This window comes from Magnolia sinica, chromosome 7 (assembly GCF_029962835.1).
Source record: "Magnolia sinica isolate HGM2019 chromosome 7, MsV1, whole genome shotgun sequence".
Taxonomy (NCBI): domain Eukaryota; kingdom Viridiplantae; phylum Streptophyta; class Magnoliopsida; order Magnoliales; family Magnoliaceae; genus Magnolia; species Magnolia sinica.
The window spans coordinates 11,968,746-12,112,924 of record NC_080579.1 but is presented as its reverse complement, the minus strand read 5'-3'; the positions used below and the strand labels follow the sequence as shown (position 1 = coordinate 12,112,924).

The 144,179-nt window shown below is 39.4% G+C and overlaps 6 protein-coding genes and 1 long non-coding RNA gene across 18 annotated transcripts; 3 read left to right on the top strand and 4 right to left on the bottom strand.

The window, feature by feature from the left end:
- Positions 1–3,097: 3,097 nt before the first annotated feature.
- On the bottom strand, positions 3,098–12,243 carry LOC131251070 (urease accessory protein F). Of its 4 annotated transcripts, none has more exons than XM_058251560.1 (2): positions 11,916–12,243; positions 3,098–4,298 (listed from the first exon to the last, which is right to left on the bottom strand). In XM_058251560.1, exon 2 carries the CDS (start codon positions 4,292–4,294, stop codon positions 3,536–3,538), a length of 759 nt encoding a protein of 252 aa, XP_058107543.1. In that variant the 5' UTR covers positions 4,295–4,298; positions 11,916–12,243; the 3' UTR covers positions 3,098–3,535. The 4 variants fall into 4 exon arrangements, with proteins under 4 accessions (XP_058107543.1, XP_058107544.1, XP_058107542.1 ...); XM_058251561.1 differs by having other exon boundaries at positions 3,098–4,285; XM_058251559.1 differs by having other exon boundaries at positions 12,059–12,243.
- A 2,607-nt stretch (positions 12,244–14,850) lies between these two features.
- Positions 14,851–27,476, top strand: LOC131251069 (RINT1-like protein MAG2L). Of its 2 annotated transcripts, XM_058251556.1 has the most exons (4): positions 14,851–15,220; positions 19,266–19,373; positions 24,017–24,135; positions 25,095–27,476. In XM_058251556.1, exons 1-4 carry the CDS (start codon positions 14,953–14,955, stop codon positions 27,090–27,092), a joined length of 2,493 nt encoding a protein of 830 aa, XP_058107539.1. In that variant the 5' UTR covers positions 14,851–14,952; the 3' UTR covers positions 27,093–27,476. The 2 variants fall into 2 exon arrangements, with proteins under 2 accessions (XP_058107539.1, XP_058107541.1); XM_058251558.1 differs by lacking the exons at positions 14,851–15,220; positions 24,017–24,135.
- Positions 27,477–43,438: 15,962 nt separating this feature from the next.
- LOC131251068 (uncharacterized) lies at positions 43,439–57,742 on the bottom strand. Its single transcript, XR_009173575.1, has 2 exons — positions 57,677–57,742; positions 43,439–43,986 (listed from the first exon to the last, which is right to left on the bottom strand). It is a non-coding gene; the product is annotated as an uncharacterized LOC131251068 (long non-coding RNA).
- On the bottom strand, positions 43,439–57,769 carry LOC131251067 (protein ROOT PRIMORDIUM DEFECTIVE 1). Of its 3 annotated transcripts, none has more exons than XM_058251553.1 (5): positions 57,681–57,769; positions 54,257–56,499; positions 53,527–53,970; positions 52,940–53,281; positions 43,439–43,983 (listed from the first exon to the last, which is right to left on the bottom strand). In XM_058251553.1, the coding sequence occupies exon 2, from the start codon at positions 55,667–55,669 to the stop codon at positions 54,284–54,286; it is 1,386 nt and encodes a 461-aa protein (XP_058107536.1). In that variant the 5' UTR covers positions 55,670–56,499; positions 57,681–57,769; the 3' UTR covers positions 43,439–43,983; positions 52,940–53,281; positions 53,527–53,970; positions 54,257–54,283. The 3 variants fall into 3 exon arrangements, with proteins under 3 accessions (XP_058107536.1, XP_058107537.1, XP_058107538.1); XM_058251554.1 differs by lacking the exon at positions 57,681–57,769 and adding an exon at positions 57,171–57,459; XM_058251555.1 differs by lacking the exon at positions 57,681–57,769 and adding an exon at positions 57,171–57,459 and having other exon boundaries at positions 53,527–53,768; positions 54,288–56,499.
- Positions 57,770–70,828: 13,059 nt separating this feature from the next.
- On the top strand, positions 70,829–106,030 carry LOC131251066 (GCN5-related N-acetyltransferase 6, chloroplastic-like). 5 transcript variants are annotated; one of them, XM_058251547.1, is made up of 11 exons: positions 70,830–71,494; positions 74,117–74,339; positions 74,457–74,509; positions 74,672–74,708; positions 75,086–75,157; positions 82,145–82,249; positions 85,103–85,259; positions 85,376–85,452; positions 102,714–102,889; positions 104,523–104,609; positions 105,877–106,030. In XM_058251547.1, the coding sequence occupies exons 1-10, from the start codon at positions 71,355–71,357 to the stop codon at positions 104,557–104,559; spliced, it is 1,077 nt and encodes a 358-aa protein (XP_058107530.1). In that variant the 5' UTR covers positions 70,830–71,354; the 3' UTR covers positions 104,560–104,609; positions 105,877–106,030. The 5 variants fall into 5 exon arrangements, with proteins under 5 accessions (XP_058107532.1, XP_058107530.1, XP_058107535.1 ...); XM_058251549.1 differs by lacking the exon at positions 82,145–82,249 and having other exon boundaries at positions 70,829–71,494; XM_058251552.1 differs by lacking the exons at positions 102,714–102,889; positions 104,523–104,609; positions 105,877–106,030 and adding an exon at positions 86,968–87,323.
- Positions 106,031–118,562: 12,532 nt separating this feature from the next.
- On the top strand, positions 118,563–123,880 carry LOC131251065 (mitochondrial import inner membrane translocase subunit TIM8-like). Its single transcript, XM_058251546.1, has 2 exons — positions 118,563–118,708; positions 123,418–123,880. Exons 1-2 carry the CDS (start codon positions 118,661–118,663, stop codon positions 123,604–123,606), a joined length of 237 nt encoding a protein of 78 aa, XP_058107529.1. The 5' UTR covers positions 118,563–118,660; the 3' UTR covers positions 123,607–123,880.
- Positions 123,881–124,735: 855 nt separating this feature from the next.
- LOC131251064 (probable serine/threonine-protein kinase PBL3) lies at positions 124,736–133,679 on the bottom strand. 2 transcript variants are annotated; one of them, XM_058251544.1, is made up of 6 exons: positions 133,318–133,679; positions 128,668–128,990; positions 128,299–128,434; positions 126,414–126,550; positions 126,084–126,207; positions 124,736–125,505 (listed from the first exon to the last, which is right to left on the bottom strand). In XM_058251544.1, the coding sequence occupies exons 1-6, from the start codon at positions 133,364–133,366 to the stop codon at positions 125,036–125,038; spliced, it is 1,239 nt and encodes a 412-aa protein (XP_058107527.1). In that variant the 5' UTR covers positions 133,367–133,679; the 3' UTR covers positions 124,736–125,035. The 2 variants fall into 2 exon arrangements, with proteins under 2 accessions (XP_058107527.1, XP_058107528.1); XM_058251545.1 differs by lacking the exon at positions 133,318–133,679 and adding an exon at positions 129,665–130,669.
- Positions 133,680–144,179: the final 10,500 nt, after the last annotated feature.

Here is a 144,179-nt window from a genome sequence, read left to right as displayed (position 1 = left end):
ATTAGCATTGGCTGAGCCCTTTAATTGTTAGGGTGATGAAAGGAGTCAGGCTTGCAATGGATGGGCCTGGGCCCATCAAAATCTTCAACAAGGCCAGTCCACCAGTTCAAAATCAAGGCCCATGGTCGGCCCATTGGAGGGCATAAGTAGGCCCAAATCAGGCCCATGGGCCAAAAATTAAAAGCTATAAAAGTTTAGGGTCCGTTTGGATAATATTAAATAAGTTACTTTTTAACGTAAGCAATTAAGTAACTTTTTTCACTTAAGTTAGTTTAGTAAAAGTCATCATAAAAGTAACTTATTAACTAAAAGCTACTTATCTTAATAAATTATTTTTTTTAGCTTTTCAACTTATGACTTTTCTGCTTCTCTCTCTCATGGACTAAGGAGGCTCTCTCTTAAGGTGCATAACAAACAAGGCCATAGGCCCCACATGATGGACTATCTACATTAAAGGTGGGGCTCACACTGTAGACCGTCCACATAATAGGTGGGCCCCACATAATGGATGACCCCATATTAACATGGGCCCACATATGGATGGTCCACATCAAAGGTCGGCCCATAATTATAAAAGACGGGCTGATATGGTGGACGACCCACTTCAAAGGTAGGGCCTACATGATGGGCAATACACATTAAAGGTGGGCTCCACATGATGGGTAATGGACATTGAGCACATGATGGATAGCCCATATTGAGGTGGCCCCGCATGATGGACAGTCCACATCAAAGGTAGAACCCTAATGATGAAATGACCCACATCCAAGGCGAGCCCCACATGATGGGCAACCCACATTGAAGGTGGGGCACGCATGATGGATGGTCCACATCAAAGTTGGCTCCACATGATGGCAATTAATAATGGTGGGCTTCACATGATGGATGATCCACATCAACGTGGACCCCACATTGTGGACAGTCCACATCAAAGGTCAGCACTATTGATGGGTGCCCCATATCCAAGGCAGGCTCCACATGATGGATGGCCCACATTAGAGGTGGGGCCCAAATGATGGACAATCCACATCAAAGGTGGGTTCCCACATGATGGGCAGTGGATATTGAAGGTGGGCCCCACATGATGGATAACATTGATGGTTGGCTCTACATGATAGATGACCAACATAAAAAATGGGCCGTACATAATGAATGGTGCACATAAAAGGTTAGTCCCTAATAATGAATGGCCCATATCCAAGGTGGGCCCTGCATGATGGACGACCCACATCAAAGGTGGGGCCCACACAATGAACAGTCCACATCAAAGGTTGGCCCCAAATGATGAATGATGAATATGTGGGGGACAAAATATACCTGAGAAATAATTACTTATGATGTTCGAAGCCAAACATACTTTTTTACTTTTTAGCCGATACATATGCTGTTTACTAAACATACTTATTTAATAAGTAGAAATCAAGAAAAGTTACTTATGACATAGAAACCAAGAAAGGCTACTTATGACATAAGTAGCTTATTTTAAGTAACTTAAGATCCAAATGCCCCCTTAGGGCCTGTTTGGAAACTACCAAATAAGTAATTTTTTTAACTAAGTTAATAAGTTACTTTTCTTAAATAAGTTTGATTGTTAAACTTGTATGGGTGGCTTTTTAGAAAAAAGTAACTTATTAAATTATTTTTTTAATTGTTTTTCACTTGAAAAAGTAACTTAAGTTGTTTTGGTGACACAACGACTAATGAAATTATCTAAGAGAGTATGCTCTGTGCAGCCATGAACCTCTTTGAGTTCATGAGATGGTAAAATCATTCAATAAATGGGTAGATGATCTAGTGGGCACCACGTGATGATGACCTATATCGAGGTAGCCCCACACGATGGATGATCAACATCAAATGTCCACTTCTAATGATGAATGACCCACATCCAAGGTAAGCCCCGCATGATAGTCAACCCACATTGAAGGCAGGGCCCACATGATGGGCAACCTACATCAAAGGTGGGCTCCACATAATGGGCAATTAATAATGGTGGGCCTCACAAGATGGATGATCCACATCGAGGTGGGCCCACATGATGGACAATCCACATCAAATGTCAGCCTAATGATGAGTGGCTCATATTCAAGGAAGGTCCGCATGATGGATGGCCCACATGATGGGTTGTCCACATCAAAGGTGGGCTCCACATGATGGGCAGTGGATATTGAAGATGGTCCCACACGATGGATGATCCATATCAAGGTGGGGCACACATGATGGAGAGTCCACATCAAAGGTCAGCCTAATGATAAGTGGCCCGTATTCAAGGCAGGTCATGCATGATAGACGACTAACATCGAAGGTGGGCCCACATGATGGGCTGTCCACATCAAAGGTGGGCTCCACATGATGGGCAATGGATATTGAAGATGGGCCCACATGATAGATGACTAACATCAAAGGTGAGCCCTACCTAATGAACTATGCATATTAAAGGCCAGCCCATAATGATGAATGGCCCACAACCAAGATGAGCCCCGCATGATGGACGACCCACATCAAAGGTGGGGCCTACACAACAAACAATCCACATCAAAAGTTGGCCCCACATGATGAATGGTGGATGTGAGGGATACCGAATAAACTTTCAGGATAATTACTTACGGCATTGAAAACCAAATATGCTTTTCCACTTTTTGGATGATAAGTATGTTGTTTACCAATACCTAATATGCTGATTGCTGAATAAGTAAAGACCAATATAAGTAGCTTATCTAAAGTAACTTACTATCCAAATGTACCCTTGGTCCTCGATAGCCTCTCTAGGTTAGGCTCACCTGGGTGTTGCCTGTCCCTGTCTGGGACCATTAATTCATTCTTCTTCTTTTCTGTGATTTTAAATGAAATAGATTTCTGGGTCAAAACAAGCCTATCCGGATTTCAGCCGAAAATGAATTGAGGACCCATCTAGGTATTAAAACATTGAAGCAGACGACTCTTATCTATCAAAAGATGGATCAACACCTGCGGAGATTCGACCCTTCATCTACACATAAAGCGGCCAATTTTGGATCTGTTCTGTCAATTCCAAGACTGTTTATCCCATGCACCTGCGAGATGGCACTCTAAAAGGATCCGCAGCAACCGTAAGATATAACACAAAAGCAACAAACTGATACTTGAAATGAAGTTCGATCAGGACGGTTGGGCCAAACAGAAAACTTACCATATACAATCAGTGGTAGTTCACATTGCACTACATGATGGCTGAATGATAGAAAACCGCATTCTTCAATCAACCCAGACAATGGTGCCGGTGGGCTTCTCATGGGATAGGCCTTGCACGTATCTCCTATATTTCAGATGATTCTAACCAGTCTGATTGTTATTGGTAGGTCATGGCCAATGAGACACAGTGGTCCACATTTAGAATCAAATGGAGGAAGATTATTGGGCAATCACAGAATGGGGCCCACCAAATGAACAGCTTAGATCACCATAGAGATGGGGTCTCCAAGTACAGTTTTTTAGGCCAAGCAAAGTTGCTTGATCCAACAAAATCAGCTAACTGCAGTGCCATTTTTCTGAGCTTTCAAGAGCAGAAAAGCCTAGAGAACAAATACCCATGACAGCCCTGCACCACGTCGAGCAACGGGGCTGTCTGGCATGCGTCCTCGATCGGACGGTCCATCCACTTCTCCACCATTCCTTCCGCGGCATGAGCAATCTGATGCTGCAGCACCGACGCACCCAAAGGCCCAACCAAATTCAGCCTCGTGGCCGCAGAAATAACATCTCTCATTGTCATGAACATGTAGGCCCGCTGGCACGTCCCACTATCGAAACCAAGAAGCCCAGATATAAGGCCGAAGACAGGCGCATGGTGGAAAGAAACAGCCCCCGAACTCAATAAGCTCTCTCTCATTTCCTTGATCAAAGGGGCCTCTGTAAACACGGACGCGGCCACCCTCAAAAGAGCTGATCCCTGCGAAATGGAAGCCTTTCTACTAACCTCATTCATCAGTGTCGCTTCCATTGTTTTATTGAGCTTGGACCAGGTTTCAATGTCAGGGAACCTGTTTGCAGTGTACACAAAAGGAAGAAGTAGGCTCCCAGTGTTTTCCAAGACGTAGATCACGTGGGCCTTTAGATCATCTGGCTCTGATACAAAGCGAGCTTGGACGGCAGCCTCTAGGCCATATGAATGAGCGAACCCACCTGTTGGAAGAATGGAATCTAGCAGTTGCCACTGGGTCCATTGTAGGAGACGGTTTTCAGATGTGGGATTCCCACTGTTTCCGCTTGGCTCCATATCACAGTCCATTTGAAGTGCTTGTTTCCTCTGCGACATCAAACTAGGAGGGTATTATATGATGCCCCGTGAATGTTTTAAATAGCAAATAGCATATAGCGTAGAGTTCACCCCTTTGAAGCATGAGGCGTAAGCTACATAATGTGTAGCTTGATTTTTAATTAAAGTTGTGTTTGGTTAGACCACATATCATGAAATTTCACTGTATCAGTCTAATTTGGTAAAATGAAATTTCACGATATTCGGTGCAACCAAACACAACCTTAATAAGAAAAATAGGCCAAAGATTAAGTATAAAGATAAAGAAATAGCAACACAATTGATTTAACATTGTTACTATATTTATTAAAATCATTGAAAAGATTAACTAATTTACATTAAAAATAGAAAAATGAAACAGATCATTGAAAACACTAATTAATTTTAATGTTTTAGTGAAATGTATCTTGTAGTGTAAGCTACATGGGGTGTTGCATAGGCTACATAGTTTGTAGTGTATGCTAATTAGGGTTTAGCATAGGCCACATCCGACTTAAGCTACAGAGTGAAAGCTAATCTGCAGTACATAGCATAAGCTACATGCTACATTTTGAAAGCTATTTAAAACACGGACCCCCATCAAAGGCAATGGTGCAAGTAGGCCACACCTTTTGGTGATGGGTTGTGATCGAATAATATTCCGCATTACATCTGATCCTAGGCATCAGATGAAAATGGACAATTCATGGTCCAAATTGAACAGGGTGCTGATCCAACAGTTGGGATCATTCAATGGGGGAGACTTTGGGGTATCTCACATCCATTACCACCGTATGAACAATCACGATCACCAAAGGCTGGGTCCCACATGTACTGTTTGTTGGGCTGAGCAAATCCTCAATGGAAGAGGAGGGCAATGGCAATCAGAAGAGGATATGCATCACCACATGCTCTTGCAAAAAAAGAAAAAGTTTGTTCATTTGTCACAGCATATTAACAACTCTAATCTGCTTAATTTCAATCTCCGAAACTCTCCAAACAATGACATTAGTTTTGAACACCACTACACGGCAATTTCAGAAAACAAATATATAACTATCTCACAACGTTATTATTATGACGCCTGAGATGGGTATGGACTGCATGATTATCAAGTGTAACAAGATCTAGAACAGAATCCTCCAAACTGCAAATTCTCAAGATACAAGTAGAGGTGAGATTGGCAACTCAACTTTGTAGGATTCTAGCCCAGATCGTACAGTTCACACTACACTATAAATCAGCAGTTATGGAGTTTGAAACTCAAAGAGGATGTGGAATTCAAGTTCCAACAAATGAGGGTTCCTCATCTGTGTCAAAGCACTCCAATTTTTTTAAGGATCCAAGTATTGTATAACATAATACAAGTAATCCTTCTTTTTTTGAAGTATCCAACCATCATACGAATTATATGGAATATAACTGATATGACATATGTTAGGTTTCCTTCATATATTTGCACGAAGTGTGAAGGGAAGCAACAGAGGATTCGGGAGCAAGAGCAAGGAAGCACCTATTTCAAACTGCTAGCAAGTACAAATGGTTAAGAAGCGGGAGCCAAAATGTAATTCAAAGGCAGAGCAAAACTAAGGAAGGCAGTTCATCCAACTACTCTTTTACGACAAGGGTACAAATCCACAATAAGCCAATGTAAAATCAGGGAGCTTGGCTGACCTAATTTTAGGGCGTGTTTGGATTGGGTGAAAACAAAAGAAGGTCAAGGAAAACAAAGATCATAATATAAGCCAAGGTAAAGCTCACATTAGTTCAGTGGAATGGAAATACCTTTCACTAGTTTGTTTTGCAACATCAACTGTGCTGGAACCAGGTGTTTTCTAACAATTCAGTTGTTTGGATTCCACAGGTGAATGAGGACAATATGTTAAAAGCATACAAACAGGGATAAACAGCAGTCTTAAAAGCACACAAACAGGGGTAAACAGTTTTCAGGGGTTAAACATCAGATCCAAGGTGCAGTAAGGAGAGGGAAAATATATTTCCTTCCCTTTCATGCATTTGCAAACAGAGGAAAACGTCTAATCAAGGGAAAAGGTTTGCTTTCTTTAAAATTTTAACTTTTCATTCAATCCAAACACACCCTTATTTATTTCATTTCCCTTAGACAACTCATTAAATAGGATTAGTATTTTAATTTTTGAATGACTTTTGTAGGGTGCTGAAGGTTATAGATTCGTTTCACCATAAACCAAATCCATTAGTCAAAATCTTAAAATTTATGTGTTATTGTAATACACTAATTAGGGATGGCAATGGGCAGGGCAGGCCTGCTGGGTTTTGAGTCTGAACCTGATACAGGTCAAGGTTGTATGGGCCTGGATCCCACTTAATCAGCAGGTTGGGCCCATGCCTAGGTTTTGCAAAATTTCTATTTAGATTCACCCTGAGCCTGAGAAGAAGCCTGTTAATGGCGTTCATTGGTAGGCTAGGGTGTGAAATCAAAGGCCCGATTACTACTGGGCCTAGGCCTCACTTCTTGGTCGATTAGTAATTGGGTAAGACACATGCTGACCGGCACCTGTGTTGTTAACACCCCTGAAACTAAATATCTTTTAATACTAACAAGGGCCATAGCTGTTAAAATTTAAATTACTTAACTTTTAAATGGTGAATAACGTGGACTTGAGGGTTGGCAACGGGCCTCGCCCAGACGGGCTTCTCTTAATAAAATGTTCCAATGTTCAACCAAATAATAATAATAATAAAGGCCTGGGACAGGCTTTGAGCTGTGCCTATTGGGATGACCATATTTCCGGTCATCCCAGGCCTGACCTGGCCCACTTTTCTGGGCCTGAAATACCAGCCCAACCCAACCCGGACATTGGTTCAGGCTGGACAATGGGTCTCATTGGACTTCCTTTGAGGGAGGCATGAAATGGTTTTTGTTCCATATGCCACATACGTGTGGATGTGCGATGCTCCCATGCGCATGTGGAATTAGCAAACCACATAATTACCTTCTTTTCCTTCCTCTCCTTCTCCTTTTTCTCCTTCTTTGAGATGGGGATTAGGGTTTTCTTTTTATATGGGTGCTTTAACCCGGCTAAATCAGGCTACAAATGACTAATCCCAAGGTCAACCCTGATTTTAAACGGGCAGGGCCCTATCAGGCTTCCCGGGCCCGAAATGCCAGCCCCCAACCCAATCCAAACCCTGGGCGGGGCGAGATGGGATGACCCATTGCCACCCTTAGTGGACATGGCAAATGGACCCAAAGGTCCAGTACCAATACATATTGAACATCGGTGGTGTGCAGTGAAATCATGTGAAATGAATACCCAAGATTGAATTTATCAAGGTTCTCAAAAAATTTCAATCGTTGATCAGTCTACTGACAAACCAACCATTCATCATCATCTTAGCCTTTCTCCAAACAACTTGGATTCGCTTTAAAATGGTAGATAGCCAAAAGGCTTACAATATTACCTGCCAACTAGACATCTTACCTAGGCTCTTGGAACCAATCATCGTAAGGACTCACATTGACATTACTCACAAGCCAACATGGTCCCACCCTATATTCACCCCCGGCCCAAGTATTACATGTCCACACCCAAAGGGCAAGCAAGCAAAGTAGGGTCATGGAGGGCCCGTTTCCATGCAAACCATTAATCACAGCTCATCCATGCACATGGAGGGTCATGCTCGAGTTGTTGGCTGCAAAAACATAGCATGGAACCCACCAATACATGATTACTAACACGATTGGCATGCCAACATAGTCGAAGCTCACACTGCACTTAGCACAGCTATTCGAGCTCCCCTCAGTGGGGAAATTGTGAATTGTTGATGTCTAGAACTCGCCACACGAGACCATCAAGCTGATAACACGAATAAGTAGTGCCCATCCGTTATCATAATAGTGACATTCCATAATCAAAATGTGACACATAAATCATTCATTCAATCGTTGATGTTTTCTCACAGTATATAGAAATAAATACTAAAATAGCCAGAAAACTGTGGTTCCGGATATACAACCCAACATGGTTTCAGATAACATACGTGGTTTCAGAGACGCAACCCAACATGGAACTCCAAAAACCTGATCTAACATATGTGGCATTGGATACACAACCCAACATGGTAAGACAGCCCCTTTGATATTCTCACGAAGACCTTAAACTCTCTAAAGCTTAATGAACATCCTTCTTGAAATCATATCAGTCAGAACTACAAAGCGTTTTCCATGAGAGAGAGAGAGAGGGAGGGAGAGAGAGAGAGTGCACAGTCCATATATGGGATCCTGTTGGACTCACATTAGGCTTTTTTTCTTGCCTAGAGCATATCCAATCATTTCAAGCATTGATCTATTTTTTTACGTTCGCCAAACCACACAGGAAGAAAATCTCCAGTCCAATGGTTTCACATGGAAATTCCTAAAAAAGAAGAAGAAGAAGAAGAAGACATATTTACCATTGATCAATAGTCTGCAATTCCAAAGCCCAAAAAAGATATTACAGGTATCTCAAGGGTCGTTTGACTCCTAAACCAAACCCTTCTCATGTTGTGTGTTTGGATGCATTTTCACAAACCACGTTTCAAACCCCACTTGTCCAAATAGGCACTAGAAAGCCCATTCACTGGAAATAAATGGGGACAAAGTTATTACAAGCTTTTGCGGGAAAACCCCTTTGTGAAAGCTGGGTCTAAACTGGCCCTAAATCTAACATGACATAACTGGGGAACTACTTTTAACATGATCTAGGCTGCATTTAGACATTGGAAGTACCTTCAAACCAAATTTGTAACAGACATTTTGACGCTAACTGACACTGAAAGGTGCTGTGCTTGGAAAAGCATGGTAAACAGATTTTGTATGTGGAGGCAAGCTATCTATTTCCCATCAGATCAACCTAAAATATGAAGCCAGTTGTTTCATGCAGGATATAAAACAAGTGGGCTATCATTTTGTGAGGTTCTTTGTGGAGATGAATCCTGCCCAACTACTATTCAAGACACCTAGATGCAGCCTTAGGAGACTAACTCAATTCTTCTGAAGGGTACCCTTAGGAAACTAACTCAATTCTTCTGAAGGGTAGCCTTAGGAAACTAACTCAAATGGTTTTGAAATTATGAAACTAGCTCCACATTCACATCAACATAACAAAACGCTCAAATACTTAAGTAGAGAAAGGAAAAGAAAAGCTGCAACTGATGAAATTTTTTTAAATCATAAAACACGATATTTTATTCCTAATCCAGAAGATCTAACTGTCAGATTGGTAATCATGATTTCAGCACTCGGGAATAGCATGTATGTTGTGACAACTAAAAATATTTCAATATTCTTTATGGGACAGAATGTTGGGCACCCAAGGAACAACGTGTTCATAGGATGAATGTAGCTGAAATGAGGACATTGAGATGGACGAGTAGCAAGGTGAGTAAGGATAGAATTAGAAATGAATGCATTCAATGGAACTTAGGAGTAGCACCAATAGATAATAAGATGATGGTACGTAGACTTGGATGGTTTGTCATGCGCAATGGAGATCACCAACTGGCCAATTAGAAGGATAGTTTTAAAAGTTGAAAACTCGACCCAACTCAAACTTCATCCAGGTCGAGTTGAGACCTGACCCAGCTTGACTCAATATCTAATAATTATATATTTAAATTATTAGGAAGAGTCCAAAAAAAATTTTGAAGTAATTATATAAGCAATAAGTATTATAAACTATGAAACCAAATGGCAAAGTGTTGTGTAGCTTGCTGGTTTGAGAGTGTCTCTCCTCTTTGTAGAGGTCGTGCGTTCAACTCATACTCACCCTATTTTTATTTTACTAAAACCTGGACTTGCCTTACGACCCTTGATCGAGTGGAATGACGGAAAAAGATTCATGTAGCCGACCCCAATTAGTTGGGATAAGGCTTAGATAATGATGGTGAAGATGAAAAGTTGGCTTTTCGAGTCACTATGAGTCGACTAAGTTATTGAGTCAGCTAGACAAGACTCCTTGAAAGGTTGAATCAATCTCGGAACCGAGTTTCCTAATGACTCAGCTCAAAATATCATCGAATCATGAGTTTTAGAGCTTTGGTAGGGGTTGGTTGGTTGAAGCCAAAGGCTTTAAAAAGGCAAGGGGAAGGCCTAAAAGGACATAGATAGAGGCAGAAAAAAATTTGATGACCTAAGGATATGTTCCTTGACAGAGTGGCATGGCGGAACAGAATTCACTACCCCCTAGCATAAGGCTACTATTTTGGAAACTCAAGGACTTGATCATATGGATATGAAAAATACATGATTTCCAATCCTAGTAGGAAAAGGAGGGAAACGAATACTCAATTTAAAGTGAGTAAACAAAGTTCCATACTCGATCAGATACATATAAAATTATGTGGAAGGTCGTATTCAATGAAAGTCATATGCACGGCTTGGAGGGAGATCTTTCATATCTTTCAAGACCCACCCGACAATACAGGGTCAAAAGGCCAAAATAAGTTATTCGTTTTTAGCCCTTATAAAAAGAAAACTGATTCATCAAATGACTTTCATGCTCATCTCACATTGAGGTACTACGGAAGAAAAAACTGCAAAATCCGATCCAATTTATCGTAATCGATTAGTTAACATGTTGGTTAACCATATTCTGAAACATGGAAAGAAGTCATTGGCTTATCAAATTATCTATCAAGCCGTGAAAACTTAGATAACAAATAATGTCATGACACAACACATAACACATTCTCTTCAGAGTTGATAAAAAATGAAAATCAACAAATGCCATTATAGTTTCTACGAGCATTTAATTAAAATATTCCCAACACTTTCCACAACGGTGAGTTTTTTTTATACTCAAGCAGAGTAGTATGATTGATACATTGGCACTCATAAATTATACACATAGCATGTATTAACAAAAATTAAACTACCCAAATAGAGGAATCCACTGCAGATAGGCAATAACTGAAAGATTAGACTGATTGAATGATCCTTCTGACACTGATCAGCCAGTTAAAAAAAGCAAGTCCGTGTCATTTTTGGCTGACGGTGCATCTAAATTGAGACCCACGATTTCGTTGGTTTACTTCAGTTGCCTGCATGCCACTTGTGAAATTTCTTATTGCCTGAGTATTAACTATTACACTATGACAGAGTATCGAAGCTCTTCTCTTTCTACAACTATGTTTTCATAGTCTCAAACCATTAATTTCAACGGCTTCAAAAAATTTGAATTCGGTCCTCACAATCATTGGTCCACTCCTACTGATCAGAACGTGGTTTTAAAAAATACTTGGTGACTCATCTGGTCTAAATTCGAGTCAGGAGTGAATCTGTCAACTCAGTGGCATCGAACTGGATCGGATCCGAGTCTGAGTCGACTCGTCGGAGTCTTAAAACCATAGATCAGAACAATTCATAGTAACTAGTTCAATGGGAGTGCAAATGACCAAATTGCCACTACCTTACCCCTCAAATTACATTTGGATTCGTTTCAATTCCGATTTCATTGAATCATCTATTGAAATTCAGTTCGTTTGTGCATCCAAACGCGGCCTATGAATATCTTCTCAAATAAGAAAACACCGGATGCAATTCCAAATCCAGAGATATCAAAACCCCAAACAGAAACTGAAAACAGAAAAGAAGGGAAACCCTAAGCCTAGAGAGAGAGACCTGTTATTGCAGCGATTGATCAGGGTCGTTCATCTAGAGAGTCCCATCGTAGATTGTTCATAGAGAAAAATCTCACAGAGATCGTCATCATCAATATATAGTGAATTAAAATCGACGGTCCAGCTAAGCATTTTCTAACGCACCTTTGCATGAACGGTGATGATCTCTGATCAATGAGATTCTTTTCATGTTAACCATGTACCGTAGGTCTTCTTGATGAACGGTCTTGATCATCGCTTGGTGGACCATAAGGGCGAGCAGCTTCGGCGAGCCTCCGAGGACTCGCTGCCCTTCCTGGCAGACCTATAAGCACGAAGCTCGTGTAACCAGAATCTCTGTGGGGCCCACTGTGATTTTTATTTTATTTTTTGTTATATCCACTCCGTCCATCAGTTGTGTCAGCTCATGTTATAACATAATCTGAAAAATCAGGTGAATTCAATACTCAAGTGGTCCATACAACAAGAAACGGTGGAAAATGAACGATCACCAATGAAATCTTCTTGGAGGCCCACATAAGTTTTGGATCAAGCTAATATTTTTTATTTCCCTTAATCCTGGTGGGAGTCATCTTATTAATGGGTTGGATGGCATATAAACATCAATATGGGCCCCATGAAGGATTCAATGGTGTACATTTCTATCCCCACCGTTCCCTGTGGTGTCACCAAACTGAAGCTTGGATCTACCTCATTTTTGGGCTGAAGTCCTAAAGTTAGCTCTTTAAACTGATGGATGGAGTGGATGCCACACGAACATCTCAGTGGCCCATACGGATTTGGGTTGCAGTAGCTGGGGTAGTAGGAAATTCTTGTCCATCTTAGTCGGCGTATCGATAGATTGGATGCATCAGTTGAAGAAAAAACTTAGCACGGTGGAAGAGTACGTAAAATGTCTCTTTTTTTTTTTTTTTCACCGCTTGAAAACTATATCATTAAAGAGAAATTTTAAAATAAGGAGGTTAATTTTTTAACAAAAATACTCCTATTTACGGAAGTAAAATAGTTGAAAAAAGAATAATTATTTTCATCTTTCTGAATTCATTTATATAAACAGTAATCTAATTTGATAATTTAAATTTTTTCAAATCAAATTAAAAAAAGATAAGTAATACATCAGGTCTATGCTAAAAAAGTAACCTTAGTTGGACATTACTCATATTTCAATGGTCCAAACCATTCATGAGATGGGTCACACTGTACATGGGTGGTAGATAAATATCTTTAGGAGTGGAAGATATATTGGCTGACCACAAAACTTTTGCACACGAGTTGAATTAGATTGGCCTGCACCTAATTCCATGTGGAAAAGCTCATTTCATCTCGGCTTGAAATTGGATTCAGATTAAGTTGAGCTGGTTTTTAATGCTTGAAAAAATTTCGAGCTGAGTTTCAGCTTGATCAAGCTCGGCTCAACTCGGACCGAACCTCAATTCAAACAGACTCGAATTGAATCAGATGAATGACTCAGTTATTTAGACATAAATGTTATTTGCTGACAGTGGAGAGAGTGGATACACCGGTTGTTTGATTTTAATGTTACTAGCTCAGTGCTTGATTTTGATGATGTTGTCTAGTTTGATGAAACACCTGTGAAACTCGGCTCGAAATCATGAGCTGTTGATCGAACCGAGTTCAGCCAGCGAGATACGCTTGAGGACCAAGCCAGATTCCAGTTTGAGCAGAGGTTGGCTACTAGCCGAGCTAAGCTGTGCCAAGTTCGACTAGGTTGGACTCCTCTACAACACTAATTGTATGGCCCATCATTTCAACGGTTTGGATTATTGAAATATGGCCACAGATCCAATATCTACACGGCAGCTTTTAAAGTAGCAATACTTCAAGGTGTATTATAGCAAACCTCGGACTGATCAGTGGCGGCTGATATGATACTCAGGCAGCCTGTTAAGCTTGATACACAAGCACCCAAAACTCGTACATGTGGCATATATCAGCTCAATTTTAACCGACTAAAATAGGGATCCACGGTTTCTAATCATAGTCCCAAAAAATTTAAGATTGGTTAAATAATTATAACCTCTGAGTAGTGGGAACTTGTTTGTTGAAATAGGACCATTAGATTTTTTTCATTTTTAACCGTCCAATAAATGTCCACTTATCCGAAGGTCAGATTATCAAATAAGTATAAAATTTGGCTCATGATACATCGAAGTTGTTAAATATAATTTGGACCATTTATTTTTAATTAATTGTATTTCTCATATGAGATATGTAAGTAGATTTTAAGTGCATGCGTATCATCCTTAACACTGTTCAGAGTATCAAAGCTTCTCTATTCTAGAACCTTTTCCGTACCGAGTGATTGAACGTTAGCAGTTTTTGTGTTCAACCGTATCTTTTGAAGTTCTCAGATCCATGGATAGCACCGTTATAACTATGCTTATTTTAAAATAATATCCATCCAGAATAGTATAAGCTAGATGGACGGTGAAGATTATTAATTGGCCCTTCCACACGTGTGATTCGAAGTGATGGATCTACCATTTCATCTCCATCTCCCACCAAGGAGTATTCGATACTCCGGCTGCTTGTGGTACTTGATACGCAGGCACTTAGATATTATACATCTTGAACGTATAAACTCAAATTAAACCGACTAAATTGTGGAAACCAACGTCTCTAAAATAAATTACAAAATTCATACCGTTCGAATAATCTTGACATGTGATTCTTATATACTTGTTTGTTGAATTAAGACCGTTGGATAACTGTCCAATAAATATTGACCAATCTGACAGTCATATAATAAAATAAAAATTTTCATTTATACTTGTAAACAGATAGTCAGATGTTGGACGGTTTAAATTTTAGTTATTTATATGAAATATATGCAATTTCTAAGTCCTGTGTATCATCCGTCACATTTTACCAGAGTATCAAAGTTTTTCTCCCTCCCAAATTGAAATTCTCCCAAAAGCGTTTTTCTGCAAACCCAAACGCGATTCCCACCGATTTTGAAATATCTGGGGCTTTTTTTAGGGTTTTTTCTGCTGCTTCTGATCAAGATCCTGTCATCCATGGAATTCCTGAATCCCTTCAACCTCTCTCCAAATCTCTTATCCTTCCTCAATGAGCATTTCAAGACCCGCGAAGATCTGTCTAGGGTTCCAGCTCTCGTGTCAAAATTGAAGGGAGATTGTGTGGATTTGGATCGAAGCCTCATAAGCCTGCAGAAGAAGCTGTCGTCGACCGTCGACGCTTGGATTTCCCGATCCAGTGGCATCGAATCTAGTCTTCGTCAGATCAATCGCGGGCTGGAAAGCTTCGATCTTTGCCTCTCTCGAGGTTTGCATATTCTCGTCCTGATTTTAGCAAATGTGGGGTTCTCTGATATTTTGGATTCCGTACATGTGGGGCCCATGAGCTCGTTTGGATGCCTTTAAATGATTTACACTGTCCTGTTTGGCTTTAAGCTTTAAATGATTTAGGGCCTGTTTGGATGCCTGTAAGTTCTTTTAAGTTGTAAGTGACTTACCTGTAAGTCACTTACAGGTGAAAGTTACTTACAGGTAACCTGTTTGGATGTAAGTTGTAAGTCACTTACAGGTAAGTTAGTTTTTATGTTTGGATCACCTGTAAGTTACTTACAGTTAGAAAGCTATATATTCACATCAAGCAGAGCTTAGATTGAGGAATCGTTCTAAAATGTTATAATCATTGAAAAAAAAAAAAAAGGGATCAAATATGTTATTTTGTTAAGCCCATCAAGATGAATATTTGCGATAATTATTAAGCTAAACCAATCATCAAGTGGGCTATAAAAGTGGGCCCACGAATTCAAAATATCTATAATATGGAGTAATAACTCAATTTGTTATCCAACATGTTCATAAGATCACAAACACTTGGATGAAGGGAAAAAAATCATCTTGATCCATAACTTCTATGTTCCCCCAAAAATTTTCAACGGTATACACTCAATTCACACTATTTCCTATGTTGTGGTCCACTTGATCTTTGGATATAGCTAATTTTTAGGATCAGGATTTAAAATTAAGTATTATAATGGATGGACAGTGTGGATCAAATACATATATCATGGTGGATCCCACAGAGTTTACGCATTACTCAGCACGCGATCCCTTCCCGCATAATACTCAGCCGTGCACCAGTTGACAAGAGTTCTTTTGAGAACTTTTTGAGAACTCATCATACGTGATTTGACAAAATCTGAACGGTCCACGTGATGCAGAACCCCATGAAACCCCCATTACCCAACTTTTACTTTGATCTAAAATATTGGTGGGCCATGACAAAAGAAAACATTTTCCAACCTTCATTTGCATCTCTCTTTTCTATAGCCCACCAGAGTTTTAAATCAGGGCGCAAATTGGTCCCTGACAGTTTCATGGGATGCTGCATCGCATGGTCCATTCGGATTAGAGGCCCATCACTTATACGCACATGCGCAAGTGCGTATAAGTGACTGTTTGAATGCCAGCGTGCCTTATAGAGTAACGTCAAACCACTCCTGTTTTCAAAGGAGAAAAAAAGGGTAGATGAAACCCTACCGTTATAGGAGGAGAAGAAACGGAAGGCGGTAACTGCAGCGAGAGATTGCAGGGACGGAGAGAGATTGGTGGGTTGGTGCATTTCCCCCTCTTCCCCTCTTTTTAAAAATCTGACCGTTGAGCCTGTAAGTAACTTACAGGGAGTGACTTCCCACCCCCATCCCCCTGCGGTTTTTTGGTAGATTTGCTTATAAGCGAATTACAGGTTGTAAGTTACTTATAGGTGATTTTTCTCCCCCAAACATCACCTGTAAGTGACTTCCCTGTAAGTCACTTCCCACTTACCCAACTTACAAGCATCCAAACAGGCCCTTACTGGTAAATGATTGTCTGTGTTTTGATAGCATGTGAATTGTTTATATCCTGTAATTGGGTATTTCCACCCGACATTGCTTGAAGAAGTAAATCTCTAAGAAATATTCAAATGACATATAAGAGCTTCATTTAAGATGGATCATTAGGTTGAGCCCATTTCAATAAAGCTTAGGGCTGATCCTCATGTTAAACCAAGCATTAGGTGAGCCATAGAAGTGGACCCACGAATTCAAATGGCCTTTTATGAGGACAAACAACTGAATATAAACAGGTAACCATAAACAATCTAGTCCAATCAGGATGTGGGCAGTAAACAAATCTGTTCCAATTAGGATGTCGGCCTCCCCCCAAAAAGCTGGTCTGATCAGGATGTGGGACACACAAAAAAAAACTGGTCCAATCAGGACATGGGCCCCCAAAATAATCACGTCCAATCAGGATGTGAGCCCCACAAAAATCTGGTCCAATCAGGATGTGGGCCCCCAAAAAATCTGGTCCAATCAGGAAATGGGCCCAAAAAAATAATCTGGTCCAATCACGATGTGGGCCTACAAAAAGGTTCTAATAAAGATGTGGGCCAAAAAAATAAAATCTTGTCCAATTAGGATGTGGGCCCATTGTGCTATGGGTTTTATCCCAAAATAAGGAACTATCCAATGATCACACATTAGGCATTAGTACCACAACGTGGGCTCAAAAGTCACCACCAAGGCTTAGGTGGACTACACATGGGGTTTTATCCCTCCATCCAGGTCTATGTGACCTTTTGAACAAGTTGGATGGCAAATTTAACATCATGGTGGGCCTAGGAAGGTTTCAACGGTGGGCGTTACCGTGTTAGTATTGTTGCGGAAAAACACCTGCACGTGACGTGATCAATGTAGGTGAGGCCAAAACACAAGAAAAAGGCCAAAAAAAAAGAGAGAAAGACGATGTATAGGGATTTACATGATTTGGCAATATGCCTACTCCACAGGGCAGGAACACAGAGCTTTCTTCTTTACTAAAAAAAAAAAAAAAGAAATAGAAATATAAGGCTGACCTTTCTCACACCCGTACAAGGAATTACACACCAAGGAATACCCCAGAAGATGAATTAATAGAATAAAATACCCCTCTCTCTAACTGTAGCTCTCTATATATAGACCATGCAAGAGGGGAGAGAGCACCAATCCAAAACCCTAGAGAAATTGGGCTTTAAGATGTATGGACATATGTACGTACATATATATTAAAAAAGAGGAAGAAGTCTCCTATTAGGAGATGTTAGTAGATGACTAACAAGTATCACCACTGCTTCCTGTGACGTGGTCCACTTCAGCCTTGAATCGAATCTACCTCATTTTTCGGGATATGCCTTAAAATGAGCTGTCAAAATGGATGGGCAACATGAATAAAAGCATACATCATGGTGGGCCCCACAAAACCCCTGCCTGGACCAAGTCCATCCATGCAAGGACAAGACATGATCGGCGTCTTTCATTTGCTCCCAATGAAGAGAAAAAAATGAAAAGAAAAAAAAAAAAAACCACTTGCTGCTAGTGGAGAGAGATCACCAGAAGCCTAGAATCTCGCCCAAAAGGGGGCTGGAAGGTACGTATCTCGTTGGAAAGGTGGTCGGAATCGAGACTGCCTTACTGTGTGAGTTCAGATCGTCGGAAGCTGCAAGGAGCAGTGTCTCTCCAACATTCCATTTTTTTTAAAATTGAAATAAATAAAGGGGGCCAAAGGCAACTAGAGAGAGAGAGAGAGAGAGAGAGAGAGAGAGAGAGAGAGAGAGAGAGAGAGAGGCAAAAGCCAAAAGAAAAAAAAAAAGAAGAGGGAAAGGACAATACAACTTGAACAGAACAAGCTAAAAGCAATTGAAAATAATGGAAACAAGGCCTAGAACTAGGAAGCAGATTGCCTCATGCCCTTGCTTGAATGATAATCCATCCAAGCAGGGTTTGTGTGGCCCACCATGATGTATGGTTTTATCTAGGTTGTTCATCCATTTTTCCATATCACTTTAGGATATGAACCCAAAAATGAGGCACATCCAAGGCTCAAGTGCACCACACAATAGGGATTGAACTCTCACCATTAAAAACTTCTTATAAGTGGCAGAACTTTTGGATCAATCTGATATTTGTGTTTTCCCTTCATCCAGGTCTATATGACCTTATGAACAGGTTGTATGTTACATTGTGAGAGGTCTTTGAGGCATCCCCTACATAGTGTGGCCCATCAGATCATTGTTGGGATCGCCAAACCACATATTCCATGTGAACGGATTCCTCTACCTCAGCAGGCTATAGAGGATGTTGAGGTTCATGACCCTAAGGGTTCTTTGGGTTTGGAATCCACTCTAGGTTTGAATGGTATTTGAAAGATTCTTAGGCGAGGAAACAGTTTCAGATTTCTTTTGTTTTCCTTCTTTCTTCTCTTTTTCGAATTGAAATTTTTATTCAAATTTCGTTTTTCATGATTGTTCCTGGGTTTTGATATGTCTTTTTGGATTATAGGCAAGAAGGGGAAGATGAGTTTGAGGAAAATACGAAAGATTTTACATGAGGAATTGCCTTTGCTTGCAAAGGAAATGGTTCAGATTGAGACAATCCGTGTTTATGCCGGTATATTTTTGAACTCCTACTTCCCGTGCTCTTCGAGGTATCTCGTGGTGTTCTTATCTATATTCTCTTTTTCAGGCACATTTGCATTCTCAGGGAAAGAGGACTAATATGATTCTCAACCTAAGGCTTTCAACAACATATGTGGTTTTCAATTCGGCCAAGTGTGGCCAATGTTTCAGTAATCTTGACCATTAACTCTGCTGTGCTTCCCATGGGTGGACCATGCCCCAAAAATCTCCTCAATTGGACAATCATAACCTTTCACATCTAAGAAGAGAAATGTAGCAAAGGTCCACATTCAACTGAAACTGGGCCCAAGATAGATGGCAACCATATTCCATCTTGGGAGAATTTTGGGCATGGTCCATCCACGAGCTCAAAAGACCAGTGGTCTCGAATTTCAAACCATGGGCATCATCTGTCAGGAATGAAAACCTGCATATACTGCGAAACAGTTGAATCACGTATCATATAATTCCTCATGAAAATGCTAGGCTACATGTGTGTATATTAGGAAAATGTGCCTTCATGCACTTTGTTTGGTTTATATTGGTGGTAGGACCCACAGGAGCCTTCATGCACGGCTTGACTGCCAAGTGCCAATACAAACCTATCAATGTGAATGTAGATGGATATTTCTTACACGGGTGTGTATGATTAGGAGGGCAACTCATCTCAACCAGTTACAAGAATTTTAGTAAATGTACAGCCTTTCTCCTTTCAAAAATCTTTCTCACTAGTCGCTGTAACTTTGAAGCCAACTCACCCATCCCTGCTGTTGGATTGAAACCTAGTTCAATGCCATATTTTCCTAAAGTCTCACAAACACAAATCCATTGTTAGGCTTGTAGCAATCAATGATTACCAGCATTACCAAACGACAATCAAATTTTATTATTATCACAGGGAGCTTGCAGATCCTCACTGATCTGTGTTCCCATTTTCAGCATAGTTGTAAGTTAGAAGCTTCAACCTTACCAAATACACAATGCAAAAGATCGGTGTATTGTTATCTTTGGAAGAACATTTCAATCATCCTTGTTTGATTGTATTCATACGTGATACATTGTGTCTGCTCTCGCATGTATGACATATAGGGTTGTCTGGTACATAATATCTGGTTAGCCTGATGGCATTGCTAATGGGAATTAATTGCCATTTTCATAGAATTCAATATGGTAGCGGAGCATGCCTCATCCAAACTAGGCTTTCTCCTCATTGGAAAACATCTGAGCCAAAGTTGAATAGTGAACTAATCTTTAAGATCGATAAAGATTTGGTAAGTAGGCTTGCCATGTTGAAGATTCAGGCTTGCTTTTTCCAATAGCGCCACAGTAGATGCCGTACACGTCTAGGGTTATCAGGACAGTTTGTTTTTTTTTTTTTGAAAGATAACTTTGATTAATAATAAAAACACAAAAGGAGAAACAAAAGAGGAAGGAAAGGAAAGAAAACTACAGATCTGCCGAGAGAGCAGATCTCATTACACGCCCAAAAAAAGAAGATTAATTCTTAAGAGACTTGATTTGCGCAGCCCATTCGATGATAAGACTTTTAGCTCTAGAGGAGACGTAGCCTGCAGAGTTGGCGATGTGCCTAAAACACTGGCCATTCCTTTCCTCCCAAACAGCCCACCAAATTGTCAAAAGGGCCATTTTCCACAGCCAAGATCGCTGCTTACCGAGCTTAGCCCCATGCCACGCATGGAAGAGCGAAGCCACTGAATCAGGGAAGCACTAATTGACGCTAAAACAGGCAAGGAAATCGTCCCAGATAGAGGAGATAGAGGGACAATGATGCAGGACATGGAAAATTAAATATGATATGCAAGATCTTAGGCTTTAGATCATACTAATTCAAAACAATCCATAGTAATTCCACATCTTACGCAAAAGCTCAAACATTCAAGTAAAGGGGAATCTATGCAGGTCCAGGCCTACACAGGTTAAGACTGGACCAATAAAAATTATAAACCAAACGATGCTCAAAGGGAAATAGAAATCAACCACACATGCATAGCAAACAGTCCCTAATCCAAGGGATTCACCAATCTCAATTCAAGGAACTCTAGGGTGAAAAAAGGGGCAAATAAATTAGGGCTAATGCAAACTAAGGCTAAGGTTTAGGAAATAGGAATGAAAAGAGGAAAACTAGATGAAAACCTGACCCGGAGAAAGCTCCTACGTGCAGATGGTGACCCGGGGCTGACGCACGTGCGCGGGGGGGTTGGCCGCATGTGTGATGGAAGCCTGTCTCTCCAAAGTGACACCTAGGCCTTGGTCGGACAAGGGAGACCTCCAATCCCTCCAAGTTTGACGACGATCCGACGTAAGGTCGAGGCGTAGTGTTCCGCCGAAGTTTCAGCCCTCCTACAGGTCTAGATTTTGGAAACTGGCTTTAGGGAGATGAATAGCTGCAAAAGCTGAAAAATTCAAAGCAATAATGATGATAGAAGATGAGATATATGGATGGGAGAGGGTAGGGACGGATGTGGATAGATGTGGCTTCACACCACGTAGTTAGCCCTTCGAAAAGGGAGGGCTTTGTACTCACTTTTGAATTTTTCCACAACTCACTAAGAGAGCAGAATAATAAAGTAGGAATTTTTATTAAGCTTCAATGAATGAAAAGAACTACAAGGGGTGCCTATTTATAGGGAAAACTCTATACCCTAAAAACTCGCACCATGTGCGCAGCCTATTACTTGGCGATGAAGTAAACTAAAATAAAAATCAAACAAAAAATTTAAAGCGTTAACGATGTTCTAAATAATAACAATAAGCAAAACCTAAAATATGAAATCAATCTGACGAGTGGGCCACGATCATGAGATCCCATGATGGGCTTTTCTTGGCTATCGGGTCCACTCTCTTGAATCAAAACTTCGTCTTCTAACTAGGAGGCCCTCCTTGGACGTCGTCATTGAGCCAGATCGACGGTGGGGCCCTCCTTTTCCTTGTGTACGTGTGTAGGGGATGGCGTGCACGCGCGTGTGCGCGTGATGTCCCCATTAGACAATGGATTAGCAGATGGTCCACAGATTCTTCGGACTGCATACACAACAAGTAGATGTTCACCAGACACATTTCTTTCTTCCTAAGATTATTGACAATTAGTATCCTTTTCTTAGTGACCAACCATCCAAAGGCGATGATCTTGGGGGGGACCAGATACTTCCAAATTTGCCTGCAGTGGGGAATGTTGAAAGGAAGAGAGCGGTCCAGCTGACTATAGAGAGATCTCACCGGAAATTTGGTGGATTTGGAATTCATCCAGATCAAAGTGTCTTCCATAGAGGGATCAAGAGATGCCTGTTGGATGCAATCAAGGAGGTTCACGAATTCCTGGATCTCCCAATCTTGGAGATTTCTTCTACAATCCACTGACCACACGATTTACCCTTCTACAGCTGAATAAGAATTTGCCACCGACACTGCCGGATTAGGAGCAAGGGAGAAGATTATCGGAAAATTTTCTTTTAATGGAGTGTTATCCACCCATCTGTCTGACCAGAAACTGATTTTGGCTCCCTTTCCAAGCTGAAACTCTACCCCTTTTAGAACTTCCTCTTGCATGACAGCGATGCCTTTCCAAATAGCCGAAGCCCTGTACCGGGACATATCTTTGCACCACCAGCCCCCTTCAGATCTGCCATATTTACTTTTAATAATTTTGTTCCACAAGCTATTATATCTGGTGAGTCACCACCAGAAGGGGCTGAAAAAATCACAAAGATCTGACTTAGCCACAGCTTGTTGGCCTGAAAATGGACAGGTAGGAAAAGGTTAAACCGAAAGTGATCAATGATTCACATTCGCTTGGCTGACATTTACACCAGCTGAATGGCTGGGACTTTCCAATCACCATGGAAGATATCTTGTCCATACGGTGGCCCACCAGATCAAACGTTCTGATTGCTCTAGATGTGTCTGAAATGTACAGTGGATATGATGGTGATGAGCAATCCCCCATCTTCAACAATACGGCAACTTCTCTTGCTCTTACTTATCTGCAAAATGTTCCTTTGTTTTCTTCTTTCGTGGTTATCATTTATATTGTTGTTACCAACTCACCGTGCAAACTATTCACGATATATGTTTTCTCATTTAGAATTCATTGAACTTCACAACATGGTTTGGACTCCGTTGTAATTATAATTATAAAACTCACTCAGCTCAAAACTCGGCCGAGTCAAATCCAGTTTGTGAGATTTCAAGCAGAGTCTTTAGGAAACTAAGTTCTGGCTGTGACTTGGCCATAACTTGGGAAGACTCGTTGAGTTGACTCGATAACTTGGTCAACTGATGTGATGTGCAGTGACCTGGGTCGAGTCACTCACCCTGTCAAGAAGGCTTTTAATAAAATCCAAAAAGATAAGTGTAGGAATCAAACTCGTGAACCTTGCTTCCCTCACACACTGTCCTGACCAGCAAGTTATACACGACTTGGTTGTTTAATTTATTGTTTTTTTAATAGTTATGGATATGCAATTATTCTAAATGTTCCTTAAAAGTTCTAATTTACGCTTATTAACTATCAAGTCGAATTGGGTCAAATCTTCGAGTTGGCTCAACCCCGTTGAATATCGAGTTTTCAGGTTTTTAAACTATGGTTTTAACACATTGCTGCTGCCCCCTTCATAGAGACAACTCTGCAGCTGGAAGCTCTAGTTGGAGATCTTGAAGATGCAGTTTTTGCTGTTGTTAGTCAAAGATCGAGGACTATTTTCACATTGAATCTTTCAAATGCATTGAATCCAACTGTGAGGCTAGTGACAATGCTTTCTTTCCTTTATTCCATTTTCTTTCTTCTGTCAGATTGGTCAGAACTGAAAAAGCAGGGACAACTAGAACATTACTCCATACCACTAGGGATATGTTTGGAATTACCTGCATCACTTCATGCAGGCGTGAATTTCTTCCCAAAATCGAAGTGAGATAAGAAGGTAGGAGGCACCCATAGGGCCCATTTGGATGCATGTGTGCAAAAGGGGTTTCCAGAGAAGGGGGTTTCAAGTCTGCTTTTTCAGTCAACTCAATGAAAACCAACCAGATATGTTTTTGTCGAGTGGGATCGTGAAATGGGGGGGCGTGCAAAGTGCATCCAATCCAATTGGTTTGGCTCATAAGGAGGTTTACGGCTTGAACGCCCTTTTGACGGTGCATCCAAAATGGGCTTTTATCTGATTACTGACGTGGAATGTATATCGGCAGCATTGCATAGTGAAAGCATGCCTGCTAATGCCATTGGCCCATCCCAAGCACATGGAAAACAGATACCGATCCATTTCACATGGATAACTAACTCATCCATGAGTCGAGGCTACATCCAAGTGGTACTTAAAACATGAGGAGAGGTTATAGGATACAATCCGACATATTGCTATAGGCTAGGTTGGGACTATACCAATTGGATCGATCCATCATGTTTCAATGATCCAAACTTATTAATATGATGGACCTTGACTTGTAAGGGAATAGTTCAACCCTTCTTTTCCTTCGAGCATGGAAGATCTCCTTAACTGTTGTCTTGTGGGCCATTGGTCAAAATTTTAAGATCTTCCAAGCTTAAAGATTTTAAGGCGTCCAACGTTGTCTGTGTATATTGTCAGATCAATGGTTCAGATCACCAAACAGGACCCCAGATCCAACATAGTATTGTAGCAAACCTCCAGTGAGATATGATCTGCTGATTTCTCATAATACTTCTACTGGAATGCAGGATTTCCAATTGAAGCAAGAAAAGCTGCTGCTTGCCATAAAAGTTATGAAGGAGATAGAGGAAGTTTTAGTAAATGTTGTGAAATCCATGCCAAAGTGGAGTCATCTTCTCAAGGCTGTCGATTCCAGAGTGGACAAAAGTTTGTCTATTCTCCGGCCACAAGCTCTTGCAGACCATCGATCGCTACTTGCATCTCTCAGATGGCCACCTCCCCTTTCGACATCAAGCCTGGACAAGGCAGAAAGCTTGGAAGTTCCAAACCCACTGCTGCTGATGCATGGAGATAAGAAGGAAAGGTATACCCAGAGCTTCCTAACGCTCTGTGCTTTGCAGCATTTTCAGGCTCAGAGGGAATTGAGACAGCAGGATCTTTTTAGATGCAAGAATGGGCATTCAGATTCCGCAGAACCATACAACAATCTGGGCCTTGATTGCAGTCTTTGGACCATTGATGAGCTAGTTTCTCCTATCGCATCGAGAACAGAACACCATTTTTCAAGATGGTCCGATCAACCTAAGTTCATGTTCGCTCTCGTCTATAAGATTACTCGGGATTTCATAGGAGTGGATGATGTTTTGCAACCTCTAATTGATAAAGCAAGGCTTGTGGGCTACAGCGCTAGGGAAGCTTGGGTATCGGCTATGGTGAAAATACTTTCCGGGTACCTATCGAAGAGGATCTTTTCCGTTCTTGCTGAAAGATATCATAATCGGAACAGGAATTCAGAAACTGTTTCTTCATGGCTTCATCTAGTTGACCTCATCATTTCTTTCGATAAGCAGATGCAAGTGCTTGCAAGTTCCGGAACGCGTCTTTTTGTTGGGGAGTCTACTGGATTTGGTGGTTTCTCAAGAGGGTTATCAGTGCTGTCAATATTCTGTGATCGGCCTGAATGGCTAGACATATGGGCCGCAATAGAGCTAAAGGACGCCGAGGAAAAGCTAAAAACTGAGCTGGCAGACGACAAAGCATGGACGGTCATTATAAAAAAAGAGGCCGAGTTTGTCCATGATACAGAAACCGAGTCATTTCTTCTCTCCACCAGAGAAGACTATAAAGCTCCATTGATCGTAGAGTCCGTTGTTCGAATTGCATGGACCATGATAGAAAGATGCCGAATGCTGCCAAGCATCTTAATGCGAGTGTGCTTTATCAGGTCATCCGTGTCTAGATTTCTATGGTGGTTTTTCAGACTGTTGCTTCACAGCTGTCAGGAACTAGAATCCTCAACTGCCTATGTAGACGACGATGCCTTACTGAGAATTGCCAGTTCAATCAATGCGGCCCGCTACTGTGAATCCGTCCTGCGGGAATGGAGCGAGGGTATCGATTTCCTGGAGATGAGAATCGCCGAAGGCCGTGCTTTGCGCGGGATAGAAGATGACCCGGATTGGCAAACCTTTTTTGTAGGCGAAATAAACACGTTGATGAAGTTGGAGACTGAATGGGTTGAGGAGATATTGGCTTATATCCTGCGGCAATTTAACATTCTATGCTGGGATTACATCCAGAACGGAAACCAATGGGAGCAAGAAGAAGAACAAGAAGAATCTGGTTTTGATGCAGCTGTATCTGTCGAGCTTGTCGAGGCATTGGACGCTTTGCGAGATAGGCTTCGTGTATTGAAAATGGGTTTGAATTCTAAGGATTTCTTGGACTTATGGAGAAGTGTGGCAGGTGGGCTCGACCATTTTATGTTCAGCAGTGTCCTGCTGAGCGGTGCGGAATTTTCAGGCCGTGGGATCAGACGGTTTAGAGCTGATGTGCGGGCACTGTTCCTTGTTTTCCAGCCCTTTTGTGCCCGGCCGGAAGCCTTTTTTCCATGCATAAGCAATTCAATGAAGCTGTTAGAAATGGGGTGGGGAGATGTGAAGCAGTTGATGGGAGTCTTATCAAAAGGTGAAAGGAGAATAGAATGCTTGCAAATGCATGGAGTGTTCCATGTATCTCCTGCCCAAGTTGAGAAGATTTTGAGGAATAGGAAGTTTGGCGGGTGATCTTGCAATAGGCCCCGGCTGGTCCATCGGTCTTCCAATCCTTGTCCTATATGTGTTTACTTTTTGGCTCGAGCCACCCATGGTCAGGTATGGGCCTGATTTCAAAGGCCAATTAATAAAAGGGACACGATCAGGAGCTACAGGTACCACCATAAGCGTAGGTGCAGGGGCCCATGCGATGTGTTTACTTCAATGCGCCTATCAGACGAGTCACCTCAGAAAATTCATAGGACCAATCCAAAACTATACTTCAGACCAACCCAAAAATAACATGGGCCACAACACTTACTGGTGAGCTCACACCAGATGCGACTCAACTCGCACATTGTGATTAATCTAGTGGTTGTGATATACATGATCATCGCATGGGTTCTCCCTTGACCATCCCATGGTGAGTCTTTGTTGCTAGATATAAGCTCATGCACTCTTGACTATCCTGCATCTTTGACCTGTAATATATATATATATATATATATATATATATATATATATATATATATATATATATATATATATTGGGATTTACAATGATAAAGTAGTCCAAGAAAGGGAAGAAAGGAAAGCATCACATCGGAGGAAAATCGTGGAAAAAGAAAAGATTTCATTTTCTTTAGGTATGAGAAAAAGGCGATTTGGGTAGTTAATTAGAAACAGAGTTTTCTACTCATACATCTGTGAAACTTCGTAGGTTTGGGGCTATGGTCTGTGTAAACCATTGATATGATGTCCACGTCACCCATTTCCAAAAAATCTCCAAATGGGAAGATCCTAACCATTGAACTGCTGCTGTTTCCTCCATGAATGTTGGCTTGTTCATGCATTTCTTATAAATAAAGTATTTGCTTGCTATTAATGGGAAGGTTAGTGTTGACTGATTGAGGGGAATTTTTTGGAATGGTCCATCCATGATAGGGCTGTTAGATCAATGGCTAAGATAGACCAACCATGGTAGTTTGTAGATTTGACAACGGCATCATCTACAAAATCAAGTGCATTCTGTCATGGAATATGGGTGGGCATGGCCAGTTGGTGGCCAACGAAATAGTTGATCAAAACCCAACAGATAAATTCCCATTTTGTGCAGATTATGATCACTCAAACAAATGGATTTTTGCGAGGTGCCCCATCTCTAGTGTGGCCCATGATTTGGATGATTAGGATTCAACTGCATCTACGCCACATTTCCATCGTGAACGTGCACAATTGCATCCTGCAATAGCCCTACATTTCAAGAGTCGGTATGCTAGGGTCTAAGATCAGCTCCACCACCCCTAGAACAATCTTCAGTTCCTCAAGCATGGTATCTCTTATGCATGTTTGTGCCATGAACACTGCTTTCTTCCGTCTCTTTGAGTGTTGGAATTGAAATGCCTGAAAGTCAGATCTCTTCTGAAATGGGAGAAGAGATCCTTTGTAAAACTGTCACTTTTTAACTCTTTCCAATGTCCTCTTACAGAAACCACAGGGTAATCCCAGCATCTTTTTTGGTAGCTATGCAGAGCACAACATAGAATTCGTATTTCTGAAAAGAATCTGAATCACTTTTGAGAGGGGAAGCAACCAAAGCTTCTACTTCAAACATATATACTAAAATGATTCAACCTTTCACTTCAATGCAATTTAAGAAACTGCTCGAAAACAAATGGAAATCCGATTTACAGTCTCTGAATTAGTTATCTCACATAAAATTTCAATAACCCAAATAATCCCCAACCAACAGCTGGACTTCCAATTTGCTTTCAGAGGCCAAGAACAATTTGATTTCAGAGAAATTTACGACTGTGGACCCCACCTTTTATCCATTGGATATTCTTGAAACAATACAAACTTAGAATACGCAGTTGGACCTCCTCGTACGGACAACAAATTTCAGGACGAAAATACCCCTCCTTTTCACGGAAACGGATTGGGTACGCCTCCTGCCACCCGCCCAAGACGGATAGTCAGTGGTACGTGGGCCTCACCATGATGTTTGCTTTTCATCCATGCCGTCCATATATTTTTTGAGATCATTTTATGGTATGAGACCAAAAATGAGGTATATCCAAGTCTCAAGTGTACCACATTACAGGAAACAGTGTTGAATGAGCGTCAACCATTGGAAACTCAGGTGGAGCCCACTGTGATGTTTGCGAGAAATCCTCCCCATCTAAGTTCATTCATAGGGTCACAAAGACCTGGATGAAGAGGAAAAACAAATTTCAGAATGATCAAAAACTTTTGTAACCCCTGAAAGGGTTTCAATGGTAGACGTTCAATTCCCCATTGCCTTTTACAGTGTGGTCCACTTGATAGCTAGATCTATTTAATTTTTCGTCTCAAGCTTAATATGAGCTCGCCAAATAGATGAACGGTTTGGATATAACACAAACCTCATGATTGGACCCACACATGCAACACAATTAAAAAAAAAAAACCGTTTTTTTTTTTTTATTTACTTTGAGAACTTTTTCTCCCTTACATTTTTCTTTAATACATAATTATATAAATATGTATATATAAGTAAATAAAAATATTTTTTTATCTTTTAATTCATTTCTTTGTCCATGTATTCAACAAGCAAATCTCCTAAATTAAAATGATTTTTTTTTTTTTTTTTTTTTACACACCCCCACACACTCACACTAGTGGAATTTTACCACCTATGGATACTCAAACGCTTGACCGGGTGTTGAAACTCCTAAGGGCCCGTTTGGCCGGGTGGATTGGGAGGGATTGAATGGTATTAGAGTGGATGGCATGGATTTCTAGGTAATAATGGTGTTGTCAGTGGATTATCTGGAGATCCATGGGATTGCTATATCCCTAGATTGCTATTTCCAATCTGTTTGGTGCGCCCGGCCAATCCTGGGATTAAACCTTCTCATCCCTTCCAATCCCTCATACCAAACACGTCCCATGCAATTTTGAAAGGATTAGGTTGGATTGGATGGGATTTAGAGGTAATGATGGTGTTGTTAGTGGATTGTCTTAAGATCCATGGGATTGGGATCAGATCACTGACTCTGTTTGGCACGCCAGGCCAATCCCGGGATTTGACTTTCAATCCCTTCCAATACCATCCAAGCCCTTCCAATCCGACCGGCCAAACGGGCCCTAAGAGTCTACCACCCGAGGGAGAGTAAGGATCCAAACTAGAATGATATACTTAACGTACTATATATGATTTTGGGGTAGGAGAAGTTAATTAGCGGGGCAAGCATGAAATTCAGTGGGGCAAACATGAAATTCAATGGGGCAAACATGAAAATGAGAGGGCAAGCATGAAAATTAGCGAGGCAAACATGAAAATGAGAGGGCCAAACATGAAAATGAGTAGGGCAAGCATGAAAAAGAGCAGGGCAAACATGAAAAAGAGCGGGGTAAACTAGAAAATCAGCGGGGGAAACATGAAAAGCAGCGGGGTAAACTAGAAAAACAGCGGGGCAAACTAAAATATGAGCGGGGCAAACTAGAAAATCAGCGGGGGAAACATGAAAATCAGCGGGGCAAACATGAAATGCAGCGGGGGAAACATGAAAAGAAGCGGGGCAAACTAGAAAATCAGCGGGGGAAACATGAAAAGCAGCGGGGCAAACTGAAACATGAGCGGGGCAAACTAGAAAAACAACGGGGCAAACTAAAAAATCAGCGGGGGAAACATAAAAAGTAGCGTGGCAAACTAGAAAATCAGCGGGGGAAACATGAAAAGCAGCGGGGCAAACTAGAAAAACAGCAGGGCAAACTGAAATATGAGCGGGGCAAACTAGAAAATCAGCGGGGGAAACATGAAACGCAGCGGGGCAAACTAGAAAATCAGCGGAGGAAACATGAAAAGCAGCGGGGCAAATAGATTGAGTGTGGATTGTTTGTGTAGAACGTACACTAGTGACGTTGGGTCTCATTTGTCCATGTCATTTTCAAGGACTCAAGCTAACAAGATATGTCGGATTTCTCTCTCCCAAATAGATTACGTTCTATGCTACATGACTTTTTAAAGGGGTAGTCCTATATTTTAGCTTGGTTTTTTAAAGAAAAAAAAATGAAGTTCTTTATAATGAATAATCACGTATATAATTAATAAAATCATAGATACAAAAAATAAATCCTATATTGAAATATAATAAACTAATATAATAATGAAAATATTAGCATGCATACACCCGACCAACCCAATCAACCCATCGAGCCCTCTTGTGTTGGGCTTGGGTTGAGAATTCCCAACCCAAGATTGGGTTGGGTTAGGTCAAGGTTTAGGTATAGGAACCTTGGGTTGGGTTAGGGTTAAGCACCAACCCGAACCAACCGGCCCGACTTTCAGCCCTAATTTCATGTTTGCCTTACTCAATTTCATGTTTTACCCGCTAAATTTCTAGTTTTCCCCACTCAATTTCATGTTTGCCTCACTTAATTTCATGTTTGCCCCGTTGAATTTTCAGTTTGACCGCGAAGTGATTGAAATTGACCACGAACTGAATGAAATGGATTTTTGACCATCGACCTGATGGAATCTTGGAAAATAACTAGGTTGGTTGGCTAAATTAGCTTCTCCTACTCCAAAATCATATGTGGTATGTTAAGTAAATCATTCTAGTTTAGGAGATATGCTTGTTAAATAAATAGACAAAGAAATGAATTGAAAGATAGAAAAATATTTTTATATACTTATATATACATATTTACTTAATTATATAGCCCACTATGCAGTATGTGTGAAACCACCTCCATCTATTAGGTCAAAACACTTATTTTCACCATTAGCTATAGGGTCCCACTGACCCTAATTCACTAGCTTCTTTTTCTTTTTCTTTTTTCGTTATAATTCCTACGGCATTTTGTGGGTCCCATTATAAGGTACGTGTTATATCCAAACCGTCCATCTATTTGACGAGCTCGTATTAAGGCTTGAGACGAAAAATAAGACAGATCTAGCTATCACCTAGATCCATAGCTCAACCGGCAGACTGAGTGGAAATACCTCGTTTCAACACTTGAGGTCTTGGTATCGATCCTAAAAGCGGGGCAAGCATGAAAAAGAGTGGGGCAAACATAAAAATGAGCAAGGTAAGCATGAAATATGAGCGGGCAAACTAGAAAAACAGCGGCAAACATGAAAATGAGTGGGCAAACTAAAAAAGCAATGGGCAAACTAGAAAGTGAGAGAAACATGAAAAAAAGTGGGGCAAACTAGAAAAGCAATGGGGAAAACATGAAAAACAATGGGAAAAATTAGAAAAATAGCGGAAACATGAAAAATAGTGGCAAACTAAAAAAGCAGGGCAAACAAGAAAAATAACATACTAAATCTAAATAATAGTCAAAAGCAGTGGGAAAACATGAAAAGCAGCGTCAAAAACTAGAAAAGCATGGAAACCATACTAGCAGGGAAAACATGAAAAGCAATGGGGCAAATAGTAGTTTTCCACTGCTTTTCTAGTTTTCCCTGCTTTTTTATGTTTCCCATGCTTTTAAGTTTGCCGCTTATTTTTCATGTTTCTCCATGCTTTTCATGTTTCCATGCTTTTCTAGTTTTTGATTCATGTTTCCTCCGCTACTTTTCTAGTTTGCCCATTTTTTCTAGTTTACCCCGCTCATACTTTATCCTGCTGTTGTTCTATCTTGCCCCACTCATATTTCAGTTTGCCTCGCCATTTTTCTAGTTTGCTCCGCTATTTTTCACGGAAATACCCCTCCTTTTCACAGAAACAGATTGAGTACTCCTCCTGCCACCCGCCAATGGCGGATCGTCTCTGGTCTGTGGGCCCCATCATGATGTATGATTTTCATCCATGCCGTCCATATATTTTTCCAAATCATTACAGGAAACAGTGTTGAATGGGAGTTAACCATTAGAAACTCAGGTGGGGCCAACTGTGATGTTTGTGAGAAACCTGATAAAACTTAGGTTGGGCTTGGGTTGAGGTCTCAGGTTATCCGACCTAACCCGAACTCGATCAATATATTAGTTACTTATAAATTATAATTGAGTGTGGATTGTTTGTGTAGAAGGTACACTAGTGATGTCGGGTCTCATTTGTCCACGTCATTTCCAAGGGATCACACCACGGGAAACAATGGGCATAATGATTTCCACCGTTGAAACCATAATGGGCCCAATAGTGATGTTTGTTTGTTATCAAACATATTCATAAGATCATATAGACATGGATTAATAGAAAAAACAATTATAAACTTGATCCAAAACTTCTATAGCCCCCAAGAAATGATCAACAATAGAAGTTCAATTAAAAATTTCATTTCGTGTGGTTCATTTGAACATTGAATAAGTTTAGATTTATCGGCTTAAGCAATGAAAAAATCTGTTAAGTTCGCCATGCTAATTGTCTAGTTTGCCCCATTGAATTTCATGCTTGCCCTGCTCAATTTCATGTTTGGATTTTCTCTTTCCAACTATCCTTATAAACTTCGTGTGTTGGATAGGTTCTGACGACCCTTGACCCAAACCCTAGGTTGAAGCATTTAATCGGGTTTTCTCTTTCCAAATATCCGTAAAAATGTTATACATATGTTATATTTGAGGATTATATAAATATGCAAACCCACTGATGTGTATTGTGTTCAACGAAATGCCTGTGTGGGCCTGATAATAACATTACTTGCTAAGTATGGTTGACAAAATGAGTTCAAACTTGGTTTTGCTAAGTGAGGTTGACAAAAAAGAAAAATGCCATCAGGATTATTGTGAAGGAAAAAAACTAAAAACACATTATAAACTCACTGTTGTGACTTGACCGATCGGCCAGGTAGACGTCGACCCCATCCGTAATAGCCATTGACCGATCGGCCAAGGTCTACTGGTCGACCCCAACTCATGCTTTGACGACGGCGACCCCATCAATGGCCATTGACGATCGCCGGGTTGGGACGGCCAGCCGGGTCGAGCTTCTATCGCTACGGATTATAACCGTAGCCATAACTATAATGCTATGCACTTTTTTTCTATTTTCTCTTCTTCTTTTTTTTTTTTTTTTTTTTACGTGGAGAACATTTTCCCCCTTACATTTTTCTATAATACATAATTATGTAAATATGTATATATAAGTACATAAAAATATTTTTCTATCTTTTAATTCATTTCTTTGTCTATTTATTTAACAAGCATATCTCTTAAACTAGAGTGATTTACTTAACTTACCGCATATGATTTTGGGGTAGGAGAAGCTAATTTAGCCAACCAACCTAGTTATTTTCCAAGATTCCATTGGGTCGATGGTCGAAAATCTATTTCATTCATTTCGTGGTCAATTTCAATCACTTCGCGGTCGGGTTGGATCGAGTTGAAAGTCGAGTGGGTTGGTTCGGGTTAGTGCTCAACCCTAACCCAACCCAACCCAATCTTGGATTGGAAATTCTCAACCCAAGCCCAACCTAAGAGGGCTCGACAAGTTGATTGGGTTGGTCGGGTGTATATGTGCTAATATTTTTGTTATTACATTAGTTTATTATATTTCAATATAGGACTTATTTTTTGTATCTATGATTTTATTAATTATATACGTGATTATTCATCATAAAGAACTTCATTTTTTTCTTTTAAAAACCAAGCTAAAATATAGGACTACTCCTTTAAAAAGTCATGTAGCATAGCACGCAATCTATTTGGGAGAAAGAAATCCGGCATATATTGTTAGTGTGAGTCCTTGGAAATGACTTGGACAAATGAGACCCGACATCACTAGCGTACCTTCTACACAAACAATCCACACTCAATTATAATTTATAAGTAACTAATATATTGATCGGGTTCGGGTTGGGTCGGGCAACCTGAGACCTCAACCCAAGCCCAACGTAAGTTTTATCGAGTTGGTGTTTATATAGCCCTTCACGTAGGTAGCCTTTCGCACATGTAGGTAGCCCTTCATGTGTCATTAAAGGCCCTTTTTACTATGTAGAGCATCCAAATTGCAGGGCAAACTAGAAAAACAGCGGGGCAAACTAGAAAAACAGCGGGCAAACTTAAGTATGAGCGGGGCAAACTAGAAAAATAGCGGGGCAAACTTAAGTATGAGCGGAGCAAACTAGAAAAACAGCGGGGCAAACTAGAAAAATAGCAAGGCAAACTAGAGAAACAGCGGAGCAAACTGAATTATGAGCGGGGCAAACTAGAAAAACAGCGGGGTAAACTGCATTATGAGCGGGGCAAACTGAATTATGAGCGGGGCAAACTACATTATGAGCGGGGCAAACTACTGGACCCTGTCATTAAAGGATTCTGGTTAAAAAAATAACACAAATAGTTTTTATGAGACATCTATTTAGTGGGCTCTAGATAGACGGTTATAAACAAAGACTGTGTAGACATTTATCAGTAAGAAGGGAAAGTGATGGCTAGGATTTTCGGATCCTCGTGATTTTTGAACCATGGACCATCCATGGAAGAGAGAGTGGACAGTCTCAAACCATGGACATCACTAGCGTACCTTCTACACAAACAATCCACACTCAATTATAATTTATAAGTAACTAATATATTGATCGGGTTCGAGTTGGGTCGGGCAACCTGAGACCTCAACCCAAGCCCAGCCTAAGTTTTATCGGGTTGGTGTTTGTATAGCCCAAGCTTGAGATCGGACCCGATATATCCTGCCCAAGCCCGGGTCGGGCAGGTTGAACCCGCCCAACTTTCAGCCCTACTAAATACCCATTGTATCAGCTTTTTTATATAGGCGAAAAAGACCATTGTCACATACATATATAGGGAATTTCCATCAAGCACTGATCACCTACAGGCGAGGTCGACTTTTACTGACAACATGCTCCTTGTGTAGGACATCCATACCACACAAACAGTAGGCCATACCATGAAGATCGTTCATGTCGAAAATCAGGCTGGTCCACTGATCAGATGGGTTGCATCTGAGCGTTGAGTCAGGCCAAACTAGAATATCAGGGGGTAAACTAAGAAATCAGCGAGGCAAACTAGAAAATTAGCTAGGCAAACTAGGAAATCGGCGGGGCAAACATGAAATTCAGCGGGGCAAACTAGACAATCAGCGGGGCAAACTTAACAGATAATTTTATGGCTTAAGCCGATAAATCTAAACGTATCCAATCTTCAAATGGACCACACTCATTTTCATATTTGCCCTGCTCATTTTAATGTTTGCCCAGCTCTTTTTCATGTTTGCCCCGCACTTTTTCATGCTTGCCCCGCTCATAATTCAGTTTGTCCCGCTGTTTTTATAGTTTGCCCCGCTCATACTTAAGTTTGCCCCACTGTTTTTCTAATTTGCCCCGCTCATAATTCAGTTTCCCCCGCTGTTTTTCTAGTTTGCCCCTCTCATAATTCAGTTTTCCCCGCTGTTTTTCTAATTTGCCCCACTCATAATTCAGTTTCCTCCACTGTTTTTCTAGTTTGTCCCACTGTTTTTCTAGTTTGCATCGCTCATAATTCAGTTTGCCCTGCTCATACTTAAGTTTGCCCTGCTATTTTTCTAGTTTGCTCAGCTCATATTTCAGTTTGCCCCGCTGTTTTTTAAGTTTGTCTCGCTCATATTTCAGTTTACCCCACTGTTTTTCTAGTTTATCCAGCTGTTTTTCTAGTTTGCCCCGCTCGGGTGGTAGACTCTTAGGAGTTTCAACACCCGGTCAAGCGTTCAAGTATCCGAAGGTGGTGAAATATGTATATATAAGTGTATAAAAATATTTTCCTATCTTTTAATTCATTTCTTTGTCTATTTATTTAACAAGCATATCTCCTAAATTAGAATGATTTACTTAACTTACCACAAAAGATTTTAGGGGTAGGAGTAGCTAATTTAGCCAACCAACCTAGTTATTTTCCAAGATTCCATCGGGTCGATGGTTAAAAATCCATTTCATTTAGTTTGTGGTCAATTTCAATCACTTCGCTGTTAAACTGAAAATTTGGCGGGGCAAACATGAACTTGAGTGAGGCAAACATGAAATTGAGCGGGGCAAACTAGACATTCGACGGGGCAAACATGAAATTGAGCAAGGCAAACATGAAATTATGGCTGAAAGTCGAGCGAGTTAGTTCGCGTTGGTGCTCAACCTTAACCCAACCCAAGGTTCCTATACCTAAACCTTGACCCAACCCAACCCAAGGTTCCCATACCTAAATCAGCGGGGCAAATTAGAATATTAGCGGGGAGTATCTAGAAAATCAATGGGCAAACTTCAGCTCCAAGCGGGGGAAACTAGAAAATCGAGGCAAACTAGAAAATCACCGGGGCAAGATATGATCAGGGCAAACTAGAAAATCACGGGGAAACATGAGTGGGGGAAACATGAAATCATCAGGGCAAACTAGAAAATCACGGGGATACTAGAATGGGGCAAACTACAAAATCAACGGGAGAAACATGAAAATCATCGGGGCAAACTAGAAAATCAGCGGGGCAAACTAGAAAATCAGCAAAGAGGGATTTTATGTTGAGAAGGTGAAAGAAGCAATAGAGATGGTGACAGATGACTATGTGAAATTAGTAGTAGATTGGTTAGAGGTTTATAGAGGATCCCTTCCATTTTAAATGAGAATTTTTATGTGTCAGCTTGGTGGAAGCTGCCCTTTCATGAGTTGGATTTTAGGTATGGGAGGCCCACCTATGGTGGCCCAGTTGTGAGTGGAATGGATGAGTTTGTGCTGTTGCTCTCTGATGGTATTGGGGTGAGGAGAGGTGGAGGTGACAATGTATAGATGGCCTTAGAATAAGAGAAGATGGAGAAATTCATGATGCATGTGTTCGAGATGTAGTCCTTTTCTTATATATTAAATGTTGGTATACACGTGAAATAGGTAGTGTCCTTATCATGTGTATGAGTTGTACTGTAGTGAAAAGAGTACAAACTATACTGTTTGACTATCCACTTTGTTGGTGTCCTTATACAATGGTTTGATTACAGTGGTCCACATCTTTGTACAGAATGCATAGTTTTTAATTTTCACAAGTGGGAGACATTTTTGGGTGATGCAGAACAATTCATTGGTCAGTTGACTTCCACTAAGGATGTATCAAGGCACAAAGCGACATATATTCACTATAAAAGAATAAAATTACAGGAGATAGAGATTACCCGATTCGAACAAGTTTTGAATCACCTAAGCTATAAGCTTGAAACCCTACGAACGAATTAGAAAGCTCTTGATACCCCATATTCTTGATCACACCTATATATATATATATATATATATATATATAGACACACATACATATACATGGCATCTAGGTGAATCACAATCGAAATAGGAAATAAATCCCGCACGATCGTTCGATGAAACATTCGATGACACTTCGATGGCATCGAATATCTTCGATGTTATCAAACTAACCAAAATGATCTAGCGACTGAACATTTATTTTTCAAATTTTCTCGATGGGACTTTGATGTCATCGACGGTTTGTCGATGGCATTGAACCTTTTTTAATAGCTTTGAGTAGGACACCAAAAGTGTCCAGTAACAAATCGTGAGATTTTCGTATTTTAGTTAGTATTGCACTAAAAAAGAAGAGAAAATAGGCTTTATTGTTACACACTGTCAGCATGGCGATTCATATGTAGGTGTAATAATTATATATGACACAGGCAAATAGCAAAATTGTGTTTGCAAAAATGACGATTCATATGCTTGACCCACTTATTTTCATGCTTACCCCACTCATTTTCATGTTTGCCGCGCTGATTTTCTAGTTTGTCCCGCTCATATTTCAGTTTGCCCCGCTCATTTTCTAGTTTGCCCCGCTCATTTTCTTGCTTGCCCCACTCATTTTCATGTTTTTCTCACTGATTTTCTAGTTTTCCCCGCTCATTTTCATGTTTCCCCCGCTCATTTTCTTGTTTCCCCCGCTCATTTTCATTTTTCCCTGCTAATTTTCTTATTTGCCCCGCTCATATTTCAGTTTGCCCCGCTGTTTTTCTAGTTTGTCCCGCTCATATTTCAGTTTGCCCTGCTGTTTTTCTAGTTTGCCCCACTCATACTTCAGTTTGCCCTGCTGTTTTTCTAGTTTGCCCCACTCATACTTCAGTTTGCCCCGTTGTTTTTCTAGTTTGTCCCGCTGTTTTTCTAGTTTGCCCCGCTTATATTTCAGTTTGCCCCGCTCATTTTCATGCTTGCCCCGTTAATTTTCATGGGTAATTTCGTCATGTATAAACCACATAGTTTCCTTGTTTGGATGAAACTTTTGTTTTGGAGTTTTTGGGGTCTGAATCTTTCTTTCTGCTCCCAATTGAAATAGGGTTTGAGAACACAAAAAATGACGCGTTCACAGCTTTTACTCGTAATCTTCATATGGTTAACTCTACGTGATAATCTCATAATCACTTTCATGACAAACTACATAAATAATTGTGTTCTTTAATTTTCTTCATTGCTTTCACATTTTTAATTAACCGTATGATTGTGAGTTCATAATGGTTTCCTACCTATTCAAATAAACATGAAAATCAAAGCCAACAGTAAAACTTGAAGAGGAATGATATGATCGTTGACAAGATAATATGAATAGTACTCTTGGGTCTTGAGTTTATTCAACTGTGATGCATGGTTTGTTGATCCAGGCCAGTTGTCTAATGGGTCGCACCATGAACTAAATTTTTTCCAAAATTTTCCTCTAAGTAAATCATTCTAGTTTAGGATTCTTACTCTTGCTCGGGTGGTAGACTCTTATGAGTTTCAACACCCAGTCAAGCATTTGAGTATCCATACGTGGTGAAATTCCTCAAGTGTGAGTGCATGGGGGTGTGTGTGCATGTGTAAAAAAAAAAACATTCTAGTTTAGGAAATATGCTTGTTAAATAAATAGACAAAGAAATGAATTAAAAGATAGAAAAATATTTTTATATACTTATATATATATATTTACATAATTATGTATTAGAGAAAAATGTAAGGGAGAAAAAGTTCTTCATGTGAAAAATAAAAAAAATAAAAAAGAAAATAAAAAAGAAAAAAAGGTGCATAGCATTACAGTTATGGCTACGGTTATAATCCATAGCCATAGCCCAGCTCTAACCCGGTCAACCGGGTCCCAACCCGGTCGACCCCAACTCACTGGCTCCTTTTTTTCTTTCTTTCTTCCCCATTTTAATCCCCACCGATTTTTGTGGGTCCCATTATGAGGTATGTGTTATATCAAAACCGTCCATCTATTTGGAGAACTCGTATTAATGCTTGAGATGAAAAATAAGACAAATCTAGCTGTCAAGTGGACCACACTGTAAATGGCAGTGGGTAATTGAACGTCTACCATTGAAACCCATTTAGGGGTTACAAAAGTTTTGGATCATTATGAAATTTGTTTTTCCAGTTCATCCAGGTCTTTGTGACCCTATGAATGAACTTAGATGGGGAGGATTTCTCACAAACATCACAGTGGGCCCCACCTGAGTTCCCATCGCCCGGATGATCAGGGTCAAATATTGCATATCAGACCCCAGTAATTGCCTAAATTGACGTACATGATGAGGCTTAATGGAGTGTTTTACTCGTGTTTTTATTACAGGATGAAATCAAGAGTGTGTATTGAAAATTGATGTTAAAGGCATGGATTTTATGATCCAAAGTCTCCAGAGCAAGGCACGCACCCCAGAGAACTAAGACTAAAGAATTTATATGCCAGGGACCCGAGGAAGTCAAGTCGTTCACATTAAAAAGGCCCGAAAATGGTCCAGAATGCAAGATCACATGGTTCCCGCCATCCGATTGACTCAAAACTTCATATATGGCCTGGATGCCGTAAATAAACCGTACATATTAAATTTCAACCATTGGATATCTCGAGAAGTGGGCCAACGGACAGATTAGCCCATTAATCTCCAATTTTAGGTCCGCTTACAATCTGGATATACTTCAAAATTGACCCAGACGGTTTGAATAAGATGTGAAACAGGATGGATGGATTAGATTTCTCTACAGCATCGTAGTGGACCCCGCATGGGTGGCGTGTGTATTGAAGACACGCGTAGCCGCGCTGCACCCGACCACTAAAACCCGTCAAAGTCGGTTTGACCGACCGTCTTGAAACAGCGTTCGCATAGGCGTTGATCGGTTGCAGTTGTGGGCCCCACCCATCGTCCGTACGGTTGATCCCGACCGTTCATTCGTTCCCTGGGGCAGCCACAACCTGTGCCTAGCTGACGGAATTTGAAGACATCACGTTATTAGTTTTTCAACTGTTTAAAAACAGAATGGACGGTGAGTTCAAAACTCTGTGGGCCACCGCAACTCTAACTCGAAATTGGGCATTCCTAGCCGTTTTTTCATCCTCCATGCAATGGACGGAGTGGATTATTGAAATAATTATCAAAATGGGTCCCACCATTGCCACGGAAGTTGTTTTCGCGTCCGCGTAGCGTCTTCCGCTGGCCGTTTTTGCGAAGGATTGTGGGCCCTGTACGTCACCCGTACGGCCGATCCGAGCCGTCCATCGTGTAGATGGGTTCGAGAACTACAAAACCATGCTGATATTCCACTCCCATGCGAACACACGTGTGCGGTACAGAGGCCACAAAAGGGCTACCCGGCGACGTTCAAAACTGATCTTTTTGTATTTTCTTCTCTGGGCCGTGTCAATGGACATTCAAAACCACCCATTCTTGACTGAAATTTCGTTCTGAATCCAATGGACGGGGTGGATTTTCCAGAAAACACCTCTGTGGGGCCCACCGATCACGGCTGTGAAAATTTGTACTCCGAGTCCTTCTACGACTCTGCCACCGACCCCAGCCATCCAGCAGCTATAAAAGGGGAGTTTTGGACGTGGGAAAGGCATTGAGAGCCAGGGAATTCCAGACCTAGAGTAAGGGAGAGAAGAGAGAGAAGAAAGAGAAGAAAGAAGAGAGAGAGAGATTGTTTGGTTTGACGTTTCTTTTATGAATTTTATTTAATATTTTTTATGGATTTTATGGGTCACTAATCTCTCAGCTAGGGCTGAGATGAAGCCCCTAATTTGATTAGCTCTTGTATTGGTTGATTTACTTTGAATTTCAATTAATTTGTTTCTTTCTTTAAGTGGGCTTTATGGGTTAGAATTCTATACTTCTCCATCTATGAACTTGATTAAAGTATATATATGGATGTTGTTTGGATGCTTATTATAGGTGCTTGTGTCTGATCAAGAACAAGTTTCCTATAGAGAAAGAAACAGGGTGCTTTAATGAATGTACATTCCATGTACCCGACCAAGGACATGGGATATGTCATTCATGGCATTGCTTAAAGGAATTAGACAGTCTGTATGCCCGATTAAGGACACAGATTGTGCTTTCTCTGTATAAGTGGTATCAATCTAGATCAAGGTGAATCAACAGACAAAACAAGGGTTAGGATAATTAGGGGTGGATTCGAAAGTCCTAGTGCTCTCTCTCTGATTGAATTTTCTTCCCTGTTCGTAATTAATTGTTTTTCATAAAATTGTGCTTAGTAATTCATTCCATTATTTGTTGGATTAGTTAAGGAGAATCATAGATTTGAATTGTGACGACCAGTCCTCGTGGAAACGATCTCGTAATACGTACCGTATCTGCATCTGATTCGTATACTTGCGAGTTTAAAAATCATTTAAATCGTGTTGGTTTAAATAAAACATCACCGGACTGTCGTCAGCGCTCGTCTCTGCACGCCAGCCAGGGGAAGCGCTCGTCTCTGCACGCCAGCCAGAGGAAGACAGGGGTATTTTCGTCCTCAAAGTTGGTGGCCGTACGAGGAGGTCCAAGTGCGTATTCAAAGTTTGTATTGCTTCAAAAAAACCACTGGATAAAAGGTGGGGTCCACAGTCGTAAATTTCTCTTGATTTCATAACGTTAAATTTTCAAAAAAAGCTGCCTAATACCCAAAGATGATCTCAACTGCCCAAATCAATACAGTTCATCAAGTGAGTGGTGAATGAACCAGGACTTCCAATGCAACCACAATAAACCGCATCACCAAAACAAACTGCCAAAAATAAGAAGGCAAGAAACGCATTACCCATTCAGAAATGAATTATACATCATTTCTTCAAAACAACCCAATTGTTCCACAGTCCCAGCATTCCAGACCAACTTTACCTTATACATTTTCTCTCTCCATGAAATCTTCAATGCAAATTGCCAAATGGCTCCTCAGAACAAACTGCAGCAGAACTAGCTTCCAAAAGGGAAGGCAAAACAACCCAATTGCTCCATGTATTCCCACCGTTTCAGACCAATATTTCTACACATACTCCATCTATATCAAGTCATCAACGAAAAATCACTAAAAATGAATTGTCGCAAACTCACCTCCAAAAGTCGAAGGCAAAAGAGCCTATGATTCGAACCTTAAGGCAACCCATTTGGATGAGGAAATTTCAGCAAAATCTACACCAACCCATTTAGATGAGGAAATTTCAGCAAAATCTACACCATACATTCAAAGAGAGCCAATTTACTCTATATATTTCTAACATTCTACAAATAAAAATAAAAATGCAGTCTGATTCCAATACTCATACAATCTCAATCTCCATGAAATCATCATAGAAACATCACCAAAACCAGTTCAAAATAGAAATTCTAGCAAAACCCACCTCCAAAACTCAAAAACAAAATGATCCATTGGTTTTTGCCTAGTCATCATCTTATCGCTTACCTTGTCAAAGATGAGACAGGGTTTCATAAAGTGCATCAAAACGCCCAAGATCAACTCCCATCTGGGTCAAAAATGGCTTTTAGGCCTCAAACGCCCTTCTGGAGGGTACATCCAAACAGGCCCTTGCAATTTTAAACTCAAGATGATCCTCATCACTTTGGTGGGAAGAGAATGTTTTGACCAGAATACGGCCGTTGCGATCAAGATAGAAGGCAAGAAGTGAAGGCCATCCTCTTCATTGATTTCTTCTTTGATCAATTCTTAAAGCCTCCTCTCTGCTCTGCTCTTCTCCTCTCCTCTTCTACTTCTTTCTGCAAAAGCCTCCTAATGCAAGACATGAAAATTAAATATGATATGCAAGATTTCAAGCTTAAGATCACGTTAGTTTAGAAACAATTACACAAATTCCATATCCCACATGAAAGTCCAAACATTCAATTAAGGGGAATCTATGCGGGTCCAGGCCTACACATGATAGGGCTAGATCAATAAAAATTATGAACCAAACGATACTCAAAGATAAGAAATAATCATCCACACATGCATAGTAATCAGTCCGTAATCTAAGGGATTCAGAAATACCAATTTGGGGAACCCTAGGGTAAGAAAAGGGGCATAAAATTGAAGATTTGAGTAATTTCAAGTTAGGTTTAGGGATTTTGGGTGAAAGCGGAGTGAAAGAGAGGAGAGAGACAAACCAGAGAAGTACCGCGCGCGTGGACAACAACAATGGCCTAGACGCACATGCGTGTGATCCCGGCCGCACGTGTGTGGGGCCCACTATTCAGAAAAAGGCCACCTTTGTAACACCCCATACTTTCCAATACTCGAGTGTTACCATTTAATGTAATTTAATATAAACACACAAAAAATAATACAACCTAAATATATATACTATGAAATGTTATTTATATATTTTATAAATATTTAAAGTTTCAGATTAAAATGATATGTAACTATAACCTATATTATATGCATATACTTACAACATCATTAATGTAAATTACAAACTATACAAATTGTAATACATAAAATATACTGGAAAAATTTATAATGAATATCATATTTCAAACAATTTAATGACTTGTATAAAGTTTAAAAACATAACACATATATGACCATACAAATAATAATATATATTTATTAATCTCTGCTTACTGATATTCATATAATTTATATATTAACAATTTGTGATAATATAAATTATATATGACAAAATATATAAAGGAAAATAATAATAATAATAATAATGGTAAACATTAAAACTTATTCTAGTAATAGTATTTAATATTCTAAATCCATAGTGTAGGTGGTCCCGATTGCCTGAATAAATCCCTTAGACGCTTTTAACAGTTGCCGTTCAAATTCGATATGATTCGACCGTTGGATTGGCAGGAATCCACCAATACGACCCAAATCGAGTTGTGGGCCCCACCTAGACCTTAGATCTGCCTCATATTTGGTCTAGGGCCCTAACTAGACCCTTAGAACCTAATGGGCGGCGTGGATTTCATCAAATCCACTTGTGGGCCCCACGTTTCCTTGCACGTGTACACAGTGCAAGAGCACCCGCCGTGCACTGGACTTGCAAGCTCGGTCAAGCACAGCTGACCCGATGAAGCCTAAAGAGGAAATCTCCTCTTCTTTCGTTCTCTGCCAGCAAAATGAGCAACGCCCGTTTGATTGATCCGCGGGCCACCATGATCATTCGATCAGAAAATCCAAACTGTCCATCATCTCTAGAGTGTGGGGCTAACCAAAACCCAACTGTCACGAAAGATTTTCCTGCACGTGTGGACGCACTATCTTCACTGCAAATCAGCCCTACAAAACCATATTTCCGAAAATGGAAACCGCCAGCTGTTACGATCCGCGTGAGAAGAAGTCCTCCAATCCCAGCCCTTTATTTCAGCATATCCCGACCGTTTGTCTGGGAAAATCTCAGCCGTCCAGTTTAGCTGTAGTTTATGGTTTCAAAACCACAACTGGTCTCCATTTCGCCCACTGTTTTGGAGGCAGTTTTAGCCAGAGGAGATCCTGGCCACTTGCTATTGATCCGACGGTTTAGGAGGGATTAGGGCAAACATATAAGGCGTGCGAATTGAGGAACAGTAACTTACCCTCCATTTTCGCAGCCACAACCAAAAACCAGCCGTTTTCTTCTTCCTTCAAAACCACCTACCAAACATCCCTGAAGCTTCAAAAATCTATGTCTCTAAGCTCCTCTGAGCTCATACACACCACCTACAATAATCGGTTCAAAGAAAGAAACCCCCATTTGCAATCTGCCATTAACGCTGCATCTTCTTCCCCGCCATTCCACTGCACCAACCATCTTAGTTTGAGTCCGTTCTGACTCCAGTTATGTTCAGATTCGCGGCTGGAGTTCCCTAGAGGAGGAAAAAGGAGAGGAAAGTGAGAGAGTAGAAAGAAAGGAAGAGATGGAGAGTTGAAAAGAGATCGGGAGATGGTGCGTTGCTGCACCAGCTCAGGCCGAGGTGAGTCGCTGGCCCAACCACAGCAGATCCGTCATGCTGCTGGTTCGGTCCAGGAAAAGGAGAGAAAAGAGAGGAAATAGTGAAAAGAGTGAGAGGAAAGGATGAAGGAAGAAAGAGGGAAGAAGTGAGTGGGTGCCGCCGTTGCGCCCGCTGCCGAGTCAAGCGAACCCGACCCGCTGGCGAGACCAACTCGCTGGGCCAAGTTCGGTCCGAGTTGGGCATGGGTTTGGGCTACTCCAGACCCCTATGAAAGTCCAGAGGCAGGAATGGGAAAGAAAGTGAGTGAGAGAGAAGAGAGAAAAGAAAGAGAAAAAGGGAGAGAATGAGTAGGGTGGGTGAGTTGTGTAGCTAGCGAGTCGACTCGACTCACCTAAGTTGAGTTGGACCATCCTTGAGTCAAGTCCAGCCACCTCTGGACTTCCCCGAAGCAGAAATGAAGAAGGAGAGAGAATGTAGGGAAGAGTGGTTGTGTTGGGCCAAGTCAACTCGGTTCAAACCGAGTCATCAAGGTGAGTCAACCTTTCTTCCCCATTCTAGCCTTGTTCTGATGCACTGTTTTCATTTGTTACCATTGTTGTTATTAGGATTATTAATATTAGCCATGGTTAGCCATTAGTAGATCATTATGCTAGGACTAGTTGTTATAAACAAATTTCAATTATTAAATGGTAATATTTTATTTATCATCCTAGATATTTATTTTGGATAGTTGATTGTACTAATCATAAATGATTAACCATTAATGGATTACTTACACTAATACTAGCTATATTAAACAAAGTGACAATTATTAGAAATTTATATCCATTACTCTTAAATATTATCATGATAGTAGATCATAATATTAACTATCATCTTAACGATTACTATTATCATGTTACGCTAATATTAGTTATTATAAATGAAATTACCTTTAGTGATATTAGCATGGTATCCACCACTTGGAAATGTTACCTCTAATAATAGGTTGTACTATTATACTTCAAATGTAATACTGATTAATACCATGGTCACAAATAATAGTTATATCATTAACATTAAATGGTAACTAATACGCCAACTAGAGCTCAAATCCTAAAGCCTAGGTAATCTAAACCCTAGGATAAGACCTTGACTATAAATAGTACATAAGCTTGGATCTAACTGTATAACCTTATAAATTTTAGTAGGCTTTGATCCTAAGGAAACATGCATTCTTTAGCAACACTGGTAGGCGGTTCGAATGATAAGGTGATGATTCTTCCCCTTGAGCTTTCCATCTTCCCATTAGCTTAACTTATAGTTTTTATTTCAAGTTATAATTGATATCTCCATTCTATAAGCACATGTGCTAATTGTTGAAATTGAATTTCTATATTACATGCTTAATATCCATCCTGTATATTTGTTCATTATTTGTGTATTACTTATGGACTTTAAACTGATACATTAGTGGGAAACTCTCACCTATAAATGTACACCCATACTTGGGATGTAACCCGACTGGTTGTGATTAAAATGGACCTTCGGCTTAGTGTTTATTGAGTGATGGTCTAAATGGATCATGGATGTGGGCCTACCACTCAGGGTTGTTGTGTCCAATGGTTTTCAAGGATGGTCTTTTATCGTATGGTTTTGATACTCGCTCTATGAGGCCTATTTTGAAAATTGTCCTATGTGGCTTGTTTGATATCGCCCTATGTGGCTTTGTTTTGGTATTTTTCCTACATGGGTTCGATGTTTTATACCGTGCAACCATGCGATGGTAAGCCCCATATACTGTAATATGATTGGCCACTAGTCGACGGATTTCCATTAAACATCCTAAGATGGTAGCCTCATGGGCCGGGGATGATAGTAATGGGACACTATGCCCGAACTGTCGGCCTACGCTGGGTCATGTACTCCCCATAGTGACCTTTGAGCTTATCTAAATTGGCTGGTTGTAAATGGACTAATAATGACTTGGCTAATCATGCATGCATGGCATATTATGATGGCTTGGATCACTCTGCCCTGCGATAACGCTGAATGTTGCGCTTATGACTAGCCATTCGATTTATGATGATGACTTGGATCTTCATGCCCATGCGATTACGCCGAGTGTTGCGCTGATGACTAGTCACATCCTTGGGTGACGACCCCAATGCCCATCCGGATGCTTTTCCCAGGGCACAGACCGTCTGGATGTTTTACCCGGTTTCATAATTACATTCATGCATTTAATAAGACTGCATTTACTCTGTTTTAGCTGTCTGGTTGTTTTATAACTATGTTTACCTAATGCGGCGGTGTGTAATCTTGAAGGGAATTCACACTGAGTTGGCCACTCATCCATCAAATATACAACCGTACAAGTAGTATAGGTAGCTTAAGTAATATGCATGTTTAGACTTGATGAGGAGCATGGTACGATCGTCAGGGATGCATGACTGTATTTGTCTGGAGGAGCTACGTGATCTTGCGGCTTATATTTATATGCTTTCTGTCATCCTTCATGTATTGAATCATGTCGATCTTGTACTTGTTTAAATTCTAAGACATTGGTTTGTATAAGTCATTATGGGCAAACACTTGTATATTCTAAATGAAATTGAAATTTTCTTTTATACTTACTTGTCCATTCTACGCTCATCTGCTTACTCTGATGAAAGGAAAAAAATATATACTCGAATTAGACCATCCTTTAAGGTTAACACTCGGGTTTTTGGGACACAGGTTGTATACTCGGGTCCTGAAAAGTCGGGGCGTTACAACCGTGGCCCTGGTCGGCCAGGGATTAACTCTAAAACCTCCAAATCTCAGCTCGATCCGATGTACAGTTTGTACGTAGTCTCTGCCGAAGTTTCAGCCCTCCTCTAGGGCCAGATTCTACAATTCTGATGTGGGGAAGAGAATTGCTGCAATAAATGATTGATTCGAAGTATAGATGATGGGGTGAGATGAGAAGAAGGGATGATAGAAGATGAGTAGTAGAGATGGCGATAGATGGGGGCGAATCGGGATAGATGTAGCTTCGCACCACGGTAGTTAACCTTTCAATGAAGGGAGGGCTTCGTACCCAATTAGGCTTCACAACTCAAAGAGTAGGAAAACATAGAATTTTTATTAATCTTCAATGAATCAAAAGAACTACAAGGGTGCCTATTTATAAGAAAACCCTATACCCCAAAACTCGCACCATGTGTGTAACCTATTACTTGGCGATGAAGTAAACTAAAATAAAAACCAAACAAAGAAATCTAAAGCGTTCATGATGTTCTAAATCATAACAATAAGCAAAACCTAAAATATGAAATCAATCTGACTAGTGGGCCACGATCATGAGATCCCATGATGGGCTTTTCTTAACTAACGGGCCCACTCTTTTGAATCAAAACTTCATCTTCTAGCTAGAAGGCCCTCCCTGGACGTCGTTATCGATCCAGATCGACGGTGGGGCCCTCCTTCTGGCGTACAAGCGTAGGGGGGTGATTTGCGTGCACATGTGGACAGCGTGTGCGGGATGTCCCCATCAATTCTCCCCGGCTGCGAAGATTTCGCCACTGGCAAAATAAAACTCCTGAACTGCTCCGAGATGTAAGAATCAAGTCTCTAAAGCTCCTCAGCGAGTCACGTATTGGTTGAACTTGGACGTGACTTTTACTTGACCAGGTACTTCTGAAACCCACCGTCCGATGTTGAAACTATCTGATGGTCTAGGATATCCTCTATTTCCTTTGTGGGTGTGTAAAGGTTAAGTATGGGAGGTAGAGGCGGGGAAAATGAGTCGGGAATGATATGTATGAGATGTAGAGGCTGGGAAGATGGGTCGAGACGGGTAAATATGGGAGGTAGAGGCTAGGAAAATGGGTCGGGACAGGTAGTTATGAGATGTAGAGGCTGGAAAAATGGGTTGAGAAGGGTAGGTATGGGAGGTAAAAGCTAGAAAAATTGGTCGGGATAGGTAGGTATGGGACATAGAGGCTGAAAAAATGGGTCGGGAATGGTAGGTATGGGAGGTAGATGTTGAAAAAATGGGTCGGGAATGGGCCATAGTTCAAGGGATAAATATGGGAAATCAGGATGGTGGGCGAAGAGCCGAACAAAGTATAAGTGGTCCCTTGAAAAGTAACTAAATCCTCCACATCGGATGTGAAACTAATTCCCATTGAAGGTGGAAGATCTACCTTATACACATTGAGACCATTTCGTTTTATAATTTTGAAGGGTCTAGCGGTACGCGCGTGTAACTTACGAACGGCCCTCGAAGGGTACCGCTCGGGGCTAATGTGGACCATCACAGAGTCCCCAATATTGAATCCTTTGAAATGTTTATGTTGGTCTGCAGAAAATGTGCAATGGTCATTACTAGTCATGATCTTCTGCCTGATTTCTTGATGCCATGAATGAATGTGATGCGCAAAAGACTGCAAACTCTGACAACCTATGGGACTGACATAGGAACAAGATCAATAGGTTTCCTAGGTTTATAACCAGTAACGACTTCACGAAAACTTAGACCTATGGACCTATCGACAGAACTATTTAACGTAAACTCGACTGTAAGTATTACGGTGTCTCATGTTTTGATGTGCTCTATATCCATCCTAGGGAGAGACTCATCCGGTAGATCATCAGGAAAGACATTACGTAACTCATCCATTACCGGAATGGCCTCAGTGGGTAACTCTACACTGGCCTCTGGTGCACTCTCTCCAGCCACAAGGCCGCACATGTTGTACCCCTCAAAATAGTGGTCTTGATGTCTCTCATGGGGTAGGTGCACGAGTGCACACCCATAATTGATTCCTTGACCAACTTCATTCATTCGTCTATCCTCCAGGCCACCTGCCTTAGATTAGACATCTACCTCGATGATGGGATTTGTCCTGGCGATGGTCTTTAGTCGGGTAATGCGTACATCAAGCTGTTCAAAGCATTGGTCCATTTCCAAGCGCTTAATTATAAACTCTAACTTCTGGGACAACTTGTTTAGTGACTCTTGCAATTGTTCCATGCTTAGTGTAGGGTGCGAACCAAAATTCAGCAATATTATTTTATTTTATTTTTTTAAGAAACAACCTAGTTTCTAAAAACAAAAAAGGAAAGTTTTTAAAACAAATTAGGAAAGTTTCTAAAGAAAAACAACCTACTTTCTAAAAACGAAAAAGGAAAGTTTCTAAAAACAAATTAGGAAAGTTTCTAAATAAACAAATTAGGAAAGGTTCTAAAAAAAAAAATTTAAAAAGTTTCTAAAAAAAACAACCTAATTTCTAAAGAAAAAGAAAATAGAAAGTAAGTTAGTTTCTAAAAAAGAAAAAGGAAAATAAACTAGTTTCTAAAAAAGAAAAAGGAAGTTTCTAAAAAATTAGTTTCTAAAAAAAACATAAAAAGAAAGTTTCTAAACTTAGAAATAGAAAACTAAGTTCTAAAATAATTCAAATAAGGGGATAAAAGAAAATTTCAGCAGCTTATGTCAGGGTTTATGGATCTCTAAACAGTCATATATGACGAGAATTGATGCGTAATGGACATAAACAACCAAACTCTAAACATGTAATGAATTCCCCTACAAGAACCCTAGGCTTTGATACCAAATTTTATGCAGGAAATAAAAATTAAATATGATATGCAAGATTTCAGGCTTAAGATCACGTTAGCTCAGAAACAATTACACAAATTCTATATCCCACATGAAAGTCCAAACATTCAATTAAGGGGAATCTATGCGGGTCCAGGCCTACACATGATAGGGTTGGATCAATAAAAATTATGAACCAAACGATACTCAAAGATAAGAAATAATCATCCACACATGCATAGTAATCAGTCCGTAATCCAAGGGATTCAGAAATTCCAATTCGGGGAAGGCATAAAATTGGAGATTTGAGTAATTTAGGGTTAAGTTTAGGGATTTTGGGTGAAAGTAGAGTAAAAGAGAGGAGAGAGACGAACCAGAGAAGTACCGCATGCGTGGACAACAACAATGGCCCAGACGCACGTGTGTGTAATCCTAGCCGCACGTGTGTGGGGCCCACTATTCAGAAAAAAGCCACCTTGGCCCTGGTCAGCCAGGGATTGACTCCAAAACCCCCAAATCTCAGCTCGATCTGATGTACGATTTGTGCATGGTGCTCCGCCGAAGTTTCAGTCCTCCTGTAGGGCCAGATTCTGAAATTTTGATGTGGGGAGGAGAATTACTACAATAGATGATAGATTCGAAGTATAGATGATGGGGTGAGATGAGAAGAAGGGATAATAGAAGATAAGTAGTAAAGATGGCGATGAATAGGGGCGAATCGGGATAGATGTGGCTTCGCACCACGATAGTTAACCCTTCAATGAAGGGAGGGCTTCGCACCCAATTAGGCTTCACAACTCAGAGAGTAGGAAAACATAGAATTTTTATTAATTTTCAATGAATCAAAAGAACTACAAGGGGTGCCTATTTATAGGAAAACCCTATATCCCAAAACTCGTGCTATGTGCGCAACCTATTACTTGGCGATGAAGTAAACTAAAATAAAAACCAAACAAAGAAATCTAAAGTATTCATGATGTTCTAAATAATAACAAGAAGCAAAACCTAAAATATGAAATCAATCTGACTAGTGAGCCACGATCATAAATCTCATGATAGGCTTTTCTTGACTAACGAGCCCACTTTTTTAATCAAAACTTCGTCTTCTATCTAGGAAGTCTTCCCTGGACGTCATCATCGATCCAAATCGACGGTGAGGCCCTCCTTCTGGCATACGAGCGTACGGGGGGTGGTGTGCGTGCACGTGTGGACAGCATGCGCGGGATGTCCCCATCACCTCCACCCTAGATAAGAACGTGAGTAGCATTAGCATTTCTTTTCGGTCTTTCCTATGCCAGTAGAATGCCCAATGCAAGCAATGATTATACATGAATAGTAGTGAAAAGAAATGCCAGAAAGATGATGACGGTTAGGAAACAATAAGATTAAAACCAACCACACTATGACCTGAAAGAGGAATTATAGGATTACACAAAACCCAAGGCCTTGGATAGCATCACGGATTCTCAATTCTGAGAGTGGGGCCCATGCTTCAGAAAGCCTGATCACCAATCCATTGCATCCCACCATGGATGGACCATGCCCAAAACTCCCCTCGATGGGAGAATCATCATATAGCCTGCAATAGACAGCTGAGAAATACAGTAATGGTACACATTCAACTGAATGTGTGTGTGTGTGTGTGTGTGTGTGTACAAAGATTGGTGGCTAGAATCTTCTCCAACCACAGTGGAATGCAACAAACCATGGGCGAGAACTGAAAAAACCCATATACATCGCAGGCTCGGGTGGCATATCCCATAATTCCTCAAGTTGAAAATGCAGTCTAATATGTCATTTGCCATTATATGTTAAAGTAAATACCAGCATTGAATCATCTGCTCAGAGAAGTCGAGCTGGTGGAAACAGGTTCGTGAAGGATTGCACCCAAATGATAGGGATGAGCTCGCTTGATCCTAAGCATCAGAACCATATTCTAGAAAACAGAAATCTCTTGTAAATGACTGCGCAGTGGAGAGCCGTTACGACATGCGAGGCCTTGATCAAGAAGAGGAATGATTCAACTGTATTCACCAGATTCATGCAAAATCCCGACATCCTACAATCTGATCTCAGCAGATGCATCAGTGAGTTTTAGAAAATTGAGGCAACGGTCTCAGCGTTGAGGCATTATCTGGTCCTGATGTTATAACTGTCCCAATTCACCTGTTCTGTCCAAGGTTTTGTGCTCCAGACGATTGATCTGATCAGCCCCTCAGTGGATGAGGGGTGTCCTAAAAGTCTTCCAGATTCGAATATCCTAATCCTCTATCAAATGCCTACAAATAGATGGTTGAGCAAAAAAAAAAAAAAAAAAGCCAAAAGTCCAGGAAAAAAAAAAAAGGCCAAAGTTCTGATGGGTAGGAAATTTGAAGCTGGAAAATTTTATGGGTGTGCCCCATCCAAAGTGAAGCCTCTCATATCAACAATCTGGATCACCAAACCATCGGCCCTATTATACAGAAGGGATTCCGGACAACATTCAAATTTCAAGCATCAAGACGCAATAATTCCTACTTCACTGAAAATATAGCAAATTGCAAAGAGGAGCAACTAATTACATATCATATGGCTAATGTTCTTACCATTTGATGTAATCATCGTGAATTCCACCATCATCAAATTTCACATTATTATCCTCCTCGGACGCCTGATAAGCATCACTCCAACTTTCAGAAGCACCTTCTAAAATGGGAATTACCCAATCCCCATCAGGTTGGCCACACCTTTCCTCATCACAGACTAGATTGGCGTCCCTTTCTGGTAAGTCCTCCAGAGGCCGCAATTCTCGGCTGTTTCGACTGCCAAGCAAGAGAAGGTCAAGCACTTTCCTACGAACCACATAAAGCGGATTTGGCTCCATCAAGCAACCTTTGCTATATGCTTCTCTAAGAAACACTGTTTGGGTGTTGCCTTTGGTCGATATATAGAAAATTCCTGGGTGTTTTAGAAGAAGCTCCCGAACATTTACTTCCATGCTGAAGTCCCTCCGGAAGTGAGATAACCGCTCTACCTCAACCATCTTCTCCACAGTTAAGCTTAGAAATTCATGGAGAATACCAACCGCACGCTTCTCAAAGCGTTCAACCACACCGCAAGAACGGACCCGCACGACCTCCGTTTTCTCATAAGGCTTCAAGTAAGGTAGCCTTTGCCAGTTCTTCAGCTTTTCTCGAAATCCTTTCTCAATCTTATATCCAGTTGGGAATTGAATTGGGAAAGCATACTTTGTTTCAAACTCGCTCAACCACTTTTCTCTATATTCTTTCTCTCTCCATTTTTCTACATCAGCAATGGCTAGACTTTCATCTCTTGAAACCAATGCAACAATCTCAGGATTTACTAAGGTAAAGATATCCGTATACTTAGGAAGGATCGAATGTCTGAAATCCTCAGGCAACCCAAGTTCTCTCCTTATCAGCCATAGTGCATGGATGTGCAGCATCCCACCAGTCGAAATCATAAGAAGCTTTTTCAAACGCTGGACAGCCATCGCTTCAGATTCCTTAATCACCAAAGCTTCCTCTTTGATCAAGTCTACCATCTTTTGGGTTAGTCTGCAACAAAGATTTCTTCTAGTGGGGTGGGTGTATATCTCAAAGATGTGAGGATACTTTCGGAGGAAAACACCCATTCCTATATTCACTCCAACTATATTCCTCCATTTCGAGATTAGTTGGACAGATACGTAGGGGCCCCTACGGTTCCACATCAGCTCCACCAATGTCAGGACAATCTTCAATCTCTTAAAATGACCCATCAGTTTATCGAGCTTGAGATCTCTTGTTCTATCCTCTAGGCGTGTTTGTGCTGTGACAACTGGTTTCTTCCATCTCTTTTGGGTGTTTGAATTGAAAGGCCCAAAACTGATGATCTCTTCTGAAATGGGAGAAGAGACCCTTTCTAAAATTGTCACTCCAATGCTTTCCAATGCCCTCTTTCGGAAGGCACATGAAAATCCAAGCATTTTGTTTAATAGCTATATGGCTCAGAACAGAGAATTTGTATTTCTAAAATGAATATGAATTTCTTAAAAGTGACTGATAATTCTTGAATTCAAACATATAAGCTAAAAAGATTCAATCTTACACTTCATTGCAACTCAAGAAACTGCTCCAAATCCCACAGGAATCTGATTTCCGGTCTCCCTGAATTAGACACCTCATATAAAATTTCAATAACCCAAATAGCTCATTTTGTCAATGCCACAGTTCTTGTAATCTCCAGCCAGCAGCTGAACTTCTAATTTGCTTTCAAGGACTACAAACAATTTGATTTCCCAGAACTTTCAAATTTCAGATGAACTGCCTAAAATCCAAATATGATCTCTACAGCCCGTATCAGTTCATCAAATGGGCAGTGAATAAAGCAGGACTTCCAATGCAACCTCACTAAACTGCATCACCAAAACCGACCGCCCGAAAAAAAGGTAAAAAACAAGGCACGTGATTTTAATCTTCCCCGTGGCCTATTCAGATGGGATGATAATTTTATGAAATACACATCACTTCTTCAAAAACAACCCAATTGCTCCACATATTCCCAACAATCCAGACCAACATTTACCCACAAATACTACATGTCCGGAAAATCACCAAACCAATCTGGAAAACAAATCTCAGCAAAACTAACCTCCAAAAGGGAAACCATAACAATCCAATTTTTCCACTTACTCCCAATGATTCAGAACATCATTTCATTCCCAACATTTACATACACATCCTCCATCTACATGAAATCTTCAACTAAAACCACCAAATCCCTGAAAACAGATTGCATCAAACCAACCTCCAAAAGCTGAAAGCAAAACAACCCACACAATTCATTAGGAAATTTTGACAAAAAATCTCAGCAACCCATTTGCTTGAGGAAATTTCAGCAAAAATCTACACCACATATTTAGAGAGAGAGAGAGAGAGAGAGAGAGACCATTACTCCACATTCATCCAACATGAAGAAAACTTTGTTGCTCTGGCAGAGTATGATGGATGATTCGCCGGCACTCATAAATTGCGTACCGGGCACACAAGTAATTCAAATTAAACTGTACAAAATATGGGTCCCACTTTAAATGTATCATGAACTAAAAATTTATGTTTATTTGATTATCTGACAGATGGATTGATGACCATTTATTGGACAGTTAAAAGTTCTTTATAAAAAAAACATCCAATGGTCCCGTTTCAACAGGCAAATGCCCTCGAAGCGGAGGTTAGGATTGTTCGATCAATCTGATTTTGGGACTGTAACTCAGCACAATTGGTTCTACAATTTAGTCAGTTTAGTTTGAGTTAAATGTATGCCAAACATGTACAATTTCTGAGTGGACTCTGCCAGAGTATCAAATCTCTCCCTTCCAAGCTTCTACACAGAAATAAAAATCGGACTGATTCCAATATTTAATTACTTAAATCTTCAAAGAAATATCACCAAAACCAATTCAAAATACAAATTCAAGCAAAACCCACCTCCAAAACTCAAAAACAAAATGACCCTTGTAGTTAAAGCTCGCCATGATCCGGTCTTATGACGCAATTTTAAACAATACATTTCGTTAAGAAGAAGAACGAAAAAAATCATATATTTCCAATCTTTCGGGAAAAAGAAGAAGCTTCGACTACAATATTCATACATCCTCCATTTCCATGAATCTTCAACGAACTATCAGATTTTCTTCTTGGAAAATTCAAATTCTAGAAAATCAACCCATGTAAAACAGCCATCAAATCTCTCTCTCTCTCTCTCTCTCTCTCTCTCTCTCTCTCTCTCTCTTTTATATATATATATATATATATATATATATATATATATATATATATATATATATATATATATATATTGAGTAACATGATATTAGATTTCTCAGACCAAAAAAGAAGAAGAAGAAATGTCGACATTCAAATGAAGGTTGGAGATACAGTGGATTTGAATTCTGGAGAAGGGGATGGCAGTTTCGTATATTAGAGACAAGAACGTACCTCTTTTTTAGACATCGAACCCCGCCTTCTCAGAGAGAGGGTTTGTGAAGAGCCATTTCCTTCTCTCCTGTAAAACCCTGATTGTCCACTGACGCTGCCAATAGCGAGGTGGCTACTGGACAGTGCTCTGTGGCCCCACCATGATACATGTGTTTTATCCACGCCGTCCATCTATTTTTTTCAGACAATTTCAGCTATGAAACCAAAAATGAGACAGACCCACATCTCAATTGGACCACACCACAAGAAAACAGTAGTGATTAAAATCCCACCGTTAAAAAATTCCTAGGGCCTACCATAATGTTTATTTTCCATCCAACCTGTTGATTATGTCAAAGAGACCTGGATGAAGGGAAAAAAACAAATATCAGATTCATCCAATACTTTTGTGGCCCACAAGAAATTTTTAACGGTGGGCGTTCAATCGCCGGTGTTTCTTCCGGTGTGGTCCAGTGAGATTTGGATTTGCCTCATTTTTAAGGCTCATCTATTAAAATAATCTGTAAAAATGGATAGACGTCGTGGATAAAACACATATATCATTGTGGAGCCCACGGAGCACCGTCCATTAGGCAACAAGAACGAGATTGACCCACCAAACCTTTTTCGCGCAGGACAGATGGGAGATGCGGTTCGCGCACACGTGTGTGAGATATAGTCCATTCAACAAAGTGGGGACTACCCCAGCGTGTCCGGAGACGACCGGTCCTAGCAGGGGCCTATGGGGCCCACCGTGATGTATGTATTTTATCCACGCCATCCATCCATTTTTACATATCATTTTAGGGCATGAGCCCAAAAAGAAGGCAGATAGAAGTCGTGCGTGGACCACACCACAAGAAGCAGTGGTGACAATGACGCCCACCGTTGAAACCTTCCTATGGCCTACCGTGATGTTATTATAAATATCAGATGAATCCAAAACTTCTATGGCCTTTTTGAGGTTTTCAATGGTAAGATGCCTGACTACTTCATGTGGTGTGGTCCACTCAAGCCTTCCATCTTGCTACTTTTAGGTTGATGCCCAAATGATCTTTCAAAATGGACCAACGGCGTGGATGAAATTCATACATCATAGGAGGTCCCAGAGATCCTCTGCCAGGATGGTCCTTGTATGCGTTTCATCCATTCCGTCCATCTATTTTTCTGGATCATTTTATGGTATGAGACCAAAAATTAGGTATATCAAAAATCTCAAGTGGACCACATTACAGGAAACAGGGTTGAATGAACATAGACCATTAAAAACATTTTGGGGGCTATAAAAGTTTTGGATCAAGATGATCTTTGTTTTTATCCTTCATCTGGGTCTGTATGACCTAATCAACAGATTGGATGTCAAATAAACAGTACAGTGGGCCTTTGGAGGATTTTAATGGTGGATATCTAATTGTTTTCCTGTGGTGGGGTCTACCTGAGACTTATATTCCTCTCATTTTTGGTATCATGGCCTAAAATGATCTGTGAAAATGGATGAACGGAATGGATGAAACACATACATCATGGTGGGGCCCACAGAGCACCGACCACCAGCCACGGGGCTGGTGGCAGGGGGAGTAGCCAATCCGTTTCCCTTGCGGGGTAGCGCGCAATCCTCACCCTTCGCGCGCTGGGGACAGATTGGAGATGGACGGTGGATTGGGTACTACCCTGCCCATCTCTAACTAGGAATGTACAGGGGCTTTGAGGGGCCACCGTGATAAATGGGTTTTGTCCACACGGTCCATCCATTTTGCCACGTCATTTCATGTACAAGCCCTAAAAATGAGGCAGACCCAAGGCTCAAGTGGGCCACACCACAGGAAGCAGCAATGACAATGACATCTACTATGGAAAAGGGGCCACAGGGTTATGAAAAAATAAATGGACGGTTCTGAAAGAATGGAGTTATTTAACACTCTGGCATTGTGTGATGGTTGACATGCAATTGCAATCCCGAGTTGTACACGTGGGAATTTTAACGGCTCAAATTGCAAGACCAACTCTTGATAGATTTTAGTATGGGGTGCGGATTAGGTGAGGTAGGGGTAACAGCATGCTGGATGAGGCCCACCTTGATGTGTGTTGTATATCTGCCGTGCATCCGTTATTCCAACACACTTCAGGTCATGATCTCGAAAATTAAGTAAACCCAAATATCAGGAGGACCACGCCACAGGAAACAGTGGTAATTGATAATTAATTTTTATTTTTTATTTTTTATTTTTATGGTCCACAAAAGTTTAGATCAAACCAATATCTGTGTTTACCCTTCATCTGTGACCTTATCAACAGTTTGGATGGGAAATAAACATTACTGTAGCCACGAGAAGTTTTTAATGGTAGGCATTCAATTACCATTGTTTCTTTTGTCGTGGTCCACCTGATATTTCGACTTTCTTTGTTTTTGGGTTCATGCCTTCTTTTGTCGTGGTCCACCTGATATTTCAACTTTCTTAGTTTTTGGGTTTATGCCCTAAAATGAGATTTAATAACGAAGAGACAGAGTGGGTATACAGCACATATATCAGGTGGGCCCACTATCAAGAGGCCGTTTCAATACTAAGTAAATGTGTTTGGACTTCCTTGAGGAGGTGATGTCGATCATAACTTCTCTGATGCACAGAAGTTGTGGAACCTCGTGAACAAGTTGGATAGCAAATAAATATCTTGGTAAGCTTTGGGAAGGTTTTAACATGGGTCATTGGTACCATTGCTTTCTGTGATGTGGTCCACTTGCGCCTTTATTTGCTTCTTTTTTGAGCCCATGTCTTAAAATGATCTTTTAAAATGAATGGATTGCTTGGATAAAATACATATATTATAATGAGCCTCATAGGGCCCCCTAGTTAGATTGTCCATCTTTAACTAGGTCTCGATAAGAGTTGTTAGCAGGTGTGTATGACCTATTGTAATGTTTTGAATTTTTGCTGTTTTGGATTTCTAAAAATTCTTGAAATATTTTTTTAATTAACTTATAATATCATTCACTGAACATTAACACTTAATGTTAGTTTATACATAGGTGATACCAATAAAGAACTGCACAAGTCCGATTAATCAATCGTAGGAAGCTAACGAATCCACCCGATCACTTAAACATCAAGTTTAACCCCATGATTTACTTACATAGGACCCAAATCAAATTGACTCATTGCTAACTAATCAAGACAATCATAACTAAATTAAAGATCTAACCGAAGCCGAATCAAATAAGGCCCGGATCTTGACCAATAAACTAAATCAACCCCGTTACTCTTTTAGCCTAAAACTGACGGTTTAGAATAATCATGATCAAATCTCCACTTTCACTAGCTATAAATAGGTCACACTATGAACATAATAAATCTAAACCCTAATCATTGGACATAAGAAATCTCAATATCTAATTCATTTCAGAAATGCTCCGATTTTCCGAATAAGCTTTAGACCGCTCATTGGTGGGTCACTAGTTCCAAAACTATAGAATGATGTCCGTCTTACTGGGCTCGACGTCCATCGCAGGAGTCGGATCACCGTATTGTCCAGAACCGCTCAACTTAAGTCCAAGGATGGGTGCATGAGAAGTGCAAATACCATAAAGGAATAAGCTGAAACTTAAGTAAATTGGGTCGTCCACTCTTATGCAAAGTTGAGAAATTCAAACCGTCGGTTTACAACCAAACTTCACACGTGGAGTAAGAATATTTCCTTACTCATATCTGTATAGCCGCAGCCCCGATCGATCGTGGGTGACCGTTGAACAGATTTCTAATCATATCTGTCGATCGGCGCATTCAAATAGCGGGCCGATCATGTCCATACGTAGATCATCGTTAGGGCTAAATATCTTACGATATATATCAATATGTACGCCCCATAGTGGGCCCTAGAGGTTAGAAAGACCCTCTCATAGGGCTAGTATAGTAAAAAGCTAGCCCATAGGGCCATTTACACCAAATCTGGCACTATATAAGGGTTTCATTTGGGCACTCCTCTCCCCAAACGAATTTACCCTAGAAGAAAGAAAGAGAGAAAGGGAGAAGAGAAATAGGAGAAAGAAAGAGGGAGAGCTTGGAAGCATGAGGGTTTGTTCACCTTTACCCTCTCATCTCCTCTATAGCAACATTGTCCTTCATTGGTATCGATTCGACGATGATTGAAGGTAAGTATTGAGTTATGTTTGTATATTTAGGTCTTGTGTTTAATTCCTTCCAATTCTTACAAGTTTGTATGCTTATTTAGGCATTTCAACGATTATTTCCTAACATCCTAACCCTACAGGCGCTATGAATCGAGCAATTCATCACAAAGTGCGAATCATTATCCCTAGGTGGCCAAGTACCAATTTTAGGATAAATTTAATAATTTTGAATGCTAGAGTGATATGCATGAATGATTTGGGAAAAACCTAGCTAGAAACCTACATATTAGGTCCACCAACATCCATACAACGATAAGTTGCTATTTGTTTGGTTTTCAACATGTTTGAGCATGAAATTGGTGTTGCATGATCATCTCATATTTAATTCTTACATGATTTTTCCTATAACATGTATGATTGTACTATTTCTTGTTGTATTCTTGTACTATGAGTGGTGTGTTGTCCTTGATCTCTCTGGTAATCCAGCACCACGCACACACACGTCTAACTCATGTTATTAAGAGTAGTTGCATTTATATTAACAACCTGAAACTTTATGCTCGATGTATTGTGCGCATGATTTCACTTGTGCTAGAAAATGAACTCTTAATTGTTAAAGTGATATTGGATACAACCCATTCTCTGGGTTGGTCAGGAACTGAGAATTGTGTGGGTGGACCCGTTGCTTGGACCACCCTTTGACTAGACTAACTGGTTTGGGCGGACACGAATGGACGACAGTAGTGGGACTACATGGGTTGCTTGCACCCGATATCGTGCGTTACGTGCTCGCCTGAACTTGAGCAGTCTAGTTCACCGACTAACCAACCATGCTTGTTGACCATGTTTGCTCACGCTTGTTTAGAACCTGGAACACCCCTTGCCCACTGATGCTCACTGTCAACACTTGAAAATTGATCCATAGTCTCGTGAGCCGAGCATGGTGGAATGAGACACTGTGTCCGAGCTACTCACTCTCACTCTGAGACGGTATTTTAAAACACTAACCAAACTATTTACTAGATGTAAGTGAGGCGGAGCTCGACGAGCTGAGCGATGTGAGTATGGATAGGGAAGAGGAGCTTTCCTACTTCCAGCTTATGGGTGGATCACCGTAGACTGTGCGGGTTGTTTATGGGTTGTTGAGCAGGAATCTAGCGCACCATTTCTTTTGAACATTTCTTATATAAAATTTATCGGGTGACGCCTTGTGCGACCTGTTTGATATTTCAATAGACTTGTATTTCTTAGTCGCATTTATTTCGGTACATTAGTTGTGGTTGTGGTTTATGTTCCAGCCGATTCTTTTATTGCTCATTTAAACTGATTTATGTACAAATCACCATAATTAGGATATAGGCAACACCTGAAAATTTGGAGGCCGAGTTCCTACACGGCCCCTGAAAACCTGGGCTGTTACAGCTACAGTAGATGAAGATCTGCCTGCAGCACAAGGAATAAAAGGAAAAAGAGAAATGAGAGACGAGAGAGTAAAATTTTTTATTTTTATTTTATACTTAATGCCACAAGCTATCTTAAGGCATTATGCTACTTTTATATAACAATTTCTTCATGTAAGCAAGTGATTTGCTAATATTAGCAAAAAATATATATTTATAAATGTCCACCAATCCATCATTCATAGCGAGTATCGGATGATCTATGATAAGTATCGATGATCCACCATACAACACTCATCTATTACACCATTATTTCATCACAATATTTTTCTATTACAAAAATTCATCTATCATAAGATTGTTTCATTACATAAATTCATCTCATTTAGATACTATTTGATAGTTTAAAAGTGGGGCCAATTCTTACAAATTTATTATCAACAATCCACTTTTGGCATTCATGCGAAATTGATATCAACAATTCATTATGGAGCTATCAAATGGTGTCTAAATGAGATGATTTCAAATATATTCAAAAGTTTATCAAATTATCTTTTTAACAAGCACAAGATCACCCCAGTCCGACATGTAACAAGGGAATTGTGACTGTTTCCTTGAGATTGGTGGCCCACAACCATGATGAACTTTGATACCACTTTTCAGCTATCAAATGATATGATTTCAAATCCATTTAAAAGTTTATCAAATTATCTTTTGAACGAGCATAAGACCACCCCAATCGGACATGTAATGAGGAAGTTATATTCGTTTTCGTGAAATTATTAACCCCCTAGTATGATAAACTTTGAGTTATCAAATGGTATCTAAATGAAATAATTATAAAGTTGTTTGAAAGTTTATCGAATAATTTTTTCAACGAGCATAAAATCACCCCCATCGAACATATAACGAGGGAATTATGACTGTTTTTGTGGGATTAATGACCCATAGTAATTATCGGCAATCCATGGTATAACATTCATCTATTACAACATTATTTCATCTCAACATTCATCCATTACATCATTCTTCCATCATAATATTTTTTCATTATAAAAATATATTAATTACAACAGTCATCCATTCATCCATAACAACATTATTTCATTATAAAATACATCTATTACAATATTATTATATTAAAAAAAAAAAAAAACATTAGTTACATTATTCTTTCATACCCTCATCACTTTCACAATTCATAACTAAAAAAAAAAAAACTATAAAGGGAACCACTACACCTTACTCCCTTTTCACAAACTCCTACTCTTAATACCCACCATAAAAAAACAAATATAACACACAAAAGAACCTACCTTTCTGCCTGAAGAGTGTAATGAATTTCACCAAAGCTTCGCCGAAGATTGTCGTGGTCTCAGGGAGAGTGGTGACGATTCATATAAGTACTAATTATTGAAGAAGCTTCGGCTCTTGGTGTAGTCTCCTCCTGTGAGAAAAAAAACGAAGAAGAGAAGAAGGAAAATGCCAAATGACTTCCTACGACGGAGCTCCCATAAGAACCCATCTGAGATATTACATGTGGGGGCTCGCTAGCTTATTGTATAGTAAATTCAACCCACCCACATGAAAGATGTTTTAATTTCATATCATCGGCCAAAGTTTAAAGGTAAAATTCATCACAGATGGATCGCATTTGAGGAAAAAGTTCAAAAATAATGAAGACCGTTAATGCCATTTTGGGCCACAGAGAGCTCCCCTTTGAAAATTGAAAATTACCATTACGTGATTCATTACTATTCGATTAAAATGAACATGTCAGATCGGCCAAGGAGTGGTACTCACAATCCTCTCTTCAAAAAGTCCTTTCATCTTCCAAGGCAAACTGCTACCATATGAAACAGTTGTAAATGAGTATTTCTGTCCTTACAAAAAATAAAAAAATAAAAATGCCCTCAAAGCTTCTTCTTCTTTTTTTTTTCTCTTTTTTTTTTTCTTCTTTTTTTTTTTTTTATAAAAAAAACTAAGGTTTATAAAGGGGAGGCCAAACCCTAGCTTCCATCATACCCTGTGACCATTGTGCTTAAAAACCCAGATAAAACACATACATCATGATGGGCTCCCAAAACTTTTCCAACACCAACGTGGGTACCGAAGGGACATTGCTGAGAATCCAAGTCCTTTACAAAAATATGGGACAAATAAACATATAATTATTCTTTTGCAGTTGTCAAAATATCATTAAGTGGCTCTATGCACACGTCAATGTAAGACATTCCAAATGGAGACTACGTTGATGGCATAGAGGACATGCCCCAAGTATAAGTGGTTAGATGATCTTGACCATCTGACTTCACCTGTTATAATACCCTAAAACCCGACACTTGAGTACAAAGACTTAAAATTCGAATTTGAGTGTATTAGCTAAATCACCGTAGGTGCACTGACACCAAGTCGGGTAATGCCCTAGTTTTCAACGCTTGAGTACAATGCTTTCACAGGGAAAACCTGAATATCTCATGGGGATGCTGCTCGTGGGGCTAATTGTCACGTGTATACGCTGTTAGATTAACATTCATTCTGTTGATGCAAAAATCTGATTAGCCTTCCTTGGACCTTTAAGCACTTGCACAAGGAACGGACAAGGGAGACCTTGGCTAATACAAGAGACCCTCCGATGCCTAAGTCAGGTAGAAAATCTGGGTCTAATCATAAATGGAATTTTAGGCTAGAGATTGTGTGTACCTTCCACCATTGGAGGGGCTTCAATTTATAGGTGAGGAGAGGTGGTGGTGTAGAGGAGATCTCCTTATAGTAGGGACGTGTTGTAGTATGATTTGGATCCCGTATATATCACGAGGATCTTCCGAGATTCTCGGCTAGGATCTCGAGCAAATCCATGTTGCGACCACTTTCCTAGATCCTCAATTGGGATCTTGGGTAGGCACCGTTGGGATTAGGTCAAAATTAATAGAAGAAGGGTTATTCCGACCTGGGGTTATGCCGACTTGACTCATTTGGTGAGTAATAGTTGAGCTTATTCTGGCATCGGGCATATCAGTGGGTCTTCCGACCTGCTGATGAGAAACCAAGCTCGACCTCATTTCCTACTTGGTTTGGGGTTAGAGGTCGAATCATTAGTTGTATTTATCATTGTTCAACCTGACGAAGTGCACAAAGTTCCAACCTGACCTTATCTTATTAGTCAATCCATTTTTCCCATAACACATTCCATAAATGAAAGTAAATCAAAGTAACACATATCGATATAGTAGATATCAAGAAGTAAGTAAAGATAACTAAAATATAAAGTAGCAGGGTAAACATCCAAATAAAGTGTATAAATCCAAAAGAATCGTAAACAATTCTAATGTACAAGATATATAAAAGTCAAAAGAAATTAGTAGAAATCTATCTGCTCAGATCTCTCGAAGCTCAGCCAAGCTAGCACTGCTCCACTCAATCACCTAACTCTCCACCAAGTTCTACTTAGATACCCTCAAACTTTATATTTTGATTTAGCTGCATCAAGTATTGTTTTTCAAATTCCAACAATAAGTGGCCAGCTCAGTAAAAAAATCTCTTTAAGATTACACAACGACATATTAATTAAGTCTAGTTTCAGACAGAGAAGTACGCAATGCAATAACAATCATAATACAATATTGTTAAAATGAGTGAATGTATGAATGCATATAAGCTTGGGGATGCACATCTAGCTGGCTTTTACGAGCAGCCACCAGCAAAAATACTTATAGGTATGATCATCAACAATGACTACCCACTCAGAGTAATAGTGGCTAGGAATCAACAAAACTAAATCGAGTATGTGCTCACGCAGTATCTAGCTAAAAAATAAAAGTGGCTAGCCGTCAGTGAAAGTAAACTAGGTACGTGCTAATAATGGCTAACACATCAAAATGGTCATTCGAACATTAAATTGCATGGATTGTCTACCACAACACACAGAAGCTTAGAAGAGCTTAAAATTAAGGTTAAGTCTTGAAGGGGGAGGGGTGAATAGGACTACTAAAAATTCATAGCTCAATTAAAACAATTAAGATAAGTAACATATATGCTTCCAAGTTCTGTGGGTCTAATTTTATATATTATAAAATATTCAAACTAATTTAGCTACTAGTTTATGTGCGAGATAAATATCTTGCGTGTGCATGTGTGTGTAATCAGTTAAAGGCCTAGCATACAATTCATTCAAGCATTTATATAATTCAAACAATTAAACTCATAAACATGAATAGAAGTATGCATAAATAATAATTGCAAACATATATAAGTATATGTAATGGTTCGACTACTTACCTACTTCACTCTTGGCAGACGCACTCTTCTCGAGTATATTGGATTTCACTATCTCATATATTTTAAATTAGGTTCACCTTTAACCTCTATAATATCTTATAGGCTTACCAATAAAATACACACACTCATGCCAATGGACCACGTAATGCCTGTCTTGGTGATGGTCATACATAAAGACCTACACGTACCACCCGTATTGGTAGAATATGTTTTCACTTGTGTTGGTGTCTCCCACAGAGACTTGGTTGGTTTTGTATCGGCTAACCAACAACCACAATGGTCCTAATCCAATGACCTATGTTTACTCTACCCAAGTTATGTTTGCACAAAAAACCCATCATTTTGCCTATGAACCAAATGTCCATTTATAAAACTCGGGTTGCAACGGCTATAAAACGGCTATTGTTATGATTGAAATGGCTTTTAATATGATTGGCATGTCATTTGATCTTATCGAAAATTTTTAGATTAATTTATTTGCTTGTTGGACTATTTCTTTAATGAAATCGAGCTGATCTTTATTCTATTGAGTCCTATCGACAAACTGTTGATAGGATCGACATCCACTTGATGGCTACTGCTTTTTTGGACAGTTTAATTTACAATAACTTTGTATCTATTTAAAATATTTCAACATGTTCCAATTGAGCTTCTAAAACTAATGGATAATTAAACAAAAATTCACCCATTCAATAATGAATAATCTAAAAGGTTAGGTTTGTTTTGGTTCTATGGAGAAGAACACTAAAATACTTCATTATTTACATATTCTAGGCTCATTAATACATCACGGTGGGCCCACACAATTTTGGCCGGTATACACAACATCAATCATGGCTGCTTTATTCTACACCCTGCAATCCGAGTCCCCTCTGGACAGCTTAGCATTTATTTCTAATGTCCATCTGGTGTCTACTAATTGGATGGCCAATGAGTTGATCTTCGGGCTATGCTCAACTGGACCCCACTTTTTAGACGGTCTGAATTCTTTGACAACGCCAGGTTTACTTTGGGTGTGTTGCGATCTCCAGTAGAGCATCGAAACTTCTAGAAAGTCCCGCAACCTAAAGATACAACAACCAGCGAGGCAAGATCCATTACAAACGTTTGCAGGGCAAGCTTAACCTAAAAATAGACGTGTGAGGCCTATTTAAATATTTTAATAAAATCTAATCCGTCCATCACGTGTGACCCCTCTTATTATCATTGTATCCTAAAACTAACGTTGATCCAAAACTTAGATGAGCAACATCATGTAAAATCATTGGTAAAACCTCTAAAATCACCCATTGTGATCTATATTTGTTTGGAGTGGCCTTAATTTTTTGATGTCCATTCATCCTAACTAGTTTCATCTTCTTAATGGATTAGATGGCATATAAAATCACGGTGGTCTCCATATCCAATCTGAAAGGTTTTTCAATGGTTGTCATCCCATCCCAACTATTCCCTCTGTTGAGGCCCACCTGAGTTTTAGATCGGCCTGATTTCAGTTAGAGACAATGATAACCATAGTAGGTATAAATGATGGACGGATTCGATGTCATTAAAACATCACTGTGGGCCCCTCACGTCGATTTGTAGGTTAAGCTTATCCTACAAACGTTTGTACTAAATCCTTTGTATTTTTTTAATCTTCCCCATCCACCCTTAGTCCAGAGGATGGTCCCCGACATCATTCATGCTATCCACTACAAAATATCCAAAAGCTGCCCGCGTGAGTAGGATTACAATCCTAATCGCAGCCACATGCCATTTTGGCACATATGTGATAGATCTGATCCGTTCATCTGTGGGTCCTTTGGGTGTGCCACGTGTTTACCCAAAGGCCACATCCGTATGGAAAAATGGAGGGTGCAAAAGACAGCCACATCTAACATGAAAACATAGAACACTGATGAATGTACTTACCTGAAATTTGAGAGAAGGAAATTGAAATTAGGGTCCATCCTGATGAACGACTCGGATACATCAGAACTCTGCCAGACCAGCGTTTGTACGCACGAGCAGGATTCTAGTTCAACTGCGCGAATATCATGGGCATTTCAGAATCGGCCATGCTAAAATCCCGATACTGCCCCTCGCAGAGGTTTCCGTAGTCCCAACTTGACCTTTCTACACGCACGCATACACTCAGGAGCACCTGCCAGTTTATATTTCTATCGAAAAATCCAAGTCGTTCAGTAAGTTGAATCTGTTGTTTCAATCATCACCAAAGAAATATATTTCATCTGGTTTCTCATATGGGTCCCAACAACGCATTAAACATAGACCATTGGCATTTCTAACCGTCCATTTTTCTCGCAATCAAATGGACCAACTGATGATTTACCAGCCTAAAATGTTCAAACAAATAATCTAAAGGGTAAGGTCTCTAGAAATCGGATTGGAATTTCACACGTGGCACATTTGTCACGTGTGCCCGCTTTTAGGCGCGTGTGTAGAGAAGTGCGTGTGGGATTGGTGAAAAGCCTCTTCCTCCTTCTTGGATAATGAGGCTTGCTAGTTGCTACCATACGTCCAGATGTAATGTTAAAGGATACGTCATGACTGTAGCTCTTTCATCAGGGCCTTTTTTTCAATAATCAAAACTGTTTATATATGATCCTCACCGTCGATGTGGAATTTTGAAAAATAAAAATTCTGTTATTAAAAATTTTGGGCTTATAATATTTCAATACGTTTCCTTTGATTATGGAGCATCTATTAAATTCTTGTTTTGTGTGACAATTTTAAAATATTTTAATTTAATATTTTCAGTAATTAAATCAAAAGATGCACATATTGTCACATCAACGGTTTGGATCTCATGAAAATAACATCAATACAACCTATATCCTCCGACGTATCGTATAATAATACATTTGGATGTATCATATTATTGCAATCAGCAAAACAAAGTCAAAATCGAACTGCCGCCGCGTCATCGACTCAATCCATTTCACCAGAAAGAGGAAACTGTACGAGACACGGCCTGCACAGTATACACGAGCTTTCATTTCTGCCAAACGGGACCTATGGATAAGTAATCTAAACCATTGGTATGTTTTATTAATATACTAGAATTATAAAATATTTATGAAGTGGATATTTTAGGGACCATAAAATAACAAATTTCAAGTTGAACATGGACCATCTTGCATATCTCTTATCAAAAGTTTATTAAAATGTCACAAATAAAATTATTAGTGTATTTAATGGTTCAAATATGATTATATGTAATAGATTAGTGATCTGGATTATAAAATCATAGGCCCACTTGTCAGGTTGAAGAAGGGCGTGTATGGTTTACAAAGATGCGCGCCGTGTATTGAATAATTCCTACGCCAGAAAAACGTATAAATACTTCCTTCCTTCGGTTGCTTTACGTTTTGTCATTTTTCTAGGGTTTCTTTCGATCCTCTCTCTCTGTGGAGAGAGGGAAAAAAAGCAAAAAAAAAATCTCAAATTCTCCTCCCTTTTCGCTTGAATTCTCCCTCCGAAATTAGGGTTTCGTTTCTGCTCTTGTCTTCCTTCTCGATTCCAAAAATTCCCGAATTTCTGCTGTCAAAAATGGCAGAAATTTCTCCAAAAATTTCTCCAAATTAGGGTTCCGGTCTTTTTCTCCGTTTCGTTTCATCTCAGGATTCCCTTTTTCGGATATTGTTCTACAAATAAATGGGAATTTCTGTTTTATTTGCTGAATTTGGTCTCTGCTGCAGGATTTGAGTCTCGGTCCATCGAAATCGAAAAAGGAGCCCCAGAAATTCACCCATTCAGCTGATTTTCTCGTTGTTTTGATTTCGGAGAAGTTCAGATTCGAACTCGTCTGGGAATTTTGATTTTTCCAGCGTCTTGAATTGGGTAGTGTTTGGGGGGATTATTTGAGTAGGTTATGAGATCAGTGCCTGAGATATGCTTAACGGAAATATAGAGCTTGTGGGGAGTTTCGTCCCTCGATTCCATGTTTCTCCACCTCGATTGACCCAAGTGGTTGTTGGAAGGAGGAAATGCAATCCCGTGCTATGTGTCTCCAAGGTTTCTTCTTCATTCGGGTAATGATTGGTTTGTTTATTGTCTTTTACAATGACGAGTAATGGGTATTAGCTTTCACTTTTCAGGGGAAAAAAAATTCTTGATTTTAGAGGAAAAGAACTAGTTTCTCTACTGGATTGGGTAGAAGACGGTGAACTGGTGGTTTTGTATGATATGATTAATTAGGGTGTATGTGGATGCACCGTTGAGTTGAATTGCAGTTATTAGTCTAGTAAATTGGGAGTAATCTGATTGCAATTTCCTTAGAATTCATATAGAGGGTGTTGGGCTCCAAATTGCAATTATGTTGCTTTAAGTTGAACTTGAAAGAAACATAAGTGTTATGTTGAGGGCTAATTTCTTGTAATGAATACTGAGAAAGATCATCATCGTCATCGTTGCATTGCCATCATTATTATTACTAGTGGCATGACATGTGGAATGCATGTGGAGGGGGGAAAGGAGAGAGAGACAATAGGGAGATAGATTTTTTAAAGGAAATATATAAAAAAGGGAGAGAGACGGAGGAAAACCTGCAGGCTATATGCAAGTGCTTGATAGGGAAGGCTTCAGTGGTGGATGACCTATCCCAACCATTTCCAATTCTCTGGTGCACTTGAGCTTTTGATTTTCAGTTTTTTAGCTGCTTCTCAACACGAGCTGGCGCAACAAATGTACAAAGTAGGTGCCTCACATCCATCAAGTCGGGACCTACAAAGCATCTGTTGCATGGGCTCTCTAATAAATGCCTTGTGTGTGGGCTGCACGTAGAGAGGAGGAGAGGTGATGCGGGCTACTTTCTGGAAGGATTTGAAAGTATGAAAATGCCTTCAGAAAAATCTAATTGCAAGCTTAAAATTGGTCAAACGTAAAATCTAGCTATGTTTTCCATTCCCATGATGCTCCTACATTTGCTTAAAATGTTGTGCTACGTATCCTTTGAATATTCAAAATTTTCCTCCCTAGAGAAACTAATTCCATGGGTAAAATTGTCCTGCACTACTCGGGTTATATATAGTAGAGATAGATTGTTGTTTTGTCATTTTCTCTTGATTAAAATGAAAGGAATTTTACAAAAAAAAAAGTAAAATACATATCATATAATTTACTTTATGGTACCTTTTTTAGAAAGATTTTTCAACAAGTTACTACATTAATTTAAGTGATTGTCAATAGTGTACTTTCCCTCAACAAGTTACTACATTAATTTAAGTGATTGTTGATAGTGTACTTTCCCTCATCTTTCAGGAAAAAAAAAAGAGTGCCTTCCCTTACATTTGTTAACAAAAGTTGGGGTCAGCCATGTGAGCAAAGGGGTTGCGGCTTGGGTGGGTCCCATTGTGATGTTTATGCAAAATCCATTCCAATCACCAAGTGCATCACCCCTTGTTAGTCTCAGGCCCAAAAATCAGACCCATCTACGATTCAGGTGGACTACACAATTGGAAACAGTGTATAGTACAACTTGCACCCTCCGTCCAGTTTCCCTTTGTATGGCCCACCTAAATCATGGATGGGCCTAATTTTTGGTATGGCATCAAATGGTTGGAGTGGATTTCAATTCATATAATCATCATGATGGGCCATATAAAAATCAAGGGTGGATGTCTCTCTCCCAATTGTGTCCTTTGGTGTGGCCCACCTATATCACAGGTCAACCTGATTTTTTGGCCCTGGGTCTAACATAGGATTACGCATCTTAATGGTCGGAGTGGATTTCACATGCACATCACAGTGGTTCCTGTAAAAAATCAAAGGCAGGTGACCCTCTCCCAACTATTCCCAATAAAAATAGAGATATCCAACTGGTATATTTAAAAAGAAAAAAGGGAATTTTATGGGATGCTCAACCTTGATTTTTGATGGGGTCCATCATGATGTGCATGTGAGATCCACTCTGACTGTTAGATGTATAATCCCACATTAGTCCCATAGCTAAAAAAAGGGCTGACTAGTAATTTAGGTGGGCTATACCAAAGGAAATAGTTGGGAGAGAGATGTCCACCTTTGATTTTTACAGGGGCACGCTGTGATGATTATATGAAAACTGCTCCAACCATTATATGACACACCAAAGTTTAGGCCTGGGGTCCAAAATCAGGCCCATCTGTGATTCAGATAGGCTACACCAAGGGAAACTGTTTGGAGGGTGAGCGTTGCCCTGTACTTGCTTGCACAGTTGCACGACTTATCCCAACTTCCATCTAACGAAAGGTACACTACAGATAATTACTTAAATTAATGCAGTAGCTTGTTGAAAACCTTTTTGAAAAAAGTACTGGATTGTAAATTCAATAATAAGTAGTTATTATTATTATTATTATTTTTTTTGTAAAATTCCCTAAAATGAATGTTTGCAATTCATTTGACTTGTTCATCCAAATGCAGCCTCAATAGATCCATTTCCTTTCACTGTTTATAGATGATAGTTAAATGGACTTGGAATCACTATTCGATATTATTGTGGTGAAGATTGCTACTTGTGGACACAGATTTGCTGTTTGGCCCTTGTACTCATGCATGTGCGAAGGTGGCACTCTTACTATATATGCTATATTGCACACTTAGCTCTATCTGCTCATGTAGATTTATATGTCCAATCCTCTTTTCTGATTTCCTCTTTTTTATTTGGGCTCTTATAGGGAGACCTTTCCTGTGTCACACCGTCGATGGAAAGTTATAGAAGTCCAGTGCAATGATAGTTCTAGTATTCACCAATCATCAATTTCTCATGGCAGCACGTCGAGGCTTCCTGAGCTCTCTTTTGACAGATTGCAACCCAGTGACCAGGAATTGTGTGGAGGACAAAGGAGGGTTTTTGGTCGATTTGTTGCTCGTGGAGCTGCATTGGATGAAGAATACTGGGTGGATCTTTGGCTCTTTCTTTGTTCCTGTCTATTCAAGACTGGTTCTTTTTCTTATCCATTTGGTTATGCATGCGTAATTTGTTTGTTGATAGTCTGTACGTGTTTTGCAAAGCAGACAGCAGCATGGCTGCGAGCAGAAGCCCACTGGGAATCCCTTTCTTATATGCGGTTAGTTTCCTTCTATTTTTTCCATGGTTGATGGACCTTCTGTTAGCTTGAGGTCTGTTACATCATGATTTTGGACCTTGGGGGCTTCTTATGGCCTCTACATTAAAAAATTTTCAATTAATTAATTGCTAAGTATTAGTTCTGACAATGTAATATTAACAGGCATGTTGATAATTACAAAAGGAAGTATGCGGAGAAGGTTAGGTTTCTACTGTACCAATCCAATCTTCCTGTCAATATTAATCCAATCATCCTGTCAATATTAATACTTGTAGTCATGTTACCTGAATGTTTGAAAGTATAAGCTGTTGACATGTCAGATGCTTCAAGTTATGCAGAAGCTTTGTGGTGTGCATTTGTTTGAACACTTATTTATTGAGCATTGACATCGGGGGGGTGTAGAACATGGTGTCCCCTCCAAACCATGAACTAATACATGCAGAAAAAAATATGTTTGGTCATGTCAACTTCATTGTCTGGAGCCTGATTCATGTGAATTTTATCTGTCGTTAGAATCCTGATGTTTCCCTTTTAATATCCATCTGTTACTGATGTCTGTTGTGGTTTGCTTTGCAGGAATTCTATGCTTTGAAACACCGATGTTCTGGGAGGGATGGCAACTGCTTGAAGTGTTTTTGCATTGTTGCAGTACGTTCTCAGTATAGTTTCCTATCATCCTTCATTCCTGTTTTCAGATTTGTCTTATGTTGTAGATGCAGTAAATTGCAATTTCTGGTGAAAAGGGAAGTTTATAATCCACCTCACATCGTGAAGATATTCTACATCTCCTTAATTTTCTGCCATCCTTGTTATCCTTAAAAAGAGCTACAATACCCCAGGTCCCCAGTCCTCCATGTACTTTGGATGATCAAACTTTGTTTCACCATTCCTTCCAAAGGTTCAAGGTTGAGAGATTAAGTTATCTACAACTATGCAGAAGTCTGTCTAGCCCAGTTAGACGAGCCAAATCAAGTTCATGGAATCATCCCAGTTAGATGAGCCAAATCAAGTTCACGGAATCATTTCAAGTTCATCAGAAGAACTTGGAAGATGATCAAGAAGACCATAAAATTGTTCAGCACCGAAGATGCAGCATAGGCAAAATTACAGAAGCCATGTCCACCTCCAACATCTTAAAGAATAAATCTGAACTGTTTTGATTACAGTTTGCGACATGTATGCATACAGTGACATGTACAAGCACATGCGGTACATGGTTTTGTAATGATCTAAGGGAATCAAAACTATTACCCACTAAATGTCATACTAATGCCTAAATGCACGTCTATTGTCCACACAACATAAGGAATATAGTTCCTATGCTGCCTATGTGATACAGGCATATAGCTATCCTAACTCACAGCTCCATTGTACTAACTTTTTGTATGGAAATCTAGAGGATGAACTTGATTTGCATATTCGGATCTTCTCATTGAGATTTCAATTGATCATGGGGATAGTAAGGGGTAGTTTTGCTCATGGGAATCCAGCCCTTGGGAAATGATTTCCATTAGTTATGGGCTAAAACCTGAATCTATGTTTTGATTTTGGAAAGGGTGGGAAATGAATTCCCATATGGGAATCCAATTCCCAAAATTTGGCTCTTTTATGATTTCCATCTTCAAGATGGGTTGCAAAATTTTGGGCAATGGATTCCATCAAATGGTCATATTTTTTATAATGGTAAAAAAGCCTCTTCCCCCCCCCCCCCCCCCCCCCTTGCAATTTGTAGCAGGCAACTTCTCTGGCAAGCTCCTCCAACTCCTCTTTTCACATGCAATAGTCTGTTATGGGTTAGTGGGTATTTAGGCTATTTGATCACCTAACTACCGGATTGGTGGATATTTATTGGACAATTAAAAAATGAAAATATCATATGGTCCTATGTCCCCACACACATAGGACACCATTTTTGTCATCATCATCATTTCTAATTCTATCATTCCTCATCGTGGCTGTTGCCACTCATCCATCTCAACATTCTCATTTCAGCTACAAATCCGTAGAACACGTTCCTTAATTGCCCAACATTTTGTCCCATAAAGCATGGCTAATCTTATTTTTATCCTATAAAATTTCTCTTTTAGTTTGAGTGGTACACGATGATCACATAAAACTCTGCCATTTCTTCCACCCAGCTTAAATTGTATGGGCAATCCTTCTTAATCTATCCACTCATGAATTATCCAAGGTATTGAAAGTGGTCGTTTTGGGAATTTCTTGGTCATCAATCTTAACTAATTCCTCGTTTCACTTCTATTGTTACTAAAATTGTACTCTGTTTTAGCCGAGCCAATTTTATATCCTTTATTCTAAAGCATCCCTCCATAAATCTATCTTTGCGTTTGCGCCCTCTCTCATCTTGTCAGTCAAAACCATGACATTTGCAAACAATATACACTATGGTATCTTTTCCTGTAAATACCTCGTTAATTGGTCCATAAACAAGTTTTCCTTTAAAAAAAGGTCATAAACAATGTGAAAAGGTATGGGCTCAATGTCGATCCATGAGCAAGCCTACAATAATTGGGAAATCACTTGTAACTCCACCAGTAGTCCTCACATTTGTTACCACTTCTTCATACATATCCTATATCCTCTTGAAACTCCTCTCTCTCCCAACGCCCACTAGATTAATTCTTTAGGGTGCTTTCTCTAAGTCAATAACGACCATGGAGATCCTTCCTCCTCTCCCTACATTGCTCTATCAATTTTCTAAGTAGGAAAATAACTTCAGTGATTGACTTTCTAAGTATGAAACCAAAGTGTTATTTTGATACATTCATCTGATGCCTTAGTCTTTGCTCAATTACACTCTTCCAAAGTTTCAGATTATGGCTCATAGATAATTCCATGATAGTGCAGCTTTGTAATCTTTCTAAAAAAGAAAAAAAAACAATGTTAGTGCAGTTCTGTATGTTTCATTTATTCTTATAAATAGGTACCATGGTACTTTTCCTCTTCGTTTGGCATTTTCTTTGATATTACAATCTTTTTTTAACAACTTTGTTAACCAAAATAACCAAATATGTTCTAGACCTCTATTGGTATTCTAGACCTCTATTGGTATACCATCTGGTCCAATGGCCTTTCTTGTTTTCATCTTTCTCAAAGCTTCTTTTACTTCATATATCCTAATCTTACGAAAGTATTTGTGGTCTCCAACATCATTTGAGTTTAAGGTTCATTCTATTCCTATGCTCCTAAAGTTGTCGTGGTCATCATTTAACAAGTTTTGAAAATAGCTTCTCCACCTTTCGCTGGCCTCATTTTCCTTTATTAATAACATCTGGTTCTCACTTTTAATGCATCTAACGTGATCTGGGTTCCTTACCTTTCTTCTCTCTTAGTTTTATTTATTTATTATTATTATAAGTTTAAAGAGATCTTTTTCACATGTCTCGTCCCCAATCTATTGTAGAGATCATTATAAGCCTTAAGTTTAGCCTCAATACTTTCTTAGTTAATCTTTTCGGCATTTCTAATTTTCTATATTGTTCAAAATTTTCATTGTTTCTACTCCCTTGTCAGTCTTTCGATATTGGGTTACCTATCACACCCTTGGGATATGGATACGTATCGGTTATTGTATGAGATATTTGGTTGTATCGTGTAATGTATTGTTGTTGTTGGAAACATGGGGAAATATTGGGAAATTGGTCGAATTTTTCAATGAAACTTCAGTGATTGTTAAAAAGACATCAATCCATTCCACGCTTATAAATCAAAACATTACAAAAAACAAGTGCACATAATAGGTTTTCTTTTTATGGGTCCTAATCTATGCGTTGTTTAACTGAATTGATGCAAGTATATTCAAAGTCTATTTATATAATTTATAAATGTAATAAGACGTGGAAACACAAGCAATACATTCAAAAGCAAAAGAATAATTACTAGATGAGGTTACATACATGTTTGATTTTATGTTTGGAGACAAATTGCAACCGATTTGCGAGAAATTGAGAAAATTTGATTTTTTTTTTTCAATTTTCCACAACTTGGACTAACTCCAAATCTCAAAATTGAAACTCCCAATCCATGATTTTTTATGAAAAGTTATGGATTTGTAACAATTTGACATTGATTTAACATGATTTATAGAAAAAAGGATCGAAAATAAAAAAATGCTCACCAGAATGAACATGTTGGATATATCCCACTACTTTTGCATTTCGCATCGCACAGGTGGGATACAATGGATATATCGGCTGATATCGTCGATGCTTAAAACACTGCGCATATGGACTAATAATATTGATTGTCTCCTCACTTACTCTCATAACATCTATAATCTTATTTTTTAAATCTTTATCTACCACTACATTATCCCCACCCCAGATTTATTATTGTCCTTTTCTATATACCAAAGCTTATATCCATCATTTTTTTTTTCCTAGTTTTGGCTCCCTTTTCACTTAGTGTCCTGAATGTAAGCAATGTTAACTCTCCTCTATTTCATTGTATCTACTAACTTTATACTTTTACTTGTCAATGTTCCTATATTCCATGTGGCAAGATGAATCCCACTCTTTTGGGCTATAGCTCCTTTACCCCCACGATCTAGAATGGCACGGGAACCTTGCCTACTTCTCATAGCTACCAGGCGTTTTTGTGGCGCATTGCTTTTAGGGGGCGCCCTAGCCAATCCTTGCCTGTTTCTAATTACGTTCGAGTTTCAATTTAGCATGTTGTTTTTGTAGGGAATGACCTAGCATGAATTTGGAATGTCATATTATTTGAATTCATGAAGAAAGTTATGGTATAAGTATGATGCCGGCTTCTAACTTGACGCAACCCTCCTTTATTCGAGCTAGGTATCCTTACTCTTGCTCGGGTGGTAGACTCTCAGGAGTTTCAACACCCAATCAAGGGTTCGAGTATCCATAGGTGGTGAAATCCCACTACGGTGTGAGTGTGTGTGCTTGTGTTATAAAAAAAATAAATAAAAGAAAAAAAAAAAAAAAAAAAAAGGAAAAAGCTAGGGATTGGTAGTGAGAGCACAAAACTCTCACATGTGCTAATAGCCTATTACATAGGTTGGTGACGGTCAAATGGTATTTAATAGTCTATTACATGGGTTGATTACAATCAAAGAGTTGTGTATATATGTATATATGTGTGTGCGTGTGCGTGCGTGCGCGCGCGCGCGTGTGTGCATGTGTCACAAATAATATATACACGTGTATAGGCATATAGACACATGCTTGCATATATGTATATAGTTACTTACCAATCACTATGCATGTATAGTTACTAATATAACCTTGTGGTTTTAATAGTTTACATGCTTAGGCATAATTCAATAATGTAATAATAACATAGTATTTTCATATATGATATTTCTCTTGCTTCATTTCCTTAGGATGTGTTTAGAGAGTTGTTTATTGAATGAGGGCTTATCCATTGCCTCTGGAGGCATGGCATTTTCATGTTTCCAGATCGTTTACCATACACATGGCACGTGTATGATGATCTGAACAAGACATTCTGCTAGCCCTGCCATTGATTTGCCTGTAATAAATTTCTCTGATTGAACTATCATAACCATCTAATAAATGGACCCTTAAATGTGAGTCATTGATCACTTATGTCTTTTATTATCCTTCTTTAGCCACCAATTAAAGGGTCATATGATTATACAAATAATGTGATTCTTGGATATGGCCCATTCATTAATTTTCCTAGCAAATGAGTGCTTTTGACATATTTCATGTGCCACATGAATGCAATGACATGGAAGCATGGTAATGGTAGTTTCATCTGGAGGCATGTCATCTTGATGCCTCCAGATCGTGTACCATACACATGTCAAATGTATGACGATAACACGATCCTAGTAGCTCCGCCGCTGATTGGCCAGTAATAAGTTGCTCTGGTTGAACTATCATAACCATCTAATATATTGCTTGCTTTTGTCTTTTACTGTCTAATGTGTCCCACCAATCGAAGGTCACGATTTTTCATATAATGTGATATGTGGACTATGTTCCATTCATTATCTTTCCTATCAAATGAGTGGTTTTGATCTAGTTCATGTGCCGCATGGAAGCAACGTACTTTCATCCAGAGGCATGGCATTTTCATGGCTCCAGATAATGGTATTAAAAAATGGTCACGTAATGGCTGTAAGGGCCATAAAGGTTGTTATGCAATGGTAATGGTGGGATCCTGCAATATGGGGCTGTAAAGCCTGTTTCGAAAAAAAGAAAAGAAGAAGAATCCTGCAGTGGCCTTGCAATGGCTGTAACTGGCCAATACAGGGCTGTAACGACCAATAACAATCTGATACAAGGTTGATGCATTTTCTTCCTCTCTTTTTTTGACCCTTACAAGGCCGTAATGGAGGCTTTAACGACTGTTACAACCATAAGGTTGGCCTTTATGGTCACTGTTACCATTATTGAATATATGGAGTCCAAGCTGGCTCTGCCATTGATTGGCCAGTAATAAATTGCTCTGATTGAACCATCATAACCATCTGATAAATGGCCCTTTGTGAGTCATTGCTTACTATTGTCTTTTACTGTCCATTGCGTGCCACCAATTAAAGGGTCGTGATTTTCCACATATGCGATTTAGGACCATGGCCCAATCATTAATCTTCCTATCAAATGAGTGGCTTTGATCTAGTTCATTTGCCTCATGGGAGGCATGACATTTTCGTGCCTCCAGTCGTGTACCATACACGTCAAATGTATGATGATCTGAGCAAGATACTCTACTAGCTAAAAGAAGAAGAAGAAGAAGAAGAAGAAGAAGAAGACATCCTGCTAGCTCTGCATTGATTGGCTAGTAATAAATTGCTCTGATTTAACGATCATAAACATCTAATAAATGGACCTTTACTAAATGCCAGTCATTGATCACTTTTGTCCTTTGTGTGCCACCAATTAAAGGGTCATGATTTTCCAAATAATTTGATTTTTGGACTATGGGCCATTCATAAATTTTCCTACCAAATGAATGGTTTTGATCTAGTTCATGTTCCACATTTGCAGCAATGTCAGAGAAGCATCATGCTAACCATGCTTCTTGATGGACTGGATCTGGTCCCCTATTGACTATTGAGCGTTCCATTGTAGTTCTTAGACCCAAACTGGTTCTCTCTCTCTCTCTCTCTCTCTAGGATTGAATCCGACGCTAGTCACGCTACCTATTTTTGCCTGTATTTGGAGATGATGAATGTGAAAAATATGATTAATTCTTCTTCTTCTTTTCTCCCCCTGAAAAGTGACATTAATTTTTTTAAGTTTATATGAACAATATTAAGTTAATCACAAACCACAAAAAAAAAAACACAATTTATGGTTAGGGTACCATATGGGAACTCAAATTTCAAAATCTACCACCCATTGACTAAGGGTGGGAGTCCCTGTGCACATTCAAAATTGGATTTTGAAAAAAGAAAATATTTTTAATGTTTATTGCTGATTTTGAATGTGTATTTGATTCCCGACCACAACTGATGATGGGAGATTTGGTAACACAAGCGGCTTAGATATAATTAATGCAAAAAACCATCTCTCAATTATTTACCAGAAGTTTGGCATCACCATTAGTCTTGGTTTCTCTGCCAGGTGCTTTGAGTGGGACATGATATCTGGTTGGTGCTGACCGTTCTGTGTGTTTCAGGTTAAGAAGGAAGAAGAGAATGTTAGACGCTCTGTCTTAAACAGTGTTGTAGGAACCCTCGATGTAAGCGTCCGGCAGTTCTTGCAAGGGGAAACCTTCCCAGGGGTAAGCAGCGAGATGATTTCTCTTTCAGCCAGGCTAGTTATGACACTAATTAGAACCACAGTCACATATATGAAAATATTACATAATTGCAGTGATGGGAAGTCGGGGTTCCATGTTATAGATTTTTCTCAACACTGATATTTACCTAAGGCAGTCTCTTTTTTGGCTTGCGGGACATACCTTTCTCCCCAATATCATTTTTGAGGGAAAAAAGAGAGAGAATGTCATTTACTTTAGACCATTTTACATCTGGAATTACCTTGTAAGGTGTGTTTGGAAGAGTCTCGAGATTGGTGTGGGCAGAATACTTGACCAAAATATGTATTTTACCATTTTATGTAGCACTTGCAATGAACTTCGAGTTTCAATATTATTTTGGGTGCGCTCCAGTGGTTCCACGCAGATGTGGGCCCTTGTCATGCATGTATGATATCCAACCATCCATGAGACATGTCAGTGTATGTTACCACCGGAGCTCAAAAATAAGGCCGTTCCGTGAATCAGGTGGGTTACGACATAGGGTACGAGTTGGGAGGGAATGCACACCCTTGATTTGCATGGAGAGCCAACCATGTTATGTTATGTAGAATCTAGGCAGTTCTGATCCTTCATCTAACCTGGACGAAGGGCTAGACAAAAAATCATGCTGGTTTTCAATTAATTGGGCCCTTGTGCAAATCAATGGTATGTTTTCTCTCTCACATTGTCATATGTCACAACCACCTGAGTGTTGGATTGAGCATATTTTTGACACTCGGAGGTAATATGAGGTGACATGTCCGATGGACAGGTTGGATGGCCTGCATGCATCATGTGGGCACCACATCTGCCTGGGACCATTGTAAATTTTTGCTGGTACTGGTACAACTGCAACACAGCTCATATTATTTTGGGGGTGAAAAAGGGGAGGAAAAGAAAAAGGAAGTAGCTGACCCATTCCTGTTTAGGAGGTGTTTGGATTGTAAGTTACTTAAGATAAGCTACATATGCCTTAAGTAACTTATCCTGGTTCCTACTTATTAAGTAAATATGCTTGTTTGGTAAACAACGTACTAGTCAGATAAAAAGTAGAAAATAATGTTTTGTTTTCAACATCACATAAGTATTTATCCCTCAAGTTTGTTTGGTCCGCTCTCATATTCGGTCCATCATGTGGGGCCAACCTTTGATGTGGACTGTTCATTGTGTGGGCTCACCTTTGATGTGGGATGTCCATCATGCAGGCCCACCTTGGATGTAAGCCATTCATCATTAGGGGCCAAACTTTAATGTGCACCGTCCATTATGTAGGGCCCACCTTTGATGTTGGTTATCCATCATATGGGGTCCACCATCAATGTTATTGTTCATCATGTGGGGTTCACCTTCAATATCCACTGCCCATCGTATGGACTGTCCATCATGTGGGTCCCACCTTTGACGTGGGTTGTCCATCATGTGGGGCATGGCTTGGATGTGGGCCACTCATCGTTAGGGCCGACCTTTGAGGACACAGTTTGGGTAGATCCCCGAATCCACCAAGGTCAGTGGATCCCTAACAGTGGGGTCCACTGTGATGTATTTTCCTTACATCCACACCGTCCATTTTGAAAGCTCATTTTAGGGCATGATCCCAAAAATGAAGCAGATCCAAATCTTAGGTGGACCATACCACAGGAAACAATCGTGATTGACTGGAATGTTTATTTTCCATCCAACCTATTGACAAGGTCACAGAGACCTGGAGGAAGAGACCACACAAATATCAACTTGATCCGAAACTTTTGTGGTCCACGAGAACTATTTCCTTTATTATGATCCACCTGAGACTTGGATCTGCTTCATTTTTTGGATCAAAACAGATGGATGGCGTGGATGTAAGCCAATACATCAGGGTGGGCTCCACGATCAGGGATCCCACCCACCTCAGTGGATCCGGGGATCCACCAAAGCCACACCTGACCTTTGATGTGGACCGTCCATCATGTAGGGCCCACCTCGATGTGGATTATCTATACTGTGAAGCCCACCTTTGATGTGGACCCCCCATCATGTGGGCACCATCTTCAATGTGGATTGTCCATCATGTGGGCCCCACCTTCAATGTGGGTCGTCCATCATGTGGAGCTTGCTTTGGATGTGGGTCGTCCATCATTAAGGGCTAACCTTCGATGTGGACCGTCCATCATTTGGGGCCCACCTCGATGTGGCCCATCCATCATGTGGGGCCTTGCTTCAGTGTCCACTACCCATCATGCGGAGCCCACCTTTGATGTGGACCGTCCATCATGTAGGCCCCACCTTTAAAGTGGGTTGTCCATTATACCGGTCTGCTTTAGATGTGGGCTATTTATCATTAGGGGCCGACCTTTAATGTGGACCATCTATTATGTGGGCCTGCATTTATATGGGGTCATCCATCATGTGGGGCCTACATTTGATGTGGACTGTCCATCATGTGGGCCCCACCTTTGAAGGGGACAATCCATCACGTGGGGCCTCCTTTGATAAGGACTGTTAGAGGGAGCCTCCTTTGACATGGACTGTGACAGAGAGAATAGTAATAAATCAAAAGGCTATATTAAAAAAACTTGAAATAAGTAGCTTGTAGCATTAAGTTACTTCTATAACAATGCTTACCAAACTAAAGTGTAAAAAAGTAACCTAATGACTTAAAATAAGTTCAAAAGTAACTTATTTGGTGGTATCAAAACAGGGCCTTAATAAGATACAAACAAATTCACTCCCCTAACATATTCAACCATGCCTTCTGGGGGATACTTCCAAAAACTCCACCTTAATCCCCATTGATTTGGAATTTTGGATGAAAAGGATTCATCAACTTCCTGTGACATTATAATGCTTCATCTTCAGGAAGTGAAAAGGGCAAGTGGCGTCCTTGTTAACCACGAAGCCAATGATGCACATAGATATGCGTACATTGCGAATGTTTGTGTGGCGAAGTATGCCCGCCGTCGGGGAATTGCTACTAATATGCTTCATTTGGCGACTGATGTTGCTATCTCAGCAGGTGCATTTTTGGGATCAATCCTAAAAGAAACTTCCTTTATTCATGTGAGATCTATCAACTTTGTTCATATATCTATCGCAGCTTATTCATTTATTTTTATCTGTTCTGATTGACAGGTATGAAACAGTTATTTGTTCATGTCAATGCTGACAACAAGCCTGCCCAAGAACTGTACAGGAAAACTGGCTTTGAGGTTTGATTATGAAGACCCTTCTTTATTATCTTCTTCTTCTTCTTTTTATTGAAGACATCTGATTATCTCATGTTGTCATGTGGGATTTGAGTCATCGAATAGTGGGAAACCCCGCCTGTCTTAAGTTTTTGTCTTTGAGTCTCTGAATCATTGTCGGTATTCCACCACCCGATTGAAATACTGTGTGTTAACAAGTAAGGGGCAAATCGTCTTTGCGCGAATCACAGAGCTGACCCACACTAATTTGAATCAGAGGGCCAGGGCGGCCAAATGGAGTTTAGTGATCAAGTTGGTCCGCTCTAATGTCAGGTTACTGATTCGCGTGGACTCTTTGAGCTTGGAAAGAATTTCATTCTTTGGAAATGTCGACCCCTTGTGAAGTCGGCGATGTCCTAAACAAAAAAGATGAAGAAGACATTTCATGTCTATTTCCGCTTCTGGCACATGAATGGGTCTTCCGGGCTTTGTAATTATTTTTTTTCACGAGGAATTAAATGATCCTCAAGTTTAGGATGTGTGCAGTATCCTCGAGCATTGAATTGAGACAATAGGGTCTATGTTCTAGAAAGTTGATCCGATGACCTCAAATGTGGTAGACAATGGCCCTAGAATCTCCATCACTGGAAGCTTGTACCTATCTGTTCTTTGCTTCTTCTTCTTTCTATTATTATTATTATTATTATTATTTAATTATTTATTTATTTCTTGTTGATCATGGACCATTGTTGCGTTCTTGACATCTATTTGCAGACCACCTATTGAAGGTTGGGAATTTTCTACTTGAGGGATTTTTTGGGGATCCATCCATTGCGGGACCACTAGATTCATGGTCTGGATATTGTGATCCATCGGCAGCATTGTCCAAACTCGAGGCTTGAGGACATTGTGCATGGGGATCATATAATTCCACCAAAATGGGCCACTAAACCTTTAAAAAAAAAAAGAAGCTAAAAAGCAAGTCTATGGTGTCAAAGCGATCCCTTGACTTCTACCTAAAAACTCAAGCCGCACTAACAGCAGATGATTTGTTATGAGTATGTTTGGTTAGGGGATCCTGCAAATTGGTATTAATTCCATTCCAATCCCAATTTTGGTGGCCCCATGCTCTCCATGTGGGATTCACGGCACTAAATTGGTCCCTGCTTTGGCATAAATTCAATTAGCAATGTTTTTTTTTTTTTTTTTTTCTCCCCCCCTTCTAAAAACTCCCTTAATTGCAAAGCAAACACTCGTGGAGGGCATGGGGCTTAATCCTATTTTCCGGTATCCCCTACCCCATATGGACTCTAAATCTTTCTTACTTTCTTTCTTCTTCTTCCTGCATCTTTTTGTTTATTATTATTATTATTATTTTATTTATAAATCACAAGGCAAGTACATTTCTGGGCCGAAACAGGCCAGGATCGGGTGTGATCAGTTGGACCAAAATTCCCACAAAAATTGGTGGTCCCTTGCATATTTTTCTCTAATTTTCCTACATCATGCACTTATCACTTTGTCATCCAGCGGCTGCAGGTTGTTGATGCAGCTTCATCTCCTTTATCAAAAGACCAGAGGCTTCTGATGTGCATGGGGCTGTGAGAGAGGCTTCAATCCAAAATCAAACAGGAAAAAAAGAAAATGTTGTGGAGTGTAAATATTGCTGTTATTGAGTGTATGTGATCTTTTTGTTCTAAACGTGGGTCTAAAATTCCACCAGTTTAGGGCGTAGATGTGGGTCCCAAAGGCAGGTTTTTGTTACCAATGGGGCCCACTATAATTTTTCCCCATAGTTTCTTTTAAACCGATTGATCATCACATGGCCCACTTGAAACTGTTATGGAGATGTATTTGGGTGCTTGGAATCTGCAACTTGCTTGTTGTTTCTTCTTGTTCTTTTTTTTTTTTTTTTTTTTGTGACGAATTGTAATGTTATGAATTATGATGGTATCATTTGAAAAGTGAACAGTTTGGTGCATCCATTTTTGTACAAGTGGGGGCCATGGTATCGGTGATCCAGGCCATTGATACGATTTCAATTGCTTTGGGTTGTAGTATGGCCCATAAATTGTCCAAATGTAAAAATGCTTGCAAACCTGGCTTGGCAAAAAAGGGAAGAAGGATCGTACGTCCCTGAAATCCAATCCGGTCATCACCCTTTGTTTAGCCTTGATCCTGAAAATCAGGCTGATTCAAAAGTTAGGTGGGCCACCCTATGAAATTATACATAAAAACCTCTGAATTCGCATGGTATTGCCCTCCTTATTTTTTTAGAGTGATTTTTTGGGTAATTCTTTCATTGTGTTTAAAGGGAAAACACAAATATCAGTCCTAAGGTCACACAGACATAATGAAAGGGAAAACGTAAATATCAGCTCGATCCAAAACTTCTGTGGCCTCTGGCCTCTGAAGAGTTTTCAATGGTACGTGTTCGATCCATACTATTTTTTGTTGATCCAAAACTTCTGTGGCCTCTGGCCTCTGAGAAGTTTTCAATGGTAGGTGTTCAATCCATACTGTTTTCTGTGGTGTGGTCCACTTAAGCTAATCATCTTGTTGATTACAACTGATGGCTATCTCAACAGCTGGGTTTCTGAATCTGGTCATATTTAATCATTTTAGAGCAGGTCACCAGCGTTCAATCAAATATTGAGGAGAAATTTACGTCTGTGACCCACCTTTTATCCATTGGATATTCTTGAAGCAATACAAGCTTAACATACGCACTTAGGCCTCCTCGCACGGACGACAAATTCCAGGACGAAAATACCCTCCTTTTTCACAGAAACGGATTGGCTACTCCGCCTGCCACCCGCCAATGGCGGATCGTTGGTGGTCTGTGGACCCCACCATGATGTATGCTTTTCATCCATGCCGTCCATATATTTTTCCGGATCATTTTATGGTATGAGACAAAAAATGAGGTATATCCAATTCTTAAATGTACCACATTACAGGAAACAGCGTTGAATGAGCGTCAAGCATTAGAAATCCTCCCCTGTCTAAGTTGGGGCCCACTGTGATGTTTGTGAGAAATTCTGCCCTTCTAAGTTCATTCATAGGATCACAAAGACCTGGATGAAGAGGAAAAACAAATTTCATAATGATCCAAAACTTATGTAACCCCTAAAAGGGTTTCAATGGTAGATGTTCAATTCCCCACTGCCTTTTACAGTGTGGTCCACTTGATAGCTAGATCTGTCTTATTTTTCACCTCAAGCCTTAATTCGAGTTCGCCAAATAGATGGATGGTTTGGATATAACACATACCTCATAATGGGACCCACAAAAATCGGTGGGGATTACAACAGGGAGAAAAAAAAAAAAAAAAAGAATAAAAAAAACGAAGCCAAGTTGGGGTCGACCGGGTTGGGACCCGGTTGACCGGGTCAGAGCTTGGCTTTTCGCTACGGATTATAACCGTAGCCACAATTGTAGTGCTATGCACTTTTTTCTCTTTTTATTTTTATTTTTATTTTTTACATGGAGAACATTTACTCCCTTACATTTTTCTATAATACATAATTATGTAAATATGTATATATAAGAGTATAAAACTATTTTTCTATCTTTTAATTCATTTCTTTATCTATTTATTTAACAAGCGTATTTTCAAAACTGGAATGATTTACTTAACTTATCACATATGATTTTGGGGTAGGAGAAGCTAATTTAGCCAACCAACCTAGTTATTTTCCAAGATTCCATTGGGTTGATAGTCGAAAATTCATTTCATTCAGTTCGTGGTCAATTTCAATCACTTCGCAGTCAAGCTAGAAATTCAGCGGGGCAAACATGAAATTGAGCGAGGCAAACATAAAATTGAGCAGGGAAAATTAGAAATTCAATGGGGAAAACATGAAATTGAGCAGGGCAAACATAAAATTAGGGCTGAAAGTCAGGCGGGTTGGTTCGGGTTGGTGCTCAACCCTAACCCAACCCAAGGTTCCTATACCTAAACCTTGACCCAACTTAACCCAATCTTGGGTTGGGAATTCTCAACCCAAGCCTAACCCAAGAGGTCTCGACGGGTTGAATGGGTTGGTCGGGTGTACACTTGCTAATATTTTCGTTATTACATTAGTTTATTATATTTTAATATAGGACTTATTTTTTGTATCTATGATTTTATTAATTATATACATGATTATTTATCATAAAGAACTTCATTTTTTTTTCTTTAAAAAACCAAGCTAAAATGTAGGACTACTCTTTTAAAAAGTCATGTAGCATAGCATGCAATCTATTTGGGAGAGAGAAATCCAGCATATCTTGTTAGCTTGAGTCCTTGGAAATGACATGGACAAATGAGACCCGACATCACTAATGTACCTTCTACACAAACAATCCACACTCAATTATAATTTATAAGTAACTAATATATTGATTGGGTTCGGGTTGGGTCGGGCAACCTGAGATCTCAACCCAAGCCCAACCTAAGTTTTATCAGGTTGGTGTTTGTATAGCCCAAGCTTGAGATCGGACTCGATATATCCTACCCGAGCCCAACCCAATGTTGGGTCGGTCATAGGTCGGTCGGGTTGAACTCGTCCAACTTTCAGCCGTACATGAAATTGAGTAGGGCAAACTAGAAATTTAGAGTGGCAAACATGAAATTGAGCGGGGCAAACATGAAAATCAGCAAGGCAAACATGAAATTGAGTGGGGGAAACTAGAAAATCCTTGGAGCAAACTAGGAAATCAGCGGGGGAAACTAGCAAATCAGCGGTGAAAAAATGAAATTGAGCGGGTGAAACTAGAAAACCAGCAGGGCAAACTAGAAATTGAGCGGGGGAAACTAGAAAATCAGTGGGGCAAATTAGAAAATCAGCGGGGCAAACTAGGAAATCAACGGGGAAAACATAAAAATCAGCGGGGCAAACATGAAATTTAGCAGGGGAAATTAGAAAATCAGCGGGGCAAACTAGGAAATCAGCGGAGCAAACTAAGAATCAGCGGGGGAAACTAGAAAATCAGCGGGGCAAACTAGGAAATCAGCGGGGCAAACATGAAATTGAGCGGGGGAAACAAGAAAATCAGCGGGACAAACTAGGAAATCAGCGGGGCAAACATGAAATTGAGCGGGGCAAACATGAAATTTAGTGAGGCAAACTAGACAAGCAGCGGGGCAAACTTAACAGATAATTTCATAGCTTGAGTCGATAAATCTAAATGTATCCAATGTTCAAATGGACCACACCATGAAATTTTGAATTGAACTTCTAATGTTGATCATTTCTTAGGGGCTACAGAAGTTTTGGATCAAGCTTATAATTATTTTTTCTATTAATCCATGTCTGTATAATCTTATGAATAGTTTTTATAACAAACAAACATCACTGTTGGGCCCACTATTGTTTCAATGGTGGAAATCATTATGCCCACTAAATCCCGTGGTATGATCCACTTGATCTTTTCATACGCTTCAATTTGGGGCTAAACCGCTAAAATTAGATGGAAAAATGGATGGACGGCGTGGATATACTACATACATTCAATGTGGGCCCAACTGAGTTTACTTAGTACAATGAGAGCGTACTGACTAACTCAGTACACAATCCGATTACGCTTGCTATGCTCCACAATGATGTTTTATTTGTAATACATCATGTTTAATACCCCTCCGTTTTCATCAGAATATGTATACACCAAAACCCCATATGTGGGAGGGAACCTATACATTGAAGGAGGGAACCTAGACATTGAGTGGGACAAAGATGAAATTGAGCGGGGGAAACATGAAAATTAGTGGGGCAAACTACGAAATCAGCGGGGCAAACTAGGAAACTTGATTTTCTTATTTTTCCCGCTGAATTTCATGTTTTCCCTTCTGAATTTAATGTTCCCCTGCTGAATTTCATGTTTGGCCCGTTCAATTTCATCTTTGTCCTACTCAATGTCTAGGTTCCCTCCTTCAATGTCTAGGTTCCCTCCCACATATGGGGTTTTGGTGTATACATATTCTGATGAAAATGGAGGAGTATTGAATATGATGTATTACAAATAAAACATCATTGTAGAGCGTAACAAGCGTAATCAGATTGTGTACTGAGTTAGTACGCTCTCAATGTACTAAGTAAACTCAGTTGGGCCCACATTGAATGTATGTAGTATATCCACGCTGTCCATCCATTTTTCCATATAATTTTAGCGGTTTAGCCCCAAATTGAAGCGTATTAAAAGATCAAGTGGATCATACCACAGGATTTAGTGGGCATAATGATTTCCACCGTTGAAACCATAGTGGGCCCAACAGTGATGTTTGTTTGTTATCAAACCTATTCATAAGATTATACAGACATGGATTAATAGAAAAAACAATTATAAGCTTGATCTAAAACTTTTGTAGCCCTTAAGAAATTATCAACATTAGAAGTTCAATTCAAAATTTCATTTGGTGTAGTCCATTTGAACATTGGATACATTTAGATGTATCGGCTCAAGCCATGAAATTATCTATTAAGTTTGACTCGCTGATTGTCTAGTTTGCCCTGCTGAATTTCATGTTTGCCCCGCTCAATTTCATGTTTACCCCGTTGATTTCCTAGTTTGCCCCGCTGATTTCCTAGTTTGCCCTGCTGATTTTCTAGTTTCCCCCACTGAATTTCATGTTTGCCCCGCTGATTTCCTAGTTTGCCCGGCTGATTTTTTAGTTTGCCCCACTGACTTTCTAGTTTTCCCTGCTCAATTTCATATTTGCCCCTCTGATTTTCTAGTTTTTCTGCTGATTTCCTAGTTTGCCCCGCTGATTTTCTAGTTTGCCCTACTGATTTTCTAGTTTCCCCCACTCAATTTCATGTTTGCCTTGGTGATTTTCATGTTTCTCCCGCTGATTTTCTAGTTTGCCTCGCTAATTTTCTAGTTTGCCCTGCTGATTTTCTAGTTTCACCCGCTCAATTTCATGTTTGCCCCGCTGATTGTTTAGTTTCCCCAGCTGATTTCCTAGTTTGCCCCGCTGATTTTCTAGTTTCCTCCACTCAATTTCATGTTTGCCCCGCTTAATTCCTAGTTTGCCCTGCTCAATTTCATGTACGACTGAAAGTTGGGCGGGTTCAACTTGACCGACCCGACATTGGGTTGGGATCGGGCAGGATATATCGGGTCCGATCTCATGCTTGGGCTATACAAACACCAACCCGATAAAACTTAAGTTGGGCTTGGGTTGAAGTCTTAGGTTGCCCGACTCACCCCGAACCCGATCAATATATTAGTTACTTATAAATTATAATTGAGTGTGGATTGTTTGTGTAGAAGGTACACTAGTGATGTCAGGTCTCATTTGTCCACGTCATTTCCAAGGACTCAAGCTAATAAGATATGCCGAATTTCTTTCTCCTAAATAGACTCCGTGCTATGCTACATGACTTTTTAAAGGAGTAGTCCTATATTTTAGCTTGATTTTTTAAAGAAAAAAATGAAGTTCTTTATGATAAATAATCACGTATATAATTAATAAAATCATAAATATAAAAAATAAGTTCTATATTGAAATATAATAAACTAATGTAATAACGAAAATATTAGCATGTATACACTCGACCAACCCAATCAACTCGTCGAGTCCTCTTAGGTTGGGCAACCCAAGATTGGGTTGAGAATTCCCAACCCAAGATTGGGTTGGGTTGGGTCAAGGTTTAGGTATAAGAACCTTGGGTTGGGTTGGGTCAAGGTTTAGGTATAAGAACCTTGGGTTGGGTTAGGGTTGATCATCAACCCGAACTAACTCGCCCGACTTTTAGCCCTAATTTCATGTTTGCCTTGTTTAATTTCATGTTTTCCCCACTGAATTTTTAGTTTTTCCCGCTCAATTTCATGTTTACCTCGCTCAATTTCATGTTTGCCCATCGACCCGATGGAATCTTTAAAAATGACTAGGTTGGTTGGCTAAATTAGCTTCTCCTACCCCAAAATCATATGTGGTCCGTTAAGTAAATCATTCTAGTTTAGAAAATATACTTGTTAAATAAATAGACAAAGAAATGAATTAAAAGATAGAAAAATATTTTTATATACTTATATATACATATTTACATAATTATGTATTAGAGAAAAATGTAAGGGGGAAAAAGTTTTCCATGTAAAAAATAAAAATAAAAAAGAGAAAAACGTGCATAGTATTACAATTATGGCTACGGTTATAATTCGTAGCCATAGGCCAACCCGCTGGTTCCTCTTTTTTCTTTCTTCCCTGTTGTAATCCCACCGATTTTTGTGGGTCTCATTATGAGGTATGTGTTATATCCAAACCGTCCATCTATTCGGAAAACTCGTATTAAGGCTTGAGATGAAAAATAAGACAGATCTAGCTATCAAGTGGACCACACTGTAAATGGCAGTGGGTAATTGAACGTCTACCATTGAAAGCCTTTTAGGGGTTACAGAAGTTTTGGCTCATTATGAAATTTGTTTTTCCTCTTCATCTAGGTCTTTGTGACCCTATGAATGAACTTAGACGGGGAGGATTTCTCACAAACATCACAGTGGGCCCCACCTGAGTTCCCATCGCCGGACCGTCCGTCAGCGCTCGTCTCTACACGCCACCCAGAGAAAGGCAGGGGTATTTTCATCCTCAAATTCAATGGCCGTACGAGGAGGTCTAAGTGCATATGTTAAGTTTGTATTGCTTTGTAAAAACCACTTGATAAAAGGTGGGGCAACAATCGTAAATTTCTCAACATTGAGTTGGGAGTACTCTATTTTATTTCGATACTTTGCCGATTGTAACGAACTTTATTCAAATATTAATGAAATTGTCATAATTTTAACCTTTTTATTTATTTATCTATTTATCTTTATTATTTTGAAAAATATTAATTACAATTACTAGCGAAAGAAAAAATTTAAAATTATAAAGCAAAAAGAATTCATCAGGCCTCACCCCTGCACTTAAGCAAATGGCCTTGTTTATCACAAGGGGTGGCTATTCAATAGCTGGGTTTTCCAATCCCATCATACTTGTCATTTTAGAGCATGTCATCAACGTTCAATCAAATATTAAGTTAAGTAGTATGACTCTGATACGATCATACATTATAATCACACGTGCACAAAGAATACAACCCACGGATCACACGTGTGAACTTGTGTTGGATTGAATTGCACAAACACAAACCAACTTCCAATTGTGCCAGTGACTATTATAAGAGGTCCACCTAATGGATGTCCTAGAGCTCGTACACGTGTGCCACTTTGGCACGTGTGAAGCCCCTATTTTTGGTGGCTTTGCCGTTGGTCGTCTGCAGATTGCAAGAGGGTGTTAACCGCCGCAACCCCCGCCCAAGTTAGAGGAAAGATCGTTACGCCGCAGATATTTCTATTGGGCGGAAGATGGCCACGAGCGGCTTAGATTTTCAAGTTCTACACCACAAAAAGCGAAAAGGTAAAGATAGAGGGCAGTCCGCGGACTACTGAAGTAGATTCATAGTCCGTCTAGTTAGGTCCTGTATATCGATCATCGGGACCGTTCAACAGGCAGTTCCCACCATTGATAGACTATGTACAACGTATGAACTACCATAAATCCTTTTATCTGTTCGATCTATGGAGATACAAAATTAGACAATTTTCAACGGTTCAAATTCAACTTCATTTTTCGAATGGTTGGTTTATCTTTAAAAGTAAACAGGAATCTATGGGCCATCCTTATTTGGGATCACTTCCTGAAAGTGGATCTTGTACTAATCCTCATGTGGCCCAGATGGTGGACTACAGTTTCAATTCAGCAGTCCGGAGGACTACCTGATTTTTCCCTTCTCTAAAAGATTGCTTGATTTTCTCTCTCTCATTAGCTTGATTTTCTCTCTTGGAATTCAAGTAATCTCTCTCTTTCTCTCTCTCTCTGATGGCATTGGATTTGAGTATATCTACTCCACCACCATTGTTTTTAGTCCATTCATCTTCCCACAGCTTCTCTTCGAACAGCAATAGAAGAAGAATCAGCACATTCTATCCATCTTCTTCTCTCTTTCAAAGATTTCAAAGTGAGTGTGTTACTGGATTTCTGTTTCTTATTCTATTAATTTATTTCATCTGGGTTTTGATTTATTTTCGTTTGGGTTTCTTTGATGGCAGTTTAGTGCTAGTTAATTGAGATTAAGTTAGGTAATTCAGCTAGAATTATCCATTTTTAGTGTTTTTCATTTGATTTTGTTGGAATTTCTTTGTGGGTGCTTTTTGTTTGATTTATCTTGGTGATAAAATTAGCTATTTCTGGGTTTTGATTTATTTTCATTTGGGTAGCTTTGGTGGTAATTTGGTGCTAGTTAAGTGAGATTAAGTCAGGTAATTAAGCAAGAATTATCCCTTTTTAGTCTTCTTCATTTGATTTTGTTGGAATTTCTTTGTGGGTATTTTTTTCTTTATTTATATTAGTTAGAAATTTGGCTACTTCTGGGTTTTGATTTATTTTCATTTGGATTTCTTTGATGGTAATTTAGTACTAGCTAAGTGAGATTAAGAAGGGTAATTAAGCAAGAATTGTTCATTTTTAGAGTCTTTTCTTGGATTCTGTTGGAATTCCTATTTGTTTTTGTTTTTTTATTTTTGTTTTGTTTTTTTTTGAATACAAACATATCTAGGATAACCTTAACATACAAATTGATGTAGGAGGCCCACCGTGATGTTTTAAAGACATTCAATCCATCCATCGTGTGTGCCCCCTAATCTTATCCTTGCTATCCAAAAGTCCGTCTGATCCAAAACTCAGCTGGGCCACACCACAGGGAACAGTTGGGATGGAGATGGCCACCATTAAAAAATTTCCAGGTTGTTTGTAGGGCCCACCATGTTTTGTATTTGCCATCTAATCCAATCAGAAGATGCATCAGGCCATTCCAAAAGACAGGTGGATCACATTGTGTGATTTTAGAGGTTTTACTCATGATTTTAGATGGTATGGCCCACCCAAGTTTTGAATCAACGGCATTTTTGGGATCCAATGAGAACATCAGTGGTGGGTGGGCATGAAGACTGAATTGGACGTCGTTAAAACATCATGGTGGGCCCCACATCTCGATTTGTATATTAAGCTTATTCTAGAAACTTTTGTATTTGATCCGTGGTACGCATGCGGGCTATTCCCGGTGTAGCCGGCCATTCCATATGGGGTGTTGATGGCTGTTGGCCGGTGGTGAGTTCAAAGGGGCACTGATTGGAAGCAGGGCTCTTGAGCAAGTTATAGTGGAATTGGGATACATCGAGCAAGTTATAGTGGAATTGGGATACATCGAGCAAGTTAACCCAATTCCTTTGGTTGGTACTGACGAAGTGCGGAGATATTCTTAAAGTAATGCATTTATTCTTTCAGTCTGGCCATCAGTCGTATGGTGCAAGCTTGAAGAGAAGTTCAGCTTTGACCCTAAGAGCTTGAAAATCTCTGTCCAAAACCGTCCTGTGAAGTGAAGGTCCCGGTCACTTATTATAGTTTGGGCCACGCCCCAATTCTTCACAACATGTTTTAAGAGCAGCTGTCCCACCTCTTCCTCACCACAAAGAAAGGTGTGGCCTTTACTTATATTAGAAAATTTAGATACTTCTAAGAATTTTAATCCAGAGTTGGTAATATATATTGTGTTTTGTATAGCAATTTAGAGTTAAGTGAGATTAAATGAAAGATTTCTCTATTTTTGTAGGTTCATTGTTTGATTTTGATGGAATTCTGTTGTGTTCGCCTTTACTTATATTAGAAAATATAAGTAAGGGAATTCTGTTGTGTTTGCCTTTTTGTAGGTTCATTGTTTGATTTTGATGGAATTCATTGTTTGATTTTGATGGAATTCTGTTGTGTTCGCCTTTACTTATATTACAAAATTTAGATACCTCTAAGAATTTTAATCCAGAGTTGGTAATATATATTGTGTTTTGTATAGCAATTTAGAGTTAAGTGAGATTAAATGAAAGATTTCTCTATTTTTGTAGGTTCATTGTTTGATTTTGATGGAATTCTGTTGTGTTTGCCTTTACTTATATTAGAAAATATAAGTAAGGGAATTCTGTTGTGTTTGCCTTTTTGTAGGTTCATTGTTTGATTTTGATCGAATTTTGTTGTGTTCGCCTTTACTTATATTACAAAATTTAGATACTTCTAAGAATTTTAATCCAGAGTTGGTAATATATATTGTGTTTTGTATAGCAATTTAGAGTTAAGTGAGATTAAATGAAAGATTTCTCTATTTTTGTAGGTTCATTGTTTGATTTTGATGGAATTCTGTTGTGTCCGCCCCGCGCCCCCCCCCCAATGTAGGAATAGTTAGAAATTTAGGCTGCTTTTGTATTTACAAGTGAATTGAATTGTATGGTTGAATTGACAGGAGGAAACAGCAAAGCATTATGATGTTTCCTTGTAATCATGATTCAATAGTATTCCCTAAGTTGTACTTATGTTCCTTTCAAGTTGAACTTGAAACAAACTTAATTGCGATTTGGAACTCGGTCTCTCAATATGGTTGCTAAGCAATGAAATAACAATTTCGTAAGTCTAATTTTTTAGGTTAATTGTTGCAATTTGATTGGGTGGTGGGTCCAAATACACCCTAGCTATCTCTCTCTCTCTCTCTCTCTCTCTCTCCCTCTCTCTCTCTCTTTCTCTCTCTATCTCTCTCCCCCCTCTCTTTTTGAGGTTTTGGAGTAGCAATTTAGAGCTAGTAGAGTGAGACTAAGTGTGGTAATTCTCCTTCTCTCTTTTTTTTTAAAAAAAAAATATTTTTAGGAGTTTTTTCTTCTGTTTGATGTTAATGGATTTTCTTTGTGGGTTTGGAGATTGGGAGAGAACATAGTTAACAAATACCATGTGGCAAAAAAGCAGTATGGGAAATATTTGTGCTTAATTCGATTCCAACCTGTAAAAAATTACTTCTAAAAAATGAAAATGTAAAAAATTAGAGAACAAAAAGTTTGGTTTAATGTGGTTTCAACTAAAAAGACCAGAGTGAAAAAAAGAAAAGAAAAAAGAAGCTATATATATGCACATATGTGTATATATGTTGCATACAAATAAGACTAAAGTGTTAAAATTAAAATTAAAATAGTGAGACTTTCGATGAGGATGAGTAATAATGTGCATAGCCAATTAAATAACGGATTAGTATGTTCCATTGATTTTGTCAAATCCTTTTTTCATAAGTAATTCATATATAAAAATTGATGGTAGTGACCAGTCTATATAAGTGAATTCCCCTTCAGTTTTTTTTTTGAATGAAATGAGATTTAAAAATAAAAATAAAAACATGTTTAATCTGGTTTTCCAAAAATTTTAAAAAAAAATTGTATTTTTTTTCTTATCTTTTTAAATATAGGGAGTTTTATAGAACTTCTATAGAATCTCTTTGTTGAACTTGGCACGTCGGAGGGGTTGGCTGTATGAGAAATTCAAGATGGAAGGCTATGATTTTGGCATCTATGTGGTCAGTTTGGTTAGAAAGGAAGAATAGGTGCTTTCGTAATGTCAAGTCCTCCCCCAAGGGTGTTTGTAGTAGGGTGGTGTTGTATATAAGGGAGTCGATCCCCTGATTGTAGAGTGTGTCCCCTGTTTGTAGAGTTTTCTTTCTTTTGTTTTTGTTTCTCTGTGTTTTTTTTGTTCTCTTGTTCTTTTCTTTTTTGCCTTTTGGCCCTAATAATATTTTCATCTTTCAAACAAAAGAAGAAGAAGAAGAAGAAGAAGAAAGAAATATAGGAAGTTTTAAATGTTTAAGCAAATGTTTTTTTTAAATTTAATATTAGGATTATTTATTTTTAATTTTTAAATATATGACATACTATTTTGAAAATGGTGGTGACTCATCCCTATTATGAAAGGCGAAGTTATATGGTAATCCAGATCGTCGCAAGCGATGACCCAATTGTGGATGGACCATAACCCAAAATCTCATTGAACTGATGATGGTAACCATCTAATTTTGCTCGCTGAATTTGGACTTCTCACTATTTTACTTTAACCATCCTGTAGGAAAATATAAGTAATTATGTTTGTGTGTTATCCATGTACTCTTGTGGACCACCATATGTTTTCTCATGTTAATTTGCTTGTGTATGTCTTTTTGGCTTACACAATTCCCTAACACCTCTCTCTCTCTCTCTCTCTCTCTCTCTCTCTCTCTCTCTCTCTCTCTCCCTTTTTTTCCCCTTCAATCTTTCCACTTTCTACCTGATATCAGGGCAAGTTCTTGGACCTCATAGTCTATGATGGTGGGGCCCACAACTGATGTCATTTGGCTGTATGGATGACATCAACATGGTTTTTGGGTAGCCATTTGAAGCAAAAAAGTACGAGAATTTGAAGAGCTTAATTTTAGAAGATTTATGGTGATTTTTCTAGGATTTTTGGAAGTGTTTCATGCAAAATAGATGAAAGTTGGGAAATGGTCCAGATTTCTATTTACCCGTGGGGGTTTTGTGCAAGGTATTCCATAACAGTAATAGTGGCCATAAGGGCTACCTCCTTTACTGTTATGATACAGGCTTTAATGGCCATTATGGTGCGCTTTTTTTTTTGGAAAAAAAAAACATGTTTCAGCCCCATTACAGTTTGTTACAGGCCATTTTTTCCATTACGGTTGTTACGACCCCATAATGCGCAATGGTTACCACCTTTACGTAACCATTTTGGAATACCTTGGATTTGTGTCTCATTTCTAGTCCAAGCCTGGACAAAGGAGGATGGTTACATCAGGTTGGCAGCCGACATGAAACTTTTGCCATGACCTTCTCATCATGAAAAAGAGCCGACCCCAATTTGTTGGGATGAGATTTAGATGATGAGTTAAATAAGTGAGATTATGTGGAAGGATGCTCCACTTTCTGTTGCTTAAAGTTTGGTTTAGATGGAATTCCTTTTTTAGGTATTTATCTCTTATGAGGATTAATCATAGAATAAGCTAGTTTTAGTTTCTTGAAGAATTTGAATTGGGTCTCATGTCTTGGGTTTTTAACAGCGATGTAGAGCTAATTGAGTGAGATTAATTGAACAAATTTCCCCATTTTGTCAATTTGTTGTTGGAATACCTTTCCTATTTTTGGTAGCAGAATTAGCCATTTAGGGGTTTTCTTTTTCTTTTCTTTTTTTTTTTTCCTTCTTTTTGAAGAATTTTCATCTTGGTCTGATGTTTTCAGCTCGTGGAATAACACTTAAGGCTAGTTCTGCGAAATGGTCATGTTTTTCCTTTTCCCCCATTTAGTTGGTTTTTTCATCTGATTTTAATGGAAATCCTTATTGGGCTTTCCTTTTTAGTGTGAAAAAAGTGATTTATAGGATGCGTTTTTCATTTTCTTATGTAAACCAATGAGAAAGTTAGCCAATTTTACCATCTTGAAGAATCCTCATATGGGTGTCATTTAGACATTGATATTGAGGAGGTTTCTCTTAGAACTTTTGATTTAGAGTAATATTTTTATCAATCTGATTTTCTCAATTGCTTTTGTGCGGTTTTCATTGAGGAAAAGTATCTGGTGCTATCACTTAAAGTTACTGATGAAATCTTGGCAAGGACTGTTGTTCGTTGATTTCTTTCCTCCCACAGCGAAAATGGGATGCCCCGGATATCTCCCACATTGGAGTCTGTGGCCATTTATTCTTTGGTTTTTACCCATTGAATGAGGACCCTTGTGGTATTTATTTATTAACCATCAATTTACAGACTGAGGTTTTACGGGGACCCGTCAGATCAATAGTCTTGAATCTCTTGATCGTTGAAACATGGTCCACTCGTATTGTCATACAAACTCCTTGCTGAATGATGTCTGCATATTCTCTTGCAGAGGATCACATAATTCATCTGGAACAGAAAGCGCATTTTGGATATATGATGCTCGGGCTGAAAGCTTGTGCTGTACTGTTCAGGCCTTTAGTTTGTACTAGTGAGGGCCATTGTTCAGCGATCCAAACCACTGATATGATGGCCCTGTGCCAAAAATTACGCACTTCGAAAATTTTCTAACCCTTCAATGGGTGGCCAGCAAATCAGCAGTTGAAATCACTAAACCATGGCTCCACATGTTCAAACACAAGAACCTAAATGTACTGTATGAACTCTCGACCGGAGCAATGTGTAATAACTCTTGTATCTGTGATCTTCCTCATACACTAAGTCAGTGAGAAACTCATAAGTGTGACTTGGCCAAGTTTCGGGAGTACTCGTCGAGTCCACTTGCTTACTTGGTTGATTCGGCAACACTTGAGTTGAGTTACTTGCCAGTCAAATGTTCTTTCAAGAGGAAAATATAAGGTTGAGGGTGGGGCTGTAAACGGGTTGGACATGGTTGGATATTGCAATATCTGCATTCGATATCCGACTTGGACATCGGATATGGATACAGATTCGGATGTTGTCCAAAGAAGTTAGATACAACTATTATTCAAAGTAGGGTATAACGCAGATAGTCGGGTAATCAGATATCTGGTTTTTATATATATATATATATATATATATATATATATATATATATATATATATAAGATACTGAATTTATTCAAGACCAGAAATACCAAAAAGGGGGAAAAGGGGGGAAAAAAAGGAAGTAAAGAATAACAGAAAAAGACAAAAAGAAGAAGAAGAAGACTACAAACAACCTCTTAAGGCACCCAATCCCTAATACATTGATCAAACCTGCTAATAACCCTAATACAAGAACAATTCTAATTCTGAAGGCAGCGATCATTCCTCTCACCCCATAAGGAGCAAAGAACATCAAGCAGCGCAACTCTCCATTTTCTAATTGAAAAAACTAAAAAGTCAAATACCTAATAAAATTAATAAAAATACCTAAACATTTTTTTAAAATTCCATAATATAATTAGCTAATATCAAGTTACAAATCATAAAACATCTAAATAAAAACTCATTGGCTTTGACAAAAAATAAAATAAATAATAGGTGACCATATCAATCTTATCATCCATGTCAACATTGGCCAACTTCTAATTGCGTAATCGGATTTTTTTTTTTTTTTTTTTGGAATTTTGGGTAGAAGTCCCATATCCGTAAATGATTTTCTCAGGTTGGAGATGGCGGGTAATCAGGCAACTGGATATCCATTGCCAGCCCTAGTTGAGGGCGAGAATCAAACTTAGACGTATGTTTGGAAAATAAAAACCTTTAATCAATGCAATTAAATGTGAATTGGTTTATCTTTTTGCTATTACATTATATATTGTATTTGTTACTACAAATATTCAAATCTAATTATTAAATACCGAGTCGAGTCTTTGAGTCAACCTGACCTAGTTGGACAACGAGTTGAGTTTGGGTTTTTTGAACTATGACGCAGATACCTCATAACTGTTTTTACAGGTAGAGTTACTTGCCAAAGCCAATATCCAACAGATCCTGCCTCTTTTTCAAGAACAGTCGCTGCTAGCATCACCTCAAGGAGACTGTCCTCCAAGGTCCCCAAAAGCACCGATTCGTCGTCATCATCATCTGAGAGTAGTCAAGATGACTCGGAAGCTTCTTCCAAGAAGGACAAGGCATGTATAAGTAACTGAGTGTGATGTAAATGCTCCTGAATTTTCTTGTCCTGCATGTTCATGCTGCTTATTGAGTTAGCTGGAAAGTAACTCTTCATGGTAATATATCTGGAATTGCTGTTAGAACTAGGACCGGAATCCTCGACAACACCTGTTTTACACAGCACAAATGCTGCGGGGACCACCATGTTTTATATGTAAAATCCACTCCATCCATCAGGTGTTCTCCTTGATGCTAGTACCTGGGGACAAAAATAGCCAGATCCACAGCTGAGGTGGGCCATGCCACAGCGAACAATGGGGATGGATGCCAATATCGGATTGTTTGTGGGGTTGCCATGGTGTTCATGTTTCATCAAACCTGTTAAGCAAGTTTAACTCACCAGGATGAAGAAATGATACAAAAATCAGCCTAATCCAAGACTCAGGTGGGCGAATCCACATGAACTTATTAGGAACGATTTTACCTTGTTCCCATTGTTGTGGCCTGTTGCAGTTTTTATCAGCCAATCTTTTGCATGTAAGGTGAACATGTTCTCACCTGACATATGGAGTGGATTTTGCATATGCCCATGGTAGGGTCCACAAAGCTTGGTTGTTTTATGGGCTATGTAAAACAGGTCTTGTAGAAGATTCTGGTCTGTGGAACTATAGAAAGCAACGTTTTAAAACATGAACTAGGCCTCAACCCGTTCTCATGGGTGCTTCAGTCCAAATGTGTCCAATCAGCAGTTTGACGAGTTCCACTCCTAGCATTATAAATAAATAAAATGGTTCAAAATCAGTAATTAGACATGTAGCATATTTAGTATTGTGTTTTGTCTGTATAAATTTGTGATGTGTCCCAACTGCCGCAACTCATTTTGAATTTGTCTGTCATAGAAGCCAAACCAGGAGAAACATCCGATCGGGATGTGTGGACCACTTGGAGTGGATGGTTTGATTGGTTTCTTGCCCAAAAAGGGTTTCTAGGTGATCCGACCGTAAAATTGCTCCAACTGCCTGGTCTAGTCCAAGTTTGAGAAAACTGATAGACAGAAAGAGTTGTTCGATACTCTGGATGGGCATGGCAATTGGCAGCCAGTAGAAAGTATACAGCCATTGTAAACGTGGCATATGTAATACTGCAGTACAAACTGTGGTCCACTGTTGATGGTGCAATAGCCTGAAATTATATTTATTGGAATTTGGGTTGGGAACATCGGGTTGGGTCTGGTTGCAGGTTGGGTACTCTTGAGGTCGGATGGGGCTGGGTCAACCCGACTGAATCAGCCCGGGGTGCACCCCAATGAAGTGGACATGTGTTATGGGTTTCATAAACTGTTTCATGCCTGCCTTTTGGTTTTATTTTCATAAGATCTACATATCATACGGTTTTGCCACCAAATCACTCATTGTGAAGCTTCTTGAGACAACTTAATTAGCTGGGTCTTTGGGGAGGTGCAGAAATCACATTAATCAAGCTAGCATTTTCCCACTACCACCCCAAAACATGCTTTACTTGTAGTATATTTATCTTTCACTCTTTTATTTTTAATTTTTTAAAGGATCTTCTATTGTTTTGCTATGTTTCTGATAGATTATCCTTAGACCAGTGCCAATGATCTGAAACGATATTTGCTCAAATGTGTAGGTTCCTTTTGGATACACAAGGAAAGATGTGTTACTGATTGGCCTTGGGGTGACCGTGATAGGCGTTGGTCTGAAAAGCGGATTGGAGGTATAATTCTGTCTTACCCTTGGACTGTGTTTGGATGTACAATTATAGTGAATTGCCATATTCAGTTCGAATGAGAGGAAATAACCAAATTGCAGTGAGTAATCATAACAAGTTTACGTAACCTCAATTGCAGTTATACATTCCTTTCAGGCCAAACTCGAAAGTAATGTGATTGCAGTTGCAGTTGAGGAATTGAGACTTGCTCATTAGCAAATTTTTTTAAACACACAGGATTCCAATCCATGGATGTGGGACACATGATTTAGTGATCCACATTGCCCCAGAAACCTCCCAGATAGGAAGATCTTAACCTTTTGATATATGGCCATTATTTCTATCAAATGTGAAACATTGCCATACTTTCTTTTCTCTTGACCATCTACTTGCAGCCCACCATATTGAAGGATAGGATCTTCTAAAGAATCCTATATCAAAAGGTGGGACCAATCTGATAAACGGTTTGGATCATCAAATTATGGGCTCCACACAGGGAATCATGCTTGTCACCAGACTGCACATTTGTCGTTAACCAGGAACTTAGCCCCTCAAATATGAATACTAAATAATGTGATCTGATTTGGTTTGTTGCACATGATTGAACTAATTATTGCAATCCAGTTTATAGTGCATCCAAACACATCCTTATTTATTGGGATTTTTTAATGAAAAATCACTAAAAAATATATAATTTATGAAAAACGGCCTTGACTCGGAAGGATATGTGTGGAGTGCAAATTGACAAAAATGCTCTTTATTTATTTTCTTCTAAGAAAAGTGGCAAAGCCAAGCATTGCAGGGCCCATGTAATGTGTTTACGACATCCAATTTATCAAACAGGTGGACCCACCATGATTATCATATGACCAAAGAGGCCAATAAAATCATCGGGTGGGCCACATCATAGAAAACAACATACACCTCCCAAAGATCTCCAATTCCACATCTAGACCACCTGATAATTGGATCAGCACAATTTTTTGGGGCATTTGATCATTCTGGTGGGGTGCACCTTTTGGACAGATTGGATGTCATACACAAACTGCGTAGCCCCACATTGCTCGACCACGCTATTTTTTTCGGAAAAAAAAAAACTGACCAAGTGCATTTTGTTCATTGTGCCATCCATCCATACGGTCAAAAGATCCTTTTGAAAATTGAAAACATTCAAGGCCTTGTCTTGAGATGAAATTCTTTTCTTTCTTAGTTAATCTCATAGCGGCATTGTTCTGAAAATTTTCATTCCTTTGTTCATCTCTTCCACATGCAGTATGTCGGAGTTGACACTTTACAGGCGGGCAACGTCGTTCAGTTGGTGATGGTGTTGGGGCTAACAGTGGGATGGATTGCTACGTACATCTTTCGAGTCTCAAACAAAGATATGACGTACGTGCAGCAGCTACGTGACTATGAAAACAAGGTCATGCAGGTATGCGTACTCGATTGCATTTGAATTCCTTTGGGACTGATGCCAGCTCTAGTTTCTATAGTGTGAGTTTTTACCTAGATCAATGAAAAACACCCTTTTATTTTTCTCACGAAATATTCATTATTTGGTCGAGCATGTTGCTTGGCCTAACAGAATGTAGATGTGGGCCTTGTGGTGATCGAAATGTGGTTTTAAGACAGATGAGTATGATGTGACCCGTCCGAGTTAACTCGTACTCATTAGGACCAAGGTATTCAAAATCGGTTATGTAACAGCTGTAATGGCTGTTACGTAATGGTAATGGTCATAACCGTTACACGTTACAGGGTCGAAACGGCTGTAACGGCCATTACAGAAAAAATAGGCCATAAAGGCCCTGTAAAGGCCCCATAACAGTCCATAATGGCCCTGTAGCAGACCGTAATGGCCCCGTAATGGTCCCATAATGGTACCCATAACGGCCGATACGGGGGCCGTAACGGCCTGTATCATAACGTAATGGTGGTGGCTGTTACGGCCACCATTACTGTTTTGGAACACCTTGGTTATGACCCAAGTCACCCCCCTTGGTTGGGGGATTCGAGTCAATTCAGCCTCGATTCAGGCGAGTCCCGACTCAACTCAGGACCGAATGAGTTGGTCCAAGACGCGGGTCTTTTAATCATGGATCTAAACCATTTTCTACTGTGTTTCTTCATTGATGGGAGGTACCCATCTATTTGGGCACCTATTCAACCTAGAACTCTGGAGTGGTTGTGCATTTGCGAGCCGCCAATGAGATGGCTAGGACCATACGATAGGAGAGATGTTCGATCATGACCCTTCCTATTGTGGAATCCATTAGATGAACTGTTAAGATTACTTAAAAGGTTGGCCCACCCTTTCCCTATGCTAGGTTGAAGAAATGTCTATCAAAAGAGCATCATAAGAAATACATTTTTTTTAATAACTTGACTGTCTTCTCAATTATCACTCCATTGAGAGATGTCTCATTGCCTGGTCCAGATATCAGATGTCTCATTGTCAGATCCAAGACACCCATCAAGTGGTCCCACAATGCAGATGCCCTGGCCCAGAAATAATGCTGTCCCACTCACATCTGGGCTACAATGCACGAAACAAATGGATGGTCAATGAAAACTTGGCATGGCCATCCTTCAGTATGTGGCCCATCTGATGAGTGGACCAGTGCATCAATGCAACCTTGCATATGTGGTGCCTTGCAGAGGGGCTGCCTTAAACATGCATTTGGGATCAACAAACCTCCAATTTCAAAATCAGTGACAGTATACTCTGAGATTATGATTTTACCATTTTGCGATAATAAATATCCAATTCTTCCTTTTCCCAGAAGCGGTTAGAGGGACTAACTGAAGCAGAGCTGGAAGTATTGCTTGAGCAAGTCGAGGAAGAAAAGCAGCGGCTAGCGAGCGGCAAGCAGGTGAAATGAGACCTTTTACCTCTTGTAATTATATTCCTTTACTCCCATTACATTTTTCTCACTTCAATCTTCATCGAAGTCGAGCTCTCTCTCTGTTTAGATTCTGTACAGACAATGATTATATTCTGAAAATACCATGATAATAGATAGCATCATGCATGATGTGTTTGGCAGACCATGGTCCTTGGATGCCTTTCTCAGCCCTTGTATACAATCATATTTGCAGTTCTGTTAATTGCACCTGGACTGGTTAAGGGTGTGTTTGGATGCTCCATTAAAATGAATTGTGATTCTTTCAATTCATTAACGGGGTAGTGACATTTTAAATTCATAACTGTGTCCAAACTCTATTTCAATTCGGACTTGAAATGATAGGAATTGCAATTTTAATACTTCCAGTCATTTCCAAATACTGGATGGAATTTGTATGGCACCAAATGCAATTCCATATCACCTAATCTTATGGTCTAAACATGCCCTTGAAATGAGAGCAAAGATGGAATATGGGACATGCAAAGAGATTAAGATGGTAGCACATGTAGCATTTATGACGAGTGTGCATATTGACATATATGACATATGGTTCAATACTCGAAGATTAATGTCAAGTTTAAATAGCGCATATGGATGGATGGCATGGATAAAATAGATGCATCAATATGAGGCCCACAGATGTGGTGGATTTGAAAATCGATCAAAAATCCCTCGTGGGACCAAATGTAATTCCATAGCACATGATTCCAATTTTTCTCGTCGTCTCCAAACGTTGGATGGAATTTGTACTAATCCCACGTACCAAATAGGTAAAGAGTTTTCATCTTGAATCAACTCACTCTTGATAAGACCTGTTCTTAAATTAATCAATCTTTATTTTTCTTGAGTTTTGTGTGTAAATGTTTAAGTTTGAGAAACTATGTGCAAGCATTTTTATTAAACATGACTTCTCTTGTATCTAGATCATTCTCAAGAGTTGTGTGTAGAATCTATGTTGGGTGGCTATAGTTAGTGCATGCTGAGGCCCACCATATGTATGGTGGTTTTATATTGGGATCACACCATAAGCCTGTCACACAAGATAGTTTATTAAGATGCATGGATTATCTCAAAGAAAGTGACTTAGTCTACACTTCAATCTAGAGTTGTACACGAACCGAGTAAACTCGGTTAACTCACTCGACTCAACTCAAAACACCTCGATTTGATTCGAGCCAAGTCGAGCTATTTTTTTAGCTCAAAAAAAACTTCGAGCCCAGTCCGAGCTCAACTTAGAACTTGACTCGGTTTGAATCGATTCAACTCAGATCGATTCACTTAATATAAATATTTTGTAAATATTTATATTTAAATATATTATATATGTTAAAAACCCTAAAATCTAAACTCGAACTCAGCTCGTAGGCTCAAACTCGAACTTGGCTCGAGCTGGCCTAAACTGCTGAACGAGCCGAGCCAAGTTCGAGCTGGGGTAGCCTGCTCAACCTGGCTATGGTGTTTTATAATTTGAAATAAATAGGTGTAGGGTCTTAGCATTCTGATTTATTTTGGTTGTTTATTTCCTTAGCCACAAATAAATGTGGCCCACTTGATGACCGGATGGACCTGATTTTCTTTGAGGTCATTTTTGTGGTGGGGCCCACATCAAGCACAAGTTAGATGCCCCAAACATATCCTTCAAGCCTAATATAGCACCATTTCGAAAATGGTGGTGGCTCATCCTTGCATGTGGCACGGATGGCAGCTATCTAGACCATTCAAATTGTGGGGCCCATTGTCGATGTAGCATATCTTAAAATCAAACTGAGCAAGCAATCCTACCCATCCAATTAATAGCTATGGTTAAAAGTAAAATAGTCAGTCCAAATTCAAAGGGTGAGAAAATCAGATTGTTAATGTTATCATTACGGCCCAACTTTTCGCTTATTGCCCATCCACAGTGATTTGGACGGTCTGGATTGCCTTACAACTATTATATGTACCCTGTGGAAGTGTCACCACAATCTTTTGAACGGTGCATGTGAAGAGGGAATTGCAAGTCCTGTATCCTTCTCCAGTGACCTACCTAACTTGAGAATGGTTATGGCACATGCAATATTGTTGTACACGTGTGAGATCCTGTCCATTCATTAGGTGGGCTCATGAGCTTGCCATAGCACCTAAGGAAGCGGATTGGCTGGTGTACCTCACAGCAGCTACATAGCTGCTGTATTGACGTCAGCAAGTTCTGTGGGTCTGATCATGAGTCATGTGTTATATCCAAACTGTCCATCCATTTTGCGAGCTTGTCTTAAGGCTTGAGACAAAAAATAAGGCAGATCTAACTATCAAGTGGACCACACTAAAAAAAGCAATGGGGGATTGAACGTCTACCATTGAAACCCTTTTTGGGGTCACAGAAGTTTTGGATCAATATGAATTTTTTTTTTTAAGGTCTCTGTGAACTTATGAACAGATTGGATGGAAAATAAATGTTATGGTGGGCCCTATGAATTGTTTAATGGTGAAAGTCATTATCTCCGCTGCTATTTGTGGTGTGGTCCAGACGATTGGATAATGCTCTAAAATGATATTTAAAAATAGATGAACGGTGTAGATATAATAAATACATCACGGTGGGGCCATGTAACTTTGATCTCCTTTGAACCGTACTCGGAGCTCGAGGAGTGTCGGTGCTCCTCTTCGGAAACGAATTGGCTAGGGCTGGTGGTCGGTGCTCTGTGGGCTCCACCATGATGCATGTGTTTCATCCATTCCGTTCATCAAATTTTACATATCATTTTAGGGCCTTACGCTAAAAATGAGTGGGATATAAATCTCAGATGGACCACACTACAGGAAAACAATAGTGATTGGATATCCACCATTTAAATCCTCCTAAGGCCCAATGTGCCTTTTATTTTACATCCAATCTATTGATTAGTTCATACAGACCCAGATGAAGGAAAAATACAAATATCAGCTTGATCCAAAACTTTTATGGCCCCCAAAAAGTTTTTAATGGTCGACGTTCATTCAACACTATTTCCTGTAATGTGATCCAATTGAGATTAGTATACATGTAATTTTTGGTCTCATACCATAACATGATCTATAAAAATATATGGACGGCATGAATGAAAAACAAACATCATGGTGGGGCCCACGGAGCACCGACCACCAGCCATTGGCTGGTGTCAGGGAGAGTAGCCAATCCATTTCCCTCGTCTTCGCAGGACACGTACCTACAGCAGCTATATAGCTGGTGTAAGGTACAGCAGCCAATCCGCTTCCAGCACCTAAAGTAAAGGGCAGTCCACTGATCAGGTGGGCCATGTACATTACCTACTCCTTCGTTCCTTTTGACCCTTTATTTTTATCATACACTTATGGCCCACCTGATGGAGAGAGGGAAAGACCTTTGGCCTATTTCTGTTGAACACGATCCATGATATCAACGGTCCAGATCACTGAGAGGTGTGGGTCCCATAGTATCCTCCACCTAAGGAACATGAATTTTGGGTATGCAGAAGCTGAGCCGTTGGTTTAGAATCTACACAAAATTGGTCTCTTGGGCCCACTTCCACAAAAAATATCCTCCATTGGACAATCCTATCCTTTAAATTTCTCTCCTGCAAACAGACAGTCAGGATGACATTCATGATCAACTGCAAAAAAGGCCCAATATTAGAGTGCTAAGATCATGCAATATGGTAGGGCTGAAAGTTGGGTGGGTTCAACCCGGCCGACCGTGACCGACCTGACATTGGGTTGGGCGTGGGCAAGATGTATCGGGTTTGGTATCGGGCTTGGGCCAAACAAACGCTAACCCGATAAAACTTGGGTTGGGCTTGAGTTGAGGTCCCGGGTTGCCCAACCCAACCCAACCCAACCCGACCGAACCCGATCAGTATATAAGTTCCTCTTAAATTAATTATAATTGAGTGTGGATCGTCTGTATTGAAGGTACAGGAAATTTTAATGCCATTGGTCCGTGTCATTTTCAATTACTCGAGCTAACAAGATACATTAGATTTCTCTTTCCCAAATAGACTGCTTGATCCACAATATGGCTTTTAAAGTAGTTGTCCTATATTTTAGTTTATTTGTTTAGAAAACATGTTTTATTTTTTCAATAAATAACTACATATATAATTAATAAAATTATAAGTATAAAAAATAAAACTTGCATAAAAAATATAATAAACTAATGTAATAATGAAAATATTAGCATATATCTACCCGACCAACTCAGCCAACCTGGCCAAACCGCTTGGGTTGAGCTTGGGTTGAGAATTCCCAAGCTGAGGTTGGGTTGGGTTCGGTTAGGGTTAAGGTATAGGAAGCTTGGGTTGGGCGAGGGTTGAGCGCCAACCCGACCCAACCCGCCAGACTTTCAGCCCTACAATATGGGATGGTTTTGGGACTTGGTCTACCTATGGTGGGTCCTATCAGACCAAGGGTCTGGATCACTGAAACATGGGCCCCACTTATTCAAACTGAAAACCCACGTATGTGTACATCTCGGCAGGGCTCAGCAGACCAATGGTCTGGATCAGGACATCATAGGGCCATTTAACTGAAGGCGTTTGGGAGGAAATATGTGATCCTCGACCCGAGGACATGCACGGTAAAACTTTAATACTCTGGAAGAGTGTGATGGATGATACGCAGGCACTTAAAAAATTCATACGCGGCATACAAGTAAAGAAATTTAAACTGTCCAAGTTATGGTTCCAGTTTAGATGTATTATGAACCACAAATTAATGATTATTTGAATATCACCGTAGGATTCGCAGAGATCAATTGGACAGCTAAGAAGGAAAAATAAAAATAAATCCAATAGTCCTAATTCAACTAACAAGTGTGCATGAATCAAAGGCTAGGATTGTTTAAACAATCTTATTTTGGGACTGAGACTTAGCAACAGGGTATTCTATCATTTACTTGGTTTAATTCAAGTTAATATGTGCCACGTGTATAATTTTCTGGTTGCCTGTATATCAAGTGTCATACATTGGCTGTGTATCATATAACTCCCGCTGTCGGATCAATGCTTGGAAAATCCTAGCCTTTGGTATGAAGAAAACCACAACGGAAAGGTGACTGTTGAAAACTTATGCTATTAGATTATTCTAAAACTTGGATCAACGGTCTAAATTATTGATTAACGATCATAGAGAGAGAATAGTCTAATCTGGAAATTTTTTGAGGGATATTCCATCCATGCTGAGGTTCATAATATCAACGGTCTTGATCATAGATCATAAGACCCACTTTTACAAAATGGACGCATGTTTTAATGCGCGAGTACCTTACTAATACCCCGAGGAATTGTATAGGACGCAAGGATTTAGCCCCAAAACACCCCTACTTCAAAATTTCCTTATTTCCTCTCCCTCAAAATCCAAAAACCTCCATCGAAGCCCAATCCCTGCATCCAATCTTCCCCACCAAACCCCATTTCCCTAAATCTTTTTCATATTTAGGCCATCTATTTACCAAAAATTATCCTTTCATACCCAATTCCCTCAAAACCCCTCATTCCCTAAACTTGTCTTTCTCAAGGAGGCGTTTGGCACAGGGTATTAGATGGGATTAAGTGGGATAGAATTGTATTTGGTCTTGTTCATTTCCATCCATCATTTGAAGAGGATGGGAAAGGTTGGGATGGAATTACATCTAGTCCCATGGAATTGCATTTGGTCCATGCAGGATCTCCGTGGATTTTAAAATCCATTACACATGTGGGCCCCACATTGATGCATGCGTTTATCTATGTCGTTCATCCATATATAGCGTTTACGTGTGACATAGTAGGTATATATGTGTACAAGTGAATGACATCCGTTGTGAATTTATCTGTTGATTACAATTCCATGGTCCACCAAACATGATTTTACTTAATTCGAATTTTCCAGTAGCAAAATTTTTATCCCAAACATGGGATTGGATGGCTACAATACCATAATAATTCTAGACATGTAATCATTGTGCAATAATCCACAAACCAAACGCACCCTAAGGGGATAACTACTCCTTATCCATGAAGCTAGAAATTGAGCGAGGCAAACCGAAAATTCAAGGAGGCAAACTGGAAATTGAGTGAGGCAAACTAGAGATTGAGCAAGGCAAATTGAAAATTGAGTGAGGCAGCCTAGAAATTGAGCGAGGCAAACTAGAAAATCGAACGAGCTAAACTGAAAATTGAGCAAGGCAAACTAAAAATTTAACGAAGCAAGCTGAAAATTGAGTGAGGCAACCTAAAAATTCAGCGAGCAAATTAGAAACCGAGCGAGAGAAACATGAAATTGAGGGAGGGAAACTAGAAATTGAGTGAGGGAAACTAAAAATTGTGCGAGGCAAATTGAAAATTCAGCGAGACAAACTAGAAATTCAGCGAGAAAATTAGAAATTCAGTAAGGCAAACTGAAAATCAAGTGAGGCAAACTAGAAATTCAGCTGGGCAAACTAGAAATTGAGCGAGGCAAATTAGAAATTCAGTGAGGTAAATATGAAATTTAGCGAGGCAAACATGAAATTGAACGAACATCAAAGGAATTAAGCGAGGCAAACATGGAATTCAGCGAAGGAAACTGGAAATTGAACAAGGCAAACATGAAATTGAGTGAGGCAAACGTGCAATTCAGCGAGGTAAAGATGCAATTCAACGCACATCAAAAGAAATTCAGTGATGCAAACTGAAAATTCAGCGAGGCAAACATGAAATTGAGCGATGCAAACATAAAATTGAGCGAGACAAATATAAAATTCAACAAGGCAAACATGAAATTCAACAACCCTCAAAGGAAATTGAACGAGGCAAGCATGAAAATCAACGAGCCTAACTTTAAATTGAGCGAGGCTAACATCATATTGAGTGAGCCTAACATCAAATGAAATTGAACAAGCCTAATGTGAAATTGAACGGCCCTATAATGAAATTGAGCAAGGCTAACTTGAAATTCAGCGAGGCCAACATGAATTTAAATGAACTTCAAGTGAAATTGAACGAGCCTAATACATAATTGAATGAGCTTCACATGAAATTCAACGAGTACTTCGGTGAAGTTGACCGAGCATTTCATGAAATTGACAGAGCGGGTCATAAAATTTACCATTATATTACATGAATTTGTGGAAATTTCCGGTCATATTTTTATCATTTCTCTGTTAAATTCATGAATTGCTCGGGGAATTTCACCAATCATACACAGGGAATGTCGTCGATGACTCGATCATATTGCCGAGAAGTAGGTCAAATAGACCGAGAACTCTCGCAAATTGGAAATAAGATTGCTCAGTACGCTCTTATCGTACCGAGTTAACTGATTGGGCTCGCCTTGAATGTACGTGGACTATCCACGACGTTCATCAATTTTTCCATCTAATTCAAGGGTTTGAGCAAAAAATTGTAGCATATCCAAATATCAAGTGGATCATACCATAGGAAACAGTGATTCCATCGTTGAAACCTTGCTAGGCCCCACAGTGATGTTTTATTTATAGTCCATCATGTTCATAGGATGATGTATACATGGATGAACCAAAAACCTAGATGCAAGCTTGATCCAATACTTCAATGGCCCACAAAAATTTATTTGGTTTAGGGCAATATATTAAAATATACTTGTGGTGCATGCTTTCTTCAGCAGAGGCACCATTTTTAGAAAATCCAGAAAATGCTAATGTATGAAGAGGGTGCGATCCAATGCAGGGGTATTTCCATCCAAATAAATGGGTTTTGCAAAAATGGAGTGGATGGTGCAATCCAAGGCAGGGTATTTTTCTCTAGAAAAAGGGGAAATTGGAAATTAAGCGAGGCAAAGGGGAAATTGAGCGAGGCAGACTGGAAATTGAGCGAGGCAGACATGAAATTGAGCAAGGCAAACTGCAAATTGAGCAAGGCAAGCATGCAATTCAGATAGCATCAAAGGAAATTGAGTGAAGCAAATATGAAATTTAGCGAGGCAAACATGAAATTCAGGGAGGCAAACATGAAATTTAACGAGGCTAACATGTCCCAATCTTTGGAAAAGTCCTTGTATAGTAATAGTGAAAAGCTAACCACTCATTTAGCATCCATGAGAAGTAGAAAAGTATAGTCATTGGAGAAGAAAAGTCTAATTCTCATCTCTTTTATTGTCTGTCTCATTCTTCAGACAAATCCTTATATTGCATTGAAGGCCAAGTGGAACATGAAATGACTTATAATTCCAAGTCAAGTCTATGATAATATAGACTTGAGAAATGGAGATGACTCTTCTTTTTTCCAATAACTTTCTCTACAATTAAATAAAATGGTAAAAGATCTAAATTTTGTGTTTTCAATTAATTTAATTAATTTTCTTTAGGTGAAACATTTTAAGTTCACATGTGCAAAGGTAATTTAGGGCATGCAAAAGTTGAAATTGGGCCCAAATTAGGCACTTAGGCCAATCATCGCGGGGCAAACTGGAAGTTGAGCGAGGCAAACTGAAGGTTGAGTGAGGCAAATTAAAAATTCAGTGAGGCAAACAATATAATTGAATGAGACAAACTGAAAATTGAGCGAGGCAAATTAAAAATTTAGTGAGGGAAACTAGAAATTGAGCGAGGCAAACTAGAAATTCAGCGAGAAAAACTAAAAATTGAGTGAGGCAAACTAGAAAATTGAGCAAGACAAACTGAAAATTGAGCAAGGGAAATTAGAAATTGAGTGAGGCAAGCTAGAAAATGAGCGAGGCAAACTGGAAATTGAGCTAGGCAAATTAGAAATTGAGCAAGGCAACCTAGAAATTGAGCAAGGCAACCTAGAAATTGAGCGAGACAAACTAGAAAATTGAGCGAGGTAAACTGAAAATTCCGCGAGGGAAACTAGAAATTCTGCGAGGCAAACTGAAATTAAGCGAGGCAACCCAGAAATTGTGCAAGGCAAACTAGAAAATTGAGCAAGACAAACTGAAAATTGAATGAGGCAAACTGAAATTCAATGAGGCAAACTATAAATTGAGCGAGACAAACGTGCAATTCAACAAGTACTAAAGGAAATTGAGCGAGGCAAACAGGAAGTTCAGCGAGGTAAACATGCAATTGAACGAGCATAAAAGGAAATTAAAAGAGGCAAATTAGAAATTGAGCGAGGCAAACTGAAATTTTAATGAGGCAAACTAGAATTTTAACGAGGCAAACTAGAAATTGAGCGAGGCAAACTACAAATTCAGCGAGGCCAACTAAAAATTGAGCGAGACAAACATGAAATTGAGCGAGACAAATAGAAAATTGAGCGAGGCAAGCTAGAGATTGAGCGAGCCATACTAGAAATTGAGCCAGGGAGACTAGAAATTGAGCGAGGCAAACTGAAAATTCCGCGACCCAAACTGAAAATTCAGTGAGGCAAACATGAAATTGAGCGAAGCAAACTAGAAATTGAGCAAGACAAACTTAAAATTCAGCGAGGCAAACAGGAAATTCAGTGAGAGAAGCATGAAAATTCAGGGAGGCAAGCTAGAAATTGAGCGAGGCAAACACAAAATTGAGTGAAGCAAACTAAAAATTGAGCGAAACAAACAAGAAATCGAGTGATGCAAACATAAAATTGAGCGAAGCAAAAATGAAATTCATTGAGGCAAGCATTAAATTGAGCAAGCCCAACATGAAATTGAGTGAACCCTAATATGAAATTAAGTGAGATTCAAATGAAATTGAGTGACTTTCATATGAATTTGAATGAGGAATGCATAAAATGAACTAAGCCTAACAAATGAAATTGTACGAGCCTCACATGAAATTCACCGAGCCTAATATGAAATTGACTGAACTTAACATGAAATTGAACAAGTAGTTGGTCAATTGTCATCGACTTAGGCACGTCTCAATTTTCATGAGTTCTTCTTCAATTTCAAGCATGCAATGGTAAGTTTGACCAAGTACCCTCGGTGAATTTCTAGCTGAATTTGTCCAGGTAGCTGGTGAATTGTAGTTGAATGCTACAAAGGAAAGTAACTATAAACTATTTCTCCAAACCTACTAGCCTTTTTTCAAGATCTGTACCTCTCACAACCATAGTAGTGGTCAAATGCAAGTTGAGGAAGAGTGCTTTGGAGAGAAGAATATTTTGAACCTTTCCAGAGATTGCACATAACCCAAACGGAGATAACCCAGAATATTAGAAGTGTACAAGTACAACCAATTTGAAGGATTTCACGTGATCCTAACCAAGATGGAAGAGGACAACTGTAGATTGATAATACCTAGATGTTCAGGTACATTTTCGAAAGAAAAGTGGTTTAAAAAACGTGCGTGCATGGGCTTTTGGTTACAAGGGAGTGAAAGGAATGACAGTGAAAGCGGGGGTATTTTCGTCCTCAAATGCTTTGTCCATACATGAAATGTTTAGACTGGGAAAGTAAATTTGGGACTGTTCAGAAAAGACGCTGGATAAAAGGTGGCGTTCACAGTGGTCAATTTCTCATGGATTTTCAATTCCGTCATGGTTCGGTGTTCCGGGTCAATCTTCACCGTTCGATCTTTCACTTGAAACACAACAACAGTCCACATTCAATCTTACGAGATCATAAGATCGGTCTCTCTGATATTCCAATCTGGGATATTTTCACGGCATTCTCCACCCACCATGTGACTGAAAAAACCAATGGTCTGGATCACCAAACCATGGGCCGCACTTGTCAGAAATGAAAAGTGGGCCATCACACGGAAATAGCCCACATTCAACTGAAACATTTTAGGGAATGGCCCATCCACGTGGAAACCGAACCGATCAACGGTCTGGATCACTCAACCAACCGCCCCAATCTCTAACCTTTGAGCCCGAACAAAAACACAACGGTCCACATTCGAATAAAAAAAGTCACAACATGGGTCTCTCTAATCTTGCAATCTGGAAGATTTCAACGGTCTGGATTGCCAAACCATGGGCCCCACTTGTCAGATCTCAGAACCCTTCTTAAAATGCAAAAGTGGTCCACATCCAACTGAAAAAGTGGTTAGGATCTTCCAATCGGCCATGTCTTCACACAATAGCCCATCCACGATAGGGTCCAACAGACCAACGGTCTGGATCACTGAGCCAACAGACCAACGGTCTGGATCACTGAACCAAGGGCCCACTTCTCTAAATAAAAAACCCGAGTATACCATGCATTTTCTCGGGTCATCTTTTATAGACCTTGTAGATTTTGCCTGACTTCCTTCCAAAGACCAGAAAAGCAATGGATTCTTCTTCTCTTGATACTGCCAGGTTTCAGCAGCTCCTTGAGGTATTCCTTTCTTGCAATTCCAGTCTTTTTTCCTGTAAATATTTTTATTATATTTCCAGTTTTAGCCCTTAATCTTTGTAAAATTACCTTTGATCAGTATGGTTTTATCAGAAAATTAGTAGAGATTTTATGGGCTTTTGGGTAGTTCTGTTTATTTGGATGTTGCAAGATTTATGTGGTCCTCACAGTTTTGGGTTTTCTATGAATGATCTGGGCCGTTCATCTGATGCCCAGTATGATGGATGGGTGATGACCCAAAATTGTTTTAGACTAGTCATTACCAGTTGTTGGAATTTGTTCAGATGAATGTGGGCTGTTGCTGCATTTCTTTTCTTAACTGTCTGTTTGCTCGATAGCGGTCGGAGGGTTGGGATTGTCTGATGAAGGACATTTTTGGGGTGAGGTCCATCCGATGCAGGGGAGACCAGATTGACGGTCTGGATTGCAGACCTGTGTGCCCTTCTTCTGCAAATTGAGGACTAGATGGTAATTGGAACTTGAAAGTACCCCATGAGTAGGCGTGGGTGGAATGCTTCTTTGCAAAGTAATGTTTCATTTGGTGCTTGTAATTAAGGAAATTATGATTTGGGGGTCGAAATGTGGAAAACAAACAATCTTCCCATTCGGGTTCCGTTCTCTGTTCTGCCCAAATGGTTGGTTAGTTGAAAACACAGTCACGCGACCAATGTATTCGACCAAATGTCGATTTGGGTCAGCTCCAAAAACTATCTAATTTTATAATATTACCTGATTTGAAAGATAACTTATTGTAATGCATGTGACTGAATGATGATTTGTGGGCATTTCCAAATGCTATCTAATTTTGTAACCTTACTCAAATTTGAAAGATAGCTAACTTTAGCGTTGTCGATCGATGATGATTTTTGGGCCTTCCAAATACTATCTAATTTTATAGTCATACTCGATTTGAAGGATAACTAATCTTCATTTATTCGACCAAATGATAATTTTTGGGCCCTTCCAAACACTATCTAATTTTATAAATGTGTTTGTCTAATGTTAGTTAATTGTAATTATGTAATTAAAAAAAATCTTGATAACCGACAATTGTGATTTCTAATACACAATTATGATTGACTAAAATGAGATGAACTTATTTTCAGGCGTCTAGCAAGCAGCCCTGTAGCTTGTTTGACCAAATGATGATTTGTGGGCACTTCCAAATGCTATCTGATTTTGTAACTTTGATTTCGGAAGATAGCTAATCTTAACATATTTGACCAAATGATGATTTCTGGGCACTTCCAAACACTATATAAGTTCATAACCATACTCAGTTTCAAAAGATAACTAATCTTAATGTATTCAACCAAATGATGATTTGCAGGCACTTCCCAAACAATGTCTAATTCTGTAACCTTGATTCAAAAGATAACTAATCTTAAAGTGTTCGACGAAATGATGATTCGTGGGCACTTCCAAATGCTATCTAATTTTATAACCTTACTCCATTTCAAAAGATAATCTTAATGTATTCAATAGAATGTTGATTTGTGGGCATTTCTAAATGCTATCTAATTCTATCATTGTACTTGATTTCGAAAGACAACTAATCTTTAAGTTGGTTTGTTCAAATACCAGCATTCTCAGTTGTATTTATTCGAGTAACGTAGTGTTCGGCTACGAAGACTAACATGAATACGTACATAGTCCACTAGGGAAATGCTAAGACGATTCATGGAGATTTAGGAGGTTGCAAGCACTTACAAACTCTTATCTAATTTTATAAACTTACTTGATTTCGAAAGATAGCTAATCTTATCTTTAACCATGTATGATTTTTTCCTCAAAGTTGGTTTTTCCAAATACCAGTATCAGTATCATACTCTGTCATAGTTATACTCTAATAACATAATGTCCAGCTACAAAGACTAACGTGAACACACATATTTCAAAGAGAGATTCTATGGTGATTCCCAGATATTGAAGAGGTTATCAGGTAGGACCCACCATGAACATGGCCTGTCCTAAAAACCTACACCAGTCCGTTCATTAGGTGAGTAACCTGTGTATGAGAAAAATGGACGGGTAGATGAAACTCCAACATTCTATATTTAGTGTACAAATTTGGTTGGCCTGATGAGCACACCAGCCTGATTTTGGTCCAGGGAATGTTTATGGTGGGCCCTGCATGATAATTGGCCCAGATTTCACACCCATGTGCGCATTGGCACGTCTCTGGTCTCTCACATGAGTTTGTCTTAGCATTTCTTGTCCCAAAATGGTCTTATATGACCCACTACTATGCTTAGAATTTAGATAAATGAATGTATCCTCTTCATTTTCAGAGTTCCATGTTGAAATTATAAGAATGTCCGTGCATAAAACAGTCATTGGAGTATACACACACCGGCTAGAATACCTTGAGATGAGGCACCTCTATTAATGCGGGGGCATTTTCACACTAGGCTCTAGTGGGGTGGCCTGTGGGATGCAGGGGCACACTCGGGGTGGGCGGCCCGCGGAACCCATGGATTTGGGGCCCGTATGAGGTGGAACCCATGGATTTGAGGCCCATGAGGGGGCGGAACTCATGGATTTGGGGCTCACAAGGAGGGTTTTGCCGAGGACCTAACCCATGGATTTGGGGCCTGAGCTATGAGAAAAATAGATTAATTCTCCATGCTCTATCATTTCGAGCTTTTAGAGCAAGTGATTAATTGTCCTGCATCACCTACTAGTAACAGCTATTCATCCCAAATGGGTATGCATGTAAAAATGTAGAGCCATGCAACATTTTTCCTAAGGGGCTGTTTGGGGATGAGGGATTTCTGAAAGCCACAGATTTCAAATCTTGTTTATTTGCTTTTCGCTGCAGATTTGTCAAATATGTGGATTTCCCAAATCCTTAGATTTGGGGAAAATTCAAATCCTATCTAAAATTAAAGACTTGGTAAGTCTACAGAATGAGAGACTCTCTTAAAAGTAATAAAAGTTATTCTCTTGTAATAAATGCTTACATTGCAACCAATGCTCTCTAAATCCATGAATCTATAGCTTGATTCCCAAACTATGGACTTTGGATTTGAAAAATCCAAATCCAAGGAAAATCCATGAATTTCACAAGTTCATGGATTTACCAAATTCATACTTTCAGTTCCCTGATTCCAAACATGGCCAAAGGGTCTTTTTCCATGATTACTGTTAACAATATACATCTACGTCTGTTTGGTTGCATTATTGTTGAATTAGAATTCTTAGTCTAATACTCTTGCATGGAACGAATTGTAATTTCCTTTGCCTTTACATCAAGGATCCGGGCTCCAAATTGCAACTATGTTACTTTCACATTTGCATTAGGAAGGAACGTAGCGGCAATGCAAGGGCATACTTCCTCATTATGAATGCTAGGACACGATATCGTGGTTGTTTGTCATTTCTTCTTGATTGAGCTGAATGCTTGCAATCCAATTCGCTTGTGCAATTCCAACTGCAGCGTAAATGGCTTCTCCCTTTTCTTTTGAATGCTTCCGTTGGCTCGATCAACCGAGAAGGGGCTGTTTCTTTAGACTGAGAAGATTCGAATGATCTGTGGAGGCGCAAGTGAATCGGATATCCATTAGCAAATTGATAACCACTCTAAGGTAGTAGCTTTTATTTATGATCATAGCAACCAATCCTCACCCTTGGATAATCTTTGATAAGGTAGAACTTGAATTTCTTTGTCCTATTACTTCTCTCGAGGCACGCATGTGTAAGATCCAAGCCATTCATCTGTCAGTGCCGATCATGAGCATGCTGTGGCCCAAAACACATACAGGTTTATTAGAAAAATGATTGATGATCCATGTTCGACATACATGTGTGGCACACCCAATGAGCGAACTGACCCATTTCTCATATATATATATATATATATATATATATATATATATATATATGGCCTGGATCCCACCCATGTGCCACAAGCTGCCCCTCAATGTTGCTTGCACAAAGCCCATCCCTAATTTTCTTTGCTTCTGTTATCTATTTTGGGTCTCCTTGGAACCAGTAGAATAGTGTATTTTTCTAACAAAGGCTTCTATTAATCTTGGGTGGAACATCTGTTTCTGACAGTACGATTGTCTTTTACTCATGTGATGGAATTCTCATGATCACCATCTGTTTCCAACGGTCTTGATCACCACCAAAATTGTCCATGTGTGGTGTGGATGGAATTCTCATGATTAGCATCCGCATTAGCCTTGTCCCGACAATTTGGGGTCGGCTCTCAGGTTTCAAATGGAATTCTCATGATTGCTTGGCAAAAGTTCAACGACGTCCTGCCTTCCTCACATGATCACTTCTCTTTTCCAGAGTATATATAATGCAGGGGCATTTTCACACCGGGCTCGAGTGGGGTGGCTTGTGGGATGCAGGGGCACATTCAAGTTGGGCGGCCCGTGTGAGGCAGGTGGCTCGTGTGAGGCGTGCCCCACCCGCGTGAGGCGCGTGGCTTGTGTGAAGTGGAACCCATGTGTAGTGGGGCCCATGAGGGGGGTTCGGCCACATGTGAAGGGCCCATGAGGGGAGTTCAGCCGATGTCCTAACCCATGAGATGTTGGGCCTGGGCTATGAGATAAATGGATTGATTTGCCATGCTCTATCAGTTTAAGCTTTTAGAGCAAGTGGTTAATTGTCCTATATTAATATTTCAACCATTTGAGGTTTCTAACTTGCATTGTTGCGATCTGAACCGAACTGTGCAGCAAGAGAAGCAGCGGGCCATGCTCAATCAGATGGTAGCGAAGCTAACCAATGTCTGCTGGGATAAGTGCATCACTGGAAGCGTCGGGAACAGCATCAGCCATAGCGAAGCCACTTGCCTATCCAACTGCGCCCACCGATTCATGGAGTTGAGTATGTTGACCATCCAACGCTTCAAGAGCATGCAATAGTCGAGCGGGACGGGAATGTGTTGGGCCCCATTTGGGGCTGGCTCTGATTGAAAAGTTTCTTCGTTGTAGTACTTTCATGGATTCTCATACATTTTGCTTTTCTATATGGATTGGAGTGTTCTTATTTTAAGGGAGAGTAGAATTTTCATATTGCAACTGGGAGTATTTGTGTTTGAATAAGTTCGGAAAATCCATGTTCTATTTCATTTTGGAATTGAGATTTACACACCATTTGTGAGACACAAGAGGAAACAGTTTCCTCCCTTGATTTGCACTTCTCTTTGCTATGGCCCACTAGAGTTTTGGATCAGGCTGGAAATTGGGGTCATAGAGTTTCAAGAGGTGCCACATCATGTGGACCGTTCAGATTCTGTGCCCATGATGTGTGTGCAAAGGTGCTCACCAGTGCCCAGGTGAGCATTCAGGGGATAACTTCCAACCTTTCATGAGGGTGCAACATCTAATCCATCCAATAAGTTGGGCCCACCATGAGGATTTCTATATGCAAAAATCAGCCCCATCCACTCATTGAGCGGACCACACATATATTTTGCTATTTATCAATGGATGGTATTGTTTTTATTTTTTGTGACCCATCTGATGGGCAGACGTGGCTGATTTTTCTGCCATATGATCCTAATGGTGGGCCAATCAATTGGAAGAGTTGGATGTCATATTCACTCAATAATTTGGAAATTATCATATGGGTGGACCGTAACTTGTGGTCCAACCGGTTGAACTTGAGATCCTCCGTGTGTGCATCCTTATGTTGTGATCAAGGAAAACCCAGAGGGGAAATGATACAGTAGAAATGGTAGAACTCCTCTTTACCGTACACATGGCAGAGGTTTGTACGAATCTAGACCGTCCATGTAACAGACCCTATCATTGATGGCCTGTCCTTAAAAAACCATGCCCTGGGGATGTTCCTAGCCATCTGATCAGCGGCCTTCAAACCGACGGTGGGAAACCAATATGGTGAACAGTTGACAATGGTGTTTGAACCATGGGCCATCCCAGTGGGGCCCTGTAGATGGCCCATCCCAATCCACTCATCTCCCTGCCACATGTACCGTGGATAGAGGGCTCTACCACACCATTTCCCTGCAAATTGATTTAATCTTGACCCTTGAAAATTAACATGGATCAGATGATCAAAAACACATGAAAGATGCATGTATTATAGAAAATACACAGAGAAGCTTTCATCCCCTCATACATGCAACTAAAAAACAAGCTCAACCATGGATCATAAAAGTGTTTGATAGTCGACCAGGCCGCACATGATCTCCGACGTTCAAACCAGTGCAATGTCCGCTCCCAATTCGTATCTGATACATCCATTTCTCTCAAGTGAACAAAAAGCTGTAACATTCCATGCATTCATGCATCCATTCATCTTCTCAAACATTTCGAAATCGTCGACATCTCAAACTGATTTTAGGTTCACCATTCCCTTCTGCTTGTGAGTTGAATACTTAGATTCGTGCGGTGGGGTCCGCAGCACGCTCTCTGACGTTTGGATCTTTCCTACTGCCTTGAAATTGTAACTGGAGTGCTTGATTTCCCGCTGCGGTGTTCTCGGAGCGCTCCTCGGCGCTTGGAGATGTTCTAATGTGGTGACCATTTCTTTCATGGTAGGCCTATACTTGGGGTCTGTATGTAGGCACTGAAGAGCCAATGCAGCTACTGCTTGAGCTTCTTTCTTAGAGTATTGGCCTTCCAATCTTGTGTCCATGATTCTCAACACTTTCCGGCCGTCGCTCAAGAACGGTTTCGCCCAATCGACTAGAGTCTCTTCCACGCTGCCTCTTTCCTCGTCCATGGCCCGCCTTCCTGATAACAATTCTAACAAGACGACACCGTAGCTGTATACATCGCTCTTCACAGTCAAATGGCCTGAAAAACACGATCGAGTATTTCGTAGGTGAGTTTACTCCAATTAGAAATATGCAAGCCAGCAAACGAGCTGCGCTAGTGTGTTGTGAGATTCAGGCCGTTTATCAGGCGGCTCCCACAGTGTGCGTGATGTTGGAAAAATTAAGGCTGGGAAGAAGAACAGGTAGGCCACCGTATAAAAAGATGGACGATTGTAAACAGTATAGGACCTTTTGGTCCTTGGTTTGTACATCCAGACTGTTGATATGATGGGCCATGCAGTGGATGTCGACGGCCCCACAAATTTCCTGATTGGAACTCCTAACCTTCAGATCATTAGCCTGCAAATAGACTGTTAAGAAAAGGAAAACAGCAGTATTCCATATTCAACTGAGAAAACCCTGCCATGGACTGGACAGCTAGGATCTTCCAATCTGGGAGAATTTGCTGGGCCCCATTTGTACAAACTAATCCAAGGATACCAGGCATATCGATGGGCTGAGGTTCAAATAATTCCTCTATATTTTCATACAATCAAAATCACAAATGAAAAGATGGCTTGTAAATTCAATGAAAGAGAGGGAGATGAGAAAAATAACCTGTGGCAACATATTCCGGTGCAGCGTAACCGCGAGTTCCGATGACTCTGGTCGAAACATGAGTGTTATCTCCAGTAGGACCGTCCCTTGCTAAGCCAAAATCTGATAACTTCCCATTGAAATCCTGTAGTTCAGAGCATAAGCCTCGTCAAGCATGTAACAGACCTGTCCATAAGAACCAAACAAAGGGGGTGTTTGGTTGCACCAAATATCATGACAGTTCATGATTAAATCAGCCTAATTTAGTGGAAATTTTCATGATACTTCATGAAATTTGGTGCAACCAAACACACCCCAATTCTTTTTTTTTTTCCTCTTGTTTTGACATACCGAGTCAAGGAGAATGTTTGAAGCCTTCAAATCGCGATAGATTACATGGGTTTCTAAGTTATGTAAGAAGGACAATCCCCGGGCAACGCCAATAGCAATACTGATCCGTGTGGGCCATGGAATAGGCTGTACATTTCCTGCAAGACAACAAATGCTTCAGCCCATCGAAATCACAGCTTTGCAAGTTCTCAACAGCAAAATACAGAATTTTTGAAGAACAGATACTGAATGCGCCGACATTGATATGATGAGAAATTAGGCTACAACAGCTGTTCCAAGAACTGATTTGTGCCCATTATAATGAGATCATAATCATTGAATGGGAACTAGGTCTTTTTTTTTTTTGGATGGTTGGGCATAGAGTCGAGTTGGACCGAGTTAGGGCTGACCTCACTTGATCCAGTTTTGAAATAGACCTGACCCGAACTCAACCCGGACCGAGTCCAACCCAGTTACAAGTACCGAGTTGGGTCGAGTTCGCACCGAGTCAGGTCGGGTGCAGCAGGTATCCACGGGCTGAAATCACAACTTGAAACCTAGGTGCACTTGGCAGAATTGCAGCCTCTCCATATGCTACACCCCATCTCAGATCTGAAATGTCAAATCTGAATTTTTATTATTATTATGTATGAGTCAATCCGGGTCAAGGGTTCGAGTACCCATAGGTGGTGAAATTCCACTAGCATGAGTGTGTGGGGTGAGTGTGCGTGTGTAAAAAAAAAAAAAAAAAAAGTTTCGGATCGAGTCGAGTCAGTACCAAGTTGGATTTCGGGTTGAGTCGAGTCGAGTTACTGGGTGACCCGAACTCAACTCGGTTTGAGTTCGGAGAGGACGAAGTCTACTCGGTTTGGATCGACTCACCGACTCGGTTCGGATCGACTCACCAACTCGGTTTGGATCGAGTCGAGTCGGGTCTGAACGAGTTGAGTTGAGTCATCTCGTGCCCAGCTCTAGTTGGGCATGACACTGTTGAATCATATAGAATAATGACACTAAGTTAAGCGGGCCCCACATTCATATGTTTCCTTGAACAAGACAAACCTATTACAAACACCAAATACACTCTTGTGCCTAGGCTGCGTTTGAATCCACTACTGAATTGAATCACAATCTTAAAATTGCAATCACGTTATTTTCAAGTATGTGACTGCAATTTGAGTGCTATGACCTTGTTATGAATGCTAAGAAAGGTAACTACATTTTGGTCATTTTCAAATGAATTGATTATGCAAAATCATTCAATAATGTGTCTAAATGCAGACTAAGGCCGCGTTTGGTCGCAACAGATAATGTGAAATTTCACGATTAATCAGTCTAATTTGGTGCAGAATATCATGATACTCGTCACAACCAAACGAAGCCTAAAACATCAATACACATATTCGATGCCATCTATGACATTAAAAGATTGCTTCAGATGAAGAATCAAGGTTTCCCATGAGTTGTTATTGGGGATATCATATTCTCTCATGTGCTCCTTTACTCGTGGTGATGACACAGATCTGAACTGATTAAAAACCTCAGTTCCGATGTAGTTCTCACGAAAGAACCATAAAAAAAGACTATTAGAACCCTTGATTTAGGGTGTGTTTGGATGCTCAATTGAACTAGTTGGCAATTCATTTCAGAGGAAATGACAAGTTGGTTGATGCTGTTTTAATTCATAATGACACTGAAACGCCTATTTGCAATTTGGGGGCTAGGTTAGCCCTACTTTGGTTTCTATTGAATTGAATGGTTGCAGTTCAATTTGATAAGAACATCCAAACGCATCTGTAACAACTTAAATATTCTCCTAGAATGCAAACCATTGATCAGATAAAACCAACCAAACGACATAAAAAGTTCAAGTCTTCGAACGATGATGGGGGAGTGAGTAGCTTACTTCTAAATAAATGATTTTCCAAACTGCCTTTAGGCATGTACTCATACACCAGAAGTCTATTATCAGCTTCTGCGCAATATCCAATGAGCTTCACAAGATTTTCGTGGCGAAGCTGGCCCAAGTAGTTAACTTCTGCCTGCCAGGATGAAATGGTTAAACAAATTAAAGTTCACATATTTAGACCGTGTTTGGATGCTCGATTGAATTGAATTGCAATACTTCTGTCCGATAAAGAGGAAATGTTGGCACCCTCACTTCAGTCACTTCTTCAATTAGATTATTGCAATTCAATTCAATCGAGCAACCAAACACACCCTTGTTGGAAGGCCAAAAGAGAAAAGCTATATAATGAGTTGTTGTGACACATACAAGCCATTCTTTGTGCCCTTGGAAGCTCTCCATCTTGAGTTTCTTGATAGCCACAACAATGCCGACTCCTGGTTTGGTAGGAGCAAGTGTGTTCTCGTCGATCCATCCTTTGAAAACATACCCGAATCCTCCTTCGCCGAGAAGGGTCTCGGAACGGAAGTTCTTCGAAGCGATCTTGAGATCGCTGAAGATGAAAGACTTCAAAGTGGCTACGGATGACACATCGCTTTTGGATGTCAGAAGGACGCTTTTTTCGGTATCATTAGCAGATGCTATTTGATTGGAGTTGGGCAAATTTGTGCAACTTGTAGGCTTTGGGATCTCTAAAGAAAACAAAGACGGAGAGAGAGTTCCTTTCAGAAGACAAATCCATTGAAATGCTTAGATATGATGGGGCTAAAGCAAATCTAGAGTCTCAAATGCCACTGGCAGATAAATAAGATATAATTCATTACTAGAATTTAAATAGCAGACTTGTATAGAATCACGGAATGAGCAAAATGTTTGTCATTTGGAGAAAGACTGAATTTAGATTTAGGGTGTGTTTGGATGTTCAATTGAACTGAACTTCAATAATACAATTCAACATAGAGAAATGTCCAAAGTGGGAGTGACATCACTTTAATTCACAATAACAACCACAATTTCATGCATTTCAAGTTGGAAGTGATTGCAATTTCAATTTGAAGACTAGTCCTTCACTTGAAAGGAGGGGGCTGGCCCCACGTTGGTCATTTTCCTTTTATTGAACTGAATATTGCAATTCAATTCAATTGAGAAACCAAACAGCACCTTCTCAAGAAAATGATCATAGTAACTCCTTGTCATATTGCGAGGAATATGCAATTTCAAGTTTTTCGAGCTGTTGGCATCTTCCCCTTACAAACCACAATTCAATACCAAGAACTTCATACTCTCATAAATTCCACTACTTAAAAGACAACTTCATATTGAAATTAAAGAAGAAAATTGTTCAAACATCGTAAGAGATCCCAACCTTCAAATCCTCCCATAACCCTGAAATAGCCATAACTCAATACCAAGAACTACAAACTTCCATATCTTCCTCCACCACTTAAAAAACCCAACACTTCAAATGCAAATTACAACGCCAAACGATCCAATTACCTCAAAAATCCAAAATTTTCATATCTTCCTATATCCTAGAAATAAACACAATTCAATGCGACTATTTATGAATGTTCATATATTCCTCAATTACTTTAAATACCCATAAATTCATGTAAAAATTACAGGACCTCAAAGTCCAAACTTTCACACCCTCTTATACCCCTACAATAATGTTCATATATTCCTCAAAATTACAGGACCTCAATTCAATGCAACTATTTATGAATGTTCATATATTCCTCTATTACTTAAAATAGCCATAAATTCATGTAAAAATTACAGGACCTCAAAATCCAAACTTTCACACCCTCTTATACCCCTACAATAATCATAATGCAATTCTAAGTGCTACAAACTTCCATTTCTTCCTTTACACTCCCAAAAAATCAAATATCTCAAAAAAGAGAAAAATTCAAAACTTTCGTGCTTCTCATATCACTAAAATAACCATAAATCAATACCTAAAAGTTCAAATAAAAAATAATGAATTAAGGAAAGCGATGAAAGTCACTAGAAGAAGAAGAAGAAGAAGAAGAAGAAGCATCTGCACATCTGGCAGGTCTCTTGAAGAAATTTCCCATGGAAACTCCCTCAAACTTGGTGCGAGAAAACCCAGAACATCATAAGAAGCAGAAAACAAAGAAGAGATTCAAATACCATCATATGCTAACTAACATCAAAATCTCTGTTGAAAAGGAAAAAAGATAAATCAATAAATTCAGTCTCTACAAGACTAGTTTTCAATTTCTTTGACCAATATGTCATTGATTAGGAAATTCAAAGATGGCCCACTCAATTTAACTGAAAACATATCTCAGATCGTCAGAGATTCCTCAAATTCATGTGGAAATTTCTGAGGTTTGGTTCTTGTGATGAAAATCAAAAGCATGCTGTTTATGGCAATTGGCCCATCTCATGTTTTGTTGGGTAGTGGTCAGAAAAGTCAATAATTTCCAAAAATAGGCATACCACTGAGGAAAAACCACCAAAATAGCTGACCCAATCGTGGATGGAGCATAGGCCAACAGCAATGTTTTAGATAGCAGTAGCATGTTGCATAACGCTCAACCCTCTGTAGCATGTAGTGTGCAGCGTAAGCTACACGATACTTCTATTTTTTAATTTAAAAATAGGAAAATATGATAAATAGTAAGAAAAAAGGAAAAAAATAAAAATAAAAAATGCCTAAAAGATTATTCATTTTTTCAAGTATAAGAATGTTTAAACAAGTTATTGATCATCATTTATCAAAAGACAATTCATATATAGTGATTTTGGAGTTATGCTCTATCCAGTATCCACAATGGGCTGTAGGCCTGGATCTGTAGCGATTGCAATTTCAATTTGAAGAGTAGTCCAATTGAAGGGAGCAGGGCTAGCCCCATGTTGATCATTTCTTTTTATTGAACTGAATATCACAATTCATTTCTCATTTCAATTGAGCAACCAAACGCTGTCTTCTCAAGAAAATGATCAAAAACCATTTTGAGAAGAAGATGCAATTTCAAGTTTTTTGAGCTGTTTGCATCTTCCTCTACAAACCACAATTCAATACCAGGAGTGGCATACATTGGCATACGTTCATAGACTCTACCTAAAGATACAATACTCCACATCTGGATTACACAAGAAAATAGTCCAACTGTCTTGAAAGATCCCAACTTTCAAATCCTCCTATAGGCTGTAACCTGAATTCCTCTACCAGTTTGAAAAAAAAAAACCCAAAATTCATATGAAAATTACACTCCCAGTCTCCCAAACAATAAAAATACCATGAAAATCCAAATTTTCATATCTTCCTATACCCATGAAAAAATCATAATTCAAGACCAAGATCTACAAACTTCCATATATTCCTCTACCACTTGAAAAACCCAAAACTTCATATAGGAAATTACACTCCCAAACAATTCAAATACTTCAAAAATCCAAAATTTCACATCTTCCCATACCCATGAAATAAGGATAATTCAAGACCATGATCTACAAAGCTCCCACATATTCTTCTACTACTTCAACCAAAAAAAAAAAATCATATAAAAATTAAATTCCAAGTACCTTAAAAAAAAAAAAAAAAAAAAAACAATCCGAATATTTCATACCCTTAGATACCTCTGAAATAACCATAATTCAATACCAAGAGTTACAAGCTTCCATCTCTTCCTCCACCACTTAGAAAACCCAAACTTCATACCAAAATTAAACTTCCAAACAGTTCAAACAACATGAAAAATCCAAAACTAATAAACATAGTTCAATGCTTCCCTAAACCCTAAACCATGAATTCAAAAAAATAAAAACAAATTAATAATAATAATAATAATAATAATAATAATAAAAGAATTTAAACTCCATGTATCTCAAAAAAACCTAATCTTTCTGATGTAGATCGGGTCGCAGACGCTTTCATGTCCAAGATGGATTAGAGAAGGCCCGATCAGAGGCAGAAGTCTTCAAGACCGTCAGAACCTTAAAACAAGCATATCTCGCAAACCGGAATGAGTTACTCGACGTACCATATATGATTTTGGGGTAGGACAAGCTACTTTAGCCAACCAACCCGAATTTGAGAGATTCCATCATATCGATGGCCGAATTCCATGTTTAATTCCGTTTTTACTATAAATAGTAAGTTTTAGTTTGATTATAACTCTTCATCTGTTGGGCTTTAGGAGTTGAGCCCAACATGAATTTTTTTTAAGAAAAATTAGGAGAATAACGTGGTTAAGCCACATAGGACATTTACAATAAATAGAAAATTTAATATTTATAATAAGTTATGAATTTTAGGGTGTTTTAGTTATAGTTTAATTCTTAAATTTCTTCCTACTCTTAGTATCCCTATTTAAAGGGTTGTAGACTCCTTTATTTCATCTATCAATCAATCAACAAGTTTCTTTCATATATCTTAAAATTATTTCTATTTCTTTTGCTCGACCTCATCACGTTCATCCCTGCGTCACTTTCATACCCTCCTAAACCCCTGAAAACACCATAATTCAATAACAACAGCTACAATCTTCCATATCTTCCTCTACCGCTTAAAAAACCAGAAACTTCAATCAAAATCACTCCCCAACATCTCAAATCCCTAAAAATTCCAAAATTTCATATCTTAAACACAATTCAATACCACTATCTACAAACTTTCACATATCCTCCACTACTTAAAAATACACAGAAATTCAAAAGGACCTCAAAAATCCAAACCTCATACCTCCTATACCCCTGGAATAACGATAATTCAATTCCAAGAACTACAAACTTTCAAGCAAGTCTATCACTTCTATCAAAATTACACTTCAAAAAAAATAATAATAATAAATAAATCATATCTAACCATATAAATGAACACAATTCAATACCAAAATCTCGAAAAAAAAAAAAAAAAACCCTTTAGAACTAAAATAACCGTAATTCGAAACCAAAGAAATCAGATTAAAAATAAATTAATTGAGAGAGAGAGAGAGAGAGAGAGAGAGAGAGAGAGAGAGAGAGAGAGAGAGATATGGAAGTCACCAGAAGAAGCATGTGCGCATCTGGTAGGCCGCCTACAGCAATTTCCCATGAGAACTCCTGCAAACTCAATGAGAGAAAAATCCAAACCATCCCATTTTAAGTAGGAAACCAAAAATGGCTTCAAATACCATCATCTGATAATCAAAGTCAAAACGTCTGTTACGAGAGAAAAAGAATCCAAATAATTCAATACATTGTCAGGCCCCACAAGATTAGTTTTCAATCTCTTTGACTCACAATCTGTCGTTTATTGGGAAATTCAAGGATGGCCTACTTAGTTTAGTTGAAAATCCCATCTCATGAGGGATTGATTGGGGAATTGAAAGATGGCCCACTTAGTTCAATTGAAAGGTGGCCCACTTACTTCAATTGAAAAACCCATCTCAGATCATCAGAGTTCTCAATTTCATATGAGCATTCACTAGGAAATTCTTGGTTTTATATTTGGAAATTGGGCCACCTCAGGTTTTGTTACGTAGAGAGGTTGACATCCAACCGGTTGAATTATTCATTTTTCGTCCAACCAATAGATAGTTTTGATTCTATAATGTTTGTGCAAAATCCAACCCGTTAAAAACGGTTGGACCCACCATGAGGATAATCTTAATAAAATCAGCCTAAATGTTTTCATTATATGGGCCACATCAATTTTTATTTCTCATATCAACTGTTATCCATTGTTTTCTACGTTTTGCATCATATGATGATTAGAATGGACGATTTTTGGGATTGGAAATTCTTACAATGGGACCAACAATTTGAATGGATTGGATTTCTAAAATCTTGAAATATTGGAAAATTAAAAACCGTTGGACAGCTTCTCATCCAACCGGTTGAATATGAGCATTTCTCTGGTTGGGCAGGGTCCAGCCATGTCAGAAATCTCCGAGAATATGCATTCGATAGAGGGAAAGATGGGCTAGACTCCAACGATGGTGACTCCCCAACTGCCCACGTGGCATAGTTCTAATGCAATCCAGACCGCCGAAATTACTGAACCAATTGTAGATGGACCATGATCCAAAAGCTACACCCATCAGGTGATAGTAACCATCCGATGGTTTACTTGAAATTTGAGCCGCTTATCATTTCATTTTAGAAACAGAAGATTAGATTTATTTATTACTTTAGTTTTAAATAAATATTCTATCCAAAATGGGCCCCACAATTTGGATGGTCTGGATATCCATAAATGAGTGCCACATACGAGGTGGCTGAATCACCAGCATTTCGAAGATGGTGGTTGACTATCACAGGAGTCACAATGTAGTTTCCGGAAGCTTTCTCTAGGGACGCGGATTTCCTGCGAAAGCCTTTCGCACGTAGTTCCTGCGCAGGAAACCAAGGTGGGGCCCACCGTGATTTTTTTTAAGAGATCCAACCCGTCCATACGTTCTTTGAGATCATTTTAAGGTACGGGACCAAAAATGAGACGGATATAATACTTAATTGAGCCAAAAACGTGAGTATTGAACGTCCACAGTTGAAATATTCGTGAGGCCACAGAAGTTTTGAATCAGGGAAATATTTTTATTTTCAGTTCATCCCAGTAGGAATGACTTTATTAACGGTATGGATGGAATTTAAACATCACTGTCGACCTAGAGAGGTTTCAACAGTAGGAATTTCCCTACACACCTTTTCCTTTAGTGCGGCGCAATTGACTCTTGTATCCTGTTTGATTTTGATCTCAAGTATTAAAATTATCTCAAAAAATAGATGGACGGAGTAGATTTCTCACAAACATCACGGTAGGCCCCACCTAGGTTTCCAGCGCAGGAACTTTCTACAAAGGCTTTCGCAGGAAAGGGAAAGAAAAATGTCTAGTGAAATTACTGAAGTGCCCTTCATGACTGATTCAAAGCATGCTGCCGTATCCGTCAAAATTACCAAATTGACCTTTGACTTCATAGTTTTTTGATATTCAATTATTGCTATACGTTCACACGCCTTGGCACGGGAACGGATTGGCTACTCCCCCTGACACCAGCCATGGCTGATGGCCGGTGCTCTGTGGGGCCCACCATGATGTATATGTTTCATCCATGCCGTCCATATATTTTTAAAGATCATTTTACGCTACGATACAAAAAATAAGATATATCACAATCTCAGTTGGACCACATTACAGGAAAGAGTGTTGAATGAGCGTCGACCATTAAAAAAATTTTGGGGGCCATAAAAGTTTTGGATCAATCTGATTTTAGTTTTTTCCCTTCATCTGGGCTTGTATGATCTAATCAACAGATTGGATGTTAAACAAACAGTACAGCGAGCCTTAGGAGGATTTTAATGGTGGATATCCAATCACTATTGTTTTCATATGGTGTAGTCCAACTGAGATTTATATACCTCTGATTTTTTCTACGAAGAACTAAAATGATCTTTAAAAATGGATTAACGGAATGGATGAAACACATACAAAATTTTGGGTCCCACAGAGCACCGACCACCAGCCCCGGGGCTGGTGTCAGGGGGAGTAGCCAATCCGTTTAAGATGTAGTCCTAAAAATTAAGGAGATTCCAAATATGGAGTTGATCACTACCGTACGAATAGTGGGCATCACTCTCAAGAGTGTAAGATCCAAACTTGAACTGAGCGCATAAAATGGACGGTAAAAATAAAAGATAGTCAATGGTTTTGATTCAAGAAAGAAAGATTTATAAACCAGAGGTGAGGTTCGTTCATTCAATTTGATTTTTGGGCCATGACCTATATAAAGTGGTCCCACAATTTGGACAGCTTATTTTGAATTACAAGTATGATTAGTGTACAATTCAGAGTACATGCGTATGAACCATCATACTCTGGCATAGTATCAAAATATAAGAATTAATGATTAATCCCACAGTTAGGTGAGAGTGATAGGGACGCTGTGCTGCCTTCATTGGTAGCAACTTCCATCCATGACTATGTAGATGAGCCATGCAAAGCATATTAATTTGAAAGTTGGGCTGTACTCAACAACAATTGATTGTCCAGTAAAATTCCTACATTAATGTATAAAAAGAAAGTCAAACGGGAGTAATACCTAATCTTCATCCATATTGGACAGGGACGCAGGTTATGTAGTAACCTTGCCACCACCCACCTCCATGATTACCTGGCATTAGAGGTGGGCACGGGACAACCCGATCTAGCTAACTTGACTCGTTCGAATCAATCCAATGTGACTTGATCCGAATTGAATGGGTGAGTCGGTACGAACCGAGTAAGCTTCGTCCAATCCGAACTCAAACCGAGTCGAGTTCGAGTTACCTAGTAACTTGACCCGACTCGACTCAACTCTCTAATCCTACCCCAACTCGATCCTAACATCTATCCTTCCTTCCCTTATCCTCCTCCTCTTCTAAGCCTGACAACCACCCACCACCATCACCCTCCTCCTTATCCTCCTCTCTCTCCTCTCCACTCCCTCCCTCATCCTCCTCATCTTCCTCTTCCAAACCTAGCAACCACCCACCACCATTGTCCTCCTCCTCTCTCTCCTCTCCACTCCCTCCCTCCCTCCCTCCCTCCGACTCGGTGCTAACTCGACTTGACTCGGTACTTCTAAACGGATCGAACTCGATTCGGATCAGTCTAAGGCAGACCGAACTCGAATTGAGTCAGGCATGATGGACTCTGTATCGAGTCGGATCAAGCCTATTTCAAAATCGGATTAAGTCGAGTTAGCCGTAACTTGGTCCGACTCGACTCGATGCCCAGCTCTACCTGACATGATAAGATTTGATTGAGCTACATGCCGCCATTAGAGATTAAGTCACTCGAATACATACCTAACAACTTTCAAACATGCTTTGCGTGAGTGGCACAAAGTGTATTAACTTTATCTGTTTATCAGTTTAATTAAAGGTGAGAATTATATTTATTCTAAATTTCACCCATTTCGTCGAATTCTAATCGCGCATACATAACACTTAGCATCAATCAAACAGACATATATAAATCTTCATGGCCATTCAAATAACATAAACTTCAAACATCATTTATTTGTTATAATATCTTACTATAAATATGTTTATTCCAGACTCACAATATTTCAATTAAATAAATCTAAACAATCGCCTAAAACTCCACAATCAATGCTAATATGTATTGTACGTCAATCAAACTATCATAACAAATAAATCAAATATTCGGGAATGGTCTAATGTTGTCAATTCATCTTCAAACAAATATGATCATATTTCACGTGAGTTGTGTTTAGGTTCAGTGGCTCCTTTCGGTTCCTTCGGCACCACATCATCTACTAACGGCTCATCTGTATGATTTTTTCATCAATGAAAAAGATAAGTTGATCAGGCTTAGTGAAATAACTCAGCATAATTCATAATCATAACAATTAAAATACTACAAAGTACTGAATGCAAAAATGTATACACATGATGTATGAATGCGCGCAGATGGGATGATCGTCCATCTGCTTAGGTTGGAGATTGTCAACCCGCATTTATCCGTTGGGTAGGCTTTCACCTTTCGGTAGGCATAGGTATGGCTGACATCTAGTAACGCTCTACCAGAATCAACATTTCTTTCGAGGGCCTCCATGATCGATCATGTAATATGCGGATGCGATGAATGATGTAAGATTTCATCATAAACATTTGTTTTAATTTAGAAGTAAGCATGTTATTCTATCATTTTTTCAAAAATTAAATGTGAGAACATAAATTAAAATGTGACACAATTTCATAAATCAACATCGTTTAGATCAAAATATCAATCAATCAATCACAAAAATAATTTCATTTTAATTTTCATGAACATGAGATATGTTGGGTTACTCAATTGAACTTATTAGTGTAGAATCCACAAGGTAATTAGGTTGGTCTGAATTTAGAAATTCTATCAATTATATCCATAACATTATTATTCATCCAATTATATTACATGGAAGAGCCCACCTTTGATTAACATCTTACGTGGGCAAACCCTAAATGACCAAATTATCGAAATTTTTATATATAATAATTCATTAAATTCAATTATCAAAATTCAGATTTTTATAAATTTTGTTCAGACAGTTGTTAATTGATGCCGTCAAATCGAGAAAATATACTTTAAGGTACACAGATCGTTAAACGAAATTTAACACCTCGATTGATTGATCGAATATCTATCGACAGTACTCAGATTAACTCGATTAAAAAAAATTAGGGATTTTCTTTAGTTAGGGATCTTGAGTTCATTTAACTAATTTAGGCAGATTTACACTAATCATTACTCACTCTTTAGTCAAACACCAAAGAAGACTCATTGATTTGCTAATATGAATCATTCATATGTTTATTTATATCTACATTCTGAAATTGAGAAGCAAATGATCGATCGGGGTGACCCACCAGATGATTGGATCATTTAGATTCTTGAGGTTTTGGCATATGTTACTTCTACACATTAAATGAATGGTGAGGATTTAACCACACATACACTAATGGCTCATCTTAACCTTTTACGCCAAGTGATACCAACAATTGCGCAAAAAATCTGAACTTTTCTTATTAAACGCTTTCATATCTGACTAGTATGCCCCATCCGATGGTCAGATCGATTTGGAAGGTAGGGCCCTTATATATTTTGTCTTCAGGGATTGTATGATCCGTATAAATCTAATCTGATTCGACCAGATGCACACAAATTAATCCCTGCGACAAGAAACTTCATGAGAAATCTTATCTTTTTATTATCTTTACATCATATTTACCCATAAATTAATGTAATGAACGTGTGGCCGATCCACACTGTTTATTGCATAGATCGAGCCAAATTACATTAAATACACAAAAATTAATAAAAGAATGACGACAAACTTACCGGATCGAGTATAACTCCACTTACGATAAATTCTTTAAAAGGAAAAACTCGTTAGGAGGTTGAGAGATACGGGGAGAGTTAGAGAGAGAGAGAGAGAGAGAGAGAGAGAGAGATGAAATACAAAATCTCTCTATCAAAGTCAAATTTTTTTTTTTCATGGGCATTACAACATGTGACCCAATTAAATCCCACCACCATATCAAATCACGACAAAGGCCTGCGGTAGTAGGGTCGCCAAGCAATCCTTATCAAGATGGGAGATTTTGATCAGTTGGAGACATGCACCAAGACATCCTTGGCAAGGGATGGCCCACCATGTGATTAACCATTATATGAATTTATACTCTATTATTGTTTTTATATCAGTTAGGGTGTTATACAATTCCATGCATGTAGAGAGAGAGAGAGAGAGAGAGAGAGAGAGATACATGCTTGGGTATCTCATTATATATATATATATATATATGAGAAATGCTCACACACAACTAGTCAGACATTGCGTTTTGGTCCAACTAGCTTGGCATTTAATGTTGAGAGAGGGGTCGTTTGCTTCACCTTAGCTTTTCAAGAGGTATTTTGAGAATGATCCCAACCTTGGGTGGGCTCCACTGTGGGGTTAATGTAAAATTCACCTTGACCATTATGTATGTAAACACATGTTAGACATGGGAACCAAAAATCAACTCCATCTATGGTTCAAGTGGACCGCACAATTAGAAATAGTGTGCAAAAAGAGCTTACTTTTCAAAAATAATTCCTTTGATGAGGTACACTTAAATCAAGTATGGCCTTGATTTTTGAATTTTACATCTAACTTTTGGTGTGGCATCTAATGGTTGGAGTTGATTTCATTTACTCATGAGTGTGAGTCTTATAAAAAATTAGAGGTTGACATCTCTCCCTATACTGTTCTATTGGTGTAGCCTACCTGAATCAAAAGTCAGTTTGATATTTTGTACCAAGATGTAGAATGAGATGACACATCTGACGGTCAGATTGGATGCCACATGCATATCACGATATCTCATGATGGACCCAATAAAAATAAGGTTATGCGTTCCTCTTATGTTGTTAAGCTTCTTCCGTACCATTACAGAAAAAAGTGCCGATTAGATTTCTTTTTAAAAAAGAGCGGATTAAGTGCGGCCCCTTACTCATGCAACACAGTTTGTCCCTGATCATGCCACCCACATTGATGTAGGTATTGCATATCCATGCTGTTCATTGGTTTTTTCAGCTCATTTTAGAACATTAATCCAAAAAATGAAGCAGTTATAAATCTTAAGTGGTCCACACCATATGAAATAGTGGATATTGAACTCTTACCATTAAAAATTTCCTAGGGCCCACTGTAATTTTTTACTTGCCAACGAACTTATTGATAAGTTCACAAAGACCTTGATGAAGTAAATTAAAAATAAAAAACAATTTTCAACTTAGATTCAAAACTGTTGGCCCACAAAAAGTTTTTAATGGCTAATCACCATAGTTTTTGTGGTGTGGTCCACCTGAGAATTTATCTACTTCATTTTTTGAATCATGCCCTATCATGAGCTGAAAATATGGATGTAGGGCATGGATATACAGGGCGCGGATTAGATATTGAAAAGGTTAGTAGCCAAATCGCTAATGTAGTGATGTCACCAAGATCTGTGGACCCCACTATGATGCATGTGTTGTATCCATACCGTCCATCCATTTGGAGAGATCTTTTTATGGCATGAGAAAAATAATGAGATAGATCTAAAGTTCAAGTGGACCCCACCATAGAAAACAATGTGATGACATCCATCGTTCAAAACTTCTTAGGGGCCACAGAAGTTTCCGATCAAGATTATATTTTTGTTTTCACTTCATCTACCTCTATGTTAACTTATGAATAGGTTGGATCTAAAAAATACAGCATGGCAGGTTCTATACATGTTTCAACGGTGGGTGTGACTGGACTCACGATTTTCTGTGGTGGGTCCACTTGAACTTTAGATCTTTTCTCATGCCGTAAAACTTTCTACAAATGGTTGGACGGTATGATACAACACATGCATCGTGGTGGGGTCCACAGAGCAGAGCTGGTGACATCACTTGATTTGGCTATTGACCTTGTCAGTGTCTATCCGCGTCCAATAGGTACATAGGGTAGGCAAGGGGGTCATGGATGCACGGTATTGTGTGAGGGAAGGGTGCACCTAATCCACTTCCACTTTTTTGGAATACACACACCTTTTCTCTCGCAATACGAAGAAGTTTAACAATAGTAGAAAAAGCCAGCCTTGATTTTTGACATGGCCCACCAAGTCATATATATAAGATCCACCCAGACCATCGGATGTGCAACCTCATCGTGGGTCTAGAGCCGAAATATAAGGCAATTCAAGGGAGCCACACCAATGGAACATTTGAGGCACAGACATCTACCTTTGATTTTTACAGGACCTCGATTATAAATACGTGAAATCCACTCCAACCATTAGATCCACACGTGATTCAAATGGGCCTCACCAAATGAATCATTTTGGAGAGTGAGATTTTTCAACACACTATTTTCAATTGTGCGGTCCACCTAAACCATCAATGAGGTTGATTTTCAGTTCATAAGTCTAATATCGGTTGACACATGTGATAGTTAGGTGCATTTTACCTTAACACAGCAATGGCGACCACCCAAGCCAATAACCATTTTGAAAAAACATTTAAAAGGTAACGTCAAACAAAGTCTCACTTCTTTTTCAACATTAATTAATCCAACTGGTTGGACCGTACATTTTGGTCCAACTAGCTGAGCATTTAATGAAAAAAACACTTTTCTTCGGTGGTAATTAACGTTGAGAGAGACGGGGCGTTTTCTTCACGTTAGCTTTTAAGAGGTCTTTTGAAAGTGATCTCTGACTTGGGTTGGACCACAGTGGAGTTAATGTAAAATCCATCTTGACCATCATGTGTGTCACCTCGTGTTAAACATGAGTACTGAAAATCAACTCCATCCATGGTTCAAGTGGACCGCGCAGTTAAAAATAATGTTAAATAAAAAGCACACCTTTTAAAATAATTCCTTTCATGAGGCACGCTTAAATCAAGTATGGGCCTGATTTTTGAGTTCTATGCCTAGCTTTTGATGTGGCATCTAATGGTTGAAATGGATTTCACTTATGATCGTGGGTCCTGTAAAAATCAAAAGTAGACCCTCTACTGTTCCATTGGTGTGTATATTTTGTCTCTAAATGGAGATTAATATCACACATCTAATGGTCGCAGTGAATCTTACATACACATCAAGACATCGTGGTGAGCCTAATAAAAATAAGGTTAGACATTCCTCTTTCACCGTTGAGCTTCTTCCAGCTTCCTTACAAGAAAAAAAAAAAGAGCCATGTTAGGAAAAATATAAAGAGTGGATTAAGTGTGGATTAAGTGCATTTTATTGCTTATGCAACACAGTTTGTCCCTGACGATGCCCCCCACCTTCATGTATGTATGGTATATCCATGCGGTCCATTGATTTTTTTTTTGTTCAGCTCATTTTAGAACATTGATCCAAAAACGAAGCAATTATAAATCTCAAGTGGTCCGCACCCAATAGAAAATAGTGAAAATTGAACTTTTACCATTAAAATTTCCTAGGGCCCATTGTGATTTTTTGCTTGCCACCCAACTTATTGATAAGGTCACAAGGATCTTGATGAATGAAAATAAAAATAAAAATAAATTTCAACTTAATCCAAAACTTTTGGCCCACAAAAAGTTTTTAATGGCTAATCACCACTATTTTTGTGGTATGGTCGACCTTAAATATGTATCTATTTCATTTTTCGAATCTTGTCCTATCATGAGCTAAAAATATAGATGTAGAGAATGGATATACAATACTTTTATCAAGATAGCCCAGGATCAGAGATGCACAGTACTGCATGAGGATAGGCTGCACCCATTGTACTCTCACTTTTTTTGAGAATAGGCACCTTTTCTCTCGGGGAATACTAAAGAAGTTTAACGACGAGAGAGAAAACTTACCTCAATTTTTGATATGTTCCACTATATCACGTATGCAAGATCCACTCCGACCATTAGATGTGCAATCTCATCGTAGGTCTAGAGAGAAAATATAAAAGATAGATTTGTAATTAAGGTGAGCCACACCAATAGAATATTTGAGGGAGAGATATGTAACGCCTTGAAATTCGGGGGTCGAGCATAACTCAACTCTCGAGTTTCAAAACATCACTTATGCAACATATTTCATGATGGATGTATGTTGTCTGTATGAGTGCATAAAACATGGAATAGATTAAGCCTAACTGTAAACATAATCCAGGGATAAGTGAAAGACGCAAGCGCAAGACTTAAAGAAATATATATGTACATGTGCAAGTTCCTGTAATATGTATACTCTACCAGGTCATACTTACATTCATGTGTGTCTCAAAATGCAAGTATCAAATGAAATAAACCATTACAAAATAAACCCTGTATCCCCGTAGATCCGGACACGGCTCACATGAACCCGCTTGAGAACTGCATAAAAGAAAACGTATCCTCATCATCCTCATACTCCTGCTCTGCCTCACCGTCAATCAACTCAGTGGAACTATACGGTAAAAGTTAACATGATATCAAATCAATCAAGCAGTAATGATAAGGCAATACAATCAAACACATTCTAATTACTCTTGTTAATGCAAGGATGTATGTAGAAATGATGCATGACCTCGCCTGCACTCCCTCAGCGTCTTCATCTTACAGTACACGCAGTGTTAACGACGCCAACGCACATGCCAATGATTACCAAGTTGTTATTAGTCCTTTTCATACATTGGGAAGCTAAGGTACCTTCCTCATATCAACTCCCATACAGTGATCTATGGTGATTTAAATATTAGTATCAATGCATGTATCATACCTTTTATAACCCTAAGGCTCGTCGCCTTAACGCAGTCAGTTCTATGTCACTACAAAGGGCTCGTCACAAATCAAGGCCGACAACACGAATATAGTGTTCCATACCACCATAATCGGTCACGAGTCGGTGTGCTCACTAATCACTACGGGA

Excerpts from the sequence above, each read along its gene's own strand:
- LOC131251069 (XM_058251556.1), top strand. The coding sequence starts at position 14,953 with ATGGAATTCCTGAATCCCTTCAACCTCTCTCCAAATCTCTTATCCTTC. Across the intron at positions 19,374-24,016 it reads GACAATCCGTGTTTATGCCG|AGACAACTCTGCAGCTGGAA; the intron begins GTATATTTTTGA and ends CCCCCTTCATAG. Across the intron at positions 24,136-25,094 it reads CAAATGCATTGAATCCAACT|GATTTCCAATTGAAGCAAGA; the intron begins GTGAGGCTAGTG and ends ACTGGAATGCAG.
- LOC131251067 (XM_058251553.1), bottom strand. The coding sequence starts at position 55,669 with ATGCTTGGATTTTCATGTGCCTTCCGAAAGAGGGCATTGGAAAGCATT.
- LOC131251066 (XM_058251547.1), top strand. The coding sequence starts at position 71,355 with ATGCTTAACGGAAATATAGAGCTTGTGGGGAGTTTCGTCCCTCGATTC. Across the intron at positions 71,495-74,116 it reads AAGGTTTCTTCTTCATTCGG|GGAGACCTTTCCTGTGTCAC; the intron begins GTAATGATTGGT and ends GGGCTCTTATAG. Across the intron at positions 74,340-74,456 it reads CATTGGATGAAGAATACTGG|ACAGCAGCATGGCTGCGAGC; the intron begins GTGGATCTTTGG and ends TTTGCAAAGCAG.
- LOC131251065 (XM_058251546.1), top strand. The coding sequence starts at position 118,661 with ATGGATTCTTCTTCTCTTGATACTGCCAGGTTTCAGCAGCTCCTTGAG. Across the intron at positions 118,709-123,417 it reads GGTTTCAGCAGCTCCTTGAG|CAAGAGAAGCAGCGGGCCAT; the intron begins GTATTCCTTTCT and ends CGAACTGTGCAG.
- LOC131251064 (XM_058251544.1), bottom strand. The coding sequence starts at position 133,366 with ATGGGAAATTGCTGTAGGCGGCCTACCAGATGCGCACATGCTTCTTCT. Across the intron at positions 128,435-128,667 it reads AAGGGCACAAAGAATGGCTT|GCAGAAGTTAACTACTTGGG; the intron begins GTATGTGTCACA and ends TCATCCTGGCAG. Across the intron at positions 126,208-126,413 it reads CAAACATTCTCCTTGACTCG|GATTTCAATGGGAAGTTATC; the intron begins GTATGTCAAAAC and ends TCTGAACTACAG.